This window comes from Odontesthes bonariensis, chromosome 21 (assembly GCF_027942865.1).
Source record: "Odontesthes bonariensis isolate fOdoBon6 chromosome 21, fOdoBon6.hap1, whole genome shotgun sequence".
Lineage (NCBI taxonomy): Eukaryota > Metazoa > Chordata > Actinopteri > Atheriniformes > Atherinopsidae > Odontesthes > Odontesthes bonariensis.
Window position 1 is genome coordinate 10,372,454 of NC_134526.1, and position 144,179 is coordinate 10,516,632.

The 144,179-nt window shown below is 38.9% G+C and overlaps 8 protein-coding genes and 2 non-coding genes across 13 annotated transcripts; 5 read left to right on the forward strand and 5 right to left on the reverse strand.

Moving 5' to 3' along the window:
- The first annotated feature begins 5,665 nt into the window (after nucleotides 1-5,665).
- Nucleotides 5,666-7,643, forward strand: hsd17b1 (hydroxysteroid (17-beta) dehydrogenase 1). The gene is made up of 6 exons (XM_075454078.1): nucleotides 5,666-5,762; nucleotides 6,068-6,229; nucleotides 6,325-6,504; nucleotides 6,613-6,706; nucleotides 6,782-6,965; nucleotides 7,400-7,643. Exons 1-6 carry the CDS (start codon nucleotides 5,666-5,668, stop codon nucleotides 7,553-7,555), a joined length of 873 nt encoding a protein of 290 aa, XP_075310193.1. The 3' UTR covers nucleotides 7,556-7,643.
- A 2,150-nt stretch (nucleotides 7,644-9,793) lies between these two features.
- Nucleotides 9,794-13,124, forward strand: LOC142371428 (coenzyme Q-binding protein COQ10 homolog, mitochondrial). The gene is made up of 5 exons (XM_075454090.1): nucleotides 9,794-9,897; nucleotides 10,417-10,569; nucleotides 10,835-11,027; nucleotides 11,419-11,520; nucleotides 12,869-13,124. Exons 1-5 carry the CDS (start codon nucleotides 9,794-9,796, stop codon nucleotides 13,052-13,054), a joined length of 738 nt encoding a protein of 245 aa, XP_075310205.1. The 3' UTR covers nucleotides 13,055-13,124.
- Nucleotides 13,125-14,362: 1,238 nt separating this feature from the next.
- Nucleotides 14,363-15,628, forward strand: LOC142371283 (complement C1q-like protein 2). The gene is made up of 3 exons (XM_075453924.1): nucleotides 14,363-14,642; nucleotides 14,749-14,883; nucleotides 14,971-15,628. The coding sequence occupies exons 1-3, from the start codon at nucleotides 14,387-14,389 to the stop codon at nucleotides 15,255-15,257; spliced, it is 678 nt and encodes a 225-aa protein (XP_075310039.1). The 5' UTR covers nucleotides 14,363-14,386; the 3' UTR covers nucleotides 15,258-15,628.
- Nucleotides 15,629-21,277: 5,649 nt separating this feature from the next.
- On the forward strand, nucleotides 21,278-22,567 carry LOC142371228 (complement C1q-like protein 2). Its single transcript, XM_075453846.1, has 3 exons — nucleotides 21,278-21,581; nucleotides 21,688-21,822; nucleotides 21,910-22,567. The coding sequence occupies exons 1-3, from the start codon at nucleotides 21,326-21,328 to the stop codon at nucleotides 22,194-22,196; spliced, it is 678 nt and encodes a 225-aa protein (XP_075309961.1). The 5' UTR covers nucleotides 21,278-21,325; the 3' UTR covers nucleotides 22,197-22,567.
- A 1,468-nt stretch (nucleotides 22,568-24,035) lies between these two features.
- On the reverse strand, nucleotides 24,036-38,009 carry mylk5 (myosin, light chain kinase 5). 4 transcript variants are annotated; one of them, XM_075453878.1, is made up of 18 exons: nucleotides 37,925-38,009; nucleotides 37,539-37,698; nucleotides 35,914-36,051; nucleotides 32,655-32,807; nucleotides 32,251-32,421; nucleotides 31,908-31,943; nucleotides 30,873-31,000; nucleotides 30,616-30,769; nucleotides 30,222-30,533; nucleotides 30,018-30,123; nucleotides 29,373-29,576; nucleotides 29,076-29,293; nucleotides 28,871-28,994; nucleotides 27,671-27,823; nucleotides 27,459-27,588; nucleotides 27,288-27,375; nucleotides 26,070-26,210; nucleotides 24,036-25,124 (listed from the first exon to the last, which is right to left on the reverse strand). In XM_075453878.1, the coding sequence occupies exons 2-18, from the start codon at nucleotides 37,672-37,674 to the stop codon at nucleotides 24,919-24,921; spliced, it is 2,598 nt and encodes an 865-aa protein (XP_075309993.1). In that variant the 5' UTR covers nucleotides 37,675-37,698; nucleotides 37,925-38,009; the 3' UTR covers nucleotides 24,036-24,918. The 4 variants fall into 4 exon arrangements, with proteins under 4 accessions (XP_075309993.1, XP_075309992.1, XP_075309994.1 ...); XM_075453877.1 differs by lacking the exon at nucleotides 37,925-38,009 and having other exon boundaries at nucleotides 37,539-37,884; XM_075453879.1 differs by lacking the exons at nucleotides 32,655-32,807; nucleotides 37,925-38,009 and having other exon boundaries at nucleotides 37,539-37,883.
- A 17,143-nt stretch (nucleotides 38,010-55,152) lies between these two features.
- Nucleotides 55,153-59,134, reverse strand: LOC142371400 (frizzled-2-like). The gene has a single exon (XM_075454060.1). It carries the CDS (start codon nucleotides 58,942-58,944, stop codon nucleotides 57,310-57,312), a length of 1,635 nt encoding a protein of 544 aa, XP_075310175.1. The 5' UTR covers nucleotides 58,945-59,134; the 3' UTR covers nucleotides 55,153-57,309.
- A 1,924-nt stretch (nucleotides 59,135-61,058) lies between these two features.
- Nucleotides 61,059-68,567, forward strand: moto (minamoto). The gene is made up of 7 exons (XM_075455009.1): nucleotides 61,059-61,121; nucleotides 64,105-64,277; nucleotides 64,436-64,540; nucleotides 65,356-66,847; nucleotides 67,287-67,421; nucleotides 67,679-67,853; nucleotides 68,278-68,567. The coding sequence occupies exons 1-7, from the start codon at nucleotides 61,059-61,061 to the stop codon at nucleotides 68,466-68,468; spliced, it is 2,334 nt and encodes a 777-aa protein (XP_075311124.1). The 3' UTR covers nucleotides 68,469-68,567.
- Nucleotides 68,568-69,796: 1,229 nt separating this feature from the next.
- Nucleotides 69,797-72,003, reverse strand: ccdc43 (coiled-coil domain containing 43). Its single transcript, XM_075453553.1, has 5 exons — nucleotides 71,800-72,003; nucleotides 71,169-71,259; nucleotides 70,632-70,767; nucleotides 70,389-70,444; nucleotides 69,797-70,231 (listed from the first exon to the last, which is right to left on the reverse strand). Exons 1-5 carry the CDS (start codon nucleotides 71,971-71,973, stop codon nucleotides 70,044-70,046), a joined length of 645 nt encoding a protein of 214 aa, XP_075309668.1. The 5' UTR covers nucleotides 71,974-72,003; the 3' UTR covers nucleotides 69,797-70,043.
- Nucleotides 72,004-120,217: 48,214 nt separating this feature from the next.
- Nucleotides 120,218-120,289, reverse strand: trnac-gca (transfer RNA cysteine (anticodon GCA)). Its single transcript has one exon. It is a non-coding gene; the product is annotated as a tRNA-Cys (tRNA).
- Nucleotides 120,290-120,999: 710 nt separating this feature from the next.
- Nucleotides 121,000-121,072, reverse strand: trnac-gca (transfer RNA cysteine (anticodon GCA)). The gene has a single exon. It is a non-coding gene; the product is annotated as a tRNA-Cys (tRNA).
- Between the last annotated feature and the right edge of the window lie 23,107 nt (nucleotides 121,073-144,179).

Here is a 144,179-nt window from a genome sequence, read left to right on the forward strand (position 1 = left end):
GGGTTAGCTTGTGATAAGTTCTCAGAATTTTCTGAGTCTACAGTCATTTACAAATTGCCAAAGTTTCACTGTAGCTAACAGCAATTTACACAACTTATTGAAAAAGATGGTTTATCAACAAAATAAAATAGCACTATAAAGACAGTGATATCAACATTAGAATAAGACTTCATTATTTAAGTCTGAGGACTGTAAGTCTTAGCAGCAGAGCATGCAAATCACCCTTTGTGTGGACTGGAGAGTCAGGGGAAGTGGGTTTGGTAAACATGTGAAACACAGGAAGGAGATGCAGAACGTGAGATGCAGCGGCACGTGGGACTGTAAAATGTAAAAGTGAATGTTTACATCCTAAACGAAAAGGTATGTTAAGGTTATGTATGCTGCTGTTCTTACGTATTGTCTTTTAGGGAAGTTTCCACTTAATGACATGCTTAAAAACACAATGCTTCATGTTATGTCTAAACACCTAGCAACCTAGAACCAGTGTTTCGAGACTTATCTGTAAACAGTTAGTGTCCAGGTTACCAGGCGGAGATTGGGGTGTGCCAATGATCTCAACAGTTTCAGTAAGAGGATAAAATTCACAAGGAGACACACCAATAAGGTCACTCAAATAAAGGAAGAAAGAAAGATGGAAAGTAAAGAAAAAAGAGATTGAAGATAACTATGAGGAATATGAAAAAACAGGGCACAGAAGGTGAAAGCGAAAATATAAAACTGGCAATATCTGAGTATTAATACTAAAGTCTTCTTGTCTTTACTGTTGAAAACTAATTTTGCGCAATATCAGGTGGAAACCAGGATGCCTGAGTCACTTACCGTGCCTCAACATACCCTGCCTGACTTCATTTTACCGCAACACAGGTGAGGTACTGATGCATGGAGTGCTTGGCATTTACCGCCTGCTGCACCTGGGGAGACTAACAACACATTCCACACTGGAAGGTGTGCTGAAGGACATTTTTTAATATGGTGACTAAGTATTTATGGAGTAATATTTTGTCTTTTTTCAGGATTTGATTTATTAGATTCAATTAATTCCACTGTTTCACTTTTGTCCTCCAGCCCATTAGGCCTCCCAGTTACACTGCAGACGTGTTCTGTCTTCAGCTTTCTAAGCCAGAGGGATGTGATCCTGCAAACCCTCACCAATCATATCCGCACAAACACTGTCATCATTTTCTTATGTATCTTATCTAACAAGCTGGATCTCGCAACGGAACAGGCCTTCGATACATAATTTAGATACATTTGTGCCCGTCGACCAAACAACATTCTCCACAACAGTGCAGCAGCAAGAAGTATGCATACACACCAAAACCTCCCACTCTGACCTCCTGCTTATCCTGTGACTAAGAAATCAAAGTTCTTGGCTAAAAACAGGTCGGGGCTAGTCTCCAGACAGACTTGTATGCCTAAAGACCCAGAGAAGAGAAGGAACAGGATGTCCCCAGTAAAACAGTGAAAGAATGTCTCAAATAGTTGATTCAAGACAGAGGGTACATTTCCCATGACACTATCCATGCCATTTCCTGGAGGACTGAGGTTTTGTACACACACAAGTCATGTGGATAGCCAAACCAGTTGGTCAGCCAGTGGCCTTAAGGGTTACAGCTTACGTAAAGCCTCATGTCAAGCAGGCTCTATTAACCCTCAGTGATCTCATTTATCAAAAACTGTGGGAAATTATACAAGTAAAAATGATGCTGTCCTCCCATGACAGGACATGAGTGAACTGTGTCTTTACTCTGGGATGGACGTGTACTAAGTTAGTCATTCATTTGTTTCACTCTTGAGCTTAAAAGCTCCCTGAATGATGGACTTTATGGACATTATGAGCACTTTGTATTTCTCTTTCTTAGCCTTACAACATCCATTTAGGTTAAGTTAAAAAATCTTGATAAAAAATTAAAGTTTCACCTCTTTTGCGACTGACATTTTTGTTCTGCCTCAGCACGGTATATGTGTGTTGAGAACCATTCACAGTTTCCACACGTCGTCTCCTGTTTCAGCCATGATGATTTTACCAGGACAGAGTAAGCCACACTGTAGCTGTATTACCCTGTGAAAAACACACTGCACATTTTCTGAGGCGCTCTCTTTACCCTTATGAAGTAAAACTGCCATGAGCTCCATGGTTGAATGAACGATTTCTCAAAGCCACGTCTCTCATCAGTAGGCACTTCATAAGCAAGTATATAAAGTTATAGCTCCCTGGTTTAGATTCTATCATCTCGGATTTAATTCTCAGTGGTGGGAATTCTTTCAATATATTACTTTAACAGTCATCCTGTGGAGCTGGATGGGTTTCACAGAATGGGAGCTTTTTGCCATGTTTACCATAAATGCTTTGAACATGAGCGAATGAGTGTTTTTCTCAACTGCAACACATGCAAGCACGTCGCTTCTCTCAAAGATTGATAGTATACTTTTTATCATTGTCATAAGCAAAGCTCAACAAAACTATATACTGAGAAGCACCACAATAAAACTTGATACACACAGTAAGTCTACTCTATGAGATGCATGTCTCTTTCTTTAAGGAAAATAAAGCCTGTTAAGCAGTAAAAAAAAAAAGGAACACTTCATATCAGAAGCATGCTTGAGTTGCATAGGATTCTGTTTATATTTTCTATTTGCATTATCTTACACAAATCATCTGAAATATATAACTTTTTCTTTTATCAGGAATGCTGTATGATGGTGTCATTTTGGATATGGTCAACCTATGACAAAAAACTGTTTTTATAAAGTATTCCCTTTATAAGAGAAGCCATTTCTTCTTCCTCAGAGTAAGTCAACAAAAAAGATTACAAGAACGACTAGAATTATCCTCTGTTCATGTCCTATCAGCTTCAAAAGCCATTAAAGACATCATTTTGTAACTTTAGTGAGGTTATTTAGTTTAACAGAAACACCCCCGGTTAAAAAAGAAAATGTCTTATCTATGTTTGTTGCCAGGTATAGCGTGACATTTCAGCTTCACCACATCTACCACAAACGTTCAGCTGTTTCACTTCTGCTCATTACTCTCACATGGGACATCCTGTCGAGTACATCTGCTCCTGCTGCCACTCAATGTTATTATAGTACAAATCTTGTACTGTGTCTACTTCGTGCACTCGTCACATGTGTCTGCCCTGGACTCCCAATCCTCCTCAGGCTGAGCACATGAATGGACTGACACCAGGGAGCTGTTATGCTTTTCCTTCTGAAGCATCAGAAAATACTGCTGTCACTGTTTGCTCTGTGGTTTCAGTGCAGAATCTATTAGCAGGAGGCCAACCTGATGCATCAACTGTCTTCAAAAAGCACTTTACTTTTCTCTGAAAAATGCCAAAAAAACACAAAGCTGTACACATGGGATTTCTTTGTTTTTCCTCTAACCAGCTGTAAAGTCTTCAAAAGCCAATTTACCCCTGTGATGTGGACCAGTTTCGCCAGTGAGGCATTTTAAAGCCTTTTCCAGTCACTGTGCACTTCCAGTAGACCTTTTGATAATTACTGGGCCACAGGGAGACTGTAGATCACTTGTGGCAGGGAACCTCCCAAATGCCATAGCCATGGACCATAGACTACACCGTGCTGCCAGAATGGACTCAGACATCTAACTGATGCATTGAAGCCCATCCTTTTGAGTGCTGCATGACTACGTACAGTACAGGAGGAAGACGCCAATCTTTGGACAGAATCAGAGTGAATTTTCCTCTGGCATTTACTTTTTTGCAAAAGTTCAAGCATTTCACTTCATCCATAGTTGTTCTCCAACAACTCAAAGTGCGCACATTTAATTTTTGTGGCCCTTAACATGAAAGAAAACATATTTAGGACATGTGGAATTAATGGTTTACTTTATGGATTGATAAAGTAAACCATTAAATAGTTCAAACTCAGTAATGAATGAGGTCAGTTAGTTCAAGAGCTTGAACAATGCTTGGCAGTTGATATTTGTGAGAAGTTCAAGGCTTGCTGTTATCTGTCCTCCAGACACTGGGACAGCAGCCAAGCTGATGCCATCTCAAGGGGAGGAACGCAACAAAATGGCAGGAAATTCCTACTTGGTTTGCTCCCATCAGCAAAAGAAATTCTTTTTAAATCAGGCTGCTGAAGTGTTATATAAAGATGCAAATAGTTCGGACTGACCAAAGACGCATTTATAAGAAAATACACACTGAAAGTAACAATTTACAAAAAGAAAATAATGCCGCAAAGCAACAGAGAAGAGAGAATAGTAGATAAGAGAGAAAGATAACGTGTGCCTTTCAAACGTACTTCATATGATTCTTGTTCATATCATTAGCAAAGCTATAGATTTGCAAAATAGGTTAGTAATGTAAAAAAGTACCTCAATATCAAAAAATAAGTTTTTAAACCTTTTCTACACTCCATAATGTTAGAATAACTGATGAACAACTTGTATTTAACCTAACCATTGATCAAAACCTTTTAGAAAGTTTCTTGATATTCATACAGTTCACAATTCATTACAGAAATGAGAAATGAATTAAATCCGGGTAGACATCTGTAACAAAGCAAAAGAAAACAAACAGTTTAAGAAGAACCAGACTGACTGACAAACTATTTCTACATGAAGCTTTGTTGCCACCTAGTGAACACTCTTTTATATGCACAGAGATATTACTTCTCTTAATCACATCACATATTTTCCACTTGCTGCTAAGAACATGATGGATAATTTGAAATGAAAAATGGACATGTCCATACCTTTGATGTGGTTGGACTTTTGTAGTCTGAATGAACCAAGTTTATTCTCAGTATAAACTACGTTTGATACCTTTTTAAAGAAATTCCACACGACGTTGACTGATGATCAGATGTAGAATTAAGTAAGCTTTTAAAAAGCTTCTTATTTTCTTAAAAAATAAGTTTTTGAGGAGGGATGGCCATTTGTGACTGCGGAAACTGTATGTGTGAAAAAAGTAAAATGTATAAATAGATTATTTTTTTTAAAAACAATTCCAAAACAACATTTGCTTTTTCAGAGCTTTAGCGGATGTAGACTTATGTACAGTCAAAATTTCAAACTATATATGAAAAATCACTAATTTTGCAGACTTATTTTTTTCCTGTATAAACTTAAATCGGAACCAATCAATCTGAATGTAATCCACTAAAAACAACTCTTGCTTGCAGTGTGGGTTTATATGTTGTCTGGTAGAAAGAGCGCGATGATCTTGTGCTGCCATCTAGTGTTTAGTGAAAAAATTTTCCACAGTGAAGCAGTGAGGAACAACAGAAACAATGTTTCTGAACATTGTTATGATTTAAGCCATATATATATATGCAAAATATCTTGTGTTATACTTCAGAGCTGACACAGCCAACCTAATGTACACTCAGTAAATACACTTACAGAAGCAGCTATCAATAGTGTTGCTTGAGGTTTCATCAAGCCACCCATAAACAAGGAACTGTTTCCCACGTCTGAAATAAAAACAAAAAAAACTATACTAACAAGGACGTGAGAACAAAATGGAAGGACAGCAGGTGGCTGATAACAGGCAGATGTTTAGGATTAAGTGGCCTTGTTAGAGTCTGAGAAGAGTTTTCTCATGGTTCCATCTGATTGTCTGGCTCATTTTGCACTGGTTGTACTTAGCTCCAGATGCTCTCTCCTGAAGTAGGCATTTTTGAATTAAGCTCAATGGACAAGAAGGTGGTGCTGATCACTGGCTGCTCCTCTGGTATTGGTCTCAGCCTTGCTGTCCGGTTAGCCTCTGACCCCGACCAAACATTCAAAGGTAACAGCATTTGACATACAGTATATCTATCTATCATGATCTGTTACACTGTTGGTTATTTATATTTTTTATATCTTGAACTGGTTCTGGATCTGTGCCATTAAGGGCTATTAAAGCCGGTGAGACACTTTATACTATGTATTGTTGTGATTCTGGATTAAACAAATGGCTTACTCTGTCAAACTTGCCATGTACAAACGTTTTGCTTGGAATCCATTCATGTTTCCTTATTTGCATTTCAGCCTGAGATCTTTGTGCAAATACTCATTTTTCATACATGAAACTAAGTGCTGCATTCTGTTTAGTCTATGCCACAATGAGGAACCTGGCCAAGAAGGAACGTCTTCTAGAGAGTGTGAAAGGCCTGCACAGGGATACCTTGGAAATACTCCAAATGGACGTGACTGACCAACAATCCATCTTGGATGCAAGAGACAGGGTTGTGGAAAAACGAGTGGACATTCTGGGTATACGCCTGTTGGAGTATGTTCTGGTTAAGACTGGTCTTGATAGGATAGAATTTGCATGTGTTTGATATCTTTGATATTCTCAATATTTGCAGTGTGTAATGCTGGTGTGGGTTTGATGGCTCCACTGGAGGTGCAGTCTTTAGACTCAATGAGGCAAATTCTGGAAGTCAATCTCGTGGGAACTATCCAGACCATTAAAGCCTTCCTCTCAGAAATGAAAGCTCAGGGCCAGGGCCGCATACTGGTCACTGGCAGCACTGGAGGGCTTCATGGTGAGATGAACCAATGAGTCAGATATCACTAACTATCAGTGTTCCAGTTTTTTTAAATTATTGTTGATTCATAAAATTCCCAATTAACCCATCTTTTTACTCTCATAGGTCTCCCTTTTAATGAGATGTACTGTGCCAGTAAATTTGCAATCGAGGGAGCATGTGAGAGTTTGGCCGTCCTCCTGAAACACTTTAACATACAGTGAGTTTAAATATTTTCAGCATGATTGACTGTAAATGTTTATGAGGATAAATGCCTGAACGTTTCTCTCCGCAGCGTAAGTCTCATTGAGTGTGGTCCAGTCAACACCAACTTCCTGGCTAACCTGCAGAAGGTTGAGCTTGGAGATGCTTCGCTCAAGGAGGTCGATACCCAAACACTCAGTCTGTATGAAAAATATCTGCAACACTGCAGCTCAGTTTTCCAAAATGCTGCACAAGACACTGAAGACATTGTAAAGGTATGTAGTGTATCTACAGTTTCAAAAGTTTGTCATCAGTTTGTGCATCTTCGATACTGGCGAGTCAACACAGTGTGAATGTTTAAAGCCTGGTATTGGTCCCACCATAAATCAATAATACATTATTAGTTTTCCAATCTAATGATATATTTCAACTAAATAAATCATTTCAACTATACTGATGGAATCAAGATCAACACAGACTGACAACAAATGACACACACAATTGTGCATGAGTAGCATTTTGACAATCTTTTGCTTTAAAAAAACACCAATATGATGCATTATTATAGATTCATTGACATGAAAAAATCCCCAAGACATGAGCAGAAATCTTTTTTGTAAAAAAGCTGAGATGCTGTGTAAAATGTTGATACGAATAGGATTAAATCATCAACTGTTCACCTTTTTTTTTCTGTGTTTTTATTCTCAAGGTATTTCTCACTGCCATCCAGTCACCCAGCCCTTCATTCAGATACTTCACCAATGGTGTCATGCCACCTCTTACCAAACTGAAGTTCACAGAACCAGATGGATCCCAATACATCAGTTCCATGAGCAAGATGATTTTCTCAACTGAGGAACAATAATTGTGCACATGTTTTACTTACAACAAAACTATCACTTGAGATGTTTCACATGTGTGCAAAAGGTGGTGTCTTTAGTTTCTAATTCTAGCTGTTGGAACTTAGTTGACCCATTCAGTATTTGGAGTTGTAGTTTCACAGGGTATGTTCTATTTTTGTGTCTCATTTATCACTGGTGAAGAAATATCTGATAAGACTTCTATTTTATGTTCTGAGTGATGCTGCAGACTTTGCATTCCTCTTGTTCGCCAGTGCTCTCAGTTTGCATAACCTTTCTGGGATGGATTCCTACCACATTGATAAAGTGGAAATATTCTAAAAATGTACTTGTGTAATTTCAATTTGCTATTTTAAGCACACAGCTTTCTTTTTTGAAAGAATGGAGAAAGACTAATGTGGTTCCATCATGTTGCCTTACAAGGCATGCACATACTGTGACAAAAATACATATAAAACATGAATTTGCTGACGTGAGTAAGTTTTCTTTCATACTATGTGGTAAATATGTATTCACAGGTGTCAGATGACGTATTTCAAAGTTATATCCAGTTGTGGGGAAAAATATTTACCTCTTACAAATCTCATAATGGCGCATTCTTAACAGCTAGTTCAGTCATAGATCATCCTTTCACCTACAAGTGGATGTCTCGCTGTACTCCTGTGCTGTGTCTACATGTTGCATATAAAACAAATAAAAAGGCAAATTTATTCGACAATGGAAACGGCATTATGGCATATGCCTTTTTTAACATTAAGATTTAACAAAGTGAGTTTACCCAGTTTGCATGTTTTAGACAAGTATTATCATATAGTACAATAGATGAAAGTTGAGTTCATGAACTATTTGAATAAAGCCTGTCAATGATTAAAAACTTTATTGAATTGCAAGCAAGCCAAAAACACAAATTCAGTGACGTCTTTTTTCAAACAGTGACTTCAATGCACCAGTGTTGTGCAGTTAAGTGAAATTTGTGAAAGTTTTGAGATACACACAAACAAGCACAAACAAACATTGTACAAAGCACTGCATAAAGTTCAGGGATCAAAGGCTAAAGAAGAAGAGAACCAACTGGAACAGTATCCATTAACTCTGTAATACTTGGCTTAGTCTGGGGCTGTTAAACATTGGTCTCTTTTTAAATAAGACAGGTTAACCCGTCTGTACATCTTCGTGTTGCGTTTCTGACCTATCTTTGACAGGATTGACTTTGGTTCTTAAATCCTTCCCTGATCAGGTGCCCTAATTCCTCATTGAAGGTCCTAAATTGGATCCTATACTACTCCTTTTGGCTGAGTTACCACACAGCCACGTAATAAAGCAGCACTTAGACACAAGTTAGCCGCTTACAGTCTGAAGCCTTCTGCAGATCAGTACAATGAAAGTCAGGTAAAGGGTGTTGTAAAATATATCAAGGTTAGATTTTTAGACTTTTCTACTACATCAACATTTAAACTTTTTAAATGTTTAAGGTTTAAACATTTCTTGTTAATTCCTCATAGAAGAATATTGCGGTTTGGTGATAGCTTAATTTGTTCTCTGCTTTAATCATTACTTCAGTCAGTTTGATTACCTGAATTTCTCCCTAAAACCAAGTCCACATTGATCTTGTGCAGGTCATTTATTTGATTTGCTCATGGAAAATGTTTGAGATACCACAAACCAGGGTGACAAACCCTTTCAGTGATCCTGTCACAAATCACTCATATGGAAATATGAATTGTATGTAAACTTTGGCACCTCATATTTTTTTGGTTATTCATTTAAATGTATTCAGCTCTCAGGGAGTTTGGGGAAATGAGCTCAGATCAGTGTAGTCTTTACATATGTCATAAAAGTACATATAATGAATGTGCAAATATTTATTCAGCTAGATACTCTTTCTTCATCACCAAAATATGTTATAAATGTATTTACAAGAGGACAGAAACTATAAATAGTCGGCCAATTGTTGCCAGTTGTCCAAAGATTTTGAAATGTTAGTATTACAAACTCATTTTACCACTATATTGGTGTGTAAATCCGGGGACTTTTGAAACCACACTTTCGACTAATTTAGGAAAAATGACACATGAGTGTTCTGATTGGCCGGACCGATGGCATTTTTGTTACGTAAGGTACTTTCCTTATTAGGCCAGAAGAGTGGCTCCTCGCCGGTCAGTGTAAAGCCGGATTTCTTCTGTTGGTGGTGTGGAATCATCCACATATTTGGAAGCAGCTTAGTTTAAATGACAAAATTCACAATGAACAATAAAACGACGTCTCTCCTCTTCAGGGCGCTGATGGATATGAATGAAGCCCCCTTTTCGAAGCTCGTGCGGGGAAACACCAAAAGACTACAGTTCAGGTGAGTCTAAACTTTCCACCACAGAGGCGCGAACAGGTAGGAGCAGTCTCATGCTGGGACCAAGTCTTTTTTAGTCACACACTGTATATGGTAGATTAATCGCTATAAATTTGAATGTAAAGACTATTCTTCAGCATGTTTACCATCTAGTAATTTACTGGACGCGTTTTTTAGTGTTTCAACACTTGGCAGACTTAACAGCCATGGGACTTCTTTTATTGTTGTAATCAACTTGTCTCCATACAGATTACATGTATTACAGTCACAAACGAAAATAAACTAAATGTTTACCCAGTTATTTTAATCAAATAATAGTGTGAATCAGCTTTCTCTGAGACTATTGTTCTTAGTCCAGGTGAACTTGATGCGCACAAATTCAAACTAACATGCACATGATGGGCTAGCTGTTATTCTAAGTTTACAGACTAAGTGCTGTCACATGGCAGATGTACCAACACCAAGTAATCTTAAGATGTTACACTTCAGTATGTTTAGAAATGCATTATTTTCTCTTCTTAGAAATCTGGGTTCTTGTGGGATCTTGGCTGCAAGGAGGAGCAGCCTTCAGCTCTGCCCCGTCACCCCCGTCTGCACACCCAGCCGGAGCTTCATCAACCTGGCTGCTCCTATCAGCACCCGCAGGATAGAGTACACCGAGTGCCAGATATTAGAGTGAGTGCCACTATATGACATTTAGGAGGTCAAGAGCTACTGTAAGAAGACGATAATCCTAAGCAAGAAAAAGTTCTTGACTTAGTTTTCCTACCTCCATTAATATCACCAGGTTGTACTGAAAAGAAAACTAATAAAACTGAAAAATAATGACAGTACTTGATAAAAGTAAACGTAAACCTTAAAAAGGCAAAACATTGCGCTTAAATAATTTGATTTTAATTTGATTGGTTGTGTCTTTGTTGTCTTGTGACTGTGTGTTCAGGTTCACTCCAGAGCAGATGTACAATGTGGTGGCCGATGTGGACAAGTACCAGCATTTTGTTCCTTGGTGCAAGAGGTCAAGGATGATGAAGAGGCCAAGCGGTGACATCTGCGCGGAGCTTGTAATAGGTTTTCCTCCCATCACTGAGCGATACACTTCTGAGGTCACCCTTATTCCAAACCACCAAGTCAAAGTAAGTCGTTATTCTGTTTAATTCATGAAAGTAACCAAAACTATAGCTATATTAATCTCAAAATCACCCCGAAAACCCCCCCACTCGTCAGTTTTGATAATAGTGATGTCGATTTGTGAACATTCCTTTCGGGCGTAGGACATTTTTAAAGTGATATATTTTCAAAAGGTTTAGACAAATCTAAATGAAAGAATATGTTTAATATTAAGTTATTTCTGGCTTATTGTGACTTTGTATATCCTATATCTTGTCCACTGTCTTTTTTTTTGTCATAAGACTCAGTCCTTTATTCTATTCTGCAGTCTCCCAGAGCTCAGTAATTAGAAACCTCACTGTTTGAAGTTGTTACCTTTTTGCGATCAATAATAACAGACTGTGTGTTGTGAAACAGGCTGTGTGCACTGATGGATCCCTCTTCAGCCACCTTGAAACAATATGGAGGTTTGGCCCTGGTGCCAAAGACCTACCAAACTCCTGCAAAGTGGATTTCTTTGTAAGTTATTTATTTTTATTTTTTTTCACAAGATAAAATGAAATTCTGACATTTGTGACAACAAATGAGCTCTGATTTCAGTTGAATATCTTACACATAGTACTTGGGAGATCAGAATGCCCGCTTAAGGAGAAACTAATTACAACTTTTGTGAATGGATTACCGGTTGAGAGGAAGTGTTGAGTAAAATCTCATTATGGTCTATGTTTAGTCCTGAAGAGCATGCCAGTGTCCTTTGGAGACTGAAAATATCTGTAATGGTAGAGAAGAGTGTTAAAGAGCTGCTGCAGGGAGGTTGACCTTAATGTTTGCACAGATTACTTTGGCGTCAGTCAGGGACTGGTTGGATTTCGGTTGAATATGTTAAAGGGGAACTCCGGGACATTTGAAGCGCATTTCCATTGCTAGAGGTTGTCAAATACTGATAGTAGGACACAGAGAGGTGCAAATCTGCGCTCCCTGTGTGGAGATAGCGCTGTTCGCTCAGCCTGTCATGCGAGGCTAATACGTGGTGGCTAGGGGCAAGCGCTAACCCTTCCACGTAAAACAACAACTTGCACACTGCAGAAACGTCACACCACTTTATAAACCATCCGACAATAAAGTCACAAGCCTTACCATCAAAACCATATGCATGGTTCTCACATTACTGGCATGGGGAGGTTACAAAACAACTTTATAAACAGCATGTAACTCACCGGTTAGTTGTACACTCGCGCATGTGAAAGCCCAAAAGAGTCAATGGACGATAATCCCATTTACAAAACAATTATCTTCTCTAGAAAAACTGCGTTCAAGTATTTAAAACATTACAACAATACATGCCCAGTAATATTGTTTTAATGTTTTAAATACTTGAACACAGTTTTTCTAGAGAAGATAATTGTTTTGTATATGGGATTATCGTCCATCGACTCTTTTGGGCTTTCACATGCGCGAGCGTACAACTAACCGGTGAGTTACATGCTGTTTATAAAGTTGTTTTGTAACGTCCCCATGTCAGTAATGTGAGAACCATGCATATGGTTTTGATGGTAAGGCTTGTGACTTTATTGTCGGATGGTTTATAAAGTGGTGTGACGTTTCTGCAGTGTGCAAGTTGTTGTTTTACGTGGAAGGGTTAGCGCTTGCCCCTTAGCCACCACGTATTAGCCTTGCATGACAGGCTGAGCGAACAGCGCTATCTCCACACAGGGAGCGCAGATTTGCACCTCTCTGTGTCCTACTATCAGTATTTGACAACCTCTAGCAATGGAAATGCGCTTCAAATGCCCCGGAGTTCCCCTTTAAGTAAGAGATGCTGTGGATCTGATGACCTTTTGAGGTTTGCTTCTTGTGTCTTCTGTAGGTGTCATTTGAGTTCAAGTCTCTTCTGCACTCTCAGCTGGCCAGTGTGTTCTTTGATGAAGTGGTGAAGCGAATGGTCAGTGCCTTTGAGTCACGAGCAGCAACACTTTACAGGAACCGGCCGTCGGCATCATTGAGGAGGCAGTCGGTTCCTCAGACTTTTAACCAAACCCTGCGTTCCTGCTGATTTACCTAAAATCCGCACTTGTCTGAAATATGAGACTGGATCTTTCTTTTTTTTTTTCACTTTTTTTGCAATAAATGTATTATTGTTAAGTTGACATGTACATGGAATTTAATTCATTTTTATTTATTTATAAGCTGCAAGCTAATGTATTTACGTTGTTGTACATTTGTATTTATTTTAATGGTAAGAATAAATGTGTTGTTTGAAATGATTGTGACGACAGAAATGATTCCTTTGTAAAATCCTGGGATTATGTTCCGATAAGTAACTCCTGCTCTGTGCTGAAACATCTAACAGGGTATTCAGATTTTTCCTTCTTAATTAAAAAGCTCTTTTATTTTGCTCCCCAGCAACTCGGCAACATTCAGCACAAGCAAAGTTTTATACTCTCATGGATCTGTAATCTGTAACTGGTTACTTATTGTTGGGTTTTGCGTAAACATTCAATAAAAAAATAACAGACTTATGGGAATAGTTGCGCAAGTACAGTTCAAGTGACCTGATAGTGTATTTGGTTCTTCCCTCTAACCTAGTTAGCTGGAAAACTCCAAGGCATACTCAGTAAATGACAGTCTATCAATGGGAAAAATGTTTAAAAGAACACGCAGTGCTGTTTATCTTTGAAAATAGCTTGTGATCATTTAAAAGTGCTGGTCGAAAGATCAGTATTGTCTGGATTTGTTGCCATCATTGCTCCAAATCTGAGCAAAGACATGCTTTCTATCCTTCCTGAAAATTTAAATCAGACTAAGAGTAGAGCAGTCAAACGAGGAAATGTTGGTGCAGATATCAGTACCTCATAAATTATCGTTGGTATCAAATGGCAAACGTATTTTTTCCCCAAGTTCACCAAAAGTAATTATTTGTTAATGGCTATTTTTAAGAAAATGGATAGAACTTTTTAATGTTATCTCCGAAAATAGATTAAAAAAGAAAAAAAGAAAAGGCAGAGAAACTGAAAACATAAGCATGTAGAAGTATCCATATCAGCAGTCCATAGGTCAATGCTTAGTAGAGCGTCCTGTTGCAGCAATTGCAATCGCTTGAAATGTGTTCGGCACATCTACACACTGAGATCAGCCATGGTGCTGATCACACATCACTAGACTTGAGATATACAAGGTTCTATTACTTCATGTTTGAACATTTGTGGGTTTTCCCAAATCAAATTTTTGGGACATCAATAAAAAGAGGGTGTGGTCTTCTAAATGCGTGTTTCCTGGTATTGTGTAAAACAATGCGCTGTTATCTCTGGTATTGCAAAATCTCATACAAGGTATAAATGTTGGCCACCACAGAGGTTCCTAAACAGAGAAGCAGAGAACCACAAGGATGAAGAAGATTGCAGTCCTGATTCTAGCGTTCGGCTGCTGTCTTTGTGAACCTGGAATTGATGAGAATAATGCCAAAGTTTGTCAGTCCTCAGGATCAACCAGCAGTTGTAACATCTGCTCCCTCACTACTTTATCTGAGCAAATGGGAGAACTGAGGTTTAAAGTTGCAAACATGGCAGAAAAAATTACATTTCTGGAAACCAATCAGCAAAACACTGAAAAAGAAGTCCTGGAGCTGCGGAGCCTCACTGGAGGTAACGTACTGTGGACACATTCTCTATGGAACATATTAACGGAATATAATTATTCCTTGCATAAATTCCTATTTCTGATGCGTTTGTGGTAATTTGCTGTTTTCAGGCATTCCTCGGGTGGCTTTTTCCGCAGCTCTCAGGGATTCTGGCTCTGGAGACACAGGACCTTTCACGACTGCCACTCCACTGAAGTATAAAAATATTTTCTCCAACGCTGGCAGTTGCTACAACCCCTCAACAGGTTTGTACACAAACAGAATCAAGAGAAGGAAAGAGAAATTCAACTGTGAACTCATCACATGCCATCCCCTCTCCTTTTTTTTGACAGGCATTTTCACAGCAATGGTCGATGGAATGTACTTCTTTCGCTTCTCAATGTTCAACAACCTCAGTCCCACTCCCAATTCTGTTGTGAGTCTTAGAAAGAATGGCGAACAATTAGTATCTGTCTGGGATGTGTCTGGAACTGACAGCAATGACATGGGGAGCAATGCCGTGGTCATCCCTCTGAAGGTGGGGGACAATGTGTATGTGGAGCTGTTTGCAAACAGGGTCGTCTATGACGACATGGCCCATTACAACACCTTCAGTGGTTTTCTGCTCTTCACCATGTAATTCAAACAGCATGCTTCAAGGTCTGCTGGACCTGATGGTTTCACAGTAAAACATGTGTAGTTTTATTCACAATGCTAGCTGGTAAAGCATGGGAAATGAAAATAGTTTAGTTTAGAATTATTCATACTTGTAGCAAACTAATGAAGTGGTGTGTCTTAACCTACATTTTTCCGAGCAATTCACCACATCTGTCAAAATAGAAGTACAGCTCTCCCTGAGCAGTATAGCTTAATCTACATCTTTGTTTTTAACCACTCGCAATTTTCTTATTTGGATAAAAACACAAGTGGGTCATTTTTACTGATGTTGAAAATGCAAATAATAACAATATGGTTGGAAATATTAATAAAGAAAGGTAAAAAAATTCCCAACCACTGAGTTTTTGTATACCTATGTTATAATTTTGACTACATACATCAGTATTTTCAGTTTAATTTAACTTTGAAAAGAGTTTAAATGACACATCTGCAATATAAGAAAATATTAACAAAAACAAAAATTTACATTTCTTGTGAAAAAGAAAAATAGGTTTTAAATCATCCATCCATCCATTTTCTATACCCGCTTAATCAGTCGGTCGGGTCGCGGGGGGGCTGGAGCCTATCCCAGCAGTCATCGAGCGGGAGGCGGGGTACACCCTGGACAGGTCGCCAGTCCATCATAGAGATTTTAAATCGTGATTTTAAAAATGCTTAAAAATATTGGTCTTCTTACAAAAGAGTGCACAGTTAGCTCCAATTGCACTACAATTTTTAGCTTTAAGGGAGTTTTAGAATTTAGCCTCGATGCATAATCATTTCTACAATGGAGAAATGTCTAAAAGCCCTTCACAAGTATGTACATTTTTGGATGGTATTCCTCTTTATTTGCCTATCTGACTGACACTAGTGAGTCATCCAAACTATCACCCCAACCAACCCGTCTGGGGGTGTCAGTTACCCTGCACAGACCCTGCTACCCAATAACTAATCATTGTAAGTGCAAGAATAAAAGAAATAAACCTGGAAATATAGAAAAAAGTTCAATTGAACAGTGTAGCACAGTGCAGTACACAGTGTACAGAGCTGCTAAAGGTGTACAGAGCTGCTAAAACAAAATTAATGTTCCTTGTTTAGACTTGGCTATTTTTTTCAGTTTTTATCTAATTTCATTTAGAATTTAAACAAGATTTGAGGATGTCCGAATGGGACATGTAAGAAGAATAGATAAAGTGTGTGTAAATTAAAAAAATAAAACCATTCAAAAAGCACCTTTTCCCTGTGCTGGCTTGAGTTACAGCATGAGAATGCTTTCTTTCTTCCTTTGTGTGCTATATTTTTTTTAAAATATTTCACTACAAATGATTCTTTCATCCTTTCTTTACTGCATACCAGGCAGCTGTTGGAAGAGTTTCCACATGATCTGCTATTGCTTACGCAGGGAAAATAAACCTACAGAGGGAACTTTCAGATATCTTTCTCTCATTTATTATGCAAACATTGGCATAATAAATGGTCTACCTCGCTGCACGTGATTTGGTGACACACACAAATTAAAAAAATCCTTCACTTACCTCAGTTTCATCCAGATTAGGGCATACACTAAAGCAAAGATAATAGATAAAAATAGAGTTGACCACTAGAACATTACAAAAAGACTGAATTACATCTGATGTGTTTGTGTGAAAAATATTAACATTCAGAAGAATAAGTATCTTCCTCAAATCTCCCTCACAACTGAAGACGCCTTGTGGATGAGAGGTGAAATGTACTCTTAAGTACAATGGCCGTGTCTTGAAGCACTTGGGATTGCAACGACTTGAATGACTGAGAACCTACACAGACATCTTCATAGTGTGGACTAAACAAAGCACACCTTTATTTTAACACTCAACTTATTGACACCAGATATATTAAAATCTGTAACCAACGTAAATCTATGGGTCATACGGAGTTAGTCATTTTACCAGTGAAACATAGACTGCATAGTACATACTAATGCTTTGGATATAATAACTGTGTTTTTGCTTGCAAGTGGGCACTGAAGTGTATGAAATGTGTATAAAAAGGTAAGTAAAAAGTTTGCAAGAAGAATATAAATTATGTGTTCAACTGTCTCAAAATGGACTACATTATATCGATGTTAACGATGGAACATACAGTGGAGGAATGAGCTGTTTTAAGGGTGTGACTTTAAAAGATATTTGTCTGCCAGTATCAACCCATAGTTAGTTTTATTAGTCTTATTCTGTTTTTGTATCACATTTTCACCAACTTTACATTTTCTGACAATAAAAAAAATAAACACTACCTTCTGAAATTTTATGAACAGATGATTAAATGCACACGAGACAAACACGAGTCATTAACAGCACGTGATTCAAACAGCATAACTTCAGCCCTGTTTGCTTTTCAAAATGGGTATGTCATTTTAAGCTAGCTGCAGCTACTCACACATCGCTTTGCAGTTTTAAGTGAAACCACATGTTGAGGTCAGTATATATCTATATGTTGGTCCCATAAAGAAACATCAACAGCTGCTCTGTGACTAAATCTATCTGACTTACCGAAACTGTGTACAAAAATACTTGTGTTCTATATTTCCAGCCCCACCACAGGTTTACAGTTTGGTCCCCATTTGTATTCCTTATCTCAAAACACGAAGGTATATATTCAAGGCCCAAAAGAACATCACATCTATACATTTTATCACCTCACATTTCTGCACACAGAGGAATATTATATCTAATATTCTTCTTGAATAGATTATTAAAAATACAGAGTTCCTTGTGGTGCAGCGGGCAATATTTCAAATGTTTTCTTGTTCAGAAATGTTGTAAAAGTCCATTTTTATGGAGATAACTTTGTGTGATATTCTTTAAAAGCACCAGGTCTTATAATGCAATATGTAAGGTATGTGTAAAGGTTTGATTTTATCCTACCCTGTAATTTAACCAAACTTAATTCTTAAAAGCAAAAACAAAAAAAAAGTCAGGCCTTATCTTAGGCCCTCAAATGTGAATGTGGTTGCTTGGTGTGTAAAAGGTTGGTGTGTACCTGTGAGGTGACATATGAGATGGGCACAGGATCCCTGAGCTACAGCCTGGTCCTCCAAGCTCTGGGTGAACAGGGGGGGGCCCTGCATCTTACGCTCGAGAGACTCCAGGGCATGCTCTGCCTCTGGGCTCAGGGGTGAGGCTAGGCAACAGAAGTGAATAAAAAAGTTAAAATTAAAGCTCTGGCACTTATAGATCCTCAAAGTGTAACTCAAAACTATGTATATATATATATATATTCATTTTTGCTGGGGAAAATAACCTTTGCTGTGACCAAGGCTAAAGTCTCTGCATCACTGTTTCCCTGGAATGGAGACTCACCACTCAGCCTTGAAACAGAGCAGAGGCGATTAGTAGTCATTGTGAATGAGACATTATTTACTATTTCAATTAATGTCCACTAGATGGTAGTACAAGGCAAAAACTCAAGAGGATTTTCCATTTGATGGGTCTTCAGAATGACAAGTGGCATGGATTAGGTCAGCTCAGTGTGTACATATGGTATCAAATACTAGTTTGATGTGATACAGTAAGTTTCTAAGCAGCAAACATTCTCTCATATGGTAAAAGTATAGAGTACATGTAAACTGTATATGCATGACATGAACACACACAGACAAAACAACACTCCTTCCATGTCTATGTGGTAAATATGAAGCCTACACTTGCAGAAAGTTAACTTGGCAACCAGCTAGCTTAAATTTTGTCCAAAGGTAACAAATTACCCTACTAGCACCCCAATGCTCACAATTTAACCTTCCAACTGGTTTGCTTAGAACAGTGGTTCCCAAACTGTGGTACGCGTACCCCTAGTGGTACGCGGAGGTACTGCAGGAGGTACCCGGCGCACAGGGAGTTTTTTTTTTTTTTTTTAATTTAATAAGGCGTCACACTTTTGTGGAGGACTGTTTATGAAGGAGACTCCAGTTTTGTGATGAATGTTACATGAGTTAGGCCTGTTAATGTATTCTTAAAAAGAGAGAGAAATGAGTTATGTTCATGTATTCTTAAAAAAAGAGAAATGTTACTTGTTTAAGTTGGATGACAAAGGAAGATTATTTTGATTTAGTATTTATGCTATTTTGGTTAATTATTTATATTTCAAGAAAATGTTTTTTATTCTTATGTTGAATTCAATTGAGGTTAAAAAAAAGATAGAGAAAGCCTGAGAATTTTATGTTCAAGTTAAGGATATTAAATAAAATGATTTTCATGTAATAACCACTGTGTTGCTCTACTTTTGGAGAATCATTGCACGCGTTGTATGTGTGAGGGGGTACTCGTGGTGTGACAAGAAGGCTCAGGGGGTACTCAGGCCAAAAAAGTTTGGGAATCACTGGCTTAGAACCCCCCCTCAAAACAGCAGCCAACTCCAACTAAAAGTTGTGGTCTAAAGGTGGTGACAAGGAATCAAAACAATTTTTAACAAGAAGCTCATATCATTATATAAGAAGGTAAAGAAAAGGAGAGCTGCAGTCTCAAGTGAATTCCTGGCTAAAAGTTTCTTCGAACAACTGGTTTCTGTGTCATTCTTTTTTTTTTTTTAAACTGCGATTCAGTATTTTGTTACCTAATTTACTTTAGAATTTTATGTCTGGGGTTATTTGAAGAATTGTTTCTTGGCTAACTTCCTGGAATAGAAGCCAACAAACAGAGACAGTGCCAGGTTTAGCAGGTTTTGCTGTAATCATAGGAGAGTGATGGGAATCTTCTGATTTGCCTCTTAGCAAGAAAGTGAATAACATTTCATGTAACTCCTATAAAACAGAAATGCCTCATAAGACTTACAAGATGTAGCAGATAACACCAACGCTCCACATGTCAGTAGCCAAACACACAGGCTCATAGTTGATAACTTCAGGTGCTACAAACTCAGGAGTCCCCTGCATAACTTTCAGAGGTGTCCTGGTATCAGGTGTCGGGAGGTTGTGGCTCCCCTCCCTCAGGGACCAGGTTGAGAGGCGATGGCAGATGGGCGCTGAAAAAAAAAAAAAAAAAAGAACCACTAACAATTTCTCTTTCTGTTTCCCCAGGTTCAAATTAGAAGGATAAAAGAAAAAGGGGTGTCCTGGTATCTGTTATGCATAAATGAACACGACAGACCAAAGAGGAGATGAACACGTTAGACAGGTTTCAGTTTAGGATTGTGGATGTGGGTTGCCATCTAACCCTTAAATTTTTAGTACCTGTTCTTTGTTTCTGATCCAACAGTACACAGCAGGGGGACTCCCAGTGAAAAAACACGTCAGCCTGGCAGTGTGCCCCACCTTCACCTCCAGGTGCTTTCGGGGATTTTGAAATTGTAACACCGGGGCTGCAAAGACAAAATATCCTGAATGTTTTGACTCAGCTTGTAATGTCTGCTGAATGCCAAACTTTCACACTGGAAGGAAACTATTTAGTGTGGTGTTTAAGTCTGAGATAAAGACAATCAAATGTCTGGTAGCTTTTGCTGTACTGTAAGACTGGGAGTGTATTTCATATCACAATACCATTATTATTGTTCTGTAACATACAGCAGACCAAGTGTCTCAAGTTTAAACAAAGTGCAAAACATGACCTATACCCCATACAGGTAAAACATGTTCTTGTGTAATTAAGTTAAAATAGTTCCCCTCTTCTTTGTCCTGCAATCACAAACAGGAAAAAAAAAATCCATATATGAGCTAAAGTCAAAGCGTTTTTGCACACTGTCAGTATTCAAATACTGTGGCAACTGGATGGTAAATTTGACTAAGGCCAATCTGATAGAATGATGTTTTAAAGGACTTTAGAGACAATAATCTACCTTCTCAATCTAATATCTCACCTTTCCTCATTTTGCATTCTTTTTTTTTTTTAAGGCGGATATAATGCATGCCACCATCCAGTCTGCCCGGGTGGCGTATTTGTCCGGGTTGAAACCGGATAACCCGGATTTTGTTACAGCTCTAGTATTGTGTAAAACAATGCGCTGTTATCTCTTGCAAAATCTCAAGGTATAAATGTTGGCCACCACAGAGGTTCCTAAACAGAGAAGCAGAGAACCACAAGGATGAAGAAGATTGCAGTCCTGATTCTAGCGTTCGGCTGCTGTCTTTGTGAACCTGGAATTGATGAGAATAAAGCCAAAGTTGGTCAGTCCTCAGGATCAACCAGCTGTTGTAACATCTGCTCCCTCACTACTTTATCTGAGCAAATGGGAGAACTGAGGTTTAAAGTTGCAAACATGGCAGAAAAAATTACATTTCTGGAAACCAATCAGCAAAACACTGAAAAAGAAGTCCTGGAGCTGCGGAGCCTCACTGGAGGTAACGTACTGTGGACACATTCTCTATGGAACATATTAACAGAATATAATTATTCCTTGCATAAATTCCTATTTCTGATGCGTTTGTGGTAATTTGCTGTTTTCAGGCATTCCTCGGGTGGCTTTTTCCGCAGCTCTCAGGGATTCTGGCTCTGGAGACACAGGACCTTTCACGACTGCCACTCCACTGAAGTATAAAAATATTTTCTCCAACGCTGGCAGTTGCTACAACCCCTCAACAGGTTTGTACACAAACAGAATCAAGAGAAGGAAAGAGAAATTCAACTGTGAACTCATCACATGCCATCCCCTCTCCTTTTTTTTGACAGGCATTTTCACAGCAATGGTTGATGGAATGTACTTCTTTCGCTTCTCAATGTTCAACAACCTCAGTCCCACTCCCAATTCTGTTGTGAGTCTTAGAAAGAATGGCGAACAATTAGTATCTGTCTGGGATGTGTCTGGAACTGACAGCAATGACATGGGGAGTAATGCTGTGGTCATCCCTCTGAAGGTGGGGGACAATGTGTATGTGGAGCTGTTTGCAAACAGGGTTGTCTATGACGACATGGCCCATTACAACACCTTCAGTGGTTTTCTGCTCTTCACCATGTAATTCAAACAGCATGCTTCAAGGTCTGCTGGACCTGATGGTTTCACAGTAAAACATGTGTAGTTTTATTCACAATGCTAGCTGGTAAAGCATGGGAAATGAAAATAGTTTAGTTTAGAATTATTCATACTTGTAGCAAACTAATGAAGTGGTGTGTCTTAACCTACATTTTTCCGAGCAATTCACCACATCTGTCAAAATAGAAGTACAGCTCTCCCTGAGCAGTATAGCTTAATCTACATCTTTGTTTTTAACCACTCGCAATTTTCTTATTTGGATAAAAACACACGTGGATCATTTGTACTGATGTTGACAATGCAAATAATAACAATAGGGTTGGAAATATTAATAAAGAAAGGTAATAAAATTCCCAACCACTGGTGCCTCTGAGTTTTTGTATACCATGTTATCAAGTTGACTACATACATCAGTATTTTCAGTTTAATTTAACTGTGAAAAGAGTTTTAATCTGCAATATAAGAAAATATTAACAAAAACAAAAATGTACATTTCTTGTGAAAAAGAAAAATAGGTTTTAAATCATCCATCCATCCATCCGTCCATTTTCTGTACCCGCTTAATCAGTCGGTCGGGTCGCGGGGGGGCTGGAGCCTATCCCAGCAGTCATCGAGCGGGAGGCGGGGTACACCCTGGACAGGTCGCCAGTCCATCATAGAGATTTTAAATCGTGATTTTAAAAATGCTTAAAAATATTTCTCTTCTTACAAAAGAGTGCACAGTTAGCTCCAATTGCACTACAATTTTTAGCTTTAAGGGAGTTTTAGAATTTAGCCTCGATGCATAATCATTTCTACAATGGAGAAATGTCTAAAAGCCCTTCACAAGTATGTACATTTTTGGATGGTATACCTCTTTATTTGCCTATCTGACTGACACTAGTGAGTCATCCAAACTATCACCCCAACCAACCCGTCTGGGGGTGTCAGTTACCCTGCACAGACCCTGCTACCCAATAACTAATCATTGTAAGTGCAAGAATAAAAGAAATAAACCTGGAAATATAGAAAAAAGTTCAATTGAACAGTGTAGCACAGTGCAGTACACAGTGTACAGAGCTGCTAAAGGTGTACAGAGCTGCTAAAACAAAATTAATGTTCCTTGTTTAGACTTGGCTATTTTTTTTCAGTTTTTATCTAATTTCATTTAGAATTTAAACAAGATTTGAGGATGGCTGGATGGGACATGTAAGAAAAATAGATAAAGTGTGTGTAAATTAAAAAAATAAAACCATTCAAAAAGCACCTTTTCCCTGTGCTGGCTTGAGTTACAGCATGAGAATGCTTTCTTTCTTCCTTTGTGTGCTATATTTTCTTTAAAATATTTCACTACAAATGATTCTTTCATCCTTTCTTTACTGCATACCAGGCAGCTGTTGGAAGAGTTTCCACATGATCTGCTATTGCTTACGCAGGGAAAATAAACCTACAGAGGGAACTTTCAGATATCTTTCTCTCATTTATTATGCAAACATTGGCATAATAAATGGTCTACCTCGCTGCACGTGATTTGGTGACACACACAAATTAAAAAATCCTTCACTTACCTCAGTTTCATCCAGATTAGGGCATACACTAAAGCAAAGATAATAGATAAAAATAGAGTTGACCACTAGAACATTACAAAAAGACTGAATTGCACCTGATGTGGTTGTGTGAAAAATATTAACATTCAGAAGAATAAGTATCTTCCTCAAATCTCCCTCACAACTGAAGACGCCTTGTGGATGAGAGGTGAAATGTACTCTTAAGTACAATGGCCGTGTCTTGAAGCACTTGGGATTGCAACGACTTGAATGACTGAGAACCTACACAGACATCTTCATAGTGTGGACTAAACAAAGCACACCTTTATTTTAACACTCAACTTATTGACACCAGATATATTAAAATCTGTAACCAACGTAAATCTATGGGTCATACGGAGTTAGTCATTTTACCAGTGAAACATAGACTGCATAGTACATACTAATGCTTTGGATATAATAACTGTGTTTTTGCTTGCAAGTGGGCACTGAAGTGTATGAAATGTGTATAAAAAGGTAAGTAAAAAGTTTGCAAGAAGAATATAAATTATGTGTTCAACTGTCTCAAAATGGACTACTTTATATCGATGTTAACGATGGAACATACAGTGGAGGAATGAGCTGTTTTAAGGGTGTGACTTTAAAAGATATTTGTCTGCCAGTATCAACCCATAGTTAGTTTTATTAGTCTTATTCTGTTTTTGTATCACATTTTCACCAACTTTACATTTTCTGACAATAAAAAAAATAAACACTACCTTCTGAAATTTTATGAACAGATGATTAAATGCACACGAGACAAATACGAGTCATCAACAGCACGTGATTCAAACAGCATAACTTCAGCCCTGTTTGCTTTTCAAAATGGGTATGTCATTTTAAGCTAGCTACAGCTACTCACACATCGCTTTGCAGTTTTAAGTGAAACCACATGTTGAGGTCAGTATATATCTATATGTTGGTCCCATAAAGAAACATCAACAGCTGCTCTGTAACTAAATCTATCTGACTTACCGAAACTGTGTACAAAAATACTTGTGTTCTATATTTCCAGCCCCACCACAGGTTTACAGTTTGGTCCCCATTTGTATTCCTTATCTCAAAACACGAAGGTATCTATTCAAGGCACAAAAGAACATCACATCTATACATTTTATCACCTCACAAATGGCTATGATTAATCTATTCATGAACAACTAGCTTGGCGGAGCAGAATGTCTCCCCATGGTCATTGGTGGCCCTGCAGGTGTAAACATTGGTGTCCCCCGGTCCAACTTTTGAGAGAACCAAGGTACATCGGCCATCTTCCTCGTACTCTATCTGCACTGTGGACGACTCTTTTACAGGTTCCTCACCACACAGCCACACCACCTCTGGGTCAGGATATCCTGCCAATAAAAAAAGAAGCATAGAGGTCAGGTACGACTGAGCAGAACTATTTTCTTTTTTGACTACAGAAGCAAGTCAATAAACAAGTGTTGCCCTAAATGGCAACTATTACACTAGCACAGTACGTAAAATTACTCTTTTGGAAAATAACCCTTACATTTCATGGAAACTCTTGGCATATTAAAACACTTAAAATTGTTCGGGAAAATGGTCAAAAATGTTAGCAAGATACTGGCATTTCTGCACACAGAGGAATATTATATCTAATATTCTTCTTGAATAGATTATTAAAAATACAGAGTTCCTTGTGGTGCAGCGGGCAACATTTCAAATGTTTTCTTGTTCAGAAATGTTGTAAAAGTCCATATTTATGGAGATAACTTTGTGTGATATTCTTTAAAAGCACCAGGTCTTATAATACAGTGTTTCCCGCAGCGCATTATAGTCAAGGCGGCCGCCTTAGCACACTCGCACTGCCGCCTTGCCAATGTTCGCAAAAAAAAAAAAAATATATATATATTTTATTTTATTTTATTTTTTTTATTAAACCGAAGTAATAATGCTTTGCCAGGCTCAGACATTAAAAGACAGCATTGATAACATTGAATTGCGACACCTACTGGTTGTTAATGTAAATAGTTAATAATGTAAATAAAAAAGTGTTACAGCTCTTAAACAGCTTCGTTATTGCTCTAACAGCCCCCCCGTTCCAAGTTAAACCCCCCCCCCCCCCCCCCGCCAACGACTCACCACCTTGACTAAGCAATTTTCTGCGGGAAACACTGTAATGCAATATGTAAGGTATGTGTAAAGGTTTGATTTTATCCTACCCTGTAATTTAACCAAACTTAATTCTTAAAAGAAAAAAAAAAAAAAAGTCAGGCCTTATCTTAGGCCCTCAAATGTGAATGTGGTTGCTTGGTGTGTAAAAGGTTGGTGTGTACCTGTGAGGTGACATATGAGATGGGCACAGGATCCCTGAGCTACAGCCTGGTCCTCCAAGCTCTGGGTGAACAGGGGGGGGGCCTGCATCTTACGCTCGAGAGACTCCAGGGCATGCTCTGCCTCTTGGCTCAGGGGTGAAGCTAGGCAACAGAAGTGAATAAAAAAGTTAAAATTAAAGCTCTGGCACTTATAGATCCTCAAAGTCTAACTCAAAACTATATATATATATATATATATATATATATATATATATATATATATATATATATATATATATATATATTTTTATTCATTTTTGCTGGGGAAAAAAACCTTTAAAAATTGAAAAGGGATATGACTTTACATCTTCTTATCTATTTAGTGTATAGAGATCTGTGAATATGCTTATCTGGCCCTACCCATATCACCATCCTCCAGCAACTGACACTTTCAAAAATCCAGGATTTTATAGGAAGATTCACTATCGCAAAGTCTTATTCTGGGATTAGTGGCACAGAGATGAAGCAGGGCCAAACAAGGAGCCACAGCATCTGTGCAAGTCAAATGGCAGCTCGGTGAAACTCCTGGAGCTATGAGCTTCAGCAGTAAGTGGGGCCCTCGTCTCATTCAAGTTGTCTTGTGGCTTGGCCAAGAGTTTGCTCTGCTATCTCCCAGGCTAGCTCTCATTTATCGGGAGCAAATAAGCAAGGCATTGTACTGATAGCTGATTTAGCTTGTTGAATGCTGTGGCTCCTTTTAAAGCTAAATAAGTCCAGTTGTCCTTATTCATGCTCTTAGGATTACCATGACCTGGATGACTGAGAATCTCCAATAACATACTCCTCCTTGTTTCTCCTGTGTTCTCAACCAAGCCTCTACTAACTTCTCAGCTTGCTAGCTTTTCATTCCATCTGTCCCTCACAGCTCATGCAAAATTAGCTGTACAGCCCCATCCCTCAAGTTGTCAGGATCGAACGGCATTGGTTTTACCAAATAGTCTACGCAGAACATACAGGGTGTCTGATCTCGCTTTTCTGTGGCTTTCAGTGGTGCTCTGTAGTTTCAAAGCAGAAATCCTCAGCCACTTTATGGCTGATTTAGCTCATGATATGTCTTGAAACAGATAAAAAAAACACATCTAATGTACATGTTAAAAAGTTTAAAAATGTGGAGAGACACTTCAAACCAGGTAGGTAAAATGGTTTTCATGAAATGATGAAAGAACTGAAGGGTCTCACCCTCTCCAATGCTTGTGGGAGATGCAGAATCATCACTTTTAGACAAGAGAGCCATTCTCTTTAGGGCTAGCATGGCCTTTCCAGCTTTCTATAAGACACATTTCTTTGAGAAAACAAACAGAAACCCATTCCCAAATGAAAACATGTGGAAGTAATCTACTTGTATGTTACCTTCCATTTCTGCCTGGCAAGAAACCTCTTCATCTTCTGCTTGGACAGACTCTTTGTGCAGGTGAGGTCTCCAGAGTCAACTGCTGCCATCCAGGGGTGGTCAAAGGCCTCTTGACAAGACATCCTCCGCCTATTGTACACAGAGAGTTGTTGGTGGCTGACTGAAGACGTTATCTGGAGGCTGCACTGTGACTTAATGAGTATAAGATGACCTGGAATCTTTGTTGAGCAGGGAGCTGATGAAATTTTTGGCCTCCTCTGTTATCTCTTCAAAGCTCTCTTCATCAAATTCCCATTGAGCTGCTGTGACCAAGGCTAAAGTCTCTGCATCACTGTTTCCCTGGAATGGAGACTCACCACTCAGCCTTGAAACAGAGCAGAGGCGATTAGTAGTCATTGTGAATGAGACATTATTTACTATTTCAATTAATGTCCACTAGATGGCAGTACAAGGCAAAAACTCAAGAGGATTTTCCATTTGATGGGTCTTTAGAATGACAAGTGGCATGGATTAGGTCAGCTCAGTGTGTACATATGGTATCAAATACTAGTTTGATGTGATACAGTAAGTTTCTAAGCAGCAAACATTCTCTCATATGGTAAAAGTATAGAGTACATGTAAACTGTATATGCATGACATGAACACACACAGACAAAACAACACTCCTTCCATGTCTATGTGGTAAATATGAAGCCTACACTAGCAGCAAGTTAACTTGGCAACCAGCTAGCTTAAATTTTGTCCAAAGGTAACAAATTACCCTACTAGCACCCCAATGCTCACAATTTAACCTTCCAACTTGTTTGCTTAGAACAACCACTCTTGAGATAAAGCCTTACATTTAATTCTCTTGTATCTTTGCATGGTACAAACTATGGGAAATGTCCTTGTTTTTGGCTGTTGCTAACCTGTCACTAACTTTGTTTGTTGTTTGGTGATAAAAAGGTAAATTTTCCTCCAGCTCCCCCCCCCCCTCATAACAGCAGCCAACGCCAACTGAAAAAGTTGTGGTCTAAAGGTGGTGAGAATTAATCAAAACAAGTTTTAACAAGAAGCTCATATCATTATATAAGAAGGTAAAGAAAAGGAGAGCTGCAGTCTCAAGTGAATTCCTGGCTAAAAGTCTCTTCGAGCAACTGGTTTCTGTGTCATTCTTATTTTTTTTTTTAAACTGCGATTCAGTATTTTGTTACCTAATTTACTTTAGAATTTTATGTCTGGGGTTATTTGAAGAATTGTTTCTTGGCTAACTTCCTGGAATAGAAGCCAACAAACAGAGACAGTGCCAGGTTTAGCAGGTTTTGCTGTAATCATAGGAGAGTGATGGGAATCTTCTGATTTGCCTCTTAGCAAGAAAGTGAATAACATTTCATGTAACTCCTATAAAACAGAAATGCCTCATAAGACTTACAAGATGTAGCAGATAACACCAACGCTCCACATGTCAGTAGCCAAACATACAGGCTCATAGTTGATAACTTCAGGTGCTACAAACTCAGGAGTCCCCTGCATAACCTTCAGAGGTGTCCTGGTATCTGTCATGCATAAATGAACAAAATTTGATACTGAGACACATACAAGTTAGATAAATATTAAGAGAGCTGGATTTCACATACCAAGCTTGCTGGCTAATCCAAAGTCAATGATCTTTATGGAGGTGCCAGTGGTGTCAACACATACAATGTTTTCAGGTTTGAGGTCCAGATGGACTATGTTCTGCTGATGCATGAAAGCAATCCCCTCCAGGATCTGCTGCATGTAGTGTGCACTAGCAGGTTCTGTATGCTCAAAGTTGTCGTCAACGATCCGTTCAAACAGTTCGCCCCCTGCAATACTGCAAAAAAACAACACTAAAACGTGGCATACGCCCAGAGTTTGCAGCGGTTGTCAGAATTGAACACAATGATACCTACTACTCCATTACCATGACCATTTCAGGCTTATGATCATACGCTGCCAGACACTGGACCAGTTTGGGGTGATGAAGGTCGTTCATCAGCTCTATCTCTTTAAGAGCAGCCTGTCTTTCTTTGGAACTGCGTCCTTTGTAGAACTTTCCGGCACACACAAGTCCCGTCTCTTTATGTGTCAACTTGAACACCAAGCCAAACTTTCCCCTAGTGAAGACACAAGTCATTTTTTTCTCAGGACATAAAAACAGGAAAGGTGAACATTGCAGATCATGAGCCATCTTATAGATAGCACTTAACGGTATATATGTATGATAACCAGTCACAGATTCATTTCTTTCATAAAAAAAAAAGTAACTCTATCAAGCCTTTATTTGCAAGTCAAAGTGAAAGATTACTGTACATTTCTTACAACTTACTAACTGCCACCCCTGAAGTTGTAATACCCACCTCGGTGTATCTGAACATGTCTCTACATGCTTATGTCTTAATTCTTGCACAGCAGAATTTGGCAGCATCCTCACTTTCTTTTAAATGTCAAGGTCTCTTGTTCATCTTCTCCCAATTCCAGTTACTCAAGTAAGTGCTTTTTTGCTCTGCTTGAAAAGTTTAGTTTGTAAAATGGAGTTTGACCTATCAGATACTTACATTCCCAGTTTCTCCAGCAAATTGTAGTGATCTGTGACTTTGTGGGATAAGTCAACAGTGACAGAGGTATGCGTATGAGGGGCTTTTTCTTCCATCTTGCCAGAAACTATGTGCACAGACACAACAGCTTTAATACAAGGCTTAATATGTTTCTTTATAGTTTATATTTTCAAATATGGTGCCAAAACCCCCACGTCACCTCACCTTTCTGCTCCATCTTAACAACTGGTGAGACTGGACTTGGCTCACTTACTCCCACAGTGTTAAAGGCCCTAACTCTGAAACAGTATTCCTGTTCAGGCTGCAGCCCGGAACACACTCTGTATGAGGTGCTCTTACACTGGGCACTGAGCTCGATCCAATCCCCAAGCTCTGCACGTCCCTGGTTCTTCACCTCAACCACATAACCCAGGATGGCACTGCCACCGTCGTAGCAAGGACCTGACCAGGACAGCACAAGGCTGGATGCAGAGATGAGCGAGATCACGGGACACGAGGCAGGAGGCTCCGGCCGCTCTGGTGGGAGGAGGATTTTGAAAGGTGCTCAAGTAACTGTTTCACTTAGTCCTCCACTTGGTGAGAAATTGCATTATCTTACCTATGACAGAGAGTGTTAGCGTGTGTTCTGCTACGTTCCTGCGATCTTTTACTACAACAGTGTAGCGTCCTGTGTGCTGTGGTATTGCCTCTGTTATAACCAAGGTACTGCTGTGATCAGTGTTTTCTGTCCACAGCTCCGGACTGTCCTCTATCTGCCGGGAACACGACAGACCAAAGAGGAGATGAATGCGTTAGACAGGTTTCAGTTTAGGATTGTGGATGTGGGTTGCCATCTAACCCTTAAATTTTTAGTACCTGTTCTTTGTTTCTGATCCAACAGGACACAGCAGGGGGACTCCCAGTGAAAAAACACGTCAGCCTGGCAGTGTGCCCCACCTTCACCTCCAGGTGCTTTGGGGGATTTTGAAATTGTAACACCGGGGCTGCAAAGACAAAATATCCTGAATGTTTTGACTCAGCTTGTAATGTCTGCTGAATGCCAAACTTTCACACTGGAAGGAAACTATTTAGTGTGGTGTTTAAGTCTGAGATAAAGACAATGAAACGTCTGCTAGCTTTTGCTGTACTTTAAGACTGGGAGTGTATTTCATATCATAATACCATTATTATTGTTCTGTAACATACAGCAGACCAAGTGTCTCAAGTTTAAACAAAGTGCAAAACATGACCTATTCCCCATACAGGTAAAACATGTTCTTGTGTAATTAAGTTAAAATAGTTCCCCTCTTCTTTGTCCTGCAATCACAAACAGGAAAAAAAAAAATCCATATATGAGCTAAAGTCAAAGCGTTTTTGCACACTGTCAGTATTCAAATACTGTGGCAACTGGATGGTAAATTTGACTAAGGCCAATCTGATAGAATGATGTTTTAAAGGACTTTAGAGACAATAATCTACCTTCTCAATCTAATATCTCACCTTTCCTCATTTTGCATTCATGAAACAAAATTAAGAAAACAAAAAAACACATTGCTCTATAGAGTGCACTCTGAAAAGGAACATCTAAACTTTATCATGTGAGCTTTTATGCTTTAGTTGTTGCAACCTCCACCATAAGGTAATGTTTCCCTGTATAATGGAACATAATAAGTTAGAGGCAAACAGTATTTTATCAAGAACAAAGGGTCAAAAAGAATGTGCAGCTCCATCCAGGACAAACAGTCACACCACCCTACTGTGATGCGTGAGTGCATTAACATGACAAAAAGAGCAGCAGCAGCAGCAGCTAAATGGATAATAAAGCAAACAACCGAAAGTACATGGGTGGAAAGAACAAGTGCATTGCTTGGATTACGTGCAAAAAGGGAAAGAATAATGTTGTTTTCTCACCTGTCCCTGAGTTGGCTCTCCTCTTTGGGACAACTTCTGCAAAGACAGATAGACTGCTGGTAGGTTTTAGTAGCAGAGGACAAAGGTGTGACTCTACTCTGACTTTGGCTATCAGTTTGATGGACTCATGACGTTTTACTGAACTGGGCAATGTTCACTTCCCTACATGGTGTTTACTGGTAACTGAAAACCCGTATCAGGGAGCTACATTGTTGTAGAAGTGTGGTTTAGTTATAAAGAGGAAACCTGCTTACCTGCATTCTTGCCATATTAGAAATAAAGTATCCCACAAGTTAAGATACTATCTATTTTTTAAATGTGAAATATATGATTATATGATTACCTCTTGGGGATGAGACTGGGCTCTGCTTATTAGGGCTTGTTGGAGACGTACAAATGGAGGCGTTGGTCTTCTGTAGCTCATCTTTGGGAGTTTTTGGTGACCTTCCATTTTCCATAATGCTCTTGGATGCAGAAGTGGTGAGCTTTGAAACACCACAAATACTTTCGAAGTCTGAATTTTTTTACATGTAAGAGGAAAAAGAAAGAGAAGACACCAGTCAAAAGCAAAACTCTGTCTTTCTCTTCCTTATTTTGTTAAAAAAAAAAGTTAACAGAAAATATCAAATACAGTCACAAACAGAAGTGCTGCAATCTTATTTCCTGGTTAATGAGCTCAAGCAGAAATACATTAAATGCTTTATCGTCATTGAAAAATGTCCCTCTGTGTTCCATTGCCTCCCTCACCTCTAACAAACACAGCAGCGCAGCAAGATGTCTTCCCTGCCCTGCTTTCAGCCAAGCATGTGTAGGCGCCAGCATCTTCTGGTAAGCATTCCCTCACAACAAAACGGGCCTCCCTGCCATTGAAGGAAGGATTCCCAAAATGTGCATCTTCACCTGCCCATAAGAACAAACAAACTAGAAATACTCTCCTCCAGTAGTCTATAGTTAACCTCTTAATCCTTAAGGTAGTAGTTGTCATGCCTTGTAGTGTTTCTAATTGTTTGTTTTGTTTTTGTTTTTCTGGACTTTTGGGTTTTACTTGTGTGTTTTGTTATGGTAAATTCGATGTCTGCTGACCATTTGTCTCTTGGTTAACACATAGACAATAATCATTTGAATGACCATTGTTACCAGATCCTGCATCCTCTCCAAAGTGCGAGACTTTCCCCGGGGTGGGGTGTGGTAAGGTGACGGTTGAAGAATACACACCTGAAAGAACAAAGCCCCTTCCCTGTATAAATGGTTTGCACCCCCTTTGTCTGAGGTCTTTCTTCATCATGAACGCTGAGTGGTGAGGACTGACCTTTTCCTTGCAACGAAAATAAAAACCTTGACCGGCCGGCAAAACAACAGAGGTCTCTATATTTCATTTCTCATCAGAGGTATTAGGGAGCAAGGGAAGATTTTTTTCCACCACAGTTTCTACTTAGATTTGTCTTTTTGTAGTCGTTGTTGTCAGCCTTAAAAAGTTCCTCTTTTCTCTTTCTTTTTGCCACTCACCACATGCTCCCTGTTTCTAAGGAGCTACCCTGCACTGACTCAGCACTTACTCTCCCCTATACAGCTAAGTGAAAAACATGGTACACCCTCTTTTACTATAAAAGGATTTACATTTCAGGACATAATAAAAAAAAATCATCCGGCCCTAACCAAGTCTTAAACTGAGGTAAATTCAACCTCAGATGAGCAGTAGAAAATTAAGAAACCAAGCCAGTATGCAGAAGTAGTGTGTGGGAAAACTAAACACTTTCTGCTTCTATAGTAACTAAGAGGGTAAGTAGCCATCAGGTGCTGAAATGCATGCACTTCATTCACTTTTTACAAAAATTGTGATGTTCACGAATGTTTGCTCATCCAGAACACTACGAACAAAACGTGCCTCTGTTGCTCCATGACACTACGAACACTCAGCAGTACTCTTACATACATTTGAGTGCTGACATGTTTGAACATATTAGGCATTTGTGTTGTCTTCTGTTCATTAAAATACAAAAATAAAGTTACAGTAATATTTTTGCCAGATTTTTATTTTATTTGTGTTGGTAATTTACAAAGCATTCCAAAAATAATGCTTTTATAATATGAAATAAAGTAAGTACACAAAATCTTTCATTTACATTCAGTTATCGTTGGAAACTGTGCCCTCACTTTGTGGTTCCACCCTTTTTATACCTAAACTTGGCCTTTCTCCATCCCAGGCCTGCTCAGAAAATAGCACATTTACTGTTGCTGCAAGATATTGCAGCTCGTGCTTCCTTACACTATCGTTGTAGACTGCACACATTTGGGCATCAAGGCACCCTCACCAGATCCATTCCCACCTCAACCACAAGTAATATCACTCCATAAATATATCACTCCATAAAACTGATCTCTCAGAACTCCCTTCTGAATGTGGTCACATGACTCCTTCATCTTGCAGAAAGGCTCCATGGCCATAAGCCTCAAACAAGGAGCAGCTGGTGGAGCATGGCTCATTGGTACATATCGTTTACTAATTCAAATTTTCTACAAGCTTTTTATTTTGTTTTGCTTTATTAAAAGATCGATGATATGCCCAGGCCCCCTGGTTAATAACACCACTGACCAACCCTCAGACTCACCAGGAGTTTTTTTTTAATCAGATGCACGCACACACTCGCTTCACAATCGAGGCACCCCTATGCGTCTTTAATGGATTCAGTCTCATGCCTTTTTATTGACGTTTTTATATGTGTTCCTATGCAAATTAGGGGCACGTCCTTTCAAGTAAGGAGAAGACTGGTATTCACCAGTCTGAGAGCAAATATGCGAACAATGTCGCGGTTTAAGAACATGTTGATAGATCTGAAGTTTTCTGAGTTTTCTTGAGAAATTTCTCAAGAACAACTGAAGAAAGAATTTAAGAAAATTCTTAAGAAGATATTGGTGAATGAGGCCCAATGTCCTCTGGACAGACGAGATCAAAGAGAAGATGTTTGGACATAATGCACAGCACCATGTTTGGGAACACCAGCCACAGCATATCTCAAACATAGCGGCGCATCTTTAACAGAAATGGCTGAAATAGAGGAAATCAAGATGTTGCAGATGTAATGTTCCAGGGGAATGGCCCAAAGTCCAGACCTGAACCTGACTGAAATATTGTGATGGGACCTAAACAAATGCCAATAAACCACAATGAACAATGCTGTAACACAGCAGCCGGCCAAAACTCTTCCAAAACAGTGTGAGAGATGTATGATGTTGTTAAATAAATGAATACATAAAACACTTACTTTTACTACATTTTTAACTTTTAAAACTTAACTTGTTTTATTGCTGAGGGTGGTTTTAGAAGCTACTGAATCATAGAATGTACTTAGTTTTTTGGGCCACAAGCTTGCTATTATGTTCTGGTATGTAAACTCTTAGAATTGAAAGAAAGTGTACTGTCTTTTTCACACTAGCTGTAGCCTATTTACTCCTCTGTATTTATAGTTTCTTGCCACATCCTTTGTTGATTTTTGTCATCACTTCAGTCTTTTGCCTACTCTGTCGTGTTTGCCAGTTTGGTTTAGTTTAGTTCAAATTTATGTGAATATTTTGCTGGACTTCCTGCAGTTGTGGGACACTTTGTTTATTCATTTTTTTAAGAGTCCTTGGGGCCACACCTGTCAACCTCCTGCATATCTGTATGTCAGAGGATTGCAAACACTTGCATTGCCAGGCACCGTTTAGTAACAGTCTTGGGTTTAAATTATGTGGGAATAGTCTCCCAAAATACTAGATATGAGCCATTGGGTAAATGGAAATGTATTAAAAAACTGGGGAAAAAACATCTACAATGTTTTCATTTATACAAAGGTTCATAAATACAGATTTTCCAAATGGAACTCTTTCTGATATTGTTGATTTAATGTATTGTAAAATAAAAGGTGTCCAGAAACTTGTTTACTTTTGACAGGTGTATCTGAGCCAAAAGTCAAGTATCTGACCCGCAGCAAACAGAGATATTGCAGTGTAAATGGTCCCCTCTCACCATTGTGCAGCCATGTCACTTTGATAGGCTGACTTCCTGTGAGAACCCCTTGTAGCACAATGTTGCTTCCTTCATCCACAGAACAGTCCTTAAGGGGCTCTAAGAAGACAGGCGGATCTGAATGTTCAGAAACAGCACCTGGATTTGGAGCAGAATTGTAAAAGAGCAATCAAATACAATATGAAAGCTTGACTTTCATACTTTACTGCATCCAGTTAATTCAGAGGTCAAACATTCAGCTTTGAAATCCCTCATTTTAGTTTTTACTCAGCGCACACTTAGAAATCATTGTGATATGCACAATACTACACACTGAACTACTAAATCTTCAGAGATATTCTCTATCTATTACATGATACGCAACATCTGCCAGAACCGTTACAGAAATCTGGCTGTTATGTAAGTATGTAAGAAAGACAATCTTCTAATTAACTAAACCAGTTTTATACTAGTTTTTCTCATTTTCTTCTTTTTCTCTCGTATTCATCTTGCCACATGAAATAATTAGTAGATAATCTGATAGAATGAAACTGAATTTTATTTCTTGTACTTGGATCCTTGCAGCAAAGTTATGTATTCTCAAGAATGTTACTCCGTTTAATCCAGTTAAGTCTCAAAAAAAGACAGCACATTACTAGTCACATGGGGATAACACTTTCGAGCACAGTGAGTGCCACCAAAGAGACCTGTTATATAAATAAACTTAACAAAAACATTGATCAAAGTGGACCAAAGCTTTCTTTCCCACTTTCACTCCATATGAGCCCATGTAGAATATAGTTATGTTTTGACAATCAACATATTTTACAATCAACCTTTAGCCAGTGTTTACAATGTTGAAATATTAACTTTAAACCTCGATGTTTGAGGACAAGTTCAGACTGTTGCTCAGTTAAGCCAGCCAACTCTGAGCGATACACACACACACACACACACACACACACACTGTAAGGACTATCATAACACCTCTTCTCTCACATTGTGGTTGTTCTGTTTTTCCATCTAAATTCAGCTGAGCTTAAGTTTGCAAATGATCATGCCTCTGTTGAAAGCAAAACTTTAAAATAGCTCTGATGGCCTACTGTGGTTTCTTTTAGTCAGTTCCTAAATGCTTTGCCTGTACAACTAGAATGTGTACAAAGCTGTCCAATTACAAACAATGATCTGGATCATGCATATAAGATGAAATTCAGCTTAGATGTAAATCATGAAACTTTACATGCAAGCAGCAACTGCACACATTAGAAATAATAAGATTATTAAAAAAAAGCTGATAGGCAATGAGAAATGTTCCACCTTCAATTCTGCATTAGAATTACGAATCAAAACAACAAGAAAAAAACTAAACCATGGGGTCAAAGGAAATGAGTCATTCAGTTTTGGCTCACATGAAAATGAACGAATGCCAAATAAAACAAAAAAACATCATTGACTAAAAAAAGAAACTCAACAAACACAATTTTTTTTCAGTTCACCAAACTGTTAGCAGGATTATCATATTCAGACTTGTCAGTTCAGTTGTTGATGTTAATAACATGGTAAATTGAAACCAGTTTAGCTCCTTCTGAAGACAGTATTTAATAGTCAATTGACATTATTCCAACTTTGTCTCATGCAGACCTTACCTGTATCAGCACATTTGAGTAACACTCTGGTGTTGGTCATTCCTTGCCCATTCCTTTGTGAGGATGATGCACAGGGTGGTTTGATGTGCATCTTGAGGGTTGACACAAAACGCTGTTTGCTGCCATCACCATTCATGTCTTTGTAAAAACACTCCGGCCTCTAAATGAAAAAACAAGCAACAATTTACCAAGTAATTTCCGCAGCTGATTATCACACTTCCTCTCTTTGTCACTGTGGTGTGGACCTCTGCAGCTTGCCCTCTCTTCTGTAAAACCAACAAGCCTTAGCGTGTCTCTTTATCACTGTGCATGGACAGTGAGGCTCTGCCCTCTTTGCCGCACATGTTCTCCCCCTCTTTTCTCCCCCTCCCCCTGACTTCACCTACGTGATGAATCTTTCTGTTTTACTTTCGCCATCTCAGGCATTGCAGGCAGCTGCTTATCTTCTCAGAGTCTCTCTCATGCAAAATCTGCACCCTTTAGCCAACCCCCTTTCTTTATTGTCATGGATAACACACACGCACTACTCATAAACAAGGAAAGGCTGAAAAAGGCTGAGAAGGGGTGGCTTATCTACTCACCCAGCCAAAGGTCATACTGTGTGCTATTTGATGAATGCACTGCTCCTGACTGATTTCTCTGTTTGCCTGGTCACTTATCAATGCTTGAAGTGAACTTTGTAATGCAACCAACATCAGCAGTACACCTGTTGACTGTAAAGCTTTGATTTTACACGAGAGGCTTGTAAAGCTCATGTGGTTTCCCAAATACAGTACATCACCCGATGCACAAGGTGGCCTTTTCCAAGGTAACAGTGACACTCACAGGCTCACCCAGAGATGTCTCTAGACTCTAGAGTGTTCTGCTGTTGTTAGAACAAATGCCATTGAGACTGTTAGATCAAGAGAAAGCAGTGTTGCTCTATTGGGTTGAATGAAATTACACAATCTGTATTATCTGTTATAAGCTGCGATGGGAAAATATTATTATCAGCTTGAATAATCTTAACATGTCTAAATCTTGGTATGACAGTTTTCATGAGCTGTGTTATTTGAATTAAGGGTGCTGCATGCCAAAGCCCACTGAGGAGATTACACCAACTCTTTCCACTCCACTCCCATCCCAGCTTCCTAAATTCCACATCAGTGATCACACAGAATAGCACCACAAGGGGCCTGTTTTAGTTTCTGTGAGAACAGAATTCCCAAATCAAACATTTACCAAAAGGCTGCACGCACAGAAGCATCCTTGTTAGAGCCTAACAAAGTTGAGTTTGAGAATGAGTTTGTCATAAGCCCATCTCAGGAAAAAAAAGACTGTAATCATGAAATCATTGTGCATAAAAAGTTCTTCATCTTTTAATAAAAGATTGCCATGTACACTAATTTGCAGATTACAAATCTAATAGATTCTTTTAGATGACACTGAAATAACATTCCATGATGGGCAGCAATGGGCTCTCCAGGTGAAGCTAATAATGGTTGTGATATTAAAGGGGAATGTCACAGTACAAAACAAGTGACCGCTGTTGCAAAATGCTGTTCATTATAATACAAAGTATGTAATGAGGCTTGATTCAAAACTTTAGATAAGCCATGACAATATGGCTTGACAACAACACACAGAGGGAATTGGTAGAAACTCTAACTGCAGGACTACTTTATAAATGAAAAAAAAGTATAAATGATGCTGCATATTTCCCACAGAGCATTGGCTTGTAGCAGCATAATCAATATAATTGAGGCTTGGGGCCACAAAACAAGAGTTCAGAGAAGAAGGGAGACCCACTGACTCGAGCATTCATGCTTATCTACCTACCTCCCGCATCACCATGAAAATGAGTGAGTTGATTATTATGCCTGCAGGTAATTTTGCCTCCTTCTGTCCTGGAGAGAATCCTGAGGTCAGGTCCTGATGTAGACTGGAGATAGTCAGGGCTTGTTATGGCAGGCAGACCAAAGGACTCGGCCGGTTAACTGGAGTCGAGTAATACGAGTAAACAATATTTTTGAAAAGGCAAAAACATATGTAACAGGTAAATGAAGGGTTGTTTTTTTTATGAAACACAGAAAGAAAAAGAATGACTGATGGGGAAGACAGCCAAAAACTGTGAATGATTCTAGTAGATCAAAAAGCCTAAACACTAAACATACCACAAACAATGTGAAGTGAGTCATATCAGTGATTTCATTCCAACTCAATTTATATGGTACCATGACATAAGTCAGTCACCTAATCAGCATCAAAGACCAAACCCAAGCCTTCATAGCAAATCTATTCCTGCAGCAGGCCAAAGTGCCCCATCATACTGCTCAGGGTTGCTTGGGGAATACCACAGAGATCTTAAAGAAGTGATTCTCCAGATGTCAATCTGGACAATGTGCTGCAACAAGCGTGATCCACAGATATCCCGAGTGACTCATGTCCAAATGATTAACATCTAGGACAGACCCAGTGGCCCTTAGTGCATGCGACAACAGGTCAGAGCTATATGTGGTGGACAGCTGCAGTGTTGGACGCTGGGAATGTGATGAGGCAACTTATACATTTAGATATATCTATTTATTTAGATATTTAGATATTATTCTATTTATTTATATATTTGGTCCTTCGGCTGAGCTTGATACTGTGGCGACTCATTCATTTGACAAAGGTGTGTTTAAGCAGGCTAAAGACACAACGGAGACACAACGTAGAAAACAGAAAGTCAATATATAAGATTTCTTTTTTTTCATGTAGCAGTGGGGAGTTTTCTATACGAAAAGTGTACAAAACAGCTAATTATTTATGATTATATATGCTAATTATTTAGCCCGAGTCAGGATTTGGACCAGGAACCTTCTTGCTGTGAGGCGACAGTGCTAACCACCACACCATCATGCCCTCTGTATTCTTTGGGACAAAAGTCACATTTTTCTTTGAGTTACCCCTTTGCTTCTCAGTGTTAAAATTCTAAATCAAACATTTTAGACATGATTAAAGTGCATATGTATTTAAAATATATTTCAGTTCCACCATGTGGAAATAACAACACTTTTTACACAAAGTCCCCCTCATTTCAGAGCACCATGTTGTTCGGGATAATTAGCTTCCCAGGTGTCAGTGATTACTCAGGTGTGTTGGAAGGAAGGAAGGAAGGAAGGAAGGAAGGAAGGAAGGAAGGAAGGAAGGAAGGAAGGAAGGAAGGAAGGAAGGAAGGAAGGAAGCTATAATGATGCTGAGAAGTAAGAGTAAGTAAAACCATTAAAGAAATTGATCAAATTTTAGGATTACCATAATCAACTGTATGGAGTATCATTTAGAAAGCATGCAATGGTAAGCTCTGAAATCGTAAATGGTAGGCGAAGGAAGATGTCCACTGCTGATGAATGGAGCGTCCTCACTGTGGTTAAGAGAAATTCTCAAATACCTGTCCAACAGATTAGAGACAGTATTCAGGAGGCAGGTGTGTCTTTGTCAGACTACAATCCACAGAAGACTTCATTAATAGAAATACAGAGGCTACTCTGTAAGATACAAATCAGTAGTTAGCCACTGCTGTTGGCACAATGAATTCCGAGGCGTATATAGAAACGTCTAATAGGATCAAATTCCAGTGAATGCCTCCAAACAACAAGATAATGATCTTTTTTTTATACAGTTTTATTTTTTACTTTGTCATGATATGTGTCCAGTCTGAACAAAGCCCAGTGCATTACAGTAAACTCCAACACAGACTGGAGAACAAAAAAAAAACAAAAAAAAAAAACAAGTTTCTTCCTTTCTCCACATCACAACATTTTTCTCTCCACCCGTTCCTCCCCTCGCACTCACACGTGTGCCCCCCCAGCCCCACCCATCCACACCCAGTCACCCCAAATATCCATACCTCCATGCATAATCCCCCCCCAATCCCCACCACATACACACCAATACCACACACACCCATACCACAGACACAGACGCCCCCCCCTCCCACACACACACACACACACTTCAGGGTTTCCACTCAGACGCTCCCAGACACCGCCTTACTACTTGCCACTGAAATTACAATGCATCATATAAGCAATTCCACACTTTTTTGAACTGTTGCTTTTTGTTATTTTCTTCATATGGTTCCTTCAATACTTAAATAATGTTTCAACAGACGCTTCCATTCATAAAGTGGAGCTGCTACAGGGTTCTTCCAATGTTTTAAAATAAGTTTTTTATAAATCAGGGAACAAAAACATATCTGCCAACCTAATGGGTATCTTACCTGTTCTGTATTGTGAAGGATGCATAACTGAGATGTGAGATTAATTGTAGCTCTGCACACCGTATTAATCAATTTTTCTATCTCCATCCAAACCTGGTTAATTGCTGGACATTCCCAAAAGGCATGTATTAATGTATCTTCCTCTGTAAGGCATTTTATACAAAGAGCAGAAGAAGAGGGATCAAATTTGTGCACCTTAGATCTCGTATAGTATATTCTTGTCATTAGTTTGTATTGAATGAGGCGTAGATTTTCATTAGTAGTGATACTATGTGTTACTTGTAAACACTCCTTCCATTTTACCTTTGAATCAGTGATCCCAAGGATATTATTCCAGTTCTGATATATTTTGTGTAATGAATACCTGCCAGCTAGTTCATCAATCAGACCGTTATATAAAGTTCCTATCAGTTTCCTTTTTTCACCGGTTTTTAAGATCCATTTAACTGCAGGTGATTCTATGCATCCCTGTAACAAAATTTTATCTTGTAACCAACTTCTTAATTGTGAATATTTCAAGAATTCAGTATTTGTTAAGTTAAATTTTTGTTTAAGTTGATCAAAGGACAATATTTTACTCTCTTCACATATATCCGACACTGTTAATATTCCTTTATCCTTCCAACTACCCCAATTAAGTTTTTTATTCTGGATAGTAATTGCAGAGTTGTTCCATAGGCCTACAGTCCCTGGTAGTCCAATCTCTGTATGTAATATGCTCTTTATTTTTTGCCATGCCTTCAGTGTGCTGTTAATTACAAAACCGCATTTTATTTTTCGTCTTGTAAACATAGCTACAAACAAATTATCTAATCCAAGTTGAAAGCCCTCTATCTTGACCCATGACTCTTCCTCTGTTCTGTTTATTATTTTATCAAAATAAAACGATTGTGCGGCATAGTAATACATCTCAAAGTTTGGTAAGTGAAGTCCTCCTTCGCTTCTTTTATTCTGAAGGAGCATCCTACTCAGTCTGGGAGTCTTATTTGACCAAATGAATGAACTAATAAGTCTTTCAACAGTTTTGAAAAAGGTTTTTGGGGGTATAACTGGTATTACCTGGAAAACAAACAGAAATTTGGGCAGCCAAATCATTTTTACCAAATTAATTCTACCAATGATGTTAATCGGGAGGTCCTGCCACTGGCCTAAACCAGCTTTTAGTTGCACAAGTAAAGTTGAGTAATTATTTTGATATAGTGTCTTTTTGTCTGTACTGATGTGGCTTCCTAGATACTTAATCTTATCTCTCTGACACTTAAATTGTATTAGTTCATCTTTATTTTGCCGGCATCCTGTTATTGGCATTACTTCTGTTTTATCCATATTTATTTTATATCCTGAAATTCTGGAGAAGCTCTCTATTACCCCCATCAATGCCGGGATTGATTTACTAGTATTGGTTAGGTAAAGCATAAGATCATCTGCAAACAGACTTAGCTTGTAGCACTCCCTGTCTACATATATACCGGTTATTTCCTCACCTTCACGGATTTTCTGTGCCAGCGGTTCAATAGCCAAGGCAAATAACGTTGGTGATAGAGGGCAACCTTGTCTCGTACCTCTTGCGATCTTAATAGCTTCTGATAAAATGCTGTTTGAGTAAACATAGGCCGTCGGTAATTTATAAATGGTTTTAATCAGATCTATTATTCCTTTTGGGAAGTTGAATGCCTCCAGTACCTTATACAAGTAGCTCAATTCCAGTCGATCGAATGCTTTTTCAGCATCTACTGCCATTAATGTTAAATCTATATTTTGCTGTTTGGCATATTGTGTTAAAGATATACATGTTCTAACATTTGTTTTTAAATTTCTATTTTGTATAAAACCTGTTTGGTTATAGTGTATAAGTAGTGGAAGGACTTTGGCCATTCTATTGTTTAAGACTTTTGTAATAATTTTATTATCGCTATTTATTAAGCTAATTGGTCTGAAGTCAGATGGTTTATTACACTCTCTACCTGGTTTTGGAATTACATTTATAATGGTTTGATACATTGATGGGGGTAATATACTCTCTGTAGTTGCATATTTTAAAACTTCAACAAAAAATTTACCTATTTGGGGCCAAAACTCTACATAAAACTCGATTGGTAACCCATCCATACCAGGGGCTTTACCTTTGGCGAAACTGTAACAAAATAATGATCTTAAACATCCTGCTAAGGCAACACCTTTTTTCAGTTCCAAACCTTTGACACTGTTCTGGTGTCTCAACCTTTTTTTTTTCTGCACAAATCTAAAGTTCTTAGAGAGATTTATTTTACAGAGTAACACAGTCTCATTTATAACTGCAGCAATCATTTGTGAACATTGATGTACAAGCTCAAAATATGTATGACTGTAATTTGAGCTCATTCATTCCTAGTATGACTCACTGAAAAATGAGCAAACTGGCACCATCTACAGGTGAACCATGTACATGCAAGTGATATCTTTTTTTTTTTTTTAGGAGCTCAACAGCTTCTCCATAGCTTTCTAAAATTAGATTAGTTTCAATTGGGAGGATAGCGTGTTATATAGTAGTTTCAGTAATAATTGATAATGTTTTAAATCTTTGTTTCCCTTATCTGGAACAAAATATGTATGGGTTGGTGCTTCATAATAAATTAGAGCATGATGATTTTACTTTTTCTCTCAGTCGACTACTGGCACTGATACCTTATTATATTGACATATCACATTATGACCTGAATATTTGCAGTATCCAGTTTACAATATATTTCAATAAACATCCTATACACTTCATTCCAACTACTCTCAGGCAGAAGATATCCAAAGTAACACTTAAGCTGACCACTGACTCAGATTCTTAGGCTTGCAGGGCAAACAGTACCTTTACTCTGGCTGTAAAACCAGCAAGTCAAAGCTACTACTTAGCCGACTTACCAAGCCATTCATTATGCTCACAGATCAAGTGGATGTTTTTCAGCAAATGTCCTTTCTTTCCTGAAATAGTAGACCACCAAATGAATAAGTATCTGGCATTTCTTCACTAATTTCCTCATTTTTGCATGCACAGCTAATAGGACAATAGCTGCTCATGGTCAAGGTCCCATTTTTGCCAGGATTTACTTGTTGAGTAGTTTGCATTTTCCACAAGTGCTTTGTGTAGCACTATACATGGCAAAACACCAGGGGGTGATGTTCACCACAGGTTGGTATAAACATTTCAAAGTACCATCTGTCCCAGGACTCTCCTCCCTTTGGTTCGACCAGCAAATGAGCTCAGCAGAGGTGCATTTAAATACTGACCTTGTGGTACAAAAGGTCTTGCTGTTTTTTTGCCTCACTGGTTTCACACATTGACCGTGACGGTCTGGTTCGTCAGTCCTCAGGGCAGAACAGCTAGCAACTTAACATGTGTAGCTTCAATGACTACAATAAAAAAAAAAGGAATAACACATCAAATAAATACCACAAAACATCCTAATGTCTCACATAGAAATTGTGTTGAAAAGCACACAGAACCTCACAAAAAGGAGATTTTATGTGGGAAGCACTCAAGTCTGAGACGTCGCATGTTTGTGGTTTGATGTGATACAGAAAAAAAGATTTATTCATGTAGCTGTGCTTTAAAAAACTTTGTAAAATCACACTGCACTAAAGTAACTAAGAAATATCGCTGTTGACCCTTACATTGCTGACATCAGGCTTTGCAGTACTGTACAAGACAGAAACCTTTTGAGGTTCACTCCCACCTTTTCAATGAGGCCTCTCCACCACTACGTTGTTGGCGAGGTCCCACATGGAAGTGATTATGCTGTGCGGAGAGTGAAATTACAGAAGGAACCTGCAGAACTGAAACCTAACCACTCCTCCAATGCCTTAGTTTTATAAGCCAAGTCACAAATGGTACATATTGAGATAAAGAGAAAATATAAGCTAATGATAGGACATTAAAATTGTTTAGTGATTAAAGAAGAACTGAACATGTTAGGCATTATTCAAGAATTTTGGAGCATTAGAAAAACAACGACCATTGAAACAGATTTTATTTTTCTTAAACAGAAAAAACAATATTGATTGTTGAGGTCTCTGAATTACTCAACAGTAAGGTAAAGGTCATGTTTTTAGAATTGATTTTGGAGAAATCACAAAATGAAGGTCACTATTTAGAAATGTAGGTGCGGAGTCAAATGCATGAAGCTTCGGTCTTTTGATTCGCTTCCTCCCTTTTACCCTGGCCATCTCTCAAAGCACTGGCAGTACTCCATGCAAAATCGAAGTTCTGAAATCAGCAGCAGCCACTGGAAAACTGGGCACCGGCGACATATCAGAGAGCAGAATCTACACTAGCTTTGGCCTCTTGCATTGCTAACATAAACAGTTTAATACTGTAGGTTTGTCACAGATGAAACCATACGGCTGAATATCTTACTTTTCTTAAATGTTTTCTGACTGTCAAATGTACTTATCATTCCCAAAATTAGCTGCAGAACATAAACAACATACAGCATTCCACTGACTTTTAAAGAATCATTTTAAGTTAGAAACACTAAGGAAGACTTTCATTTTTGTCCAAACTTTTGATTGAAAATTATTCACAAAATCACTTTCATGTGTCAACTGATGTACATTTTTCTTTTCTTTCTTCCTTTGTAGTTTTGTTTTGGAGGAAGACGAAAGCAAGCAAATGATACTGTTTTTTACATTATGGTCTCCAAACCCCTCCTCCCATAAACCCAGAAAAAAAAATGACACTCTCTTCTCTGCAGCACCCCACCCACAGGCTGCATATCTTCACTCCCTTACTCTTCATTTGCTTCTCTGCTCCAGTGCAAAGCCAGCCATTAAGTTGAGCTAAGCGCAGGAAGTGGGCCTTCGGGCCAGGCGGCATATTTACAAGGAGCCAGTCAGATTTCAGCGGTGCTTTGAAGAGATCTGCACACAGGAGACCGTCTATCACTAAGCAAAGGCCCAGCACAGCTCCACTGACTCATTCCCTCCGCCCACCCCCCACACACAGAGGAGAAGAGGCACAGGTAGATTTATGTTTGTTCACCCCCTGAGTGTCGGCTCCTACCTTTAATCTCTCCAACCTGTCTGTTATTACAACCCATATTTATCTAACCCCTGTAAGCATCAAAGAAAAACAACATAAAGCTGTCCAAAAGGTTAGGAGGAAAATAAATTAGTCCACAAAAAGTGGTAAGGCTCTGTTATGTGCTTGTAAAGAAGTGATTGAAAAGACATTCAGTCTGATATAGTAAATGTATGCACCATGATGAGAACATCTTAACTTGTCTTGTCATCTTAACACAAGATAGAGATAAATGTTCATACAGTATGATATGTGTGTGGCATTTTAAAATAGTTGCGTGTCGCCCAGAGATTCTGATCTAAGGCAGGAGAATCCATTTTCAACAACACACCCATCTAGTTTGACATCACTGCTGAGAACATTCATTTTAAAGAGTGCATTTCTTGTTTGGGGGATTCCAAATTGACACATGCAGAATGGCTCAGATGGATGCAAAAACCACAGGAAAACACAAACCTTAAATTATAAAGCACCCTAAAATATCTTTATTTGCCCTTCACCAAGCAGGCAGGCCTGAACGTCAGACTTTATGACAATGTATATTCTGAACAGTGACACAAAGCAAGAAAGAAGTGGAAGGTAAATAAAAATAAAGTAAATGAAGTAAGAGGCCAAAACAAAGAACAAGGCAGACACCATCAATCCCCCCTCAAAGGTAGCCATACAAATGGTGAAATAATGGTGAAAACACCGTTCACAAAATCTTCACCTGCGTTTTATTAAACAATATGTGGATTTCAATCGTGCACTTTTTGGCAACAGGACAAGACCAGATTTTTTTCAGCATGCAAGGCATGCTTTCAACATCATGGGGCATCATTTCAAGGCAGAAGCATTTGTTAAGATGAGAAAGAGTCAAAAACACAGTGGTATGTGGACACATTTTAATGACCAAGACAACACAAAAGCAGAATGCAGAATGAATTTGTCTGTATTGAAGATCTGAAAATGCAGATTCTACAAATAATTTTTACAGACATGTAGGTATATCAGTAGCTCAAAACAAATAAGGGATTATTTGCAGCACACACAGTCAATCTTATGATGTTTTTACATTCAAATCTTAATGTTTTAAGAAGCATCATACATAATTACTATATTTTTTAAATAATAACTTTTATATGATTACTCTAAACTATTTTAAATATTTAGCCTACATAGCCTGTAGGCTACTGTTTGTGTAAGCATAGATATTTTGATAAAGGTTTAAATGCAAATGCGTCAAGCCAGACGTTGTTTGGTAGCCGAAAAGGCTGTCTCTAGTTATGCTGAGCCAAATGATCTGGATCACTGAAAGGAAAGGAGCTGGAGTTCCCATCACTAACGTTCTGGGTCTGTAGGACAGGCATGTGTTCTGAGATGTTCTGAGTATCATGGGCGGGCATGCTGGGGGGCACAGTGGCAGCAGGGGGGGAAGTTCTCGCAGCGCATTCAGTCCGGCCACTGAAATTCAGTCTCGTTTATAGCAGACTCGCAGCCCTGCTTGACTCTCTCACAGAATGACCTGCATGGAGGAATCGCCGTCTCCAAAACGGTGCAAACTGGCAAATATGAAAAGCATACGAAGAGTTTCAGCTCTGGGGAGCATTGTGCCTTTAGAAGGGGGTTAAACTGGCGCACCCCAAGCGCTGCGTCCCCTTGATTATCATGACCCATTAGATTCGGCAGGATGGTGTGGTTGTACGGTAAACCCGTGCACAGTGGCATTGTGATCGGTTCACATGGTCCATGGTCCATGTGCCCTTTTGGACTGTGCAGATACCTGCAGAAGCAGCAGGAACGCAAAAGACCAAAACAAAAAAGTCATCTTTTCAAGTAAAAGAAGCGATCAGTTTGCAGTAAATGTATTAATTCATCACCAGATCTACAAACGATTCCAGATTTTGATGATGAAAAACGCTGCTCTCTCTAAACTCTGTCTTCTTTCACGCTGCTGGCTGACTTTTTCTTTTTACAAGGCATATCGTCAATGTCAAGGTTGCCCACAGTAAGAGAGTGTCCCCTCCTTCAAAATAAAGTCCTATTGGCCATATAGTCCAGAAATTTTAGCCTATGCTAAGCTACCTGCAATTAGAATATAACAAAGTAAAATTAATTTCTTTTGCACTATGAGTCAGAGATAAAAATGCTAATAATGATAATCATCATCATCGTAATGATAATAATAATTTACCATTTATTTTACACGAATGTTGTGTTAGATGATAATCACTGATAACCAGTTTGATTTATATGCACTGGAGGAAATTATAATCAAGTACAAAAGAAATAATACTACAACTTTCACGTGTGTTCTGGAAGCGTCTCAAGCTTTTGACAGAGTTAATCATTGTAAAATAGTTTTCAAAATGCAGAAACGAGGGGTCTCTGTGAATTTTGCAGAATTGATATTAACATCAAACTACCCAAGCAAAATACAAGAGTCCCCTTTTTTGTAACAAATGGAATGTCAAAGTGGAATATCATCACCTATGCTTTTTTTGTAGATGATCTACATGCTAAATGAGTGTAGTGTATTAGTTATTCTGCCCACTTAAAGTGCTGGCTATGCACTGTAGTTGATAGCCAACGTTCTGTAACATACTTTTTCATTTTGAAGGCAGCATTTCCTGTGCACTCAGCACATTTCTCTGTTATAATTAAGCTTTACTCCACAGCTGGATTCCAGTAGCCCAATCAGGCCTTTGGTTCATGGAAGGAGGTAGACTTTCCCACTTTGTGCAGTTTCTTTGCCCTGGTGAAAGGTCATGTTTTCTGTCCACTTCAGTGTTTATCAATCTATCAAGTCAGTAATTCGGTTTGTTGGACTGTGTACTCTTAGACAGATTAAACAAAATAAATGGTGTGATACTAGATGTCACTTTGGGTTGTGAGCGCTTGCTTGATGTTGATTGGACCAAAATATATATTTTTTCCACTCAGCCAATGTGTGCTCAGCCCACAAAGGCGACATGGTATCCCATCTGGGTTGAACTGAAGGGGACTCTACAGCTTTATGTGCTTACCAAACTGACAGTAAAGAGAACTCTGAATTCTTTTGTTAGATTTTTATTAACGCTCTGTGATAAATATTGCTCAGATAACTTGAGTTAAAGTGAGAGAGATGGATATCAACATTAAGAAGTTTATGCATGTTAAGTCAGTCAAGGCAGCCTCAAAGCTAGCTAAGTTAATCCACTAAACCTAAACTCCCTGTACTCTAAAAATCAAGTTTTTAACCTTATTAACATGTTCATACAAACTAAGGTTCTGGTGTTCAGTTCTTCAGAAAGCCAAGGCAAAGACTACAGCACTACAGAGTGCTGGACCAATGACAACAAAACATGAAAAACGAGTGGTTGGATCAACTCACCAAAGAGCACCTGGAAAGGATTTTCTTTTGCTTGCCAAGACGCTTCAGCTGCAAGGCCTTTCTTCAGACTAACACTGGTTGTGTACAGTCACCATCTTAAATAGTCCATCCAGTCATGCGACACATCACTTCCATTCAAAAATACATACTGGGAGATGAAATCATATCAGTACAAAAGGGAATTTTTAGAAAATTGTAACGAAACAAATGAAAACATTATATCAAAATGATATCATAGACATCAAATGTCACAACAACAGATTGAACTATTTACATCCAACTATCAAATGTGTAACAAAAAGTTATATACAAAACACACATCATAATTTGTACTCATTAAAAAGAATCCGGCCCAGCTTCCTAATAGCTCCCACACTTGACTGGTTGACTGGTTTCAGTGTTATCAGAATATTTCCAATAAACACTGATGAGTATGTCCCTAATTTTTCTTGCATTTGTTTCCATTATCTGGAACAAAACATGCATAAGTTGATGCTTCATGACAGAATGTTTGACCATGATCATTTCATTATTTCTCTCTGCGGGCTGCTTGCACTGACAAATTGTCCCATCGTAATGTCATGAATACTGGAAATGCCCAGTTTAAAGACGTGGCTGTTATCCTCTGAAATGTATAACCTACCATCAAGCATTTTTACTACATATTTTCATGGCATGGTCTGATAAATGCATGTAGGTTTCATGGTGATGTTTCAATAGAAATATTGTGCACTTCAGTGCAGGTATACTCCCAGGTAGTAGGTGCCCAATCCAAGTGATAGACATATAAAAAGCACAAATATTATGAGGCGAGATGAAAAATGAACACTGTAGCTAACCACTGACCTCTGGCTTTCCCTTGTCAAACTATCAGGCTTGCAGGGCAGTGGTACATTTACTATGGCTGTAATACTAGCATTTTTTTTTTAGCTGACTTGACAGGCCATTCATTATTCTGATAGCAAAAGTGGATGCCTTTCTGCAAAGGTGCTTCTTTACTGAAATGATAGCGTGTCAAACTAAAGCTTATTCAGTGTTTATACACAGACTTGCATTGTGTTTGCATGCACAGCTATTAGGAAACCCAGTAGTTGCTCAATGTCACAGTGCCAATGTCATTTGTTGGGTAATTAGCAGCTTTCACGTCTGTATTTTATAGTAATATACATATGAAACACCAGGGGGTGATGTTTACAGCAGTATGATAATATGTAACCTCATAATTTTGAGAAAAGTGTAAAATAATGAATAAATAAATGTAAACTTAATTCAGTTGCAGTGAAGATACACTGCTCATGTTCATAGATTGTCTGACTTGTACATAGATTTTAAGATACCATCTGTCAAAGGACTCTCTTCTCTGTGGCTCAAACAGCATATGAGCTCCACAGAGGAGTATTTAAATGCTGACCTTGAGTGCAAGAGGTCGTGTTGTTTTTTGCTCCATTGGTTTCACACATTGACCGTGACTGTCTGGTCCTGGAGTCCTCGGGGCATACCAGCCAACTTAGCATGTGTAGCTTGAATAACCACAAAAAACCCACATTAAACGAAAACCACAAAACTTCCTAATACCACTCAAGGAAATTGCTAATGAGCTTAAATTAGGCATACAGAACTTCCTGGTATTTCACAAATGGTACAACTGGAATAATAAGATTCTATATGGGGAGCACTCAAATCTGAGACGTTGCATATTTGTGGTTTGATACGATATGATATAAAGTAATGTACATTTTCATCTAATTCTGCAAAACTTGAGGAAAATATGAATTCACAAAGCATTAAAATAACAGAGAAATAACTGAGTTGTCTGTTATGCTAGTGACATCAGAGTTTGAAGTCCTTTGCTCCAGGAGCATTCGTGAGCCTGGATGTATCTGTGTTTTACTCCCACCTTTGCAATAAGGCCCCTCCGCCATTCTGTTGTTGGTGAGGGCCCACATGGTAGCAATTATGCTGTGCAGAGAGTGAAATTACAGAGAGAACCTACAGAGCTGGAGCCTAACCACTCCTTTATTGCCTAAGTTTTATACACACGAACACAAAGTGTGAGGGAGATTAAGAGAATCAACTTATCATTATAAATATAAGCCCAGAAACAATGAAAATATATGCAGAAGTTTGTTGTTTGCTCTTTGAAGTACTAGTTTGTTAGCTCTATGTAGAACTACTTAATTAATGTTTGCATATATGACAATGGCAACAGGAAATCATTGTTGGGTTTTAGTTTAAATAAAAGTGACAGCCAATCTAATGAAGGAATATTATCGTGTTGAGTTATGACGTTATCTCTTGCTTTTATTTTTTAGTGTTTGTGTCATATACATTTATGCAGACATTTCCCCTCAGTAACAAAGGGGATCTAAATAAATAAATGAACAGATGGGCTCATGCAAACTCACACAGAAGCTCTTCCGCCACCCTGCCTGAAGCTGTAGATTTCCACAGCTGGCTCTGTTGGGACAAGGCTGCAGTGTGCTTTCCTCCCCGCCCTCCATCTTCTGGACTGTAGTGAGGTGGGGCTAAGGCTGTAAATTCCTTAGAAAGAGCTGTTAAGAGGGCCTCCATTAAAACAGAGGGGCCAACGCTCGCCACAGAGGAGCCAACTTAATCAGTCCTCATCGACGCATTGAGCATTAGGGGTGTAAGAGATATGAGCAGAGGATACTTCCCTTTTCTTTATAGACATCTTGTTTCAGGTATTTGGGGCTGTGATGTTCACAGCAAGAGCCAAATAAGAGGGACTTTACCCCCATTGAGCATGTCAGCAGGGGAAGGATAGACATGGCAACAGGTTTATATATTCTTTGAGCTGAGTTCTGACACTTTCTAGTCAATCTTTTTAAACCATACCGGATGAAACTAAATTTAAGCTGTTATTTCAACACAAAGTACAGACATAACCTTGGCCAAAATATAGATGCTCAGAATTATTATTACAATAGTTTACAGCAATAATGTTTGAAGCATTAACACTGTTCAGGATGTATGTCGAACGGTGTTTAAATGAAGTCAGTCAATATTGTTAAAGCGTATCTGTGCACAAGAAAAAATGTTCATTGTAAAAAAAGCTGTAAGCAAAACAAACATCACACATTTACCTGAATTTACTGATTTATTCACATCTTAAAGGGTGATCCATAGGTACCCTAATATCCAAGAACCACAAACATTATTCAACCTTGTTTAGATTACATTTCCTTGGTAATCAGTACTAGATTTTCCATGGCTTGACTAATTTATACTAAAGTGCAACTTTATTTAAAAAAAAAGCATTTTGGTACATGTATTGCAATGTGAAAAGTCAGACAGCACTGAGAAAACCTAGTTGCTTGAGAGACTGAAATTCCTTCTTTATCCCGACTCCCTACTTTGCTATCATTTGTCACTTGTGCCATCACCCCCAAAGTCTATGAGAGTGTCATGGCTGTGTACACACTGTGGTGTTTGGATGCATACTCACCATTCATTTGTCTTCCCACACACTCATCCCAATTAAAGCTGATATCATCTCGGCCATGGTGCGGGCTTCCATATCTGCCATGCAGCTGTTGGGACATTCTGCTGAGCAGCTGGAAAGGCTCTAAATTGTCACCCCTACTTTCTGCCATTGCACTGTGGAGGCAGGGACAAAAAAAAAAAACAACTCCCTTGACATCCAAGAGCAAATCTCAGAAGTTTGTCGTGTTACTGTTCTTGTCAAAGCCTTCCCTGTGTGGTCCATGCGTTTAGAAGCAACACGGTTTGCATGAGCAATATGTCCACTGCTCCTACACTATCTTTACCACAATAACACAGTCTTCAAATGTGGATTCAATTGCTGAAGCAAACTGGCTTTGTAATTTAGGAAGAGGCAAACTGAAAGGCATCGCTCTAGCTTAAAAGATCAGGAAGAAAATGACAACGTCAAAACAGACCAGATGATAATGATCATAATGTAAGTTTTTACTTTTTCAATGGAGCTCTTCATGAGCAAAATGTTGTGAACTAAGCAGGAAGAGCAAGTTTTGAAAAAATATTTTCGAGATGACTGAGATGGCTGTTGGATCATGGTCCATTTAGGGCCGGAAGGCCAGAATCAAAAATGGAAATTGAAATGCATGAGACTTCAGTCTTCTGCCAATTTGTTTTGTTCCATCCAATACACAGTGGCCATTTCTGAACGCACTGACAGAACAAGAAAGAACATATTGCTCTTTCTGTTGAGATTTAATGGAACCAAGACAGATATAATATCTGCTCTGGAAAAACTCAGCCTCTCTCCTATGGTTAGAATAATGTATGACCGTAACTAATCCAGCAGTCTGAGAATGAGTTCTTCTTGAGTTTGTGCCAAGATCTGATTAGAAACAGGCTCCATGTCTGGTTTTTTTTCTTTTTTAACCATTCTCCCCTTTTTTTCAGTCCTTTGTCTGTTTCAAGCCCCTTCATTGGTCTTAATAATTTTCCAACAGTAAAAAAAGTTTCATAGTACACTGGCACCAAATCGAACAGTGGCTGCACAATACCAGAGGACATGTGCACTTGTGACTAACAACACAATCTTTTTCTCACATGCCGAGAGCTTCTTTTAATAAGAGCGACATCATAATATCAACTCGAGAAGCATTCTTCCTGTCTCACCCCCAATCCTTGGCTTGTCCCTTCTTGCCCTCAAGCAAGCAGGAAACTGCTGCATGCAAGATTTAAGATCTGAAATCAACAGCATGGGAGACGGTTGCCAATGAAAAACTGGGGGCCAACATTTAAAAAGAATCTACACTAGTTACTTCATCGTGTTTACCTGATTAGAATGCAAGAGCTCACAGAGCTTTAACCATACACCTGGATGTCTTACTTTTGTAAAAGCTGACTGTCAAATGTACTGACAGTACCCAAGATGGGTTAATGATCAAAATACAGTATCAATAATACAATACAATACAATCATTTACATCAGACTTTAGGTTAGAAGCAACAACATTTGAGTCTATTTCATTTGGTTCAAAGTTTTATTTCCAAAAATATTCACAAAATCACATTCATGTGTCAACTGATTTGTATTCTGCTTTTCTTCCTTTCTTTGTAGTGTTACTTTGGAGAAAGACAAAAGCAACCGAATAATGCTGAATTTTCCATTATGGTCTCCAAACCCCTCCTCCCATAAACCCAGAAAAAAAAAAAACTCACTCTCTTCTCTGCAGCACCCCACCCACAGGCCGCCTCTCATCCCTCCCTTACTCTTCATTTGCTTCTCTGCTTCAGTGCAAAGCCAAACAAGCCAGCCATTAAGTTGAGTTAAGCGCAGGAAGTGGGCCTTCGGGCCAGGCAGCACTATTTACAAGGAGCCAGTCAGATTTCAGCGGCGCTTTGAAGTGAGCAGCACACAGGAGACTGTCTGTCACTCGGCAAAGGCCCAGCACCGCTCCACTGATTCACTTGCACCCCCCGCCCCCCTATTCATCTTAGTGAAGACAGGGAGAAAAGCAGAGGGGGTTATAGGGGCAGAGCAGCGGAGGTACCGGTAGATTTATGATTCTTACCCCATCTGAGTATCTGCTCTTACCTTTAATCACTCTAACCTGTCTGTTATTACAACCCATCTTTATTTAACCCCCGTTTCTGCATGTAGGAGAAACAACATCAAGCTGTCCAAAAGGTCATGAGGTAAATAAATTAGCCCTCAAGTAGTGGTAATGCTCTATTATATGCTTCTTACAGCGAGAGAGAGGTCCAGTCTTAAATAGGAAGCATGTGCAGCATCATGAGCTTATCTTAACCTGCGATCTAACAATATGATAAATGCTCATACAGTATGGTATGTGCGTGTCATTCTCAAATGCCTGCTTTGAGCCCAGAGCTTCTGCTCTGAGGCAAGAGGATCAGCTTTCACCCATCTCCTTTCTGACATCACTGCAGAGAAGGTTCAGTTTCAGCAGTGCAGCGCTTGGGGGATTCCAAATTGGCACAAAGCAGAGGGGCTTCAAAGATGTAACTCCACAGCAGAACTTAGTATCTTTGTTTTCCCTTCACCAAACTGGCGGGCGTGAACATTTTTACACCCATACAACAGCAGACTTTTCTTGCCAGATTATTCCTGTTGGTTTAACTGAACTCTCCCTCCCAACACGCAGAAAAGAGTCTCTTGTTTTGTTTAGCACTTGGAGGCAGTGTTGGTGAATGTGTGTAAGGAAGCCCTCCACCACATTTTTACAGGTTGGAACCGGTTTCTCATAACACATAGATGTGAAATATTTTTAAATATATTGAGGCGTTGGGAGATTACCAGGAGACGTGTCAGAGACGGATCTCCATTTTGAATTCCAATAATCCTTCTCTCTGTTGCCTGCCAGTCTGAGGCAACAGATGTTCAGGTGTGACAAAACCCTCATCTGGGAGGGTAAACAACATAATTGTACTTTTAAAGATAATAACTTGCTTGAAATAGTATTTAAAAAAGGAAAACTGAATGTATGGAAGACCAAAATATTAACAAAAACTCAAAACAATTTTCCACCGTTAATATGAAATAAAGCATTTTTGTCTGTTTGATGATATCCGCACATAAACGCATAGAATAAGCAAAGATTTTGGTTAGAAACAAATAAAGGCACAATGTGATAAGTCAAAAAAAGAGTTTTGAGTGTCATCCAACAGACCAGAATGTAAACATTGCTGTGTTTTTGTTACTCAAAAGAAAGACTAGGAAAAAACAAAAAAACATGCATCTGGAATTGTGCAGTCTAACAGTGCATATGTACAAAGGCAGAAAAAGAAAAGTATTTACTTTTTTAAATACAAATATATAATTTGTTGTTTTTACAAAAGCTATTTACAGTTTAATAAAAATGCACATGAAATGTTTACAGAGACCCCTTTCTTGCTGTTGGATCATCACTCCCCTGGCGTATAAAGAGTATTTCTATACTGTTATTCGTTCATCCAGTTACGTTTAGTCCACGTATATCCAGCTTTTCTTAGTGTCAAAGCCTAACCCTCAGTTTGGTATGCATCTTGGACTATAAAGCTGAGGCCAATACAAATAGTGTAGGTAATACAGTCTGCTCATTGTGCTACTTACAATTCACATGAGGGACAGGTTAGAAAATACAAAACATTTACTCCAGCAACATTTGAATGTTCCTTTATTCTACACAGTCATTTCTCCATGTTTTCCATTTGTCAGTCTTGTATAGAACTTATGCCAGGAGTGCAGAGTCTTTCCAGACCAGATCCAGAAACCAGATGTGATGCCCACTATCAGTGTCATCAGATACTTGATCATGTAGACAGTGAAATCTGGGGTCATGTGGGGTCCAGCATGCAAAGGGCAGGGAATGGCCAAGCTCCTGCAGTTATGGCTGATCCAGCTGCGCTCCCAGTGGGGGCGGAAAGCCTGTTCATAGAAGAAGCAGGCGATAACAATGGTGGCAGGAACAGTATAGAGCACGCTGAATACCCCAATCCGCACCATCAGCCGCTCCAGCTTCTCTGTCTTGGTGCCATCGTGTTTCATGATGGTGCGTATTCTGAACAGTGACACAAATCCGGCCAGCAGGAAAGAGGTGCCGATGAAAAGGTAAATGAAGAGAGGGGCCAACACAAAGCCCCGCAAAGGGTCCAGGTTACTGAGACTCACAAAGCAGACACCACTAAGCACATCGCCTTCAATCTGCCCGATGGCCAGAACACTGATTGTCTTTACGGCTGGCACTGCCCAGGCGGCCAGGTGGAAATACTGAGAGTTAGCTTCTATGGCCTCGTGGCCCCACTTCATACCTGCAGCCAGGAACCAAGTGAGAGACAGGATGACCCACCAGATTGAGCTGGCCATGCTGAAGAAATAGAGCATCATGAACAGGATGGTGCAACCTTCCTTTTTGGTGCCCTGAACAATGGTCTTAAAGCTATCAGGGCTGAAGCTGTCGTTGCATACCACCTTGTCCCCCAGGAAGTAGCCAGCTATGTAGGCAATGGATACCATGGTGTAGCAGCCAGACAAGAAGATAATAGGTCGCTCAGGGTATCTGAAGCGTTGCATGTCAACTAAATACGTGGTTACCGTGAATAATGTAGACGCACAACAAAGCACAGACCAAACCAGGATCCATAAGCGAGAAAAATGAATCTCTTTATCACTGAAAAACATGCTCCCACCATTCCTTGATGTCTCACAGGGAGCTGCACAATCCTTTTCCTCTAAGAAATTATAATTCAGATATGGAGGAACTTTGAGAACAGACGGACAGCGGAATGGCCTATCAAATGAGGAGACAATGGGGATGTTCTGAGTACCCTGGACAGGCATGATGGGGGGCACAGTGGCAGCAGAGGAGTCGTTTTGTCCCACGCAGATTTGTCCGTCTCCCAGCACAGGGAAGTTCTCACAGCGCAGTCGGTCCGGCCACTGAAAGCCAAACTTGTTCATAAGAGCCTCGCAGCCCTGCTTGGCTCTCTCGCAGATTGACCTGCAGGGAGGAATGGCCTTCTCCAAAACCGTGCAAACGGGCGCATACATAGAGCACAGGAAGAATTTCAACTCTGGCGAGCACTGTACCTTCACAAGGGGGTAAAACTGGTGAACCTCGAGCCCCGCGTCCTCCTGATTATAATGGCCCACTAAGTTGGGCATGATGGTTTGGTTGTAGGCTATGTCCGTGCACAGTGGTATCGAGATCGGCTGACAAAATCCATGCTCCGGGATCATTATTCCGTTGTCTCCATGATACTGCGCTGATAGGTGGAGAGGCAGCAGGAACGCAAACGACCAAAACGAAAAAGTCATCTTTCCAAGTAAAAGAAGCGATCAACCGGCAGTAAATCGATTTAGAAGTATATTTGTCATCCGCTCTACAAATAATTCCCCAACCACAGTAAATTCTGATGGTGAAGACTTCTCTCTTTAAACTCTCTGTCTGCTCTCACGCTGCTGGCTTTCTGACTTTTTTCTTTTCAACTAGTCCTATCCTCTCATCAATGTCAAGGCAGTTCACAGTGAGAGGCTGTCCCCTTCACTGGCAGCCTTCAAAATAAACTCCTAATGGCCAACTTTAATCTTGAATTGTATGCAACACTTGTATTTACTGTCGGAAATGACTGACCTTCTCTACTACCGGGGGGCTACCTAACAAAAACATTCAATTAACATTAATATCAAACATCATATCAACACCAGTTCATATAACATCAGAGTAGTCAACAGGCGGTGATGTAACACCTGCTTTAATTTTGAAGGCAGAATTCCCCACGTACTCGTCGCATTTTGCTCTCAGGGTTAAACTTGACTTCACAGCCAGATCTGAGTAGTTCAATAAGTCTTTCAGTCCGGAATCTGTTGTACATTTTATTTTGGCTTAGCCCTTCTGTTCAGCACTTTTGGCAAAAATCTGTGCGCTTTTATTTCAAAAAGTATTTGCTCAGGGTTTTTGCACCATTTTGGAAAGACGAATAGTTTGGTCTTGAAAGAGACCATAAACAGATAAACACCACCGACATAATCAACCTGATCATCTTCTCGGAAAAGTTTCATATCCACAAATGTAAATACACAGGGAGACAACCATTCTTTCTCGCATTTATTCAGGAATTCGAGCTCTCTCAAGGAAATATTTTCAGAATCCCAAAGCTATTAAAACTGAATGGCTTCTAATGAAGAGAAAATGTTCGCACAAAATAACACAGTTTTTAGTTGTTGTTCCCCCTAGCGTTGCTTTTTTAAAGATCTTTTTAAGATCTTTCTTAGATCTTGCAGGTTGAATTTCACTCTTTACTCCTTTTTATTGTGTATTTACCCTCACGAAGATATTCTAAGCTATTGTTAGGTCATTGTTTTGTTCAATAAAGTAGTGGGGATAATAAAAATAAAAAATCTGTCGGTCCACTTTGTAGTAAGACAAATATAAGAGGGGGTAAACGTCCCCAATTTATGCATTTCATTGTCCATGCAATGCTCTCGGTCGTCTCTAATGTTTATCAGTCAGTCAAGTCAGTTAATCAGTTTGTGGGCCTATATACACTTAAACAGATTAAACAAGATAAATGGTGTAGTACCAGATTTACGATTACTATGTACAAACTAGAATAATTGAACTCAATGAAGCAGAAGTCAAACTGGAAATATGTTAAATATTACAGTAGAATATGCAAAAATGCAATTAAATGTATGATAAAAAAATACTAGCAACGGTCATAATTATTATTAGCATAAATGTTATTATAATTTGTAGCTGTATATTAATTCATATAATTGTTTTTGCAGGTGGACATTACGACAGGGACGGTGACAGGACCACCTGTGTGTCCTCTGAAACTTGGGAGATGGTGTAACACCAGATGTTGCTATGCGCCTGGTCTTCTGCTTAATGTTAATTGGACCAAAAATATTTATTCCTCCGTCTCAGCCAATGTGCGTTAAGGTCGCGAGGCCAGCCTCGTACCCTGGTTGAGTTGAAATAGGGGGGTGGGGGAGACTCTTCAGCTTTCGAAGATAACCGTGCTGACTGTAACCCCCCGAAAAGTTCTCAGTTTTTCCAAAACTGAAATCTGGTAGGTTTTCTTGGTGTTCGACGGTTAATGTCGCTCGGATAACTGTAGTTATAATAAAATGACCTGAATCTCAACATTAGAAAGGGTTTTAACGTGTAGAAGCTTAGCTAAGGTAGCATCAAAGCTTGCTAACTTAATGAAGTTATCCTAACGTCTTGTTAAGTTAGGTAAGTTAGCTTGTAGATTTAGTTTTTAAATAGTAGTTAGTTGATCATTTGAATTATATATTACATATATTATCCAGATCACTGCCCTTTATACTTTATAATGTTATAATGTTCCTAACAGTTAATTCTTTGTGCCTTTTTTTAGACGAGTAATGGCGTCCTAAAAAAAAATAATCCGGAGTTCAAAATGGCCTTCGACGGGCATCAGAGTACATTTGCAAATTCACTTTTTCAGACATACCAGCGTCAGGTAAGTAATAATTTAGCCTATGACACAGTATTTGGGTGTAATAAGCCATTATTTCCAGAATTACCTGTATAAGGGTTTTTTAAAAGGTTGGATTAGTAGGGAGAAACTGTTCATCTAATGCGTTAAACAGTGGGGCAGAAGAAGACGATGACACAAAATGGATACATTTACATTTCATTTTATTATTGAAACCTATCATTGGACATATTTGTATAACTCTATTTGAAACTGTAACAACCAAGTTGATAAAAATAATTGAGCTTTGTTTTTTGTCACTCACTGGAATTGTATGACTTGTGAAATGAAAGAATGTGACAACATATATACCTTTAAAATATATTGATTGGTCTGACCAACACTAAAAATCTCCGGCTAATAAACAATAAAGATACAGAAGCAATCTCTTCTGTCTGTTTAGATTGTTTTCTTACTTTGATAGTAACTGATTTATTAACCTGAAAATAAACTCACCAGCAATGAACTAATCATGTCATCCTTAACACTAATTTATGTGTCAGCCTCAGCATTATCCCTACATATTTGAAAGATTAAGAGCCACTTACAGTAGTTTCATTAAATGACTGTTTACACATACTACTACCGTGCATGTAGGGTGATTTAAAGTGTGTGAGTGACCGTAAATGCGTGTATGATCATTTGTGATCTTCCTTGATCTATAAATAAATGAAAGTGTAGCCTACATCTGTCACAGTTTGTGAGTCCACTCTAAAAATATGAAACAATGACAGCTGGCTCTGAGGAACTACAGGATAGAGCCAAAGATTTTTTTTTGCAATTTGTTTGCTTTAATACAATTGATGTAGCATGAGGGAGAGCTGACAAGCTAGCTCAAGTCTTAACAAAAAGACATTTGGATCCATACAGGGATTTTTAAGTTGAAGAGATCAAAACTGTACATGCTCACACATGACAGCATTATGATAATGAGGGTTACACGGGTTAGATATACTAGGAAAGGCCAAGGATTAGGAGAAATGATAGCCATCAGAGAGAGATAAGTCAATTTGTTGTGTGAGAGGAACCAGTGTGCTGCTAAGTTATAAATGCTAACTAATGACTGCTAAGACTGCTTTCACAGTACTATCTATTATCTCAAATAAGCATATGTTTGATACACAGAGTATACCAAAACAAGTGAGGACATTTTAATACTGGAGTATTAAACAAGACACTAAACAGAACGTATGCTAAAGGATTAGCTGGTGAGCTTTTAGTCACATCACACAATGCTTAACAATGGACCACTATCCTTTACAGAGTCTGAGCTACAGTGAGAGGCTAAACCAACAGAGAATTGAAAGGCAAACTGTTAAATTAGAAATGAAGACTTAGAGAGCACAGTTCCTGTCAAACAGTTTTGCTCACTGGTCCTTTACTGGTAATCCCCCATGCCCACAAACCTGTTTACAATCAGGGCGATGTTTATGGTCAAGCTGATGTCGTTATTAGGGCTGGGTATCACTGCCAAGTTCCTGGATCGATTCGATTTCGATTCTTAGGGTTTTAAATCGATTAATCATGATTCGATTCGATTCGATCCGAATCGGTTCCATCTGCTCCTCTTGGCGCCAGGATTTAACCATTTTGACATCAATATTTCAAAGGGCTGTGGCTTGACAGTGTTAACAGATTGTTACATTATATTTGTAACACCTGAAGCCACCCAGTGGAAAGAAGTATTAGCAAGATTTTACACTATATTCAACGTGACAGCCTACTTAATTAAATACATTTGTAGGAGCCATTTTAGTCTCACCTATAGGTAGGTTTTAGTGTAGTTTTAGATTTAGCCACTTGGGGGAGCACTTCACTTTTATGGTAGCTCACTTAGTTCTAGGTATAATTACAGGTGCCCAGAATTAGTGGGTTGATGACTGCTTGGACTGGGGAACACACGGTTCTTACCGTAGCCGTGTGGATTGGAACCAGCCAAGGCAGCACATTTTATGCACAATTTGCACAGAGGTGAACTTAGAATTTAAAACTTCATTTTAAACTTCATTTGCAATAAACGGGGAAAACCCCCAAACGGATTTTCTGCCTGGAACTGCACTTTTGGCTACGCGTCAGAGAACATCTCAAGTCAAAGCCGAGGCTAAAGCCCCATACACACACGTCGCTGCTATTTACTCGCTCAGCGAGTGAAGTCAATAGAATGTCTATGTGTTCACGCGAGGCGAGGAGGCGAGTAGGCGAGGAGAGTACAAGCGAGTACAAGCGATGCGATGTGGGCGGATTCCGAGATAAACATATTTCAACTTCGAGCGACGCGAGTAAGCGAGTAAAAGCGAGTAAAAGCGAGTAGCCAATTAAAATGCAGAATACAGATTATTGACAGGTGACGTTCCCCCAGTGTTCTCCAAACAGTGGCCACCCAACTTCTACACACCAAGTCAGCAAAAGCACCCAAGCGAGTGGCGAGTAGGCGAGTGAGCGAGTAGCGAGTAAATAGCAGCGACGTGTGTGTATGGGGCTTAACAGGGTAGCCTGAGGCCTAGCCACCCTAGCCACGAGACTACTGGGGTTAACTTCATGAAAAAAAAAAAAAAAAAAATCGATCTCATGCCCTACGAATCGATTTTACAAAATTACAATGAAATCGATCCAAAATCGATTTAATTGATTTTTTTACCCAGCCCTAGTCGTTATACAGAGTGAACCCCAATCACCCATCAATCTTATACAATTCCAGATGGGATGTAGAAGCCCACTGGAGTTCTGAATGTGGTCTGACCCATTTAAGTCTCACTGCATCTTGAACGTGTTTACTTCTGTACTTTAGAAGTGTCCACTTGTCATCAGGTCATCCAGGATGTATTGTATTTTTACAACAGGTCTAAACAGTCTCTAAATGTTGTCATTCGCATCAGTGTGTCTTGTGTGAGGGGGAAAAATATAGGTGTAATGTTTTTTTTCCAACGAGCTACGCACTGATAAATCTTTGCTTCTCTGTTTTTTTTAGACAGGTATTAATGTGGGTGGTATAAACGGAGGAGGCGTGCCAGTGCCTTTTGTTTCCGTCCCAGGTGCCTCACATCAGGAGCAGGACAATGCATCCTGCATTCCCTGGTCTCACATTACTCAGGACGATCCCTATGAACTTATTAGATGCACCCAGACCACCAATAAAAGCAGGTATTTTCATTAACTGCTCTCACATGTTCGCTTACAATGTATTTTTGATTATGTGTACGTGTCTGTGATATCACTACAACTTTGTCCAGTCAAATTAAGGCTGGCATCAGTTCTTCAGAAGTAGTATGTTTTGGAAACACATTTTCTTTACCTTAAAGCAAACCAACTGATAATGTTGACTGTGAGGGCGAGGCAGATCTTCAGGGTCTGGTTTCAAATATTTTGGATGAAGCAGAGACACAGGATAGCTACCACAGTGAGAGGTATGTCAAAGGTTTGAGTTTTTTCAAACTTGTTACTTACACCTTCAGGTATGGATTGTGTCATCTATAGCGGTGACTAGGTATGGACTGGTATGAGGTTCTGATGGTATGATCTTTAGCAAAAAATATCCCTGCTCCACAGTACTGTGATGGAGCTAAAATGAGTTATTTTAAAATGTCTCAGTTGGAAACATTTTTTCACTGAACAAAGAATAATTGATTTTCAAACAACATATTAAATACTTTGAATATTAAAGAATTGCATGTATAGTACTGGATTACACATATTTAAACAAGGTAAGATATGACCTTTATTGAATCTGATAAAAAAAAAATAATAATAATATGAAGAATACTAATCAATTAAAGCTATGATAGTGATTCTTTTATTTCAGTGTCGGTGCATTTATTTCACCAAGCGTAGAAACACCTACTCTTGTAGCTGCAAACATTAATTTGAAGTCAGTTTTACTTGAATTTGATGAAAAAGAAACTCAGTTTACTTTACACTACTTCCTTCTGCCATCATAGGGAGCTGACTGACAGCTGGAGAAGGAGCATAGTGTCACTCTATGCAGCACAGAGCTTGAGATCCCTGAATTTTCTGTCTGAGTCATAAACAGCTCATGTCGTAGGACAGTAAGACAGAAACTTTTAATGGTTTAAAGCGGGACTTTTTAAAACTTTGGTCTACCTTGACACCAGAAAAACTGGTCCATGCCTAGCTGCGACAAAGTAAGAAATCAGAAAATACAGTACATATTAGGTTTATGAACACTCGAATTGAATTAACTTCTCAATTGTTTTTTTAAAAGCCTTCCTACATGCAATCCCATCTGGTCTCCAAAGACACTGAGAGAAGAACTCCTACAGTATTTTCATTCAGAGGCAAAAACACTCCATAACCCTTCATTTCCTTCGAACCATCTGTCCCATGAGACTTTCAGCAAAGCACAGCAACAGTCAGTGGATAAAGAAGTTGAAGAGCTGAGTCATCAGTCCGGTGGCCTTGCTACCAAACAATGGCTATTTAATTTGCCTGATGGAGACAGTCATTCCTTTCGACCTCAGAAACTGCCACCGGGTCTATCAGTGCCCAACACAGTAAAAACCAACCCATATCAAATGCAACAGAGTAAATATGTCAGCATGTTGGCTTATAATGACAGAGGGAATGATCAGCCAATGAACAATTTTCCTGAGCTCATTGACATCTTTAGACCCCAAAATGAAACCCAAAAATGCTTAGATGCTTTGTATGAAGATCACTACATCCAAAGCAATGTAAATTCAGTTTGTAACGAGCAGTATTTTCCAGAGGACATGAACCAATTGATCAAGAGTTCTCAGTCATTTATGGCTTATGAGCATGATAAGATTTGTAATGGAGAGTTTCCAAACATATACAAGCAGACAGCCGGCATACACAAAGAAGACTGTGTGAATGAACAATGGAAAAGTCCTGCAATGTCAACACAAAGTGCACTTGCAATGCAAGTCCCAAAACAGCTGTTGGGAGACCTGGGGGCAGTGCAGAGGGGAAGAAATGGAGGAGTGAAGAAACAAACATTCAAACTTGATGCCTTTCAAGGTCTTCCTGATTTCAACCCGCACCACACAGAAATCTTTCAGCAACCAAAGGCATTCTCTGCACCTGTGAACCTCCCAAACCATCACCTAAACAGGATGACAATGAACAGAGAGAACATCAATCTAAGCATGAACCAGTATTCAAAGCTCTGCATGCAACAGAGCCAGATGAATAAAAAGCTCAAGCCACAGCTGCAGAAAGAAAAAAAGAGGATGCATGTGTCAGGATTTCTGGAAGGGATCTCCAGGAGGCAGCGACCCAACACTCATATGACAGAGGCGGAGAAACAGCCCTTCTCACAAAATCCATACTTTAATTTCCAGGGGAATGTCCAGTCTCAGTTCCGTGATAGAGAAAGCTGCATGGTCACTGCAGGCAATATACAGCAGTTCACGCCTTTCATGTATCCTGTAAATGACCTCAAGAGGCACTCCGGCATGCCCATTAACTCGAACTTCAGCTCTAGATCCACACTGTCCCATGGAAATGGTGTTCCTGGTATGGATATGAATGGTAGGGTGTCAGCTAATGAGGCTGCAGCTCTCAGCTCTTATGTCAGTGACATGAGGGCCCACAGAGGAGAGACCATGTTTCATGGCATGGTCCCAGCCCTGACACCACCACTTATGATGACTCAAGGAGGACCTGTGATCCAGCTTTACTACCTGGATGAGTGCTACGAAGAGCGGAGGTGTTTGGAGAAGGAGAGAAAGAAGGTGTGCTTTTGAGATCTAATTTTCTTCTATCATGAGAATATGTCTTGAAGTGATTATCAAGTGTATCGTAAGAGCTATTTTTTAGATTTTCATTTTTTAAAACATGTTTGGCAGTTTATTTTCCTTGTATAGACTTATACAGTTTTATTTAAATCATACCAGCCTAAACATTCAATGAAGGACTGTCCTCATGGCACAGTTTAACCATGAAAAAGAGAAAACATGTACTTAGTTTGGGTCCATTAATAGCGCCTGACACTAGCTTGGTGTATATTAAGTACCTTAAAGTGCCCAAATGTACTAATGAACAAATGTTTAAAAGCAGTTTGATTAATGCCTTATAAATGTCATCGCGCACACAGACACAATAAATACTTATTTATTCATTTTGCTTTTTGTCATTGTTGTCGTTCATTCTTTCATTTGCTTTCTAATTTAGGCTGAGATCGTCCTTAGAAAGACATTTTCCGGGAGAAGGACCACTGCAGTGACCAGCACTAATCTACCCAAAACTCCACCAAACCCTACAAGAATTGACCTCCTTGTTGTCAATCACATGAGAGAACAAGCAAAGGTGAAACCTCTAACTTTACTGCCTACATACTGCCACCTACAGCTGAATGTTTACCTGATTTTCAGTGAGGCAAAGAGCTGTGTAAGAACTGATAAATAAAGCCTCACAACAACAAAGGTGCAGGGTTCAAATCTTGGCTTTGTTCCTTTTTAGGAGAATTTTCCCTTTTTCCAGTCCAAAAAAATGTGGATTTGCTGTGTTTCTCTTGTACAAAAAAAATGATTTGAAGAAATCTTTTTAACGTTTGTGCGTTGCAGGTGTCGAGCCTTCTGGTTAGAATGAAGTGTCTGTGTGGCTCACCTCTACACATCAACATCCAAACAGCGCTGAAAAGCCATCATATGGCTGTTTGCATCACTCAGGCAAGATGCAAGGACGGTGCGAACACGACCAAACACCAGCAGCAGGGACTTCATTTCACAGAGGACAGAGGTAGGTCATCATTCTGTGGCTATGGGCACATGCAATGCAGTATTCCAGCATTTTATTTGAATCTAAAATAGATGATATTCTGATTATGTCATGTACATGAGTAGCAGATGAGATAGTCCATTTATATTCCCATTTACATGTTACAGAGCGTACTCTGATTAATGATTTGCCCAATGCAGATCTAATGTTCATGAAGTATACAAAGTCTTAGTTGTATCCCTATTATAAAAAAACATGTTATTTAACAAGTATATACCTTCTTGGGTTTCTCAGAAAATGCCCTCATTTTGGGTAAAGAGGCTTTTTTAACGTCTTTTTCACTGTAAAGACTTTTTTGTTATTATTGGAATATTGCTGTGAATGTAAGTGTAGCCAGTGGTGACACACTGTGGGCTCCTGGTTCTAACTTGCTTCTGTTTCAAAGATACCTTGTTGATGACGATGGCACTGAAAGACCTGGCTGCCGCCACCAGGAGGCTCTGCTCGGCTCTGTGGTGTGCCCTCCAGATGACACTGCCAAAACCTCCCAAGATGGAAGACCACCATGATTACGAGGAAGCCACATGCACGGAGAGGTGCTCCTCCTCGTTTCAGGGTTACTCTGTTCGGTCATAACTTAGCGGGACACAAGTATGAGTTACAAGATTTGATTAAGGTGGTAGAAATACACGCTCTTATGGTATTACGTTGCTTCAGGTCAGCATGACATTTTATCTGCAAAGCAGTGATCACTGCAGAAAATGAGAGATCTTGAAGCTTGATGATGACTGAATTTTTTTTGGCACCAAAGCACCTGTTTTGTTGTGCCAGAACCGCATGAAATTTAAGTTACCCTGCTGCATCTTAACTTAATTTCATTAAATTAGTGTCAGCTCCAAATCAACATGAATCTTGTACCATCATTGTTGTATTTAAAGACACTATTTATGAAGAAGATTTCAGTGAATTCTTCATTTTAATTATTTATTGGAATATAATTGAACCCGAGTTCTAGGTATTCCGGAGCAATAATTGAGTCACCAAGGGCAGTAGTTTGAAATTAGCATACTAAGTATTAAATTCTTTTCTGAATGTTCCAATCAATTTCTGCTATTCTGTTTTTTTCTCATGTAATCTTAATATTCTGTAATCAGACGTGTCTTTCATCTTTAGTTCAATTTAAAATGTGCCATTACTCAGACTTCTGAAAAAAAAAGACTCCCCACATTTAAACATCATTTGAAATAGTTTTAATGTCATATCAGTGAAGTGTTACAGCTAAGTTGAACGGGTTCTGTCAGCACAGTGTAGTCTTACACTTTGCTACATCTCAATAGTTAACAATGAGCATTTAAAATGACCTATTAACACGTTCTTGTTTCTAAAGCTTAAATCCTCCCGCTGTTAACTCTAATCATCAGTTTGTTGTACTTATCTGAAATTTAGGTGAAAAAATCTTAGTGTTTGAATGTAAAAGTATAGATTACATTGCTGACAAATGTTATCAGTGAAGCGTGACAGTTTTGTAGGGGATCTATTTATGTATTCACTTGAGCTAATCCTCATAACAACTCTCTGGAAGCATTTGTTTAGATTTACTTTGCATCAGCATTTTGCTATACTACCATGTCTTGTGAGTATAAGCAGTGTTGTTCTATTTATTAACTGTACTTTTAATGTTCCTGTTGTGTATTTTTTTTCTTGCTACTTGTTCTGTGAGCATGAGATTTAAGAATAAAACCATAAACATTTAAATGATGGTGCGTGTTATATTTGAGGGATCATCTAGCAACCTTTGATCTTAATCCCTGACGAATGCATAGAAAGTAAAACTAAAAGCATCAAAATGCAAACGAGTTTGTGTCGTTTGCCAGCAAAACGTTGGTTTTATTTAGAGGTTGTGCAGAAATATCGGCCATTTCGGGGATAATTTCACAGATATGTCACACACTACATGGACTACATGCAATGGAAGAATTCATTTATTTTACAAACAGAAGTCTGAATTCACACATCCCATAAAGGTTTGCAGCTTTATTCAAAGACATCTTTCCAAGTCAAAGGAGGGTCTGATGAACAAGATGTTCAAATATTGAATGATGCAACTGAGATTTGGCTGAAAAGAGGCAAAGACCAGTTGATAATATTCTTTTTCTTTTTTTTTTTTGTAAGAAAACCTAAATCACATAAAAAGTGTCCTTTCTTTTACTTTTATCTTTTGCGTTCGCCCTTCTGTGTACGCTTCTTCTCCTTGTCTTTTCTCTCTTGTTTGGATAGTTTGTCCTTCTCTCGCTGCATCTTATCCATTTCTTTCTTCTTCTGAGCGTCTTCGCGAGCCTGATCCCGCTTCTGCTTTTGCCTGCTGAGCACCTGCTCCACGTTGGTGTTTCTGAACAGGGCTGAAACTCAAGAGTAAAGGTCAAATGGTGGAAAACAGAAGTACTCTGAGAATCAGTCAATACCACCGTTACCCACACTGGATGGGTAAATTTACTGGGACAGTGTAATGTGCAATTTTAATGATCCAACGATGGTAAACAGCTGCCGAAAGGATACATTTATCACTTGGAATGAAGTCGTTTGCACATGCTGGCTCCTCTTCTTCAGCTTCAGTGTGTTAGTTAAGGAAAGGGCTGACACCTTGAACATTGCAACTGCACTGTGTAAGAAAACCAAGATGTGCTTCCCCGAGCTTGCAAATGGTCTCTAGTTGGTCAAAGACATGTTCATAATGTAAAAAATAAGGAGTATTTCCTCAACTGGGTGCAGCCATACCGTTCTCTACAAAGTCAAGGATATTCCTCTTCGTCCGTTATGTTTGCGTATTGAGCAAGTAGGGCTTCTTTCCTTTTCTTCGACTCCGCAGACACCTCCTTCTGTTTGACCACAATCTGAGCTTGTTTTTCTATCATACTGGCAATGGCCAGGACCTCGGCTACAGAAAGGGGAAACATACAAACAGAGAAACTGTAAAATCCTAACATTTTGGGCCCGTCTTTTAGCCACAAGGGTACCTGTGAGAGTCTAAAGCTGCAGGCCTTATGTACATACTCAGTTAAAAATCTGATTCCAAGGATATTATACAACCAGAACAAACTCTTAAGACCACAAGAACACTTCTTGTTTTTGGGGTTTTGGTGTTTTCAGTAAATGTCTTTTGGCATTCTGCGCCAAACTCAAAGCAAACCATCCAATGGTGGAGTTAATGTGGCCATTTGTGACAAGTATTAAAGACTAACTCAGTGGCAAACCGTCTCATCTCCATTTAGTCACAATTCAAATTATTTTTTTTTTCATTCGGGATAATATGTAGCACAGTATTTGTTCGATCTGTACCATCTTCGGCATTTTTTCTGGCTGATCGCCTGGAACACTCAGTCCACTGCTTGATAATCTGTTTGCAGACATCTTCCATGGTATCCTGATCCTGCAAACATAGAAATACAAGTCAGGAACAAGTTATAAATCACTGATAGCATAGTATACACCGTGGTACAGTGACTAAATAACTTATTGATCTACAAGAGGCTGACCTCATAGTTTCTGCCTAACTAAGGATAAGGTCGGATACAACATTTATCATAATATATATCACAAAATGAAGCGCGAGGACCAACAGGTTGGAAAGCAGTCAGAGGATTACTGACTTGGATCTTCAACAAACAGCCCCGTTTCGGTTAAACAACCTCCAGAAGCGGATTATGACCACAGACAATGGCATGTTTGGAAGGAGAAGACATTTAAAAATAAACAAAAACGTATTGAGGATAATAAAAGGACGTTTATCTTCATGTTGTGCGGACCTTAAATAAAGAGACATAGCCGCGTCTAACTCAGATATTAAGCTCAACAAATAACAGCTGACATCAGCACAATCGCTTGGTCCCACCCGGCACTCAAGACAGACAGCAGCAAATGAGAAAACCGTCTCGGTAGCGGAGCAGGACATGCCGCCTCGGATATTCACCAGGAACGCGGATAAAATTCCTTGAAGCGCATCTTCTTTCTCTTCGTCGTTCTCCTCCTCTTGTAGGATCCCTAAAATGTACGCCCCGTAGACTTCACGGTCCACTTCTAACGAATCCAGCCGTTCATTTAACCAGCTTTCAAACTCCCCAGTGTCTGACAGGGGCGCCGCCATCTTGGCGCTTTGGGGTCTTTCGCTCGCCGCTCTGCTGCCCTTTGTTGTTGCCTGTGTAAAAAAAAGAAGAAGAAAAAAAAAAAACAGAGAAAATAATTACTCATGGCATGCTACACATTTTAGCTTTACGAACGACGCTGTATCCGCATCGGTGCAAGTGACTTTATCATGCTTTAATCTTTTATGCCAATGAACAATTTATAACAGGTCGATAATATATTATGTAGACTTTGTAGGTCCATAATGTGCTGCTATTATGGACCTAGAAAGTCCCATTTTCTCATCAGAGACTAGAACACGCTTTTATACTCATACATTTTTCAAGATCGAATATATGGTTTGTTAAATATTCAACAAGACCTACATTTCTTTATATTATTACTCTAACTATTGTGATTATTATTATTGTTATCATAATGGGGGGATGTCTAAAGAAAACCCCGTGTAACCTATACTTGTGAAGATAAATATGAATATTTTTACATACAAAATTTACAACTGAACGTTCTTTCACCATGTCTCTACAATGAAATAACCTCAAGCAGTTGGAGTTCTTTTTTCTCCTTCATTGCACTCATATTGCCATACAATCTTATTGCTCTTTGCTGGTGTGGACCTGTTGAGAAAGGAAATCCACATCCTTCAGAGAAAATCTGAGAAATTTAAAAACGTTTTTTTAGAATGAACTAAATTACAGCTTCTAGTGGATGAACACATGCCTTATGAGCCTTTTATTTGAATGAAAATGGCTGTAATAACTTTGCCATGCTGCCTGTCTGGCTTGTTACATCAATTTCAACAGCCAACATTTCAGGCAGTGCTGCATGCCCAGCATTGGCAGTGCCTTGAGAATCCGGGAACGCTGCCACAATTCGGAAAGTTTTTGATTGGAAATGTATTTTCTATTGCCCTAAAGAAGCCCTTGCAGAGATACTTATGTACTCTCTTATAGGCTTTGAGTAGCAGGTGTGTCAACAGTAGTCTAATTGAAATGATGATTTCATAATTCTGAGTTTTCTTTTCAAAGCCAGTGGGTAACTGGTAGTCTAACAGCTTTTATAGCAACATAATCATGTTAACTAAATTGTTCTCATTAAATGGTCCGCAACAAATTCAACAATGCATAAACGAGTGTGACACTATCTTTGGCCACTGGGTGGAGGTAGAAGACAGATCTGTTCTCTGTTATGATAGAGACAATGCATGATGCCGTTCAAACCTTATTTTGTATGTAATTAATCTAAGTTGCTCTATACGTGCGCATCAGAGTCAGTTTGTTTAAGTATAATTGTGAGCATTGCCGTGGAATAAGAAAATGCTCTGCCAGATGTTTGTTCATCCTCTTTTATTTGACACTGGGACAACATACAACACCTCCCAGCTGTTTGAATATATTAAACGATGTTTCCATGTGAATGGCTTGATTCCCCTTTAGATAGAAGGCAGTTGGCGAAAGGGTGCTTATTAGTTATCCTGCATCCTCTAGTTATACCACTAATACACAATTACACACACACATGCACATCAGCACGCACACACACTGCCTTTACCAGTGCTCCTAAATAATAGCTTCACACGTCGCTGGCCTTGCAGTAATGAAGTGTGAAGCTTCTGTGATGCCACAGGGAGACTGCCGCATGGAACTTTAATATCTATGTTAGTACACCACCTTCAGTTGTTTACAGCCCGGATACATGCGCTCAAATATTTAGATCACTTTTGCACTTTCTAAAGGCAAAATTCATCTAATGTTCATCAAACACCCTTTAACAACCAAAAAAGCAACAAAAAAAAGCAACAAAGAACACAACCCTGATAAGTTTTTGTATCATGAACAGTGTTTATTAGTGGAATCTCATTGTGCTGACGGTGTTTTGTGTACATTTTAAGTTTTGACCCAAAGCAGACTGGACCTTTAAAGGTCCTGTGCATAATTTATTGTTGATTTGGGTCTTTATTGACACAATGATGTTTGCAAAAGTTTTAATAACAGCTATAACAGAAAAGTTTTAGTTTCATTGATGTCCTTTTCCGGCTCCCACTTTATTATATTTTAGATTGTTGAAGCCAGTACAAAAATGAGGAAATACTTTCATTTCACGTAACCAACTGACACAGTAACTCCCTGGTACTTCCAAACTAGTAAGGGGGAAACTGCCATTAAAACAAGCTGGCATAGTCATATTTGAAGCTAAGGGATCCAGGGTCGGTGCATAATGCCATTGCCTCTCATAGTGCTGCGTAGCTTTAGGACGCCTGTCCTATTTATATTGAGGGGCTGTGGATTGATGCGAAATGACGAGTGCTGCGAGGCTGCTGAGTGGGTGGGCATCCACATGCTCTGCTCCACAGGCAACCCTCTACTTCTATACACACATACATACACACAGATGCACACTTGTCTTCATGTACCAATGCCACCAGCTTTAGAAGAGCCCTACAGTCTCAATGTGCAATGTCCTCTCTCTGTCAACATATCCTCTATCCCAGTGCTAATGTGACAGAATATAACCAGAGCCCAGAACAACTAGGCAGTACAGAGAAATAAAAAACAGCATGTATACCAGGCATGTTTAGTCATCTTCTCAAGCAGTTGGTTTTCTTGTCACTTGGAAGCACAGCATGTAGCAACATTAAACACAAGATGCTTACAATTCGGTTGAATAAGCTTTTAAATAAATGTTTGATTTCTTTATTTTATCATTTAGTGAATATGAGTCTTATGCAACATCTAATTGATATCTGTCACAGTGCTTATTGCGGTTGAAATAAACTTTGGAATCTGTGATTAATTTTCATTATGTAACAAATGTACTTTGACAGACATGTAAGCTCAAATCTCTCTGTGCTGAGATTGAGTTTTATGTTACTGTCACGAGTAACTTAGAGGTGTAAGCCCTTCTCATACTGTCTGTGAAAGGCGGGATTGTTGTACGCACATCGTGTTTTGTCCTGTTTGTAAGGTTTGAAGGCAGAGAAAAATGGTCAAAGTTGATGCAGCTCTGAGTCAGTGGCGTAAGAAACCAGAATCAATGTTTGTATGAAGGAGAGCCAGCAAAGCCAAACCTGCTGCTTTAGACATTCTGACGATGTCGTCACTCCTACTACGCTGACGCGTTATTTCAAAGCAGAATAGGAGATAATGATCAGCAGTCTCTGTTTGGTTAATATGAACAGGCCAAGGTTAGACTTTTGTACTTGATAATATAATAAGATTTCGGCGTGATAAGGGTTTTAAACTCCCCTTTCAGACATTTTTTAAACCTTTTGAAAACTCATCAGTGTTCATCATGGTATACTTGTGTTCTTTCTTTCCCTGCAAAATAACTGTTAAAAATAAATGTTTCAGATGTAACTCTTTATTTTTACCCGCATCCTTACTTGTTGAATATAGTTTAGTTTATTTGCGCATTTGAAAATGTAAAGTTAAGACAAAAAAAAAACGAGAGAGGAAAAAAAAGAAGAAATAAAAATAAATAAGAAGCAGGTGAACTTAAAGAGAAACAAAAACAATGTTTTAAACATTTCTTAGTCTTATGTGTCTACACAGAGCGTCAACTATAAAGATTAAATTAGTATTATTGATGGTGGGAAACTTAACTTTATAATAATGAAGGCTGAGCAAATTTAAGCATTTAGCTTCTGCTAGAGCCTGTTCAGTCATTACAAAGGTTTGTTTATATTGTAAAATACAATTCTAACAGATTTTTTTTTATTAAAAGTAATCAGAACTCAAAAACTTTATTCAGTAATTAAACTCCATGGTATCTTATAAAATACTTTCCTAAAGATGTATGATACATTTGTTGGTACATGTTGTAGATTTGTGTAGTTGAACAATGACTGCTTTGAGAATTACAAATTAAACATGTTTTGAAGCTTTCTACCTAGTAATGTAATTCACTTTAAAAATAAAAGTGAATAAAAAAATATTTGATGGATATTGATATTACAGAGAGTCAAGACTACACTTAAAGAAGAGTGGATACCTTTTATCAAAGGGTTTAGAAAAAGTTGCTATTCAGAGAATTGTTGCAACAACAGAATTATATGAAGATATCCAAGAAAGTGCTGATGGTATTACGTCAGGTAACCAGGTAAGACTGTAATTTAATGTTAGAATAGAGCTGGAACGTATGATAACATGGATGTGATCCTTCCGAGAATAGGTTTTTCCTTTTCTTGTCATTTTCTTAAAATCATCATTCAGTTAAATCATTTCTTTATCTTTCATCTTGCAGCAAATCACATTTTCACATCCAGTTTGAACCAATATTTGTTTGAAACCATTTTGCAAATGTAAGCAAGCGATTATTTACTTTGTTTACAAGTACTGATTTATCAGTAGAGTAGATAGTATTATTTTTCAAATCAATAATTGACGTACATTGTTTGACACAGCTGCAAGATGATATAGATTACAAATAGAAATGGACCTAATGTGGTACCGCACATTGTATCATGGTTCGTTCCTAACCTATGTAGTTTTTAATAACATCAATCCATCGATCTATACCCACTTAATCCAATCAGAGGGGTCATTGCTATCCCACCTATCCCAGGTGTCATTGGGCGACAGGTGCAATGCTCGTCAGTTCATTACAGGGCCACACAGAGACAAACAACCGGCCATGCTCACACTCACTCCTCAGTCACCAATTAACCTGACATGCATGTTTTGGGCGTCGGGAGGAAGCTGGAGTACCCGGAGAGAACCCACACATACACGGGGAGAACATGCAACCTCCACACAGCTGCTCTTGCTGTGAGGCGACGGTGCTAACCACCACACCACCTTGGAGCACGGTGCAGCCCGCTGTTATCACTATGAATGACTTAACAAGGCTCGAAGGTTACTAGACCTTTTCTCATTGAAGACGTACTGAAAATCAACATCCAACTTGTTGCCAGGTTTAACACCGTACTCTCTGTCAGAATTGGTCCAGGAAGAAGTCACTACATTCAATAAGATTTGATCTTACTGAAATCGACAATTCTCTGTAACACGTTTCAAGTACTTCACTACTTTTCTAGCCAGAAAAAAACTAAAAAGTGAGTCTGTAATGATCTGCCACCTGATTTTTATCTTGTTCAAGTCTTGTGGGTCTATTCTAAATGTTAAATTTACAGTGCGGGATGATGATGAACTCCTTTGAAAAGCATTTGTGAGGCTGAGGGTTGCTGCATTAGCAACGGTAGGCATTCAAAAGGAGGATGGATATAAAGTATTGGTCACTGCATATTTCTGAAAAGCCAAAAAATAACACATTGGAGTACTGCTTTAAAGGTAATGTTGGGCAAAGTTCAGACGCACTTTTGTGTGATGGCTTCCACAATTTTATCTACATTTTGTGCTACAATACGCTAACTGACTGGAACACACATCAGATTTTGATCCTGCTGTCAGGATATCAGGATATCAGATTTGAGGGATAAAGCAGCTAATCACATTCATAAAATTATGTTTTTTATGGGAAATGACTGAAACAGCTCCTCTAATTTTATGGTTCCTAACAACATCAATGTAATGATAAAATCTATACTAGTTTGGCATGAGAGTTAAATGAACTTTCACTGTAATATTGACAATGACTTAGATTAGAGTTTGTTGACAAGAAGTTGACATTTGACATCATTAGTTAAACATTTTCAGGGATGTCTTTTTTTTTCCTTTTTGGCCTATCTTAAGGAAAATAAGTTGCCCAATAATTATATAAACTTAGTTCAGCGTCAAACAACTTGTAAAGTGTAAAATGATTGTGATGTAATTAAGTTCTTCCTGGAAGCTCTCTCCCTCTCTGTTCCACGTATTTCTCGCTTTTGTTTCATAGGCTGGGATAGTGGTGTGTGTATGTTTGTGCAAGCAAGAATTTTTCAGAGTGAAGTTTTAAAATGACTACTACAAAGAGAGGGTATTTGTTGTTTTTACCCCATATACAGACATATAGGATGCTCCAAGATGACTGGCTGCATCTTCAGATTTACAGAACCTCACACATCACATCAGTGTGTTTCTCCTAACTTTCTGCTAAAAAGTCTGTTTCCAAATGTTGAACTGCTCCGTCAAAAGTGAGCTAATAAAATTGTTTGTGTCCTTCATCCAGGAACAACATCTGCGCTCTGCTCGAATTCACATCGTTATGATTTTTTGCCATTTGTTCTTATACTAACATTGAAAAAAGAATGACGAAAATCTTCAAATGTTCCGACACTACTCATTCTGTATGATCCGCTTCTCTGGTGCCTATCCATATGTGTCTTCCAAACAATCATAGTTGTGACAAAGTATTGTGTTGGTACACTTCATCTCTTCCAAAGCCACAGATGGGAATGTAATTGTTAGGAGAATTTCTATTACATTTAATTCCTGTACTCAAGTATGAATACAAATACTGCAATGTAAAAATGCTCTGTAGAAACAAAAATGTTGCATTTAAATTCAGGAGCAAAACAGAGAGTCTGAAATTATTTGCAGATAAATAGTGTATGAAAAGAAAAAAAAATTCTACTGTTTGAATATGCTATTTGAATATAATTTGGGCTGTAGCTGAACAGTTCATTAATATCAGTTCATTTCATGAATATTAAAGTGGTATCTTTCACGCGTTTTGACCAGCAGTATCTGTGAAATAAAGTATTTGAGTATGCAAACCTGTGTGCTGTTCTTTCGTAGAAGAGGAGTCCAATCATTTACCTACAGATGTTTTGTTTGACTTTAGATATACAAATACTACAGCAGCGATAAGTGCTGGCTCATAATTCTGTTGGAGTCCAGTGACTCTGAGTGTCTCTGGAAGAAAAAAATTCACTCTGCTGGTAGCTGAGGGAATAATCTAGTAAAGCGTAATGAGAGCTCTTATTAGCTGTTATGTGTCTACTGGGTTGAGCGTACTGGTGGTGGATTCCCCATAACGTCCTGATGGGAGGCATAGTGCTTTCACTCCGATCATCTAACTTTTTAGTCTAAATAGCAGGCAATTAAAACCCCACTATGTAAATTTGGAAAAAATGTAATGAATATGGAACACTAACTCAGAGAAGTCCACCGAGACTGTTCTTTGAGTTCTGAGGTTTCCTTTCTCCAAATCATCGGGAAGCACAAAGACCATTTGACAGTGTTTTTTTCTTTCTTTCCCTCGCTTAGCGTGCATGTGACTCCCCAAATGACGGCCCAGAGGTTTTAAAAATGCAAAACCCATTCTTTCCAGGTTTTTGAACTTGCATGACCTCTGCCAGTGAAGAGAAACTTTTTGTCGCAAGTTGGGCGCCCTGCCTGGCTGACCATGCTAGCTCTCACCACTTCTGAGCAAAACAGGGGAGTGATGGGAAGGGGGCTGAGTGGAAGTGTCTAGACAGCCAAGTGGAGGAGGGCAAATATTTAGCCATGCCACTTGGGGAGGAGATCCAGGCCTTCTCTCTACATTAAGGCATGCCTCTCAGCTGCAGAATCAGGCCATGTCTCCATCCTGCTCCCCGCGCTGCTTCACACTCTGTATTCAGGGTCACGGATCTCATTTCTTGGCTAATATTTCAAGCTTTCCACAGATGGGGAATTAAATTGAAGACCTGGCTTGGTATAGGGCATAAAGGATAGATTTTAGTGGCTTTCCAGAGACGATATGAAAAGGAAATGGATACAGTAGATTTAGCTGTACTTGGACTACTTTTAAGGGTCTCTGTGAGTGAAAGGAGGAGACGCTGACTGAATTGTGAGCTTTCTGAAAGCGGAGCTACCCCCAGAGTCATCACTTAATATCCACTGTGACACATGCGTCACCTCATTTTTAAATGAATTTTTATGTTTCTTGGCAGCTCAATGCAATTCCCCCCCATTCATTTACAAAACAGTGTCATGGTAATGTTTGACGGTGCTGCACGCGTGTACGTGCTGGCTCCCCGACATTTTCCCAAATGCATCGCAAATCTAAGCACAGTCCCACAGATTTTCTTCCCGTCTCTGCCACATTTGACTAAGTCTGTAATCAGATGAATTGCTGTCAGATCACTGCCTAACAAGGCTACTCAAAATCAGGATAACTAGCCTACTGACTCAAGTGAATCGGTGTGTAACAGAGTACCAACACATTGCCACGCTGACAGTTTACTTCCCCTGTCATTGTTCTATCACAGAATGTTGAGACAAAGAGGAAACTAAAAGTTGGAAGGAGAGAAACAGCGGCCCGCTGGGGCTTGTACTACCTTGTTCATTCTGAACATTGGTTGCTGCTGCAGACTGGCACTGGTGTTGCATCTGCCGATGGGCTGTATCAACCCTGCTCTACTGGTAGCCGTCACTCACCTACACATCAGACAGTGCTGTGCAGTCTCATACCACCTGTGTTTTCTCAGTACCTCTACAATGATCTGTCTCTCTGGCCTCCTATTCTTCATTTGGCCCCTTTGGCTAGAGCCAGCGAGAGAAGCTTTTTTCCCTCTGATAGGAGAGAGGTTAACGCACACTCATGAATGCTGAAAAAAAAATCAGACCATGCTTTTTCACTAACGATTAGTGTACATTTAAGAAGCAATCATTAATGATCCGTCCATCATCAACAAAAGTTGGCTGTAATAAAGTGCAACTACTGGTACAGATGTAGAATTTCCAAGTATCTGTACTTTTCTTGAATACTTATTTTTCTGTTTGCTCTTTACTTTTATTCACTTGATCTTAAGAGAAATATCTTTTCACTCCTTGGTTTTAAAAAGAGGCTGTTATTTATTTAGTATCGTTCAACACTTTCCTGACATCAAGATTGATTTACTGTTCACTAAAGAAAGTGAACCATTCACCACTGCAGATTCCGAGCAGCAAGTTATTTCTCATTTGTGGCTTTATTTAAGCCTCTTTGAACGTGTTGGCTGTAAGAATGATTTTTCTGGATGTTTTAAGTCACTTATTTGCATTATATTGTCCTTTATCATATTTGATTTGATAAAATTTGATGTTCTTCTAAATATATTTTGATGAAGATTCAGTTGGCTTTAGATTTGAAAACAGCTGTGGTCCAATTTGACCTCAGCGGGTAACTTAACCTGTACTTTTTCACTTGAGTCAAACAACTGAATCAGTAATTGAATCAGTTGAAAATTACCTGTTGCATTTCATTAGATTAATAATTGAAGTTATTTCCCGTTTAAAGTTCCGTAGATGCCACAGCCTAGATTTAGGTTTTCACTTTTTGCTTTAAAGCAATTGCTTCTGTAGCTTATTTGGTTGATCAAGAAGAAGTTTTAATGCTATATCTCGTTCACTGAAGACCTATGTTTACAAATCGCTGCTCTACCCCGTAAAATGTGTAGGTCAAAGTACATCAGCTCTCACAGGTTGTACAGACTGTGCAGACTGAACTGCCAGCTTCAGAATTATACGCCTCACCTGCAGGATAGGTGAACACCAACCAAACATCTCTCTGTAGATTCTCAATCATTCCGGGAACGGTAATCACAATTTCTGTTCATTTAGAACTGAAGAAGCCTTGTAGGTGGGAGGTGAAATGTTGACAACAGATTTCAAATCAACACTAAAACTTGCGCAGATGCTGTTCTAAATTTTGTACTGAACAATTAATAAATCTGGGCTGTAATGACCATAAAACTCTGTGGGATTGGAAATGTCTGCGCACAATTTCTGCATGTTTCTGGAGCCTGATCTCCTAAACACTACATATTTGTAACTCCCACCTTTCACGATTAATGAAAGCATTTGTCTCACTTTAATGTAAAAGCTTGTAGTGCTTACTCATCTGTCTGCAGTTGAGCTGTTACAGTGTGTGTCATGAGAGTCCACCACAGCAAATTACTGCTTATTAGTACCAGTACCAGCAGTGACAACATTTATCAAGGAAAAGATCTCCTGTTCTCCCTAATTGTCCCCCTCAGGGCCCACTGTTATGTGGACCTGTATCGACAGCCAGGCACTCATTAGGACATCACACTTAGGCTGACGAGCAGAGATTTCAGGGGACATGTCCATCCTGATTGGGTAATTTGATGTGAATAGAATGACACCATGTTGGGAGCCAAAGAGGTATTTATAGTTTTAGTGAGGATCTCCAAGCACCCACTGTTATTTTGTGTGCCTCTGTTTGTGAACTCCTGATAAGGCGCTGCCCTCGGGGGCTGGTGGCTCAACTGAGGCAGACTACGATGTGAATAGATGGCGGGGAACAATGTGCCAGCGGTTGAAAGGACAGTGAAGTTTATGTTACCGGAATATCGGCAAGTAGCTGATATTCAAGTGTATCTCTCAGTCTCTCCCGGTCTGGTCTGTGAGAATGAGTGACAAAAAGTGCAGGTCAGCTCAGCTGCTTTTTTTTTTTCATCCTTTTATTTTTGTTTCTCCTCGACAATGGGATCTTGTCTGCTACAGATATGCTGCCTGTCTGTCACTTTTACTGATATTTTGCCTCTTTTGTCTGCATTGCCAGTCTTGCGCGAGCCGGGCATGTTCACCTTCACATGAATGCTTGTGTATGTTTCTGTCCTCCGATTGTGATCTCCAGTCAGGTAGAATTGTCATTGCTGCTGCCCCTCATTCACTGTGATACCTTTCCCCTGCCACCTTTCACTTCACACAGCTAACATCCTCAGGGAGTGACAGATAGAAATCAGAGTCTAAGCCTCGCTGTCTTCAGCTTAGCACCCGTTCAGGGTCGGCTCCCAAATGCTCTGATCTTTTAAAAGGGCTTTGTCTCTAAACTTTAAGGCACCCCCCAGCTCCTATTCACAGATTCCCATTACCATCTACTATGTGCAGGATTGCACATTGAAGCATTTTGTCTCCTGTGCCTACAGCTTTGTCTCTTGCACCCAAAACTAATTTGCCATAATATTTCACACTCAGGACCTTTCCTATAAATAATGCTGTTTGCCAACTGTTCTAGTGATCAAGCCTAATTATTCTTTCCAGCAAATTAAAAAGCTTTGATATTTGTTGGTGGAATGGTTGAGGCTAGAGAAGAAGATCGCTTCTGTTTGTTTTTTTCTGCTGGCAGAACATAATCAGCATTTTTCACACAAACATGATAAAAAAAAGTGAGAAGGATTTACTTCCATCCTGCCTGTCAGGCAACCCACTGAAGACAGGGGAATTATTTTGGCAGCAACACTAATGTGGTGACGGTTGTTGTTTCCTAAACTGATTTCCTTAATCCTTTACTTGTTCCACGCTTTGTAAACACGGGGGCTAGAATTTGTAATTTGGGAGATGTCATTGACACACAAGAACACGTGCCCACACACATCAACAACTTGTCCCTCTCACCCCTACTCGTCAGCCACTGCCCTAATTAGTCAGAATTAAGACGAATGCCTGGGCCTCCCACGATCAATTGGTATCGAGCGAACCTTCGCCTGCCCCTGCCAAGGGGCCTCTCTTGGTCGGCAGATCATTTATATCAATCGCTTTTGTTTTTCTTTTCTTGCACCCTTCCCATTCTTCCATCCACCGAGTGCAAGATTCAGTATATTGGTTGGAGTGAAGAATTGATGGCAGGCAAAATGGTCTGGCACTTTAACTGCTACAGTTGTACTAATGTCACACACCTCAAGAATACTTGGGGACATATTCATTGAACAATATGTTTGCTGCCATGCCTGCTTGTGTCTATTTGTAGATGCAGATTTTAGCATGTATTTGGCACCTTTTTAATATAATCTTCTATACTAACAAGGTCACTCGTTACATGAGCTCTTCTACACTACCTTTTGCTTTTCTTTAAGATATTTCCCCCCGTTATCATTTATTAACCAGGTTGACAAGAGGCAATACACTGATCAACCATGACATTAAAACAACCTTCTAAAAATCGTGAAGCCTCTCCTCAGCTCTGGCCCACTGGGGCATAGACAGGAGTATGTGTCATTGCAACATCCAGTGCGGTCCCCCAGAAGTTCTTCGCAGAACATTGTATTATAACAATGTTATTCACTTTATTTGAAATAGGTTTTGGTGTTGTCACTTATTGGTGTTTACATTATTTGCTTTATCTATTTAGCTCATTTGGATCAAGAGTCAGCACTAAGCAATACTTAACAATCTCTCATCTGCTCATGTAGCTTCTTTTCCATCATGTTTTCATGTTTTCCATTGCTCTTGAGACCTCTCGATTCCCAGGACAGTATGTTGACATAAAAAGACGTGAAACTGGCTACTTTAGAGGGATAGAGGGAGGCAAACTGCAGGTTGTGGCATCAACCATTGATTTTCCTCTGAATTAAAAGAAAAACAAGAAGGAGAAAACATGTTTGACTTGCTGCCTGCTTTGTGAAGCTCAGCTGTTTTAACTTGCTCCACTGCTTGTAGCTGAATAATGGAGCTATAGCACATTTTCTTCCTTCTGTATTGCATTGTATGGATAATTCTTATCAGTAATCCCCCATGCTGTAAAAAAAAACCTTTTTAGGAATGACGATTACAAACTCTGTAGTGCATTTCTGGTGCAAAAATGCCTGCACAAGCCTTGTCGAGTTGATGGAAGATAGAGCTCTAATCTCCTTGAATTTCCTCAGAATCGTATCTCTTTGAATGTTATTTAAGTGTTGTTTTTTTTCTACTTAATACCTAGGATTGACTGCTGCAGATTTTGCACACAAGACCCAGAGAGTTTCTTTGTTGCATGCTTCCTTGGTATACTCAGGCACAGCACCTGAGGGAAATTCAGTTTTCGGACAAATTAAATAGAGACAAGGAAAGGGTACAAAAGTACACTTTTATTAGTGCCTTTCTCCAAGGTTAATGGTACAATAGTGAACTGCCACTTTGAACAGATTGTTCTGTGCGTGTGTGTGTGTGTCTCTATGGGTCACTGAGTGTGTACTTTGTTGTACTATATGCCGGCAGTACCTAAGAGTATTAGACACTGGCGGATTCTACCCCGGAGGCAAGCTCAAACCTCTTAGGTCAGCTGTCTCCTCTTGTTGCATGCTTACTGTGCATACTTGATGCATTTGTGATGTTGCAGAGACCAGCGGTGGCTGCCCTGTTTGTATGTGGTACCAAGCTTGGATAGCACCCCTCAACACTTCAGGATATCACGAGCTGCCAACTGGCTTCTATATTAGAGTCCTCTTAGTCTGTGCACCAGAATGTGATAATATATGCCTTTGGTGTTCTTCCCTCAGACCTGACGCCAGAAAGCTAAACCTTGGCTCACTGACTTAACCTATATAGCCAAGCTAAGATGAACCCCAGGCTGTGGTTTAAGTTTGGCTTTGCCAGATGAGCTCTTTGTATCTGCTTCAGTGGCCATTTTTGGGTGAATGTTTTGTGCATGGTTGCACGTGGTGTTTGAAGCGCCTGAAGGAATGTTTTATCAGGGCACCCTGCATCCCCATCTGCCTGACTCAGAGCTGAAGGCCCCAGCATAACAAACCTCTGTCTCACATGCTCAGTGCTTCAGATTTTCATCAGATCCTAGTGAGCGGCCATCATCTGCGCAGAGACAATCCTCGCTCTGTATTCCTGCGTTGAACTTAGGGTCAAAGGGGATAGAAAAAAGAAAAAGATAAACACTGACAGGAGGAGGCTGTTGCTTTGTAGCATCTTTTTTGATTAATGTGTGGAAAAGTGGGACTATCAATCCTCCTCTCTCATCCTGTCCTGCAGTGTACAGAAAATATTGGAGACATTGTCATATAGATAGTAACCTGTGTATGTTTTCACAATTTTGCTTTTTTACCAAATCTGTAATGAGTCACAGAGGAGAGATACACTTAGGCTCGACTTGTGTGTGTGTGCGTGCATATGCTTGATTGGATGGAATGCTTGGCAACCACTTCTGTATTTCCGCCTAATTTGCCATTGTGGATACTATTGAGTTAAGTGACCTACCGTAAGTTTACTCTGCACCCCAGCTCCTTGCTGTGCTGGCATGACTACACCACTTTAGCGATAAGCAATCAGTGAGACAGAGATGTAGAAATTTAAAGGAACAGGCTTTTCAGTATCATGAGTTTAAGCGAGAGAGTGGGAAACATCGAAAATGATGCTGATTAAGATAGTGTGGTGTGGTGAAGGGAGACAAATGCCTGCACTCAGAAGTGCTGTGCCAGTCTGAAAGTCCCCCAAGAAGTCCCGTGGGGTGGAGAGTCAACTGTGTCTAGCCTGGATCCTGCCAAACTCGCTAGCTGTTTGAGTTGTTGCAGATGGCACAAACACTAGCACTGATATGGCAGAGTGCACATTATGACCCTTCTAGAGAAGAATACACTGGCAAGAGCTGGCATTTCATACTCCTCATATGACATGTTAACTAATTACAGATCACTGCCTTTAAAACAAAATGTCTGCAAAACAGCTAAATTCTAAAGAATTGTTTATGATATGATGCTATGGGTGCAATTTAGTAATTCATGACCATAATGCTGTCTAAGTTATACAGTTTGCTTTCTCGGTTTATGTATAACAGTGATTGTCACCGGAGAAAATTTCCAAATGATCAAAGTTTGTGGCTGGCAACAAAAAAAGATGGATTATGTCCACTTGACAATCCTGACAATATATTACTGACCAGCTGACAATACTTCATACTTTTAAGACATGACCGGCTACTTATATTCCTTTTTAATGGCCCCACTGTTCGTCAAACTACTCTTCAACTATAGAAGTATAATCACAAAGACTTTATCAAAGAACCACACACATATTCTATCCTTCCTCATATTTTTCCTTCTATGAACAACAGTTCTTTCAATAGTTTGAAGGAGGTGGTATGAATTTCTAGGAATGCACTGACTGATTGGTTTATTTCTTTAATTTTACCAGTTCTGTCACAAGACTTTGTTTTCCTTGGTTTTTCAAATTCTATTTTCTTTGTCTTTGTGCACATACAACTGAGAAATTCAATTTTCTTATCTGCTCAGCAAACACACCGTCTGTATACCGCTGAGAAATCAAATTTTTTTTGTTTTACCAGTAAACACACCATTATGTGCAGAGACAACCACAGATGGCAAGCAATTAATGTTTAAGTAATCGCACTGGGTCTACAACTTACTAAAGGTACCTTGTTTAATTTCCCTATATGTTTTATCTGGTACATTGGTTTTCATTTGCAAAAGTACAAATACAGCACTTTATTCTACAGTATGTTTAAGGTTTGTAGAAAATAATTGTCTGTCCTGTTCTAAGATGTACTCTGTATATTTTGAGATGAGTAACAAAGAGAAAAAGGTTAAGGACCTATGATCTGGTGATTAAAGGGAGATATACTGCAATTTCTTTACTTCTTTACGGAGAAAATATTACATTTATTTATGGTTAATGTTTTTTTATGTTGAATTTGAAAATGATTAATTGATTAGTAATCATTAAAAAAAAATTTAAATTATTTTATTGTTTTTAATTTAGTTTATTATCAATTCTGAAACCCGAATCAGTATCTCAGACCTTTAAATAGAATTGGAAATTTGAAGTAGATCCAGATTAGCCAAGAGGCAAATGTTCATTAGCTGTCATTCAAAGATAGAAAACACTGAAGAGTCTGTTCAATAATTAAAAAAAACAAAATGCAGTTCAGGGCTGCGTGGTTATCGCCGTTGCCTCACAGTAAGAGGGTTCCAGGTTCAATTCCCAGCTGGGTCCTTTCTGTAGGTTCTCTCCAGGTACTCCAGCTTCCTCCCACCATCCAAAAGCATGCATGTTAGGTTAATTGGTGTGAGTGGGCTGGGATAGGCTCCACACCCCACGACCCTACAGTTGGATTAAGCAGGTACAGAAAATGCTTGGATGGATGGACAAAAGTATTTGAAAAGCTGGCCATGTGCTAACCCTGTAAAAAAGAGGAACGTTTGTATATTTTATGAGTGCAAAGATGATGAAATGTCTTCAGAATATTGCAACGATGAAGTGACGTTCAGAGCACAAGAACACACAATCTGTGACCTTTACGATATCTGTTTCTTTGTCAGGATATGAAATGTTGTCGCATGCTTCTGAGAACCTCTTCAAAATGAGCAATATTTGATTCAAATGTTATGTGTATTTTTAGATTGTTCACATAAGAATCTTGACTAAACAAATGAATTAAGTTTTGAGTTTTGATAAATATCAGGTAAGATTGATTTTCCCTAAACTATATATCAATGTTTAATTGATATTTCAGAAATTTCTCAGCTTGGCGATACAGCTTTATTTCAGTATTGTGAGTCACATACACACTTTAAGCTCTGTACCATGAGGATCCACATTGAATTCTTCCATCTGAAGCTGCTTCTCCTGAATCTGCTCAGCAACGGAAAGTGCAGCACATCTAGAGAGAGGGAAACACAGGACAGCCTGTTCCCCCCTCTGCATGATGTATTCACAACTAGAACATGTTGTTTTGAGATCCACGTGGCAGATCCTTGTTAGTCGAGATCCTGAATAATAAGTTGTTGCTGGTGTTCCCAGCGGCTGCCTGTGGGGCCACAGAGACAAGCCGGGGGAACCTTGTGGGGCCTGACAGTGGGGTGAGGGGGCTGCTTGACTGCTGCGTCTGTCTATCAGGAGATTTGTGTGAATGCTGAGGGCACGGAGTGGAGACAGTGTCAGGGCGATACCCTTGACGGTGATGTGATTGAGTAGACAGCTGCGACCCGCTCCTTTCTTTACCCACCACCCATCTCTTTCCCCTTGCGTCTTCACCCATTCCTCCTTACACGACAGCTCTCCAAGAGTGAGCGATCACTTAAAACAGGTTATTATACCTAAGAACATCCTGGTAATTTATGCATGATTGCTTAGCAATCCCAGGCAATTCATCATCCCTTTCCTATCTTTCTTTTTCTAATCTGTTGGTGTCTTGTTCCTCTTGACTTTAATCTATAGGGCTATTAAGAATGCCTGTGTAATAATGAGTCAGCTCAGGTGACAGCATGACATTGGCAACGTCATTGTCATGCAGGTTTGTGATCCTGGAGGACAGGGAGCATTAAAAAAGGACAGATTTGGCTATTACAGCTAAGAAGCAATTGGGCCATTCATTTTTTGTTGATACAATAACTACAATAACACTACAATAAAGCAGATGGAATAAGCAATGTATGAAGTCAAGTCGCCTTTCTTTATACAGGACATTTAAGGAGCAGGTGTTAGCCCAAAATGCTTTCCATTTAGAAATAAAATTGTGAATATAAAACAAATTGATATTTTAAAACAAAACATGACATGACAATTATGGCACAATAGAGTAAAAACATAAAAAAGTAACTAGAAGTAAAAATCAATAAGATGCAAGTAATCAATCATAACAGTCTGCTAAAAGAGATGTGAACTTGACGCATCAGACAGAATGAAAAGCAAACAAAGAAAGATAAGTCTTTGAGTCGGCTCTAAAATTGCCAATAGTGGAGCAAGAAATGTGTAATGGAAGAATGTTCCAGAGTCAACAAGTTACAACAAGTAACAAGTGTGATGATGACTTAAGTGACCTGATGGTAGAAAAAGAAGTGAACATATCAGTAATATACTGTGGAGCGAAAGGGCTTCAAAAACAAATAACACAATTTTAACTCAATACTGTTCCAGGCTCTGGGGGCGGCAATAGAAATAAAAATGTTCTACATTATCAAGATGTTTTTTTTCATGGTTGAAACTGAAAAAAAAACTTTAATAGTTCAAACTGGATTGTTTGTCTTTCTGGTGACTGTATTCTGACAAGATTACACCTTGAAAACATCTTCCATACTTTACAAAGTATTGACTTGCCCATGTACATACTGTGATCATCAGTGAAAGTAACTGCATTGTATGTATTGTGAAATTTGCTTGGCCCACAGCAAGCAGATAAAATGTATAGTCTAAAGGACATTTATGTGTGATGTATATTTATGTTGTTGCTTGTCCACACTACTTCTGCTTGTTTCCATGCACGCTGTTAGACACTGACCCTTCTGTTGTTGTGTTATCCATCTGTTACTTCAAGGCATAGCTAATGGATGCCGACCTTGCTCAGTGTTCTCTATTGGTTCCATTCAGTATCCATCAACTCAGGGATGTGTCTTGATTTACTCTCAGTTCCTTTACCTCTTCATGCTTGTAAAGTGGCCCACCAGCGTGCACTTTGGTCTGTTTTGCAGGCCATTGTAAGCTGCGTGGGTTCAGTAGAGGCTAAATCAAGAGCTGGACAGCATGAGCAGGAATGAGAGAGGGACATGTTCCCCAGTTAGTAACCCTGACTTATCCTCATCATGATATTCACTTATACAATCAAGCTGCTTTAGTTGTGGAGAGAAGACCAGAGTAGTTGGACTCATCTGGGCAGGAATTTATTAACAGGAACAGACAAAACATACATTTCGGAATTCCCAAAGACAGTAGATTGTGGTATACTTTCTGATAACGTTCTGTGTGTACGTGGCCAAAACCCAATCTCTATCTGACACCGTATATCTTAGATTTCAACAAACATCTTCTGTTGTTGACCTGAGAACACCCGCACCCGAACAATATGTGGCGTGAGCAGTGGCAAGACACTGCTCCCCCCCACACTTTCATGCTATACATTCACAATGTAGGCAATAATCTATCTTGCATGGCACAAAGGGTTGGGCATCAATGAAATTATTCCTTAACAATGGAGAACTTCTTTGTTAGAAAATTGCTCGATGAAATTTCAATTTAGCCTTAAATAAAGGTGACAGTTGTAGGTAGTGGTAATTTCTGCAGAAAGTGCAAAGTTAGGATGATCCATAGGGTCACAATAGCCCATTCACATGAACCAAGGTGGGTTGAAATAAAGAGATACTTCCTTTTAGGTGTGCTGACTAGCTTTGCCATATTGCAGGGCTGTATTTTTGAGGGAGCTGTAACATAGCCTTTCAGATTCTGTATTGACAGTGTAAATTTTTTATACTGTCATTGAAGCATTAGTTTGGCATTTTGGGAAATATGCATATTTGTTTTCTAGCCGAGGCAAATTAGAGAATCGATACCCCTCTCACCAGCAGTCCAGCACGTAACCCCTGTATAATGACAAATTGTATTTTTGAAATGGTAAATGGTCAGAACTTACAGAGTGCCTTTTTTAACCTTTGCTTGGTTTTATAAAGCACTTTACAGTGTCTTTCTCAACACAAACACATTCACCCACTCAAAGACTTTTGTACCTTGTTAGTGTAGCTGTCTTGCAAGGAGCCTGCCTGTAATTAGGAGCAACCAGGGATCATTGGCTTACCCACGTCGGCAGGTGGAGGGGTCGGGGATTGAGCTGCCAACCTGCTCTACCTGATCCCGAAACTCCGGTTTTTGTCCAGATAAATCTGATAAATAAGTTTCTTTTCATACAGTTTTTTTGTTTTTTGCAGTGTGACTGTGTTTCGTTGATTAATTTTTTTCTTTAATCATATCTGAGTCTGTAAGTCAAATTTCTTGTAAGGGACTTGCGAACTGACACAGATGGTTGAATTTATGTTATAAACACCCAGATGGTATTCGGAAATATGTGAGTCACATTTGAGTTAATGTGTTATAATGCAGCACTGCATCCTCCATTTATGGAAAAGAGTAAAAAAAACCTTATAAAGTCAAGAGATTTGGGTAATGAATTTTCTTAAAACTTAAAAAAGTTGTGTTTTATCTCTTTACGTGAAATTGCTCTCTTGTGTATTTCTCATGATACAGTAACACTTAAAAACAACTGTCTCATGGATCTGCAGTAATCTATGTGGAAGATACCCTGCTGATTTGTTTCTTATTTAATTGTCTTTGTGTATACGTGCGTGCTTGTTTTTTGTGTAGTTGTACACAAAAAGCCGAGTGAGGGCTGTGTCCTCATTTGCTTGTGTTTGTCAGAGTCTGAAGCCACGTGGGTGCGTTTTTTTGGATTGCATCTCCAAACATTTCATTGACACTCACAGCAGCAGTCAGTGTATTGATTTCCCATTGGTCGATGCTGGTTGAGTTTACAGAAGAAAGAACAGAAGTAAAATCCCTCCTCCCTACCCACTCCCTTTCCCTTTTATTCTTTTTTTTTGCATCAGCCGTGGTCATACGATTATCTTCTTCTTCTTTGAAAGTAAAAGGCCAGAAATAAACGTTGCAAATTTTGACTAAAGACAGTTTTGTCAGTTGGTCCACTCAATTAAAAGTCATTAATATTTGATAGACATTTAGTACATGCATCATTGCTGTACTGTGATGCACAGCACTGCACTCCATCTCTCTGCTGTAACTCTTCTGCTACAACTTTCACCTTAGAGCTTCCGTTCACTGTTTGCTTTTGGAGGCTTGATGTCAGTTATCAGTGCTGTACAAATCATGCATTACTAACTACAAGAAAGTTGCCTGGCTGAAAAAACTCTTCAAGGAAACATTTGTTTCTACTTTTATCACCCACGTTTCCTTAAGTGTAGATATTTTATTTGAGAGCAGAAGTATGAGTAAGCATCTGATAAGTGCCAGGACTTGGTGTTAAACTCGAGCTAAGAAATGCATCAATGCAAACATGTACATTGGCAAAAGTACTTCTGGTTTATTTATGATCCTTAATCAATTCAACTAAATAATAACTCTAAAATGCCATGACAAAATCAGTGGGAAATATATTGTCATTGATTTAATAGTTCTGGAGAGAATATAAGACTTTTAAAGACCTTGGGGTTTCTATATCCTGAGAGTTTCTTTGGAGATAACATATTGAAACCTTTTACAGAAATATCATTGTTTTTCTACATTCAGAATTAATGCCCTGAGTATACCTACGTGATAATAAATATTGTATTTAATATGCTGCATTATTTGGACAGTCAAATGGTCTGACTTGCAGGAGGCTAGAGGGCAGTGTTTTTGCTCAGCACCGTTGGAATTTGGCATTGCTGCTGCTGTTGCCCCTAAAGCATGGCTTGTCCTCTGAGGCCATCGTTTTATACTGCATCAACTTCTCACATGTAGCACCAAGCCTGCTGGACATGCTTGCCTGTTAGATGGTCCCTTGACAACTCAGTGTGACATTTTACTTTCATCTGTATCTGGCAGTTTCTTCTTGTCCACGGTCTTTCATCAAACTTTCTCTTTCCCTCTGTTTCTTACCCCCAGAGTTGTCTGTCACAGCTTGAGGGTCTTCCATTTGATTTGAATAGTGAGAAACAGTGAACAGCAAAGGTGGTTTAGGGTATTGAGAAATTATTTGAGGTCTCACGACTGTCAACTACTGTTTTCCCCTTCATGGTAGACTGCAGCTGACCTGATCTTTGAGGTTGCATGAGCAGTTTTGGTGTTTGACATAGCTTGGTGGTTGTAGGTTAAAGTGTTGGTGACAAACTGACAAACTCAGAGGCTTTTTGTCACAACCTGTCTAATAATGCTTTGCCTTTCTTTCTAACATGGAGTTGGCTCTCCTCTTCAGACTGAGCCTGGCTTGGCAGACAGCTGTTTTTAGCATGCACTGTAGATAGAAGATAGACAGTGCAGAAATATCCTGTGATCACATAGATAGAAGGATGAAGTCAGTCACAAGTTCTGGTGGCCTGGTAGAGAAATAAAGGTTGAATGTGATCGTAATTGAGGGAGTCAGAGGAGTCACTCGAATCTCCTCAGTCTCTTAGAAGAATCAATCTTTCCCATTTTTTAATGCGCTCAATCTTCTTGTGTCATTCATCATTCAACCTTGTCCACCCACTTATCCTCTTTGACATCTTCTTATCTTAATCATTATCAGAAGTTGGACTTTAAAGTGACAGTCGGTACATTCTGAGTCACCCAATTTCTTCTTTTTTTTTTTTTTACCGAGGAATCCCTAAACTCTAAACAAAGTCTGAAGTCTTATATCAAGTCTTGAATTAGGCTTCATATATTGATAAAACACTTTCCTTTGGCTTCTTCCAAGACTAAAATTTCACTTAAAACCTCAAATGCAAAACTTGTATAGCTGCTATAATAAAAATGATTAAATTACAAAAGTCAGCAGGGCAACTCTACAGGGGACCGTGATTAGACAGATTTAGATAAAATGAAAACTTAATGTTCTTACAGTAAAAATGTGGCAATCCTCAGGAAATCTGTTCAAATTTCTATGTTAATCCCTAGATATATATCTGTCTGGACTTAAGTAATGGTCCAACTGACTGACCAACTGAGTGGCACAAATCAAAGTCGTGCGACAGGCAATACCCTTATTTGGTGTCGTACTTTACTGACCATTATTATAAGACAAGGATTTCAGTTTATACGCACCTCATAAAAGTTTTACAGGATCTTAAAAACCGTCACTGCCCAAACTCATATATTAACCAGACAGGTTCAACCCAAGGATGCAGTGGAAATACTCCAAAAAATTGGGATCTTGCAGATTACAACTTTTACTCACGGTACAAAATGGCTGCTGTGTTATCTGGATGTGCAATAGTGCTGCCTGTTTATAACAGGAAATAGAGTCCCTTGTTTTCAGACCTCAGTCTCAGCAAGGCAAGGAATTTGATTTCAGACAGGTGTTTTACTCAGGAGCCTGCGAGGGGCTTCTCCTGACAGTGCTACTTCAAAACCGTTTGTAAAAAGTGAGGTGGGCTGTCACCAGCAAGCCTCCAATGATGTGTGACAGAGCCACAAATTTTCGAGTATCTGTCTATTTTACCATATCTATTTGTTTGCATACACTCTGATTTTTATATGTGCCATGAGTAACTTTCCTAATCGATGAGTGCATCTTTGCAGAAAGTTGTGGATTAATTCTCAAGTTTTCAGTTTGTGTTGATATATTGATTATTTAACCCCCAGCAAGAAGGTCTCAGTTGACTACAACCACGGTTGTTGTCGGATGTTACAGATACTTGTGGCTTGTGGAATTTATTGACACATCATCTTTCAGCTAACTGAAGCCCACTAAAAGTTCCTCAGAACCTTTGGCCTTTCTCTAGTTATCATAATTAGATTTTGATTTGTTAGCTTAATAGATTTGCCACTGGTGCCAGCCAGTCTCATTTCATCTTTCTCTGACTGACTATTTGCAGCTATTAATCACAATACTGTATTTATGAGATCATTAATACCTCAATAATAGACAGTTAATTCCTACATTAGAGACAGGATATCAAGATGATTTCTTCTGTGTTGAGTCATTTCTCTGGCTGTAACATATTAGGTGTCTTGATGTTTGGTGCTTACAATATTCCCAACAGCTACTGTAGATCTTTATTGTCTTAGCCATTTCCTTTTAAAATGCTGTTATCTCTCCATACACCAATTTCACTTCAGACAACACATTAGATACTCCTCCCATTTTTACCCTCTCCACATTTTCAGTTTTTCCAAATCTTTCCCTCACTCTGTCTTCCTTGCCATTTTTACGCATCAAAAGAGCTTGATGGTTTGACAGAGGGGCCCTAGAAACTTGCAGCCTCCCTCCAGACCTTCCAGTCTCTGCTCCCTCATTGAACTGTTAGCTGCCCCATTTCTGGGCTTTTTCCATGGCAACTATGAGCCAGAAGAGTGTGTGAGTGAAAAGAGTGAGGTCTCCGGTGGAAGCAGCATCTTGTCTGAGACAGCTGTCTGCTAAAAAGACAAAGGAAAAAGGAAAAAAAAAATGGAAAAGGAAAGTTTTGGAAAGTTGTCCCTCACTCCCCTCCCATCCTCGTTAGCATAAAATACAACACAAGTGCATGCTTTTCACTGCACAACATTGTGCATTTTCCTACTGCTTAGCCTTTTAACTATCCTTAGTCTTTCACCCTTTGGGAGTACTTGTATTACTAAATCTCAGCACTTTTTAATGATTTTGCTCTGCTGATGAATGGCAAACAAAAGTGCTCTCTACTTGATAGGTTCCTTAGTAACCTGTTCACTTGACATAAACTGCAACTGCTGACTGACAGTCCTCAAAGTTTCATCTATGGGACCCCCCAGTGGAAGTGACCCACATTTCATGCTATTTTAATCTTAATGTCAGATATAAGGTCTCCCCAAAACATATGGGTCTCTTCACTTTAACATGTTTCAAACACAGACCGGTTCCCTGGAAAGCTAACAATGTACAATTGATTTCTCTCCCCGTACTCCTAGCCTTTCCTCTCCAGGTTCTTCAGTTCTATGTGGAGCAACAAGGCAAATTTAAAGCCAGGATATGCCTGTGTCTTCTGTAGGATTATGTCAGAATCCCAATGGTTTTAAACAGTTACACTCTGCCACTCAAAGCCAGACACTTTTTGCTTTTATTAAAGGAGGTTGGGAGTTGGGCGTCTGTGGTGACAAGTGAAGCATTTTGTAGAAGTGGAATGAGGGATACAGAGGAACAGAACACAGCAACAAGGGGTTTCTTTCATAAAACTTTAAGTCTCATGACTTTTTTTCCCTTCGTGTCTCTTTTTAGTAATACAGTCAAAGGCATAACCCAGGGAAACAGTGGCCCTGATGACGGTAAAGTGACAATCAGGATTTGACCGGTTACTATCTGTGTTCAGCAATATATCACACCAAAATGTTTAATAAATCTAACAGTCTGCAAAAGGACAGCGTGTGCAGGTTTGAACAAGACGCAGTCTCCCAATTTTACAAGAGGCAGTAGCTACTTTACTCTTTAACAAAACAAAACTGACCAAAGGCATGTGTTTTTTTTTTTACCCATACCATCATCTCTTCCTATCTAACATAATGGGCTGGTTACCTAAACCTAACCAAACAGGAAAAGTTTGCAAAAGTTTAAAGCGAAATTCCAAAAATAACATAATTTATGTCATTTTATCTTTATACTTGGACAACACAAAACGTACTACATTTCACATATCGGTTGCAGTTTACCTGCAAGAAATAATATACCCTTGTTAACCTGCCACTGTTTCCCCTTGGTAATTTACGAATGCCAGACAGAGGAATATCAGTCCTATATCAGTGTGCTTACACCCGTCCAGCTGGCATCGCAAAATCAGCTGGGTAACGAAGGCATTGTTGGTTAGAGTGGCAAGTTCCATGATGCCGGCTCGACCCCTACACACTTCTGTACTTTCCCACATGACACTGATGTACAATGAAAGTGCATCAGTCCCGGAAAGGTATGCGTGAAAAGACCTTCTGACGTCGTCATGTTTGTCTGATGGTTCGACGTTACAAGTTTGTGATAACAAGTTTCTTTGCGTGTACTCTCAATGTTTTTTTTTTAGCTTTTTCAATGAAAACACAAGAAGTCTGCGGACAAAAGAGCTATAACAGCAGGAGGAGAGACCAAAACAATTTAGTTTTGGAACAGACAGATGAGCTGGAAATCATTGTAAAGCCCCATGGATGTTCCAAGGAGCAGAATCATGTTGATCACCTCAAGGAATCTCTCTCAGGCTCTTAAGTAGTTCTCACACTGTGATTTCATACATTGTTACTGTGAAAAATATTGATTGTAGTCACTTTTAAGCAGTAAAGTAATTACCCATGTTATGTAACAGGTTGAAAAATAGCCATTACGTGACTTGTGCAGGCAGTCACACAACAGACACAGCACATCATGCCCATCATGTTAGAAAATCTGCATGTCCAAATGAGAATAATATATTTTTCCTAAACACTGATGGTGCCCTAAACTGTGTACAATGAAAACACTCCCTATTAGCATCCCAAAACTAGAACGTTATACGTATATATAAAGTATGTATATAGACCCTGGTCCATTTGATTTGCTTTTGTTAATCCGTTTCGTTAATCACTTTGCAAGAATAACAGCGACAGTATCCTCTGTGCAAGATTTCCTCAGTGTTAGCCACCATGTGTTGCTTGTGAAACAGACAAACTCTCGCAAACTGCCTCCTCTGTCAACTTTATTGTGTTTATCTGGTCTCTCTGTCATTCCCATCAGTGAAAACGTTGGTGAGAGTATGGATCCAGTTCATTACAATCCATCATTTATGACAAGTATACACAGTAATCTATTTTAAACAGCAGGGGATGATGCTGATGATGCATGGCAGAAGAGGCTGAATAGTATTATGGCCGTGGGTATTGATAATCAATTTTCTCACTTTCAACCACTGATATAATCTTTCTCTGAGATACTGAAACGTATATGCATTGTGATTCTTTATGCTGTCACTGTTCTGAGTAATGGTAAAGAGGCACAGGTTAAATTTGAGCACAATGGTGGATGTGGAGCTAATAAAGTCTTTTTAGTTGGCATCCACTGTGTTAGAACACATGCAAAGCTGTAGCAACAGAAAAAATAAATAAATATATATACAGTATATATATATATATATATATCATTGAGTTCGAACACAACACAGTACATGAATAATAATGCATTTGTCATAGAGAATTGGAAGATTAAACAAGGGGCTGCCATGATGACAGAATTAACCTGTCTTGTTGCTGTCAAGATGTAGCTTGAGTCCGTGATCAGTCACATAAGGAACATTTTACCTTACCTTTCCTCCTTGTTTGATTTTTTCTTAAACTTAATCAAGAGGAGGCAAATATTACCATGGTAACTTGGCAACTGTCCAATCACACTGTGCATCTGTTCTTGATGCATCCCACATCATTTTAACATCATTGGGAAACAAATTTGTCGTGACAATTAAAACTTTACTTAAATCTGATCTATAATCTAAGTAGTCACAAATGGCGTACACTCAGTTTTCCATCCTAGCTATTGCTTTCTACTGTTTTTGGATTATTTTCTATGCTGTCCGTTGCAGTACCCCATCATTGCACTTTCATCCCTGTGCTCTCAGGGGCAGTAAACCCACAAATTCCAGACCATCCTTTGGAGATATCTGTGGGCTTTCTTCTTGCTCCCAGCACCCGTTGCTAAATTTCAAGCTGCCTGCAGGTTTGAAGGGGCTGCCAGGTGCTTCTCACTCAACCATATGTCCTCTGCCACTCTGTCTTGGGAGGAAGGGAGGGTTAAAGATGAGGCTATCTGGAGCTACCTCTGAGAAAAAGTCTTCCTGAGACAAAGTTAGCTGACATGTGGCAAAAACACAACTCACCAAAACTAAGCCCCGTTTTCAATTTCCTTTTCGAACCAGCCCTTGGAGGGGTTCAGAAATATAGGGATGGCAGTGAGTACTTCATTGGGTCCCCATGGGGGTCGGAAAAACAGATCCTGTTTTATCGAGCCAGTTGGCTTGGTTTGGCGCAGTGACCGCGTCGCCATCTTCGGCTCAGAGCCTGTCAGTCAGTCACAGTCTACTGGTTTGCAGCTCCTGTGGTCAGGCATGAGTTCATTCTATTCTGGTGTCCTCATCTGAATGTTTCTCCGATGGTCAGACAATTCTTTCAACTTTGAAAGCTCAGTCTCTGCTTCTTATTCTGTTTCCGATCCAGGACTGTGATTCTGTGCTGAACTTGTCACGCCATCATTCCAGCTGCTCATCTACCTTCAGGTAAGGCCTGTAAGCCCAGTGATAGTTCTGCTTGCACAGAGGCATAGTCATTCACATATGCACTCACACACACAGACACACATGTACAAACAAAGCAGAAGTTTAAACCGCTCAGAGAAAAGTTAAATAACTGCTTCTATCTGTGTCCTTAAACTTTGCAAAGCACAAATCGAGAGCAATCATGATGTGTTTTTTGTTTTTTTCATCTGTTTAACCCTTTTTGTGTCATTTTGCTGCACGAGATGCACATTTTCTCATCGGTCAGCCCAGCTGAGCAGTTTTCTAAAGTTACTAGGACTGCAGAATGCATTGTGACAGATGTTAAATGTGAGGAAGAGCAGCTCTCATCACCCATCACCTCTTTGAGATGAAAAGACCCGAAAGCAGCCAGCCACCCTGCTGGACACAGCTCAGCTGTTATAGGAAGTGTTTGACAGGAGTGGCAGGTACTTGACCTTCTCTCTTGGTTTTTCTAACTCTCACTTCATCTCTTTTTCTCTCGCTCTTGTCTCACACTCTCTTGTTCAGTGTCACTGCTTTGCCACTAGCCGACCACTTTCGCCCCTCAGCCTCTTGGGTGTTGTCAGAGAGCTAACAGTCCATGTACATATTGCTGTGCCTTTGCTTTAAGTTATTTTATTCTGACCATTTTCAGTAATTTCAACTGAAGAAGCCGTGTTATGGTGTTAATCTTGCAGGTGTGCAGTCTGGTCAGCTGTGTCCCATAATTGCGGGGGGTAAAGTCCCAAGTTTTAAGAGATTTTGTGGGTTAGTTGATGTCAAAGGTCATAGGAATAAATACGAGAGGAGAAATGAAATTCTTCCCAAAGGATAAGCCAAAGAAAAGTCTGGGAGCTCAAGTCAGATAAACAAGGATCTTGTTACTGATGTTGAGTGAAATTGAGATCATGGGATCACAATCCATTGGCAAAATCAAGGGAGACTTGGAATGGCAAACATGGTAGAATACCTACTGTATTCTGAGCCTAGATCTGCATGTCTGACTGAGGACGGGAGTTGAATTTTTAACAGCCTTGATGCACATTTTCATTTCTCCAGCAGACAGTGTGCCATGTATTCATCTCTCCTAACAATGGTGAAATGTCAGCATACTTTTAGGCAGCCCTAAATTAAACATTCATCCCCTCTAAGTATATGGCTATAGGGCTGTTCCCACACAAAAATGTTTCTAGTGTCACAGATCAGGGTTTTCCCAAAGAAGACACAACAATCGAACAAACGAATCAATTGAACAAATGACCACGGTGTGGTGCTTAAATAGTTACAGAAGTTCACCTTCTATTGCAAGTAACAGTCGTCTGGCACTCACTCATTGTCACATCATAGTCACCTCCCAAAGGTCCCAGAACTTTACATGCACAATGGCCAAGAAGGTTGAAGGCAAGACTCAAGATGAGGAGAAGGATATTTTATTAATAGGAACTATTAATATTCCATCGCAGTGGGACAATGATGTGTTTCTTTTTACAGAAGCATAATGAATAACTGAGCTCCTCTGTGGTACCTGATTCATCAGCATGAATATTCAGGCACTGGTGCTATATGATAGAAGTGTTGAAAGCTTCTTTTCCACTAAAGTTGTGGATCACACCCGAGCATTTTGTCTCAGTCGTCTATTCCTCTTTATTTCATTCCATGCACACTCAGGCGAAGCAACTAAGACCAGTAACATCTTGGGACTGGTGCCTATAGATCTGATGCGTGGCTCTCAATAAGAGTCCTCCACAGAGGCTGGATTAATTGATTACTTTTCTGTGGTTTTGTGTGGGTTTTATTTGATTTATTGAATGTTGGTCCAAACTGAAATGTGATTGATGATGAGAGTGTGTCAAAGTTTGCCCACAAGGTGACAGGTGAGCTCCTATAGCTCCTGTATATATTTGTTAATTTATCTGATGAGTCTGACTTTATGCTTTTATGCTCTGTGAAGCTTCATTTTGTCCTTGCCCTGGTCACTGCCCTGGAGCTCTTTTTCTCCCTAGTTTCAGCGAACATGTGTCTGTGTTCACATTTGGGGTTGCCTGGAGCTCTGTATGTCCTGTTCCAGCCGGGGAAGTGTTCAATGATGTCAGATTTGTGCCATTCAGTAGAAACAACAAAAGCTTCCTTCCATACTTCAAAGCCTTATCTCTCATGGAGCCTACGAAAGGAAACAGAAACAGTTCAAATATAAAGATAAGACGAACAAAGAGAGAAGTAGAATAGAGAATTCATATGACAGAATGGAGAGAAAAATGAAAGAGCGACCCCATTTTAGACTTTCTTTTCACATCTGACAGTGAATAACAGAAAAAAAATAGAAAGAGCAAAAGAAAGAACCAACTTTATAATGTCCAACAAGATAACTGAAAAACAAAAATCTATGCTCATTTCAACTCGAGTTTCAGATGTCCAAGATTTAGGGGACCTGTTGCGTTGTGAGCAATGAAAAAATTAATTTTAGTTTTGGCTGGTGGTTGAAGCAGATTATGAAGTATAAAATTATCCTGAATAAGCTCAAGATCTCCAGGGTCAGGCTCCCCCAGAAAAACTTCCTAAAAATAAGCATAAAGATTTCTGGTAATTTTTTGAGGGATCAAATAGGCAGATTGTAATAAGATGAAACTTAAACTTTCAATTATGTACAGCACTAAACTGCCAAATTCAGACACCCGTGCTGAACTATACTTCCTTCTGATCTGGAGGAAAACAATTCAAGTCTGGTTTTGTTACAAGGTAGTTCAAAATAGAATTTTACATACATTATGTACAAAGGATGAAATCATACATTGAAGGTCAGATGAAATCTTTGAAAATAATTATTATGTTAACATATCAAAATTTCACAAATCCACACATTTCCTGCTATTTCTCCCATTGCTTGTTTTTTGTCACTGTTGCAAACATTGTGATCGGACTTCCTTGAGCTCTGAGATTATTTTTTGCTTCCGAGTCAGTTGAGCTTCACCTCCACCAGTCCCAACAGTGAAAGATTTTTTAAAAACTTCTTTCTAAGCATTATGCAATTTTTTTTTAAATGTAAGTGTAAACCTGTATGTACCTTTCAGCATTGATGGTGCTTTTCCAGATGTAAAAGCTGCATTTCCATACGTACTAATATACCCCAATACCATCAGATTTTTTTTTTTTTTTATGGTACACAAAATAGAAATAAATTAAAACTTCACAATCATCATCAATCAAATCAAACCTTCTATAAAACGTTAGTTTTATAGGGTTTCTTGGATGAGTTGCATGCTGGGCAGGGTTTGTTATCCATCTGAATGTGACGATACTACATAGTTAATCGAATTTGATGTGAGCAGACTTACTTAGCCCACCTAATAGTGTGACCTTTCACCTCTGATTAAAATAAATCAACACGGAATCTTTGTACTTAGCCCACTTTATCCTTTAAAAATTAAGATTGCTTTAAATTCTTGATTTAAATTACTTCTTAGCCTTAAACAAACTCGTGTTCAAATAAATTCATTTAAATCAATGCACTTATAAAATACAATACCTGTTTCATATCATACATACATTCACACACAATATTTCACATGTGCTTTTGACAGAAATTTTCTCAGAGAGGTCCAAAGGTTTGTGGCCAAACACATTTCTTAATTCTTTTTCATTTCTGCTTCCTGGACAGCCCACGGAGAGATGCATGAGCACACCACATATCATAGCCATCTGCCAGCCACACACTCCCAGATGTGTTTGGTGCTATTAAAAATGGCTCCATAATATGTCAGTTGTCCATATTTTCCAGAGTAAAAGACACAAGTCAGCACGAGAAAGATCATGACACAGTTTGCCTGTTAAAATCCCCTGATTGAGTTTTCTTCGGTTACCGAAAAAATAAAAAAAATGCCTTCACTCTGTGATACCAACTTGACTTCCTAAAAATGGATTCCTGCTGGCTCAGCAGATGCCACAAACTGATGCTGCAGAGCAGCATGGTGTGAAGATACAGCGCTCATTGGTACATTTTATATAGTGTGAATGATAGTTAAAGCCCCTGAAACTGCAGCTTCAAATCCTATTTATATCTCAACAACATGGAACCCCCACTTTTAAGGAGAAAAATGCAACAACAAGTGCAAGGTAGGACTACCACAGATTGCGTAGACGTAAGAACTTCTGTTTATTAATGCAGCCAATCACGTCACTGCATGGCATAAAATCATACAAATACAGATCAGGAAATTCAATTAATATCAGCATAAAACATCAAATTGGGGGAAAATGTGTTCCATGTGGTCTGGTAAGCTGAACAACACACGAACAGATGTCACTATACTCTTGTTAAGCCAAGAGCTGAAAAAAACAGGCTGCAATAAACATGCTCACCGTAATAGGATAGCTCATCTTGTAATCTTGAATTTGGCCATGGTTGTTGATGGTGGGCACAAGAAGGGGAGTTAACATTACAAATCTATGAATCCAACTTAAGGGTAGTGTCCTTATTTGTGTTATGTTTTTCTTCACATCCTTGATATCAGTCGGTCTTCATTTGAATGCAGCTTTGGATCCGAGTGTTGTTGTAGATCACCTGTCGCTGTGAATCCTTCTCCGGTGACCCAGATGAAATGTGTTTTTGTGCCTGCTGACAACTTGATAATTCACCATATAACACAGCAAATTGGTTTCATGAATGTGATCATCAGATCTGAAGCCAACAAAATACTAATACGAATCTGGTAGAACGGGAATTGTACTGCATTAATGTGACGCTGGCAAATGCAGAGGCTGTTTTGAGAGCAAAGCTAAGCTCTATAAAAACATAGGGATTCTTAATAAAGCGTATGATCAGTGTAGATCAGTGATACATTATGTGGACAATAACAGGATGCCATTATTCACATTAAGCAACTGATTGAGAATATAAGCTTTTCTAATCTTTTAACACTCGAACTACCAAGGCAGTCATTTTGACTGCTTTCAAAATTTGCAACGTCATAACTCTGTTTAAAAAAAAAACCTATGTACCAATAGGACCCTGACTTTTCCTAAATATGTGTATATTTTATTCTAACATTGTTTTACCATTAAAATTTCAAACCACAAAAAATATCTGAGTATTACTACCTCGAATTACCATAGCAGTCAAATTGACTGCATGCTTTTTACATGGGGTGTCATATTTTACTATTTGCTACATTTTCCCGCTCTTTTGTCCTGCTCTATTGTCTCTTTGTTTTTTATGCTTTGTGAGTCTAAAACCTAGTTATAACTTCACTCTAAACCCTAGAGAGACAAAAATGACAAGTAGAAAGATATGACAGTTATGGAGCCAAGCTTCAGAGCCTTGATGAGGAAGAATCCGACAGAGGAGCAGGTTCAGAGAGTGATGTCTCTTGGTGTCTGGAAGAAGCTCAAACATTATTGTTTTCATTTAGTGTCCTGTTGTGTTTTTTACCTATTCCACCAATTTATTAATGATAATCCAAATTATATACAAATAATGACCATAGCAGTCATTTTGACTGCTATGGTCATTCTAGTAGTTGCAGAATTCTGGTAGACCGAGTGTTAAGGACCGTAACCAGTCTGTCACAGCTGGCTGCTTTCCTTACATTGTATCAGTGTACCCACTCCTCTTGCACGCAACTTGCACTTGTCACAAGTGCACTGTAGGTTACATTGACAGCTTAGACTTGCTTGGACACTGTAAATGGGAAAGGTCCTGTCTTGTGTTGCAGTTCAAATAAACATCATCTGCACATAGCCTTGGGTGTGTTCTCTGATGGACAATGTTGCTTAAATTAATCAGTGTCTGATTGTGGCTTCATTTATTCCTGCTGCCGGTGGTCTGTTAGCCTGTTTGGAGTTCAGTTCTACATTTCATAATTCTTAGTTGAAGTCTGGCTATATCTTGGTTTTTATCAAGTAGGTTGATTGCAGGATTAACAGTTTTATGGGTTAATTATTTGAAATTAGTGATTTAAAATAGCTCAAGAAGAAGAGTTGTCCTCAGAAGGTTGGTTAATGCGATTTCATCACAGATCACATGCCAAAGTGTCCTTCAATGTATAGGCACAGAAGGCCTAGGACTCCCATCGAGTCTCTTGTAGTCTGCAACCAGTTTGAAAGTGCAACATTGTAAAATTTGATCTTTGTTGGATTAACTTTATTTATGACTGCACAGTGGTGTTTTGTTAATTCTTTCTGAGCCACTTCAGATCAGTGCAGTAAGCTGTTGTATATGATATGCATGTGCATCTTTCACAATAAAAGAACTTGCTAAGAACAGGGGAATTTTTATCCAATTAAATTCGGAAGGGATTTTAATTTGATACAGTGTAGGACGCTTGTCAAGTTAGGTTTTTGTCAACCTGTTTGCTACCTCATTTATCCAACGTGCAAGCAAACAGTGTGGTCTCTCTCTGTAATACAGCGCAAAACATTTTTAATGCCCTTGAGGCAAATTCTGGAAAGTAAAAAATGACAGTTGTTTTTTTTACACACGTATCCTCATTACAGGATTCCCGTAGGGAAAGAATGGACGTCTGACTTGCATGTGAACACACAGAAATATGGAAATAAAAAACAGCTGTGTGTTTGTGTAGTTCCAGTTTTTGTTTTGAGGTATTAAGATGAGCCACTGTAGAAAAATGACAATGACAATGAGAACTAGAAATACATGTCTGTCCCTAATAGAGGCCTGGTAGCACAAGCAGTTTAAGCAAATAAAGGCCCTGGCCTCTATTTGAAGAAATATGGCATTATGGAAATAAAAAAGTGAGATGCATTCTTCTTTAATAGTTGTTTGCATAAAACAATGTTGATAATGTAAATCAACAGTGTGCAGGCTGCAGCTGGAGGACATGAGGTTGGTGTACAACTCACTGCTGCAATAGTTTTGTCCAATGTTTTCCAACCTGAGACTTCAATTGCTGAGCAAGATCAGATAACATGTTTTTACCCATGAAGTCTGGTTCTTTAGTAATGGTATTTTTTAAGTGTAAGTGAGGCCTTTTGATTTTACAGGTGTTGCTTTGTTCTGAAGAGCAGGTAGATGCACTGGACTTTGTAGGTTGCCCATGGGGCTCGGCAGCAGCAACAGAGTATATGTCACTAACCCTTCCTGCTTTCATTAGAGACAGAAACTCGAGGATTACTGCCAGGGGCAAGGCTAATGACTGTCATGGCCACAGAAAGCCGATTTACTGAAACTGCAGCAGGAAGGCGTGACGCCAAAATCTCCCACTAAGTCCTTGTGTGAGGGGCCTTAATAAAGGAAATATTCTGCTGTAACGTCTTCAGTCTTCTGCAAAAAGTTGTGAAAATCACAAAGAAGAGTACGTAATGCATGCATCCCTCAAGTGGAAGGCAGACAACAAATAAAATTATAAAGAAAGTGATCACAAATATAGGCACTAAAATAAGTGTAAATGATAAGATATCCTAGCTGATCGACAAACTTGTTCTAAAACTCTGTGGCAGTCAAATCTCTGTTTTAGACTTATGTAACTCCTTTAAATGTTCAGAGAGGCAGCATGCAGAGATAAGTGCTATAATGACCATAATGAACTCATTAGACATGAATAACAAAACATTTTAGTGTTCAAATTCAGTAGGAGGATACATACATACAACACATTCCCCTCTGTGTTGCAGTAACAATACGGCTTTGAGATGCATGTGGTAGGCTATATGTGTTCAAATGCTCATGCTGTTTTAGGCTCCATGCGGCAACTTACCACCCTTCACGTTTCTGAAGTCTGAGTTTGGTTCGGCAAACAAAAGCATTTTTCTTAACTAGGACATACTCATTGAAAATAGAGGAGCAGCGGTGATGAATGGGGGACAAGAAAAGGTTTTTCTTGGCATATTAGGGAGCAATACCCAGTGTGAAACACGCCACTAAAAGCAACAAGAGCCCTCCCCACCACCAAGTCCCCTTTATGTTCCATATAACACCACTGAGAGACATTTCAGCTTGGTGACATTTAAGAATATCTGATCTGAAGAATTTCTTATCGTTTATTGCTGCTTCTCCTCATCTATCCATTCGCTCCTTGCTCTGAGTTGTATTGTTCCTGCTCCCTTTCCTGTCTAAATAACTTGCACATGCACACAGTCATACATGCACACATGACTGAGAATCGATTTGGCTGGTTCAGAATGTACAGGGGCAAAGGAGAGCACTCGTGGAGACGTTTGTACAATTGATCTCTGGAGGGCTTGAGATACAGGAACCATTCTCTTCTCTTACTCAACCTCACTCCCTCACAGCCTCTCACTTCCCTCTGTTCATCTCTCTCTCTCTGTCTCTCCCTGTTTTTCTTTGGTCTGAATATAATATGCATTTTCTGGATTACAGTGAAGACAGGGAGGAAAAGGAATTGGGGGGCATTGCTTTACCGAGCCTGTGAGTGTGGGGTTTTCATTCAAAAAAAAGAAAAAGGGGAAAAAAACCTCTTATCCTCAGAAGAAGTATCTTGGTTGACTTTGAATTAGGATTTAAGGAAATGTGGACCAGTTTGCAGATTAGGGATTTCTCCTGTTTTGCTCTTCTGGAGGATCTGTGTTTAACAAGTATGCCCCTGCTTTTTTGCCACACGTGGTACATGTAGTTCATTCCACTTTTTCTCTTAAAATGCTTCATCATCCTGCCGCGAAAGCAGCTCCAGTCAAATCTATGGCAGCAGTGAGTCACACGACTATTTGTTTTTGTAAGGGCTTGCTTTACAGCTCGGTTGAGAACCCGTGCTGCTGTTGCTTGGATGCCACCTCATTTGTTGTTTAGATTTTTGATCTTGATTTTATTATCAATAAAAGAACAACAAGTTGCTGGATGACCTGAAAAACAACTCCAAACAAGTGTTCGTATTATTTCTGTTTCTCTTACATGTCAGCAAGGTTTGAAATTATATTGTAAATGTTCTTTTTAAAGTGGTTGTATTCTAAGTGTGAGGGTGGATGAAGGCAAATGTGGATGTGTGATGAATAAATTTTGAAATTGACCTAAATTATATTAGGATTATATTTTTACACTTTGCTTTGCTGAGAGATATCAGTTCTGCCCATTATTACTTATCTTATTGGACAAAGATTGGACTCAAACAAAGCTATTTTTTCTTATTTACTGGTGTAACAAAAATAATTCTATAAATTCTCAAAAGTGATTTCTAAGTAATTTTTCTGCTGCATCTTCGGTGACCAAACAGTCCATTTTTGCAGCGGAAATTTCTCTGAAACAAATTAAGTAAATAACTTTATTTTATTTTCTAAAAGAGATCATCAACAGACACGTGATAAAAATCAAGAGTTTTTCATGAATTTTCCTTCCTTGTGAAACTTGGTGCCTACGTTACCCACAAAGTAAAAAAGTAATTGTCTATGACAATCACGACTAGTGTTCTTTCCAGCTCCAATGAATGTGGCTTTGCTTTGCAGTGATTTGGGGAAAGTAGCTAAACAGCATCTCTAATACCTTCAGGTTCATCATCCTGTGCCGACTACCTCAAAATGCATATTTTTCTGGGTTCATAAACTTGTCAACCAATTTTTCGGAGCGTCACAAACCAAGCACAATAACTCTTGAATTATTAACCTTAAACAAACCTGACTGAAATTTTAATTATATATATATGTGTTTGAAGTCAATGGGAAGTCAGATGACATGGTGGGAATCTTGGTTTTAATGGTAGTATGTATAGTTTCTCTGCAGTCTTGGCAGGTGACATCACTTTCAACAGATATTAGATGTTGTACAGCTCCTTCTGAATGAAAAGCTACTTGCAACTTTGAAAAAAAAAAATAAATAAACTTAATTATTTACATATCATGTTAGTGGCCCCAAATGAAATAGCTATTTTTTGAAAATGAATTTAAAACTGTATTTAACAAGCTGGAATGTCTTTGTGACCATCTGATATCTGACTGCATTTTCTCTGAAATCCTTGTATATTTGTGAAGGAGGAAAGTCTGGCGAAGGATTAGGGGAGAACAGCAAACTGCCAAAATCTGCACAGACTGTCAGAGTTTGGGAAAGAGAGACAGAAGAAAAAGTGTCAAGAAGGAGACTGCAAATGAGGCTTCTTTCAATGAGGGAGATCGATGGGGATGCAGGAAAAGATGAAAAGTATCCACGGGCAAATACAGGAGGGCAGGCTGTATGGTTGGATACACGTGGGAGATGCATAGCTGTGAATAAAGAAGTACGACTAAAGAGTGCTGTACATAAGAGCCTGTGGAAAAATTTCAGTTTTTGTCACTTTAGAACAAATATTCTGATGGAAAGCGAGGCCATTGTAATAGATGATAGATAGCAGAACAGATCGCTGTAAGCCGACTCAACAAGACAGAGGCAAATCACTTTGAAACACAGTAAATCAGAATGGGGTGTGCGCTTTCTTCGAGCGGTATCCCGCAAAAGTCAACCCACTTTTCTTCTTTGTGGTGATGTGATGATGATAATTCATGGCTACTGTATTTACTGCAGAATCTCTACAGGCTTGGTAATTATTTTTAGGCTCTTGCCCTTTGTGTTATTCCGTTCCCTGGTCTGGGTCATTTGTGGGAAGATGTGATTATTGAGGACAGCCCTTCAGCAGTTGTCCATGTCACTTGGCCTTGTGGGGTATGCACTTTTCACCACAAGAGCCATCATGGCAGACGAGTCCCAACAAACACAGTTGCAGTATTCATGATAACCTTCATGTAAGAAGTGTATTATTCATTTGCACTTTCTCATCAAAGCACTTTGAGCTTGTGGAGGTGCAGCCCATTTCACCTATATTCAAATGGAGCCTTGCTTTTGAGAAAAACAAGGTATTTCCCCAGTCAGCTGTGGTACTCTGCTTCTTTTTTTTACTATTGGAGGCTCATATGCGGAGAAGTCAATGACCCTGTGGTTATGGATGAGCAACTGAGACGTTGTCCCTCATCAGTCATGATCTCATTAGTCACAGATTGCCTCTGAAACTGACCTAACAATCACTTGGTGTAGTATTGTGTGCAAGCTGAAGACCGAAGGATTTCTATTGCTTGTTCTGGCACCATTTCTTTTGATCATGTAATGCATGCACTCAGGTGAGTTTACAAAAGGAATGCAATGTACAGTAAATTTAAGAGTAACCCAACAGGGTACTGAGCCTTTAAAAAAAAGGGAGAAGACATTTGTGTCCAAGTTCAGAGATTTCTTGTTACTGTATGTTTAACTAATTTAACACCAACAATAAGAGAGATTTGTCGTCTTATTATCTTTATTATTGCTATTATTATAATCATTATTATTAAATACTGATGGCAGCAGGAAATTTCACTATTTTACTATTTTCTACTGCTTGTCATGCTGTGTTTGAAAGTAGTACTAACAGTGACATTAAGCCATCCTGACACCATATTTTTTTAGAAACCAGCTGTGTGCAAAGACACAACAACAACCCTCCTGTCTCCCCTGCCATGAAAAAGAGATTAATGTTAATGGCCACGTGGCTCATGCTTGTCATGTTATAATTTTCTGATATCAAAGACTACAGATGAAGGTTTTCTTCTGATGATTATGCTGCAGTAACTTAGTATTGCTTTAATATTGGCTGGATAATTTTTCAGAATCAGCTTCTTTTGGACTGATTTGAATGTGGTAAGAAAATGCAAATTCCCTCATTTAAACTATCTAACTCTATAATTTACCTCTGTGAGGTGATATTTTTGACAGTAAGATGCTCAATTGCCAAGAAGATTTACCACATTTAGTGTTTTTATGATAATAACATAGCACTTTCAAACTGTTGCATCATGCTCTCTTCTCTATTGATGGTTGGTATTGGGTTTAGCTCACTTTGTAGACACAGAGCATTTGTATCATCCTGTCTGTGAAGGTAACAACACTATCCTTTAAGGTAATGTTTACTGAATGAAGGTAGAGATCACACAAAGGTGTCCCTAACCCAAAGGTCCTCTCCTCTCCATCTACTGTCTGCAGTAAGGCTCTTGAGTATGTTGTTCACACAGAGGCACATCCATCTTCTTTTTATTCTAAATTACTTGCCGTCTGTGATTCTCACTCCCTGTACAAATTAAGTGGGTGTGAGAGGGCAGGGAAGCAGTGGGCTGATGGATCTTATTAAAGATGTTGCATTTATAATCAGTGAAGAGACAACAAGATGAGGATGAGAGAGCAGTGATGAAGAAATGTCTGTTCACAGAGGCAGCTTGTCCTTGAGAGAGAGAATGGAGACAGAAAAGGCAAAGAGAGACAGAGAAAAGGACAGGAAAAGAGATGGAGAATGTTGATCTGTCTCAAATGTAGCAGTGATGTCTCTTCGGTTTATCCCCATCAGTGCTTCTGACTGACCAGAGAGGCTATTCCACATGTTTGAGCTGAGTGAAACTCCATGTTTACGAATGGATAAACGTTTGTAGCCCTCCCCTCCCCTTCTTCCTCCCTCCATTTCTTTCCCTAGCTCTCCTCTGGCTCTCCATTTAGGAAGTGAGAAAGAACACATCTTTATTTATAAATCATGTAGCTCCCATATTTTCCACTTGGCCTGTTTGGTTACAATGACAGCCCAATTCATTTGCTTTTTTCTGTATGTCCTCCCGGTTTATTCTGTCTTTACTTTGATTATTCTTTCTCCATGCTAATGCATTTTTCTCTGTGTGTAGTGTAAATATAGTGCACACTGTCACCAAACTTCCATCAGTGGAGTCTCTCCTTCACATGGTACACATTCAGCACCACTGCAGGTCATGCCTCATTACATACAATAAACAGAGCACCACTTTGACAGAGGACTGGTTGCTTGGAGGGTTGCCTGTCATGCTTTACCATTTCTCAACAGGATTATATCCACCTGCTGAGAAGTTTGGCCTGGAGGAGGAGGTGTTTTCCTATTTATTATTTCTTCATTTCATGTTTATTTATTCATTTCATGATGTTTTGGAAGATTTGTTCAAGAGGGAATTAAGGGATCTATACGTAGAGACATAGTACTCATGTTTTAATTTTTATTCTTTTTAACCAATGAAGTGTCATCCAGTGGATGACACTTCATCTGTTTCCACTGGCATACAGGCATTATATTTATAGTATATTATTTTCTTATTTTTGGCTACTTTAGAATGCAATGTGAAGAAACAATGTATACAGAAAGTGTAACTTTCTAATACATTTAAAATCCGAAAAGTCCAAATTAAGAAAACTACATGTGCAGCACAAACTTTTAAATAAAATTAAAGACTTTGCTGTCACATCTTTGTGCTTTTTGCATTCTGCTATAATATTATTATCTGACTAACAAATTCTCCCAAGTCAAAGTTTTCAGATCCTGGGAGCTGAGTTGAGGTAGGATCAGGCAGAAAGGAGAAGCATTTGGTGCTTCTACAGGAGGTATTATACACACCCTGCTACACTGCATGCTAGAGGAAACACACTGAGCCGATGAGCTCGGATTTAAAAGATCCAAGTATAAAGCAATGTCACTTACAGCAGACTTTATGTAATCACCCAGCCTTAAATAGTCTAGCAGCTGCAATTGCAAGCATGTACCCACAAATGGATATATATTTTAACGATCATATTTCTTAGTACAGTAACTTATGTGAGAAACTGTTCAATTAGTGTAGTTTCAGAAATGAAATACTAGCCAAATAATTTGGAGTATCCTACAAAAACATTCAAATATTCAGAATAACCAGTGATTTTTTTTCCCCCTGTAAGAGTCATGGATGTGTTTGAAAACCACAAATGTAAAAGTCATAGTGGAACAAAAGTCAGCCGTTCACCAGAGACATTGGAATTAATCATCTGGAAACTATACATTTCTGTATAACATTTTCAGCAAGTCTGTGTCAGAGTTCAGGAAAGTCTCAGAGTTCATTTTGAGCTATTTCAGTCTAGACCAAAGTAGTAGATGAATTATCTGATAAACATCCACACAACTAAAACTCCTCACAGTACAGACTGACATATACAAGTATTTTCTTTAATATACATGTATGAATCCAGGCATAATCCAGAATCCTAAAATTTGTGAGAATTGGAGCCCTCTCCCCCTAATTAGATTATTTGGCAACAGGTCGCTAACATGATTGGGTATAAGTATCCCAGAGAGGCTTTCAGGTGTAAAGAAGGGGAGATGTTCATCACTTTGTGAAATACTGTGCAGGCAAAACGAATTAGGGAGTTATATGATCTATGGTGCATAATATATCTAAGTGATTCAGATAATCTTTTAACTAGAGATGAGACTGAAAACCAAGACTAAGTACGTGTGATATCCTGATGAAACTGGCTGGTGTGTAAATAACAGTATATTACTAAATCCACAAATGCGAGTTTAAACTATGCAAAGAAAAAAAAAACATATAAACAAGCACTAGAAGCATTTAAAATAGACGATGGTAAAGTGGAAGACTTCCCAGTGATGATTCTGGGAAGTGATATAGATGTAAATAGATGATTCTATTTTTGAAATAACTGGAAATTATTGAAACTGGATCACCTTGGATAAAGTTGAGGTTTTTTATTTTTTGTTAAGCTCAAAACCTACAATGAGGATGGATTAATACCCTTGGAATGAAGAGTTTATACATTTGTGAAGACAACATTGATGCTAAACTATATAAACAGTTTTTTTTTTTTTTTTTTTACCAACATAAGCTGACAAGTAGATATTTTATTCAGGGAAGGTCTTGCCTATTTCAAGAAGACAGTGCCAAACCATATTACACATGTGTATATTAGAGCATGGCCCTAAGCAAGAGTCCATGCACTAAATTGGCCTCCCTGCTGTCAAGACCTGACACTCATTCAAATGATTTGCTGCATTATGAAATTAGAAATATGACAATGGAGCAGCTGAAATACCTGAAATACCAAACTAGAATAGAAAAACATTTCACTTTCAAAAATAACGACAACTAAGTTCCCAAATACTTATAGATTGTCATTAAAAGAGGAGGCGATGGAACACAGTGGTGAATATACTCCTTTGGACTAATTTAATTTGAATACAGAGGTTAATGTTGCTGCTTAAATGCTTAAATGAATGCTTAAATCATTTCATTGTTTGCACTTTTAATCAGCCCTTTCAACTCTTTTTTGGAAACAAGTTATAAAAAAGTGTGATAAGAAACAGGACAAAGAGATGTATTTTCTGTTCATTTATCAGAAATGTTATTAAAATAATATCTGCGAAAGAGAACATGAGTTTGTGTCTCAGCTGTCTGCAGTGAGAATATTGTAGTTATAATAAATCATTTTGAGTCCCACAAAACCAGGTGAAATGGCATTAAAATTTTTATCACATCACGTGGCACCAACATAATGTGGAGTAACAGGATTCTGGCAATAAATTACAGGTGAAAACATGGGTTCAACTTGTATTTTCGGACTAGACAGAAATGTCATATTTTATTTAATGATGTGTCTCTTTGTTGCTATATGTCTGCCTTGGTTGTGCTGCCTTCCTAACTCTCTGTTTTCCAGTTTATCTCTTTTTTATTTCAGTCTCTAAAGGGGATAAGAATATCAGCAGTCATAAAGAAGATGTTACATGGATCAAGCTCTGCTAGTTGACTCAGCAATTGTTTAATCCACAGGTTAATGATGATCATCCTCAGATGACAAACAGAATTACCTAGAGGCTAGGTTTTGTAACTGCAAACTAAACTTAAAATATCTTTATTTCTATTGTGTTATTCCATTGCATCAGTTTTTAAAAGGCTACAACATGTATGCTGAGCCAGCATTGCAATAAACATGCTCTTTAGATATTTTATAGCACCATTTGATACTCTGACAAAATGTCCAATTTCAAGGATACATTTCACTGTATTTTGCATATAAAAAGAGCCATTTTTTCTAACCATGACAATGTCATTTTAACAAATAAGGTGAAAAGGCAGAATTCTTGAATAAGTGTCACATTAATGTTTTACAATATAAGAACAAATTCTCATGCATTACTCTTTTGGCAAAGGATGAGTTTTTTGTTTTTTTTTAAATATCATGCAGCATAAATGAATGTTTCCCATGCTTATTGTCTTGGTTACACATCAGTGCAGTAGTGAGGGCTTGTGTCTGCTTTGTTTGATTTGGATAACTGAGACCTAGAACATTAGCAAACTGGCATTTTTTTCCATTCACAGCTTTGATACGAGGAATTTAATGATTAAATGATGCAGCAGATAAGTCTTGAGCACTTAAATATCTATTAAGCTGATTAATGAACCTTGTGACATTTGTGTGAAGTTGATTGTTAATGTTCTCAAACGCTGGAGGGTGAAAATGTATTGGCGGATTTAACATGCTTATTTAATGTCACTGAGCCACACCTCAATATCGCTCCAAGCTGCACGTGAAGTGATATATGTGAGCAAACGTGTTTGGGTCTGTGGAGAGTTTACTTTTTGGAGGAGAGTAACAGCGCCTCATGAATCAGTGGAGCGTGATGCAGCTGTGTGGCAGCAAGTAGCTCCTCTTCACTCGCCTAAACTCTGCGACACCCTGCTCTGCAAATGTCAGACCCATCCAATTAGATGGCTGAGTGATGCTATTGCCCACAAGGAGATGCCACCAATAAAGTTCGGTTTGTCATGAGACTGTTGTTTTGTTTCCTGTTTTTCCATCTTCTTCGAAGAAACTTCATAGACTAGAGTGGTGTTCGTGGGCGCCAGCACAATACATTCAGTGACAGAGAAGGCCTGTGAGCTCTCACAGTGTCATGTTTCATGCTGCAGATTCCCCTTACTTTTTCTCTGATTTTCTTAGGTCATGTCTGTGCTTGTTATTCATTTGCAAGCAGTTTGGACCACCTACACATTGGCTATATTTGCAACATGTCTGTAGTCTGCAGTTGACTTCACTTTGATTATTGTTTGCTCTACTTGCTGTCAAGCACCTACATTAGCTGCAATGATGACATTTTTCCATGGTCTTTAATAGCATCCCACCATAACAGATAGTTCTCACTGACTGATTATAGATTAGTGAACAATGCACACACAACTTGTTTATGTGTCAGTAGCATGAGTGTGCTCTGTTTGTCTGTAGCATTAGATGCAAACAACACTGCAGCTTTTGTTGCCTTGGAGACTGTAATAAAAATCAGCTCAACATTTTGCCACTCGAGAGTCATATGGTACTCAAATACAGAGGAGTGATGTCTTCTTGGTTAAGATAGTTTTCACAGTTTAGGCTTGATACAATATTCTGAATTGTTATTGTAAGATATGCATGGCTGTTAGGGCAGTTACTAACAAACGTTTGTTACATACTTTGTCATCAGAGTTCTGTTTTCAGTAAAGAAGATTAAACAAATCTTGCTGAAAATCCCATGAATATTTAAGGCACACCCCATGGGGTTGATTGTTCATGTACAGAATTGAGATTTTAAATTATATCTGAAGAATATATGAAATGTCAAAATGGTGTTTGTGATGTTGACACTAGAAAAATAATATATTTTTTTAGCCCTGACCAGGATAGGCTGAAATTCCTTAGCTGAAAGTTTACTAAAAGTGCAACAAATCCTCATATCCCTGCAATCTCATCTCAATCTAAAAATTAACTAAGCAGCCATAGAGGCTGTTTGTTACTAGTTGTACGAGCTGGAGTAAGAGAAATTGTCATTTGTTTCTTTCCCCAACTGCAAAGAAAAGTCCTCTAAAAGACATAGGAGGGGATGTAGATGGTGCCTTTATGCTTAGTGCTTTTGACAGTGGGATTCAAGTTCAAAACCAAGTTCTAATAACACAGTTAAACAATTAAAATTTGATGCCAGCACTGGCATGAGCTTAGCTAATGTTGATAACCCTACTGACATGAATGCTGTAGCTAAAAAATAAGCCACATGGAACTCTTTTGAAATGTGTTTCCTCATTAGATGTATCAGTCTACATAACACCTATATTGTATATGACTGCATAAATCTCTGTACCTTTATTTGGGATAAATACACACGCTGTTTTACTCTTACGAGATATAGGCTACCACTGTTTACAGGTATGTCAAAGCTGCCAGGCCAGTCCTGAACATCTAACACACTGTATATCATCTCATGTTCACAAGGAAAAATAGTTACACATAGCTCGTGGCTGCAGTTCATTTCTTTTTGGCTGGCTGTCAGAATAAAGAGGTTATTGGCTAAGAAGGAACGTGTGCTCAGGCAAATTCATCCTTACCCGCCACAGCCATTTCCACACATTAATTAAGCCAACTTACAAACCTGCTGCTGGTAGTAATTGTGCCAGTCTGCTACTGTAAAAACAAGGAGAAAAGGCAAGTGTAGACTTTTGCTGTCTTTTAAGAGGGGATTTCTTCATTGGTGAATTTCATCAATAACACAAGGTACTGCTTAGATCTTGAGGCAGATTCTACACATGCTAGATTCAGCCCTGCTCTTCTCTTCTCGGCCGGGTGCATGTTTCACGCTCAGATAACTCATTAGCCAAAGCCCTTAAAATTAAAAACTTTAAGATACTTTATGGAAGAACTGTTGGAGGTCTGTGTGGAACATTTTCTTTAACTGGGCTTGGTTTACATACATTTATAGTGAAACTGTTACTTAGAGAAAAGTTATTAAGAAAAGGACAGGCTTTATGGGACTGGAGGTTTTTAGCTCCCTAAAAGGAATTTGATGTTCAGCCTAGCATGTTAACTGTTCCACTCTCAAGGCGGGGAAATGTTTTGTGAGTGGGGCTTATATGGGTCAGTGGGTAATACCAAGTAAAGACTGAAAGTTTGACATTTACTCAGGGCTTGTCCTCAGTCTGTTATAAGTTCTGTGTAAGAGGCCACCAATGTCAGTTTAAAAAAAAAATTCTTATAAAGTCCTCCTCTGATTAAATTCAAGGTTTCAACCCTTTTAATGTTCTTAAGATGTTTTTTATGTGGTAAAGGATATATTGTGCAAAATCTGCTCTCAATATTGTGGCTAGGTGTTTCTGCTTTGAATCTGCTGAGCACTTCCTACAGTCTCAGAAAGGTTAGGTCAGAGGTGTTTGTTCTCTTTGGAAGATTGGAGGAACCTATCCTGCCTACTGACTGGGTATGACTTTACAGCTAATTTGCATTCACACCGTGGGACAGAAGAAAGCGATACTGGTACAAGCTACAAGAAGTCAGCAAAAGCTTAGTGGAGAAGCTCCTCGTTAAGATGATTGCCTCTTCTGGCTGTGATGAAATGAAAATAAAATAAAAATCAGTTAACAAACTTTTGGAGAGCTAAATGTTGCAGAGAGAAGTGTAGTTAATATATTAAGAGATTGCCATGAATGGATTGGGATGTTGTTTCTGTAGCTTTGCAACAACTTTCTAATGTCACACACAGCACTGGCAGGTAACATAGGTGCCTCCAGTTCAAAATCTGGAGTGCAGAGATGGGCCCTCAGTAACATTAACAACAGACCATCTGTTGTTAACGAGCACTATAAACCCTCCTCCTTTATTGTTACTTCTCTGTCTATAGTCTCCTTCTGCCTGTATAATCTGAAAGCTGGGTAGAAAGCGTGTTAGAGCTGTTCCTGTAGCAATGTCTCACTGAGACAAATAATAATGTCTTCTCAATATTCCTGTAACAACCGCATCAGGACTCCAAACTCGTCCATTTCATTTGCAAGTGATCTCACACTTTCCACGACGATCAAGGTAAGAAATGATTTGGACTTCCTCCTCCAGTTTCTCTGTTTTGTTCCTGCTCTGCATCCTAGACATCTCCTTCACCTCACCTGAATTTGAGGTGTTATTTCAGGCATCAGCTCAGTCACCTCACCCTGACATGGAAACATGCCCGCTTGCAGGTTTACGCATCATAACAGATGTAAAAATGTGCCAAAATCAAAGAACAGCACAGAATCCAAACCATCATGGAATCATGTTTTTGACAAACATCTGTATTTTGACTGAAACAAATCTAAAAAATAAACAAAGAAAGACACAATATGCCCAGAGCTACTGCAGCTGGCTGCCACTAGTTCCATTGTTTACATGAATCTAATTATGTAAGCCTTCATGTCCAACCTAAAGTTGTTACAATTTTGACAAAAGTGGATTCACTTTATTCGTGTCCTATCAAAAATACCAGAAAGGACACAGGTCTGATATCATAATTTTTTCTGGGCAGCTCCTTCACAAATTTGACCCCAAAACAGCTGGGTTTTGCCACTAAACTAATTATGAAGTGTGTTGCAGAAGCGTGGCTCCACTGCTCCCCATGGCTGACAGACGGGGAGCGGCTGGGCCCCAGCAAAGTAAGAGATAAATAGCTCAGATCATCAGCTAATCAAGGCAGAGGCTTGTTGTATATATATTCCAGTTAAATGTCTAATATTGTCAAAAGCGATAGAAAGTAAATAAATCACTATTCTGATACTTCCACTTGCATGGGACCTTGTATAATTAAGGAAGGGGAGTGTCATCTACTGGCTGGCAGATTGTAAGCAGGGCCTATTCAAAAAAAAGGTCATGTCCATGCCATTTTAAGAGTAAGACTCTAAAGGCATTTGAAATCTACTTTGTAATGTACAATTCTGAGGAACACAGTTGAGTTTGTAGGGCATTGATAACCTCTGCAGCGGGACTTTAAACATATTCAGATTGATCTGCTGACAATGCAAACATACTAAACTGCTTCAACTACGTGTGACCTTAACACTTGTTGACTTCTGTGGGTATTACGAGGCAAATATTGGAGAATGCGTGCAACAAGCCAGCGGTGGTAGATACTATGTGGTCTGGATTTTTAAGGCTTTATTATGAAATCTTTGCTAATTGAGTGTAAAAGCTATGCTGCCCTTGCCTCAGAATTGCTCAATTACTTTGAGAATTCTTATAAATATGACAATATACATCATATGGATTTTAAAAACATGTTTGACAAACAAACGTGGCAATATGTGTATTACAAATTGTTAGGAAAATATATCCAACTTATTGACAAATAATATGGTCATATCTCCATTGCAATTTGCTGTACATTTAAATTAAATCTACAACCCTTGATAAAGCAGGGGGCACTCAGATTTGAACTGGGAACCTCTTGATCTGCAGTCAAATGCTCTGCCACTGAGCTATACCCACGTGTGTGATGTATTGGTCAAGTACTTTTTAGTAAAAGTTCCAATTCCATATGGCAGAAGCATTGACCATCAGTTTCCAATGTTAAAACAAAAGAAGTCATAGTTAGATTTCATGGATATGATATCTGCTGCTGTGGGGGCGTAGCTCAGTGGTAGAGCATTTGGCCGCAGTGCAAGAGGTCCTCAGTTCATATCTGTGTGCCTCCTGTATTTATAACATTGTGTTAAAAGCAAACATTTAAAACAGGCTTCACTGTGATTTTTTGTTGGTAGTACTAAAGTTGAGAAGTGATCAATACAATCAATGTATCTAAGGGCATAATGGAGGGGATATTACACCATGGACTGGCATGCAAGTTCACGTCCCATCAATTACAATATTGCAAAGCAATTTTTCAATATTTGACACTGCTATGGGTTAGAGTCAGGCATGGGAAATCCATTTTGTCATAAACCCATATGGATGAACTCTCATTGTCTGTTTGTCAGTAAACTTTTTTTTCCATGTTCCACCACATGATTACTGCAATAGCTCAAAATAGAAAAGAAGTAACAGGATGCTTGTCCATATCAGGAACTGTACAGCTTTCAAACAAGCAGGGTGACACTTCCTATGTAATTAATCGTGACATTTAACTTTAAAGAAAGGTTTTCTTAACTGCTTTTAGTTAAGCATTTACAAGATAACTAGCCTGACATTGTTATAATTACAGGGGGCACCCAGACTAGAACTGAGGACCTCTTGATCTGCAGTCAAATGCTCTACCACTGAGCTATACCCACCAACACAACAGTGCTTTCACAGATAGAATCAATGGTCTGATGATTAGGTTTTCCTTTTGTACATTTGTGGATTAGCAGTTTTGGGAAGTTAACAATAGCAGTTTCAAAGATCAGTTAATTGTTACAAGTCATCGCTACAACTTGACATGCAAAAGCCCATCTGACATAAAATCGTAAAGGAGTTTTTTATTTCTGCTGTGTATCACATACTAAATATACAATCCTTTGAAAAGCAGGGGGTACCCAGATTTGAATAGGGGACCTCTTGATCTGCAGTGAAATACTCTACCACTGTTCAGAGATCCTGTCAAGTACGTAATCAATTAGTGATAACTGTGCAATTCTTTCATGATGTGTTCAGTTTTTGCGCATCATACATCATACTATCTGACTATTCCATATGGCAGAAGCATGGACCATCAGTACTTTAAAAAATAATGTACAATGGCCCAAATACACCATTGTATGTTTTTAGCACTAGTGTTATCTGCTCCAATGTAAAGGCAAAATGAGTTATACATGTAAATTTAACCGTTAGCCCTGACTTTGATCAAGTACAAAACTGAAATAAATGTCTAAAAAGAGGCCAGGCACCGTTTTGTGTGGAAAAACAAAACTCACCTTTCTTTTGTTTTACAATATCTGTTTTGTCAAACATTGTTTTATATTAACAAAAGAAAGGTGCTAATTGAGTCTAGCCAGGTCGGCAGGATAAGAGAGGAGCTAAGATGTCTGTTTCTTACAATAAAGGCTGTAATGAAGTGACAGTGCTCATTGAAGTATCTTGACTAATGTAGTTGGCACTGTTTGCTAAGTTAAAGCTTCTTTTATAGCTTAATAAATGTTTAACATGCAGTTGTAGGTGTACTGTAAATGTAAAATCATTTTGTGTGGGAAGAGATCTAATGTTACATGGTCTCAGAGTAAAATCCGCATTAAAGCAGCAGAAAAGAGTGAGAAAATCAGAACACTGAGTAAAAAAAGTCACTAAATCAGTGTCATTGCAGTAATGTACTGCTGCTAATCTCCAGGTTTCCAAGGAGTAAAAGTGCAGTTGACAAAAATGTATAAGATGATAACAAAATGGTTCCATTACCTGAGAAGAAATCCTCAATACTTTTGTTATTTTTATATCTCAGAATGTCTGAAATTTATCATGCATATAGATCGACGTAAAAAGTATTCTTGTTTTGTATATATACCTATGTGTGTGTTTTTTAAAAGCCTCTAAAGCATGACACATCCTTTCACCATTGAACAATCACTTTTGTGTGGCATGATATTCATGCACTAAAAACCATGGTGCTTATAATGTTTCTTGTCAATAACAAGTCAATAAGTCAAGCACAAAATATACACTCATTGTAAGCAAAAATTCAGTTTGGAATTTTAAACCTTATTTTTCTATGCATGATAGAGAGCACTCCAAGAACTATAACATGATATCACAGCGCTAAACTTATGATGTCTCAACATATCACGATATGCATTATGTCTATCAGTATTGATAACTCATTGCAATGAAACAATATTAGCTCTGACTTTCACATTAAAAACCAATGGGTTGTACAACAAGCTGAAGCAGACACATGCAGCAAATCCCTGAGGGTTTAGGAAGTGTCCATGAACTGTCTGTCGGTACCTCAGCCTCAAGCCTTTCCCATCCTCTATCAGCTCGCCTCCCTTCAAAGTGTCAAGTCCGTAAAACGTTTCTTTAGACTACAGAGGGAGCACAGATGTAGCCTACGGACTATGTATTAAATTGTACTCTTTATTTCTTTCAAAATTAAATGAGATGTATGAGAAATAAAAAACAATCTAAGATCTAAAAACAGGTTAACTGACAATTTACAGTTTTTCAATCTTAAATGTTTGAATGGCTCCATGAAGAAATTATGCACAAGTAAATGTCTGTTTCAAAACAACACTCTTTCAAACCTGACCACAACCTTAAATATGTGTTTATGATTGTAACCATCACAATAACTATCACAAAATGTCTTTCACTGATGTTACAGCAGCACTTTCTGATCTTCTAATCTGTAAATCTAAACCTCTGAGGAAGCTGTCCTTGGGTTGTAACATGGGTAACTTTGAATAGAAATGCATTAACTGTGATGTAACAGTCACCAGTAATGCTCGGTGTTCAGGATATTTACATCCACAAATGAACTTTTCTGTGTTTGTTGGGATAGTTACTGTGTGACAAGGCATAGGCAGTTTTATCTATATAATGCATTACACCTAAACTTAATGTGCTTAACATCAAAAAGCATGAAGCAATATTATACATTTATATTTAAACATGGACAATCATACACATAAATACATATCCATACACATACATACACGCACAAACATATATGCAAGCATATATGAGTAGATATAAAAAAGTGAAGTACAAGATATTGAGTGATAATGCATTACTTTAATGTATATCTAATGTGCCTTAAGAGCAGTAATAACACACATAACAAACTGTATATGAAAATACAATCCAAGCTCACTTACACAAATACATGCACCCACACACTGTTCTGAATGTAGTTTTGAAAGTAGACACAATTGTTATTGACCTCAGGTCAGTAGGCAGTTTGTTCCACAGAGCTGGACCACAATAACCGATAGCATCCTCAGTAGAGGGTGAAGGATGGATTTCATTTTGGGAAGAACTAAAAAAGCCTACACTTGAAGATCTGTGAGAAGTGCATAAGTGCACCTTATGTGCAAATTATACAAGCACAGTCTGTGATGGTAGATCTGTCAGATGTAGACTAAAGTAACAATCAAATTTTATTTGAATGTAGCATCAATGACACAGTAAAAACCAGTACATTTCTGAAAACTTCTCACCTTTTTATTTAAACCTCACCATGTTGGTTTTATACCTAAATCTAACCAATACTTACACATTCTATCACATTCTAAAGCTGATTTTCTGTTCTCTAATTTAATAACACAGGGAACCCACAGACAATAGAAAATAATTGTCTGCAGCTGTCAACATACACAAAGCAAGTACAAGCATAGAATCCATCCATCTTCTTTACCTGCTTAATCCAATTCAGGGTTGCAGAAGGGCTGAACCTATCCCAGCCGGCATTGAGTGAGAGACAAGGTACACCCTAAACAGGTTGGCAGTCCTTCACAGAGACAGCCATGTACACTCACTCTCACTCCTAGGGTCACTTCAGTGTCACAAATTAACCCACACATGTAGAGGGAGAACATGAAACTCCACACAGAAAAAGGCCCCAGCCAGGATTTGAACCAGGATCCCGCTTACCGTGAGGTGTGCTAACAACCACACCACCATGGAGTCCAAACATAGAACATAAGATTTGTTTTCCTTGTTATATTCACAGTAGTTTGTGTTGCAAAGGTTTGTGTTGTGGGGCATAATTCCATGATAAGTATTTGAAGCTTATCTTGTTAAACCTGTATCAGTTAGTTTTATTAATACAAAATAAAATAAAATACTTTACCACAGAATTGAATGAACAGTGGTCAAGAGCATAAAAAGGTCACTATTAAAAGCTTGGTCAAACTAAAAGACCCAAGGTCTCTTTTAACCAATCTGTGATCCCTCATCCAAAAATTCAATAGATGTAAGCACTTTAAAAGATAGTGTTTTATTCATTTTATTACAAGTATTATTATTTTTTTCTTTAGTAAAGCATGTCCTCTGTCTTTTGTACCGAGTACCTAAGCACCCAAGTGCTCAGATCTTTGAGAATTACCTTAAAACTCGGTAACAGCAGATTGGGAACATTTTGAGATTCAGACAAAAGTGTCTGTTTATGGGCACTGTTTTTATTTGTAGAATTTATTTGAGATGCATATCCATGACTTGACCATTAGTTTAAAATATATACTGCATTGAAAGTTGAAAGTTAAATTGGGACATGCAGGATATATGACAGCATGGAAACAATCCTATCTAATCATGAGTGGAGGATCTGTGGTTTTGCACAAAAAATCATCTTGATCAGCATGGGTTTTATGCTGCTGTCCCAGCAAATTGCCTGTCTTCATGTTACACGGTTACATAAATGGCTATCAGAATACAGAGACTGTGCCGCTTATTGGGAGTTCAAAGTCTAAAAATGTTATCATGGTGGTACATCAGTTCTCTCAGAGTCACAGTGTGTTTATAGGGAGAGATCAGACTTTTGATACAGGTAGAGGATAATGTAAATAAACCCTCCGAAGCTGCATTAGTTACAATTTTTTTTATATACATGTTTGTTGTTCTGCAAAACTGGTAAGCCAGAAAACAGTTTAAGGACTTGCTGTGGTAATTTTTAAGGAAAAAAATACAGCTATATCCATAAGTGAATATTCACCAGGGTCACATGAGTGTGGCCTGATAAATTTAGACTTTTGTCACTTCACTTTTTTCCGCTGACAGACTTGAGCTCACACCAATATAGTGGAACATCTGGTCTGCAGTCGCTGACTTAAGTACGTACGAACAGCTTTTCTTTCTATTTGTAGCAGCTAACAGGAATATACTACTGAAGCTCAGGAGGACGAGAAGAAGAAGTGACATCAGATAACATGGTGTTTAGATACTTTATTGTGTGCCACTGACAGTGGAGTAATAAATAATCTGAAAAGCTATAAGATGTGATTGGTCATGTTTTTATAAATGTCAGATGTTGGTATAGTCTTCATTTAGCCAGAAATCAGTAAGTCTGACTAAATACATCTTTGCACAACCGATTATGCATGAAATCAGAAGTTCAACTACAAGGCCATTTAGATCTGAGTCATCATCTATCCTTGTAAAACCAGCCCTGGAAGTAAAGCTCTTTATTTATGCAAGCCATTAAGTGGAAAGGAATGCTATAAATACACTTCTTAAGTTTGCTATCTCTGTTCATCAGGTATCATAAATTGCATCATTTCTTGGAGTAAAGGGATATCGGAATGCTGGAGCAACATAGTAAGAGAAGAGCTGAAAGACGGGAGGAGAGTGAGAGGATTTAGCTGAGAGCTTGAGAGACATGTTCTAGATAATAGAAAAGTATTTGAACGAGAGAGTAATATGAGTAAAATGTCAGCCTGCTTTCAGTTGAAGGACTCGTATATTTTCCCAGTTGAACACAGTTGCAAAAGCAGCTTTTTTTCCTACTTGTTAACATGTAGTCAAATAGCCAAGGAGCATGACCTGCACAGGCGTTCTGTAGATTGCAGTGTGGTGATTGACGCAGACATCCTCATGTGTTGTCCATGCCTATGAACTTCATCAGTCAACAGCTTGGCACCTACACAAGTAAAGAAGGACTTGTGGTTCTATCTAGGAGTTGGCACAATAGAGAGAACAGGAGGAGGGATAATGAAGCTGTTATCAATACTAGAGGTTATTAGACATGAAGAGTTTTGAAGGAGTCCATTTATCTTCATTCTGAAACAAAAAACGTCATTCAGGGATCAGTTACTTCCTTCTTATTGACCATATGGAATAATTCAAATAGACAGTGAGGAAAGTGCCTTATCTGAATTCCTCATCCAAGGTAACAAAACACTTCTCATTCGTCTGCCTTTACTGATTCCCAGGTCATGCTGTGTGTTAAATTTTTCTTCTGAGCCATTGCCACAGATGCTGCAGAGTTCACGGTTTTCAGCAGTTGTCTGTCATCAGCAGTGCCGCTTTGGAGTGGCTGAAGGTGTAGTCTTTTAGTGTTTGGCCAGCTTAATGAAACCTTGATTTCCCAAAATCCCCCTCTGTATGTTTCCTTTCTCTTCTCTTCACCCAAAGCCTCCGTGTCTCAGACAGTGCCAGAAGCTGCTATTTGGTTGTGTTTGTCGAGTGCTCAAAGCCAACTGGATCAACAAGCTGACTGATTAAAATGAAAATGGGTCCTCACTCTTGGCCATCTATTTCTGTCTCTTGTTTTCTTGCTGGGGCTACAGTGGTATGGTGGTTAGCACCGTTCCCAAACAGCAAAAGGGATCCTGGTTCAAATTCCAACTGGGGTCTTTCTGTGTGGAGGTTGAAGGTCCTCCCTATGTATGTGTGGGTTTTCTCCGGGTACTCCGGCTTCCGTGCAAAAATATGCATGTTAGGGTGACTTTAAATTGTCCCTAGGAGTGAGTGTGGATGGTTGTTTGTCTCTATGTGACCCTGTTATGGACTGTCGACATGTCCAGGGTTTTCCCCTCCTCTCACTTAATGACAGATGGGATAGCCGCAACCCTGAATTGGATTAAGGAGATATAGAAAATGGATGGGTGGATGGATGTTTTCTTGCTGCTTGGGTTGTGGGACCTTGCTTCATAGATTCCCTTTCATAGATTGACAGGATTGAACCATAATTTCTATTGTTTAGCCACTTAAAATAAAAAAGTTCATTAGCTATATATATTGTGTGGATGTCAGAGTGTGTAAGCTGCTGTGTTTGGGGATTGCAGCTCCAACATTTTAGCCTAACTGCAGAATTGGACAGTTAGTGCTGATTCAAACAAATCTTTATCAACTGAATGTTGATGATGCAGTGTCAATATTATGCAGAGTTGCTTTTTTTCTGAAAAAAAGAAATCTTAATTATAGATTAATTTATGAATAAACTTAGCCCCAGTTTATTTTTAATTGTCACAGTTTCTATGTTCAGGGAATCATATAAGAATAATTACAGTAAAAAAAAGATATTCTGCATTGGAAAAACTTTTTTCTTTTTTTCGTCTGCAGTAGCAGGACATCAGAGAGGTGGTAATGGGCTGCTCTGCAGACACAAATTAGTGGGATGCTATTTGTTCGAGTTTCACAAGTGCTCACCACATTAGAAGGGTAAGACGTAGGTTGAAAATTGGCAAAGTTGCCCTACAAGTCACATTAAAAAACATTCCTGTAGAGTTATGATTCGCCGCATTACTGACTCATGAGGAACCAACGGTATAAGGGTGAGTAATTTTATTATTAAGTTTTTCTCACACTTCTTTTTACTTTAATGTATTTAAGATCTACTTTGATGCCTGGCAAACACAGCAGTAGCATGATATCAACTGCTGCTGTGTTTGTAAATTTAATTATTTTTACACAGCACTTGATGAGTGATGTCAGACTGCATACGTTATAGAAAACACATGAGTCAGTTTAAGCACAATGGCTGCAAAACAAGAGGCAGCGCATTTACATCTATTTACGGTTTATACTGTGTGTAATCACATCAGTAATCTCAAATGGCTGGGTTTAAATCATGCATGGTTGGAGAGCTGCAAAATGAAAAAGTCAAATCTATATTCCTATTTTTACTCATTTGTCTCCCTCTCTCCTTCTCTATAACTGGCCTCCACCGGCTTATAGCCACTCAGGTACATGTTGAGTGGCTGAGTATTGTCCTTATGAAAGGGCAGCAGCCGCCCACTTTTCTTCAGTGACAGCAGACAATGCCACGAATAGCTTCATCAGACTGCTCTGCAGAGTTCTGTCCTGCCTGGCACACTCAACTGCACAGGCTACTGGCTGCTGCATGTGCAATGGAGCTGAGCACAACCTTGCTGGTGCCATGCAACTTTTTTTCACCTACTGGCTCCAGCACAAAGTTTTGTAACTCCCGCAAACATGACAAAATTTCTTATACAATTTTATCTATTTGTTTGTGTTATTTCTTTTTGCCCTCATATTTGCATTTTCATTAAACAATTTTCACCTAAGATAATAGAGAAGACTTAACATGAGAGCAGTCTGCTTGGACACACACACACATAGCAGAGACAAATAAATATATGTTATATAAATAACTGCTTGAGCAATTTCAGCCATACACAAAAATGTTCTGGAAATTATTTATTTTTTATAAGCCTTCAACAAGGACCACTAGAGAAAGTTATTTCTGCCCACAGAAATAAGACGGTCACTAATGTATAATTAACAATCTTATATCCCGTCAGTGTTTGTAAAGTATCATTCAAGAGAATTAGTTCAGTTTGCTTATATATCAGGAATGTTTCCTTTATAAAATGTTTCCTTTATAACTGATTACATAGAGTTCATACCCATAGAAAAGCTAGTGGTGGTGACATCTGCAGGTCACTTTCAAAAAGAACTATACGCAGAAATACACTTTCCTGTCACAAGTAGTTATTTTTATTCATCTGCTTGTGTCATCAAGCCTATAACCTGCTTCCCTTGTTGACTATATGAGACTATATGACAACCAATGAGACACTGGTGAACTCCACTTATTAGCTCCAGAAGAAGGAGCTTTTTCACTCAAACCCGTCTGACCTCTGAGGTGTATTAGGAGTATGCCATAGTCAAGGAGTGAACGATTGGGAGAGTGAATGAGAGACTCAGATAGGCTACCTGTTGGTCAAAACTGAATGACAGACCCTTGGTCTACTGGTGCAGGGTAGCCTCCAAATGCAGAGACTTTCTTTAAATGAGTTGGTGAGCGAATCAAAATAAATATTTAAGGTAAAACTGGATCTATTGAACTGTGTCCCCTAACCTGCCCCAAATAAATTAATAAATGAACAAATAGATAAAAAAAATTCACCTATTTATCAAAAAGAAACCAATTAGCTTGTGGTGTTACCTTGGTGTGATAGAGGCTGTAAATTAGCTATTACCATGGAGGAGCTTTTCCTCTGACACCCAGTTGGATTCAGCACGCACTGACTTCTCCAGTTTTCATGAATACATACCTTTGTGTTATACCATACGCCTCAATGGGTGATATCCTTAGTAATCAGCACCTGCTGCCTGTGACAACAGAGGTATATCGGCAGATGACATGTCATGTGGTTCCATACTGTGCCATGATGTGTGGGTTTGATAGGAGAGAAAAAAGGTGAGTCTAGACATAGGAGACAGGAGATCACAGTTTGAGACGGAGAGGCAGCGGCTCACATGCAGAGAGAGTGGCTTGTGTGAATGGCTAATGACGAACAAAGTCGTCCTCAATTCTCATATGGGATGGGAAGTCATGGGCGTCAACTAACACCCTTCCAGATGCACCAAAGCGTGAATGTCTCCTGTTGGCAAACTGCTAGAACACCTCCCACAGTTTGCGCAGATTTGGCTTTTTATGTGTGTTTGTGTGTGTGCTTCCTTATTTGGACAAACCCTAATTATAATGCCCACTCAGAAGGATTTTTCTTACTTTGGTTTGTCTTGCTCTTTAGACAGTAAAGCTGCGCATAGACCAAGCGTATTATGCTCTAAACTTCGATTTGAGTGTTCCTCTCTTTTCAGCATTGTTTCCCATAGTCCTTATCTATTTCCTATCTCGTGCACAAGGGTTCAATTAAATCCTGCATTATCATTTTCTGCTTACGTCTGGGTTGGCAGATGTAAATTGATCCTTTCTTTTCCACACTTTTTAATCAACATCAGCCTGAAAAAAAACAATGCCTCCCAAAAGGAAAAAAAGTTTGTCTTCAATACGTAGAAACCAATCCGTCCTGCATGGCTGCTGTGCCCAGTTATGGTAGAAAGGCTGCAGCATCTGATAGCTTTGGAAGGATTTGACCCTTTGTTACTATATACCCCTGGGTGGAAAACAAGTAGTTAGCTTTGTTTGAGCTCTGAAGATGTGCAGACACAAACTCAGACACAAATTCATACTCAGACATATTCTGTCCTTGAGCATTTAAGAGAGTATCTTATTCAGACACGGTAATGCATTTTCTCTTCTACATCTGTTAGAAGTTCTTATCAGAGGAAGAGGAGCTTTTTTTCTTCTTCTTGTGCTTAAACATCTGAATTACATTTTTCATCTTTTTAGTGTGTTAGGCATTTTCCAAGTTTCTAAAAGATTGTATATGGCTGAAAGTCAAACTAAAACCATTTGAAGTCTGTAATGTTATGAAGAAGCTGAAGGTTAGATCATAAGGTTAAGGATAATGTCAAACATGATAATAGGAGTAAAATAATTCAACCACAGATTCTAGTTTTGGAAACCCTAAAAAAAATCACAGAGTTATGCAATTTGCTCTCCTGTAGCAACACACACACACACACACACACACACACACACACACACACACACACACACACAAACACACACACACACACACACAAATGCAGGTGTGGTAATTCACTGTTAAAGACAGACAATCAGTCACTGTCCAGTAGAAAAAGGAGAGCTTGTGAAACAGCTTGACACCAGGGACAGTTAGCCAGGGCTGAGGGTAGAATTATCTGTTTGTGCAAGCAGTCTATATTCTCATAACATAAAACCTGAGATACCGTATGCCGTAATCTTGAGCAAGTCAAGTTGAATGTGTGTGGGGGGGTAGTAAAAAAACCACAGTCAAGTGGTGCATTAAAAATATAGCCTGACTAAGCACTGTACAGCCTTTTTTTCCCCAGGTGAAACCTACAACCTGTCTGTACTGCATCTCCCCATCTTCTTCACATGCAAACTGCAAAATCTAATTTCTTCATGCACCCTAGAGCCAAAGAGATGCATTTTGAGAATATTCAAACTAAATTTCTGCCCATTTCAAAATTATTATAAGACAGTGGTATAAGTCAGAAATCAGTTTTATGATCTTGCAATAAGACATTAAAAGTTTAGTTTAAGAAATGAGGAAAAGATCGAATGAAATACGTCTTTAAAGTTTGGTGAGGTTCATTGTTATTGTTTGGAGGGTTTCTCTGGGCAGATGTTCTGATGTCTTCAGTATCAAGAGGCAAAGTCACATGGATGCAGGATTCAGCAATGCTGGAGACAACTGTATTTACTGTGTACAAGTTCATACAGCTTGCATGCAAAAGATGCAAGACAAAAAAGAGAGATGCAAGTTCCTTTGTAGACCAAGATGTGCACGTTGAACAACATGTCTCTCAGCAGGTTTTTTTTTTTTAACATATAGTTTATTTTTGGGTGTCTTAGACTTTCTGGTGCCTGGCTGACATATATCAACACATACATATCTAAGGTCTATATCATATATGTCAGTGTGAAACCACTTCAGTGTGGTATAAAGCATGATTCTGGTCTGGTCTCTCCAAACTAATACTATTAACAGTTTACAAAAAAGTGAGTCTAGTGTGTTTATCTTACTCTATCAAACAAACATACATGCACAGGAAAAGCAGCTTGCATTAAGTCCATTTTGAGTTGGTCTACAAAAAAATAGCTGTTGTTGTGAGAGATGGAAGATAACTGGATAAGATGGGCAGTTATAACACAGTTATGGATAAGAAATTGTGTAGCTGACATTGCAAATGGTCAGTAAAGCATAAACATTTTGTATGTATGAAGCCATGCCTGGATGGTTGTTGGAGTTCAACATCACCTTTTCCCAAATGCACCCCACAACATGTGTCCACTGTCACTTTTTCCATCTGAGTTGGACTGTGACAATGTTTTTCCAAGGTGCTCTGGAGTCCATGTAGCTATACTGATCACAGTGGCATGATGGTTTTTGGTGCAGGGCCACCTGACGGTGCAAAGGTCTCACTCAGTGCCCAAAGGCCTTGGCCAGACTACCTTGAACCTTTTTACAATAATACAATGTTAATTCATTCATTTTCCAGACCAACTTCATCCTATTCAGGTTTGCAGTGCAGCCAGAGCATATCCTCACCAGGCATTCCATGATGAGAGGCAGAGTACACCCTGTACTGGTCACCAGTTAATCACAGGGCCAACACAGAGACAAACAACCATGCATGCTCACAATCAGTCCTCGGGTCAATTTAGAATCACATATCAATCTAAAATGCATGTTTTAGGACTGTTGGAGGAAGTCAGAGTATCCAAAAGTGTACATTGCAAAAACAGTACCAAAGACCAAAGTTCTTTGCAGCTGAGACACGTGAGACACAACCCATGCTTTGAAAGACTAAGGCTTTGATGCTTGCTTGTTATGACACCATCATCTAATTAGTCTTGACTGTAAAATCTTCCACATTTTCTAAATACAGTGAAGGTGGTCACTGAAGACATTCAAAATAATTTCTTTCATATTTGTGTGTTTGACAAAGGTTTGAACAAATTTCAGATTTTGTTATATTTTAGCATTCCAGTTGCATTGCATCTGTCAGTTTTTTTCTGGAGGTTATTCAGTACTGAGCCACCCCATAACTTCTTGATATTTAGCTTCCAAGAAGCCAGACTTGTTAAGCAATTCAAAATATTTAAGCATAAAAACAGAACTGTACGAAATATTGTTTTAGTTCATTTTCGTGACCAGACGTTAGCCTTAAATTGAAGTTTAAACTATCTTGTAAGCTATGAGCATTTTTTTTTTTTTTATCTTGAACTCTGGTTTGGCTTTGAATTTTTTCTGGTCTATAAACTCTAGCCTCTGTTTAGTTAACAAGGCATTCAAATATTTAGTACTATGTTAGCACTGCAGTGTAAAGAGCTTACACCCGAGTACCACTAACTCTAATTTAAGTAAAATGATTTCTGACACCTCCGAGTACAGCAAGTCATTCTTTATTTTAGATGTGGTATTTGCATAGTAAGAGATTCAGCTGTCAAGAGGCCAAGTAGAGGAGCTAAGTTCGCTGCGAGGTCAACCTTGAAACATTTCATCGTAAAGTGGCACTGCTGCCATCAGTACCAGCATTTCAGTGAAGCATTAGAGAGAATCATTAAAGAGTTATGGCCATTGTCATATTATTGTTGTTCTTTTTAATGTTCTTTTAGTTAGTGTCACCCTGAGGGTATCTCATTTTGGAAGACAATAAATACAGTGACTACACCTGCTAATCATCAATTTAAGTAAGACAGTGGCCAACAAAATCCTGTTGACGATAAACATGTCTTCTATTTTGAATTGTGGAGAGTTCAGCTCAGAAACTAACACATCCCCATGTTGTAGAGGTACAAAGAATACCCTTCTGCTCTTTGTGTTTGCAGCTTGCATAGCAGGAAAAAAAAGGGCCAACTCTCTTTTCAGTTAAGCTGTATTTTAGTTCTGACCGTGGAACATGAAAACATAAATTGAAACTGAATATGATGGTCAGAGTTGATTTTTTAAACACAGTTAAACACCTAAGAAACCACAGAGGTAATCAGTGTTTAGTTTGGTAAGACACTCTGCTCTTGGTTTCATATCAAATTTGAAACTCAAAAGGCATTGAAGCATCCTCCTGTTTTTGCTTGATAACATCACCAAACATGTGAACTCATAAACACAGTGACTTATATTTAGACTCACTGTTTTACGCCCAACATATGTTGCCACTAACAGAGACAATGAAACAAGGGGTTTGAAGATAACCAGAAAGCAATCAACATTTGGCAGGAGTTGTCAGCCGGTGAATGATTTATGTCCGATCGCAGCTCTGTTATACTTCTCTTCCTGCCAGTCAGCGGCTGGTGTGTTGTTGTGAAGCAGAGGTGCTCCTCGCAGTTTGATTGGAGTGGCGTGGAGCTGCAGCGCATGAAAAAAGAGCCAGTGTCACCTTGTCACTCTCAGGCACGCCGCCAAACTGCTGGCGGGGGGTTGGAGCGGGCATGTTGCCGAGGAAGAGTGTTTGTTGAGCACTGTGGTGATGAATCATTGTGCTGTTCGACTCTCTCTACTACCCCCTCTTTCCCTGGCGCCTCAACCCACCCCCCGCCTCACCCCATCACTAACACTGTAATTATCCGCCTGCAGAGGGTGGGACATCTGCAATAACACTAGAGTTTGATACTTCCAGGAAAGAGGAGAGGGTGTTTGGCTTGAATTGGTGATTCTATTGTTCTATGTGATCAAACATATCCATATTCTTAATTATTCCTTCATTGTCATAAACAGTACAGTGACTCTCAATCCCTGCTTATTGGCAGCAGGTGCGCTATTCTTACATCCTGTCAACACAATTCATCAGAGGATCTGTCTGATTCATCTGACGCTCACCACCACGCAGAACTCTGCCCATTAGAGACCTTCTCCCAGTCAGGTCCGCACGAACTCAAGATCCAGCAGCTGATCTGTCCGGGGTTTATGTGTGGTACATCTGATTAGAGACTGAGGGTCGAATGTGAAGTCACCCAAGATCAAGGCCTACGCTGAAATAGATGCTCCCATGGCAGCAGGGCTGTCACAACAGCCAGTGCTCCATAGTGGAGACAAGAGGTGGGTGGAGGTGACCCTGAGGGTCTCTGGGTATTGCCGACACATGCTCAGTTGTTGCAATGGCTGTTGGGGATCGAGAGTGATAGTGATGGTTTCTGATATTTAATCATCCAGCAGCCAAAGTCAATGGCTCACTGAAAGAGAAAAAAAAAACACTTATTTTTGCTTATTAAACAGTTTGGTTCCATAAGTGGCTAACTGATGACAGACAACAACCATGCACTCTGAAAGAAATGCACATTCGTCATCTTGCTCTTGGAATGTGGAAATATATGTTCAAAGCTTTCAAATTGTGAGATCATCAAAAAGTTATTGCTTTTTCGTTGAAGGTATATTGTAATAAAGCACACATAAACATTTGTTCTTTATGCACTAAAGTCCTACATTCCAATTGGGCCTCACACAAAAACCCATATAATGAGCAAACAAAGAAACTAGTAAGTAATTTATTGAACAAAATTACAACTGAACAACAAAAGCTTGATTGTTACACCTGCAATTACCTTTTTTTTTAATTAATGTGCTGTGCAATCTGAAATAAAGTTAAAAACACTTGCAATCAAAACCCAACAACACAAGCGGATAGAAGTTGCTGACAGACATGCAGTCTGTTCCTGTGTTTGACTTTGACTTATTATGAAGCAGTCCCTCATTTCTGAAACTGCCCCCCTTTGCTTTTGTTCTCTGTTGTCAGCTCAGATCAGCAACAACTATCTACACATTAACTAACTTTTCAGATTTCATGTGGGAAACAATATGTATTCTCCTGGTTGGGTCTGAGCAAGGTCACTCAAGTGCAGCTCTAATTATCACCTGAGGGTGCGAGTTCTTCTTTGAGCCCTGGGATCCTCCTCAACCTCCAAGCCACCCACCTAGTTTGTGCTGTTTGGACCTGGAGCAAGTGCTGTGTGTGTTAGCATTGTGTCATTTGTATGTATTTATTTACCATGGGTTAAATTGTTCAAAATTATGTATATTTAATCAAATGACTGCACTGTGTTCTACTCATGTGTGTGTGTGACTGCATGATCCCTCTCTAATTGGTACCGAGGTCTTGTTAAGCACTTCTTAAGACAGCATTGCTATCTGTCAGGCCTCAGTGGATTTCCCCTGATTTCTGTGAAATGAGACAATAAAAGCAACCCTCTGACGTCTCATTTGAAGACTAATTAGGTTGTTCAGAAGGCGTGTGAGGGCGTGTGTTACATTAATGGTTTAATATGAGCTCTTTGAATGGACAAATATTGAGTCACATTTATACTGCATGAGTGAGTGAAAATATATCATCTTAATGTGTTACTCAGGTCCCGTGGAAGCAATCAGCACATGTCGGCTTTAACATTTCTCACAGTGGTATGTATTGTATATAAAAGTGCAGCATGTTTGCTGATGATTGATGCTGTTGATTTCTCAAAGTTGAAAAAATGCTACTGTGAAATGTGTTTAGACATGGATGCAAGAACATCTGTGATATCAGGGGTGTGAAGATGTGTTAAGAAAGTCAGAGATGACGGTCTCCCTAACTCTCCTTTCTAATCCTCTGTTATCACAAAGACAAGGTTAAGAGAAGCTTATAAAATTAAAGGAGAAGTAACGTGTTATTTTTCCACGTGATGTGAGCGATGTTAATTGAGCCGCCACATGAGGGGAAATGACTCCTCAATTCCATACATGTTATATTCACACTGCTTTGCCCTTCACCACCGGCTCTCTCATCTCTCAAGAAGCAACACAGTCGTGGACTTGACTTGTATATCATCACACAGGAATAAAGGAGAGGGAATTTGAAACAGACAGATTGTGAAAGAGATTTCCCTAAAGTGCCAGAAGGGTATTTGGAGAGAATAAAGAGCCTTCACATAACCTCCATGTACATCCTCCGGTGCTACCTGCAGCACAAACATCGGCGCGATTTCCAGAGGATTTGGAGATTCACTCTTGTCACCCATTATCATTTATGGCAGCATGTGGATCTGATATTTCTAGTCAGCAGAGATGTCTATTCACCCATGAGCACCCATTGAGAAGGAAAAAGTAGAAAAGTAAAAGAGAGAGAAACACCATTATCCTCATCTTATAACCTTCTCTGTTAAACCATTACTCTTTTTGACTCTTGTAATTAACACACAAAGCACAGGGATGGAAGAGCTAGCTCCAATTGGTCCCTGTGAGACTTTGGTCTCAGCCTGCAAATAAGATATTGCCGCATAGACAGTATTTTACTGAAAGCAGAGAATAGATTTGTCTCCTGGCAGACACAGCAAATATTTCATCCAGGGCATGCCTGCGGCTTAAAACCTTGTTGGTATTAGTGCGCCTAAAACTTGTTGGGGGGCTTACAGTCCACATGGGAATATTGTCAGAATATCACTTAACGCACAATATCAAAGACACACACAGGCACTTGCTGTTATTTACACGCACATCCTCAGTAAGTGACAGACACGGAGAAAGCAGTAAGGACTAACATGACAGCTCGCTCTTTGTTTTTTTAATTGTCAAAAACTGTAATCCCATGTCTTTATGGTGGGAAGTGACTGTGATGCTGTTGGGAGCAGACAGCTCTGCAGAGCAGCCCCATGAAGTGGAGTCCAGCCGAGAGAAGTAATTGAATAACTAACAGCAGATCACAGTTTGGCTGTCTTCAGTTCACTAGATGTACAGGAATGCTTAGACAGTGTTGGCTGGGGGGCTGGCAAACAGCAGACTTTACGGAAGCTTGTTGGAGAAAGTCAAAGCTTAAGACAGAGAGGACTTTGTTGTACTGGTAGTCTTAGCTTCAGTGCAGATATAAGGCAAGAGTCGGTTTAATCTCACAAGAGACTGCTTTAACACCAATTTTGAATTATTCTAATCATGTAGTTTAAAGACTTTAATAACTATTGAAAAAGTCCAGAAAAAGCCTTCCTTCGACCCTCTAAGCTCCCTCAAGTTTTTCTTCAAGTTACTCAAGTCTTTATGTATGTATTTTTTTTCTTTCAAGAAAATCAGAAGGCTGCACAGTCCAGTTTGTGTTGAGTCCTCACAGGTTTGTGATTGCAGCACTGCATCCCAACTCTTTGTTCCGGTGAAAATGACAGGAAGCATGGTCCAGAGTGGAGGAACTGCTTTACTTATTTATCAGGTTTTCAACTTCTAGCTGACACAAGGTTTCTATGAGATGATAAATGGCATTCAAAGAATCAGGTGGGTGAAGATGGGGAGGAGGTAAATAATGGAACACCCTGACAAACAAAGGAGGTTTCATGATGCATTGTCTGAATGTGAAACAAAGCCACAGGTGTGTGTTAGTGTGTAGGATTGTCTGCAAGAGCAGAACTGATGGCTGTGGAAACTTTCCTTTCCTCTCTGTTGCTGCCAGACCCCTGCAGGAGAGTTTGGGTGCTTTTTTAAATGAGCCTTGCAGCACCACCTCTATGAAGTGACTGCCTCAATGAAGTTGGTGCATTTGGGCAGGGATAGAAAATAGAATAAATAAATATATAAAAGAGAGAACCCCCCCCCAGAGTAGAAATGTAACTCTAATGCAGCAGGAGGAGGTGAACAGGAAAGCTATTAAGGCTAAGCGAGGGCCTGGGGTCCACTCAAGTTTTACACTCCTACTCTGTGCTGTACCATGTGTATCGGGTACATTTTCTGTCACACACACACTCACACACATATCCTCTGAACCTCCAGTTTCAGCTCCGTTCCATCTGAATTCCTTTTCAGCGCTGAGCTGAGCAGACTCAAGGAAACGGTTCATTTAAATGTACATAATTTGCTGTTGGAGGCTCACTTTTGGTCTCAGTGTTCCCCTGTGGTGCCACAAAGAAACAGCCTAGGAAGGACGGACATGGAGAAAAGATTTTATCCTAGAAGAATCCAGTGGCCTGGACAAAAGCACAGAGTGAGAGCTTCAGGTACACTGGACATTTATTCCCTGAGGACCTTGATGCAGACACAGGTTTCTATCTCGCCACCAGGTTTTTTTAGCTGGAGAAACACAAACACAATATAGTGGATTTATCTTTTTATTATTGTGTATTGTCCCATTAGTCTCGATGACTTATGGGACATTTTACTGACATTCGTCAAGAAAACCTCCAGCAATAATTACAGATTTTTTTATGAATGTAAAATATTAAGTCCTAATGTCCCATGTCCTGCTGTAACTCTCTAAGATATGATGATTTTTCTGCTTTATCTAACTGCATAACAAACAAATTGAGCATTCTTGTTTAGCTCTCGGTCTGAGGAAACAAGATTCTTTAGGTGATGGACTTGAATTCATGATTTCTCAGTAAGCTGACATTTTATTCTGATTAATGATTAATTGAGAAAACATTCAACAGGCAATGAAAGGAATAATTTATACCACCAGGAATTTGTGTTTTTTGCACACAGCCATTAAGAGGGAATATGAAGGCTTACACAGGTAACAGCATGCAAGACAGATAGCCTAAGGTGAAAAGACAAAGACAGAAATGAAGGAGATTGAAAGAAAGAGAAAAGCGATCTGGCCTTTGTCAAAGTCAACACTTGGCCTTTTGCTAATCAGTTGTGATTGTGCTGACTGTGTTGTGCAAGCCAGTGTTTTGGCAGAATTTGAGAGGCATGCTGTGGAGCAACTGCAAGATGTCGGAATATTAGTCTCATGTTTGTTCGTTTCACTGTGTCAGGGTCTTCATGACCTGCAAATTAGAAAAGCCTTGGTCTTTACACTAACACTGACCCGCATTATCCAGGGAAATATTTGAGCTTGGAAACACGTCAGCTCTACAAGGACAAAGTAAAGAAAATAAACAAATTATCTTTTTTGGCTGAGTCAACTTGTATCACATCATAAAGGTAAAAACGATAAGAGATAGGCTTTTTGTATGTTCGCTTGGAATAGTTTCTAACGGATGGAAATGAAAAGTGTTCCAATATGCAACCATAACCTGTATGCAGATTTCTAATTCTGCTCAAAACTGCAAATTGTAAGCAAATGACTGGGAATAGTTATTTTTCTGACATATATATTCTACACAGCATCTCAGCTGTTCCCAGAACTACACTCTTCTGGACTGAGACCTCTGAAGATGTTCCTGGGATCTGCTGGAGCCATTCTCCTAGATTGGGGTTCACAGCCACAAGTGCTCCAATTCCCACTGGCATCACTGCTGCCTTCAAGTTCCACATCTTTTCAATTTCCACCTTCAGCCATGGGTATTTTTTGAGCTTCTCGTGTTCCTTCTTCTTGAATTTGCTGTAACTTGGAATTGATACATCTATCACTACTGCCAACCACCACAATGTCCAGTTGGTTAGCCATAACCTGTTTATCAGTCTGGATCTGGAAGTCCCACACGATCTTAGCACTGTCAATCTCCACCACTTTTGGAGGTATCTCCCATTTTGACTTTGAGACTTTCAGCCCATACTCGGCACAGATGTACCTTATTCCCACCACTTGGTTGTGCCGTTCCATGTGTGCTGTACGATAGTCAATATTGACACCAAAGTAGAAAAAGGGAGAAACTTCAGTGAATGTCGGATCGGATTGGCAGTCATGTATTTTACAACAGTTTCAGACAATGCAAGATGTAAGCACATCACATTTCTAAAGACAAATGTAGCTATGTAATGATTTTGGAGCACTGAAATTGGGGTAATTTTACCATTTTTGAGCTTGAAATGTGAAACGGTATCATTTTGTGTGGAGTTATTTCCCAAATTGTGGAGTGAGACTGCGCTGAAGCTACACAAATTATAGCTTGACATGGCCTACTGTAGGTGTTAATGTGCTCTCCATGCAAACTTATCAGCATCTTAGAATGACTCACAGAAAAGTTAGTTGTTGAGAACCAACTCCTACCTTGCACTTGGAATTATTTTATCCAATCTACATAAACTTAAACACTTGATTCTAATCCTTTTTGGGTGACTTCTGATTATTAAGTTAGGATTTGGCCTGATGCAATTAGTGCGTAATATTACTTACGTAACATTGTTGTGGGGGGAAAAAAACAGAGTAGTCGGACTTGTCTGTGTGTATTCTCTCATGGGAATTTTATTAACAAAATACATGTCACACATCAGCATATGAAGACACCCAAAGACAGTAGATTGTTGGACCCTTTTTGTATCTGTTGAAAACATTTGTGCATACCTGGCCAAAAACACCCTTGACTTGATTCCTTCCTGTCTGTGTCTTGCACAAACAACTCCTGCTGTTTACCTTACCAGAGAACAGTCCTCAGTCTCAACAGACAGTATAAGGATGTGGATATGACATTTATTTACTCCAGTAACATTATCTTGTGCATAGTTATGAACAGCTTCATTATCTTAATTAAATGGTTCTAAAAGAAACATTTAACTGAAACTGCACAGTCAAAACAAAAAATGTGAAAAGCCTTTTAGACACCTGTGTGTATATTGCAAAAAATTATAGACGTGTCCAATGAACTAACATTCTTTTACAAATATCAAACACACACAAAACGAAAGGGACAAATTAGCAAATTGTCTTAAAGGTCTTATTGATCCATACTTAATGGTCGGTTCCTGTTTCCAACAATAACAGAAGAAACAAGATATGGGCATTAATCAACTTCAACCATTCTTTACCTTTATTTGGCAAAGCAGAGACTGTTCTGTTTGAAATATATATACTACTAATGGTGCAAACCAGTGCTCAAGCACATTACGCTTCTGTAAAAGAGGCATTTTCTTTTTTCTGCATTTCTCTGTCTGCTCAGGGTTGTTGGGCAGCATGCATTATGGGTTTGTCAAATACCCCCTCTACAGAAGGCTCATTGCTTTTGATTGAGCCATATCCACTGCTCACACCTTTTCAGGGGTCTATAAATGCCAGATTGTTTAGCTGTGTAAATGTGTCACACAGGTCAGGGGGCTCAGATTTAGTTAAAGCAGCTATAATCACATCCTTTGTATTTAGTTATGTTGCCCTGAACCGGTCACATTTTTAAGCTCACACCTGATTAAATGCTAGCTTAAATGGCACGTAACCATGGCATCTTCTGCAACCTGAGGCTGTAAAATCCACCTCATCCCCGAGGAAAATGGCTTACACTGGCCTCACCTCAGACTCATACAGCACTACAACCTGTTATTGTTGTTGCTATTACTTCGCACAAAAAGGCTAATTACTTATTTTTGATGAAACACGTATTGCCATTACATGTATATGTTCAAAAATAGATAAAACAAGGTTCACTGAAAAATAGTTCAGTTCAACTAAAAAATGTACATGTACATTGGAAAAAATAAATAAGTGTTATTCATGCTTCATACATTCGAGTTTTTCTGGTTTAACTATCCTGTCAGGATGCAAACCAGTATGAAAATGTTGTGTACAACGTTGTTTGAAGTGTTTCAGTCTGAATACATAAAAAGCCACATCGCAGGAAGAGCGGTGAAAATAATATCTCCTAAAACACAGTTGCATTCCAGACATCCCAGCCTATGTTGGCACCTGATGTAAGTACGGGAGGGTGAAGGTATGTGAAGTAACATTGGAAGATTGGGTAGCTCTGGAATGTATTTTGAATTAGTTTTGCAGGACAGTGCTTCTTGCTTTTTGCCCGATCAGTTGATGAGAAAAAAAATTAAGTTTTTGGTTTTTTTTTTCATAAAAACAGGATCATGCTGATATTATCTTATGAAGACATAGACAAGTTTTAAGAAAAACATTTAGTTAATGCGAAAATATAAGCCACTGTACTGATGGGAATCACTCATCTCAAAAACTAAAGCAGACAGGAACCTTCAGCCTTGATTTATTTGTTTTAACTAAGGATCTTGGAAACTAGTTGATTCAAAATGGCTGAAATAGATGTTTCTGACTTATGTACAGAAAATCTCTCATCCTCTTTCTGGACGCCCTGGACTTTCTCTTTGTACTGTTTTTTGGTTCACCTAATGACTGATGTCAAAGAAACTCCTGATGATTAAAATGTTGTGAAGAAAAACACTTTCCCTTGAACTCAGAACACATTTTCAAATTAATTTCCTCTTTACAGCTTTATGCTGTCAATTAAGTGATGATACATGAAAATATATTTAAGTTAGCATTACATCTCTAACCGTTGGCATCTATGAGTTTTTTTTTTAACTACAGTAATTCATCACATTTCCACAATAATTAGTCAACTGTGAGCCCCATACTGCCACCAGGAACACAGTCAGCAGCTGTTTGACGCAACCAGAGAGCACCAAAAGAAAAAAAACAGAAAAACAGAAAAAATCTGGCTGGAATTGTCACCATAAAACAGAGTAATTAATCACTTGAAAAAAGAAAGATTACAGTGTCAAACATTAGTACTTAAAAAAGTACTGCAATTTCAATCTGATGCAATAAATACATTATTTCTATGTTTAAGTTCAAATAAAAGGACAAGTGTTTACTTATGTTTCACCTGCATGAACAATCATACTTAAAGATGAGCTTCTTGTAAATCATATAAATGTATGAATAAAGCATGAAACGAGTTTTGAATAACGTAAATAAAGTACTGTGACCGTAGATGTTACCAAATGTTTTTAGGACTGGCTCAAATGTGTACTTGCTATGTTGTTTTCATGTAGAATTCATTTAGAAGAAAACCCTGAAAAAAATTTTTTCTAAAAGTTATGAACCAAAATGTAAAAGGAATCACAATAAGCTCAATGTGCAAAAAAAGCTTTACGTACATGGAAGGTTTACATCATCTCAAAGTAAAACCTTAAAGCAAACAAAACTCTTCACAGTTCCCCACCCATAGTCTATTTGTGAAATGTATTTGTGGGACGACTTACTTGATATCGCTGACTTATATTTTCTGAATGATTTCAGACACTGATACATCTCACATAGATGTGTAAGAGTGATTTTCTAAATTGATGCATATGAATGCCGCATTTTCCACCTCTATACATAAGACACTCCTTTATGCAGTCGTGCTCACGCTCAGAAACACATGCTCAATTAACTGCTGCAAATAATCTGGCCTTTGGAAGCACACTAGTTCTTGCCAAACTTTGCCGGCTGTCATGGCAACAGGTGACATTCTGACATTTTCAGTTGGGTGTGTTTATCACCTCACTCT

Coding starts and splice junctions, on each gene's coding strand:
- ccdc43 (XM_075453553.1), bottom strand. CDS start 71,973: ATGGCGGCGCCCCTGTCAGACACTGGGGAGTTTGAAAGCTGGTTAAAT. Junction 70,768..71,168: donor CAGAAAAAATGCCGAAGATG/GTACAGATCGAA, acceptor CCCTTTCTGTAG/CCGAGGTCCTGGCCATTGCC. Junction 70,445..70,631: donor AACATAACGGACGAAGAGGA/ATATCCTTGACT, acceptor TAACTAACACAC/TGAAGCTGAAGAAGAGGAGC.
- LOC142371428 (XM_075454090.1), top strand. CDS start 9,794: ATGAACAATAAAACGACGTCTCTCCTCTTCAGGGCGCTGATGGATATG. Junction 10,570..10,834: donor ACCGAGTGCCAGATATTAGA/GTGAGTGCCACT, acceptor CTGTGTGTTCAG/GTTCACTCCAGAGCAGATGT. Junction 11,521..12,868: donor CCTGCAAAGTGGATTTCTTT/GTAAGTTATTTA, acceptor TGTCTTCTGTAG/GTGTCATTTGAGTTCAAGTC.
- LOC142371400 (XM_075454060.1), bottom strand. CDS start 58,944: ATGACTTTTTCGTTTTGGTCGTTTGCGTTCCTGCTGCCTCTCCACCTA.
- moto (XM_075455009.1), top strand. CDS start 61,059: ATGGCCTTCGACGGGCATCAGAGTACATTTGCAAATTCACTTTTTCAG. Junction 64,541..65,355: donor GATAGCTACCACAGTGAGAG/GTATGTCAAAGG, acceptor TTTTTTTAAAAG/CCTTCCTACATGCAATCCCA. Junction 67,854..68,277: donor TCATTTCACAGAGGACAGAG/GTAGGTCATCAT, acceptor TCTGTTTCAAAG/ATACCTTGTTGATGACGATG.
- LOC142371228 (XM_075453846.1), top strand. CDS start 21,326: ATGAAGAAGATTGCAGTCCTGATTCTAGCGTTCGGCTGCTGTCTTTGT. Junction 21,582..21,687: donor GCTGCGGAGCCTCACTGGAG/GTAACGTACTGT, acceptor TGCTGTTTTCAG/GCATTCCTCGGGTGGCTTTT. Junction 21,823..21,909: donor TTGCTACAACCCCTCAACAG/GTTTGTACACAA, acceptor TTTTTTTGACAG/GCATTTTCACAGCAATGGTT.
- hsd17b1 (XM_075454078.1), top strand. CDS start 5,666: ATGGACAAGAAGGTGGTGCTGATCACTGGCTGCTCCTCTGGTATTGGT. Junction 5,763..6,067: donor CCCCGACCAAACATTCAAAG/GTAACAGCATTT, acceptor CATTCTGTTTAG/TCTATGCCACAATGAGGAAC. Junction 6,230..6,324: donor AAAACGAGTGGACATTCTGG/GTATACGCCTGT, acceptor CAATATTTGCAG/TGTGTAATGCTGGTGTGGGT.
- mylk5 (XM_075453878.1), bottom strand. CDS start 37,674: ATGAATGGTGATGGCAGCAAACAGCGTTTTGTGTCAACCCTCAAGATG. Junction 28,995..29,075: donor TGGATTAGCCAGCAAGCTTG/GTATGTGAAATC, acceptor TATGCATGACAG/ATACCAGGACACCTCTGAAG. Junction 27,376..27,458: donor TTGCCAGGCAGAAATGGAAG/GTAACATACAAG, acceptor TGTGTCTTATAG/AAAGCTGGAAAGGCCATGCT.
- LOC142371283 (XM_075453924.1), top strand. CDS start 14,387: ATGAAGAAGATTGCAGTCCTGATTCTAGCGTTCGGCTGCTGTCTTTGT. Junction 14,643..14,748: donor GCTGCGGAGCCTCACTGGAG/GTAACGTACTGT, acceptor TGCTGTTTTCAG/GCATTCCTCGGGTGGCTTTT. Junction 14,884..14,970: donor TTGCTACAACCCCTCAACAG/GTTTGTACACAA, acceptor TTTTTTTGACAG/GCATTTTCACAGCAATGGTC.